Source organism: Cygnus olor, chromosome 5 (genome assembly GCF_009769625.2).
Source record: "Cygnus olor isolate bCygOlo1 chromosome 5, bCygOlo1.pri.v2, whole genome shotgun sequence".
Taxonomy (NCBI): Eukaryota; Metazoa; Chordata; class Aves; order Anseriformes; family Anatidae; genus Cygnus; species Cygnus olor.
This window is the reverse complement of record NC_049173.1, coordinates 24,577,166-24,685,344: the sequence shown is the minus strand read 5'-3', so window position 1 is coordinate 24,685,344 and position 108,179 is coordinate 24,577,166. Positions and strand designations below refer to the sequence as shown.

Here is a 108,179-nt window from a genome sequence, read left to right as displayed (position 1 = left end):
CCTGTCCTGAACTCTTACTGAATCGTGTTCAACCTAGGGCTAGGAGGACGGAGCAGCATGGAGAGAAATCAGCTGTGGGAAAAGTGCAAAAAGGGATTGTTAAAGATGAGGTTGTGTAAAAGTGGGAGCATTCAAGGTGTTCCGAATCCCCCATAGCTCTCTTTAACCACGCAGCAATTCCAGTAAGGAAGAGAAGGGGGGCATCAGCATTTTTTCCTGCAGGAGGAGCCTGGATGGTTCTTCACATTCCAAAAAGATAAAAATAAATCATTTGGAATGTGTGCTTGGGATTGTTTCCCAAAAGCAGTCTTTGGGGATAATTGCCCTTCCCTCTTTAGACAATTCTCCCAGTTGCCTTTCAGTTCCTCAGACTTCAGAAAAGTGATATACTCCAAACAAGGGTCTGTCTTTGACATTTCCCTTACAATTTTGTCCCTTTCTCCATGCCATATTTTGTCAAGTTTTAAAAGTACAAGGGGTCTATGATTTTTTTTCTTGGGTTATTTGCCCCTGATGGTGAAACCATTCCAGTGAGGTTAGCTGTGTCTTTTCAAGGCTCCAGCAACAGTATGCTGTCATCTGGGATGAAGCTTGAACTCTGCTGTCTGCTCGTGACTCTTTATTTTTCTGTCTCCAACAGCTGTGATCCCAGCAAGGAGCCTTTTCCTGTGGCAGTGTATACACTGCGTCCTAGCCCTGTAAGCCTGCAGAACTGTAGAGGCCTTTCCCTTTTAAGTGGGGTTCATTTCCTACTGGCTGCTGCGATGTCTTGAATCTTAGGAGTCTTGCCCAGATTGATCTCCAAAGAGGGCTTGAAAAATATCTTCCCTGCAAAGAGGTTTATTCTAGAAGGAGGAGATACATAATCCTCTTACTAAGGCCCAGAGAGGAAAGAGGAAAACCTTTATGGCTCCTGCCTTGCCCCAGCAGCAAGTTTTAATGCTGCCTCACAAATAGAAGTAGGCAGATAAACATTTGAATGTAATTACTTCACCTGATCTTAGGTTCTCCAGTGGATGCTCAGTGAAACCCACATCCCCACTGCCTTCAAGTGTCCCAACAGAACAGATCTAACAGCAGTTTCTGAAGAGGAAAAGCTACTGTTATTTTGAACCATGCAGACGGCCCCCAAGTGCAGCAGATTACTTCCTTCCTTTCCAAATGTTTCCGTCTTGGTCTAAGGAGGAGTCCCACATCAATGGCAGATAACTAAAGACCATCACCATCAGCTTCATTTTTGTGCTCTGGAAGCTCAAGGGTGGAGAGACCTCCCTGAATGAGGGCTGATGGCACTTCCCGTGTCAGGACTCCCTTGAGAGACTGGGCCTCACTGGCAGACATCAGGAGAAAATACTCCAGGAACATGTTGGTTTTCCCACTTTACTTCGGTTTCTTTGCCTGGGAAAGTATGAAGGTCCTTGTTTGTTCCAACGCTATTCTCGTGACCTGTCATGATGCTGTATAAATAATTTCATGCTACATTTCTGACTTCCAAATGCAGATAAGGATCAACTGTGTACAAAAATTGTTGCTTTTGTGTTTTCCCAAGTAAGACATTCTGGTGAAGAGCATCCTTCATGCAGGTAAGAAACACTCAAGAATATTGCGAAGACAGGTGATAAATATGCAGAATGCACATGGAGGAAAATGGTGCAATGGCTTTCTTTGTAAGGTGTAAGTCCTATTTTCCGGATTTTATATCATTCTGCACTTGCTTAGTCCAAATTTTTGCTGACAGACCAGGAAAGGGAAGATGAAACTCTTCTGAAAATGTAATTTTCCTAATTCTGCCATGTTGAAATTCTTGCTCTAGCAAGAATTGCTCTTGCTCTTACTCTTGCTCTGATGATCGGTGGGTCTAATCCTGCCATAACAGAGAACATTATTAAAATGACCAGTCACTGCATCTTTCTTTTCAGCTTCCCAAGGAGCTAAAACTATTTCCTGTAGCACAAGAGATTGCTTCTCTCATTTGCTTCGATAGGTTTGGAAAGGAAAGAACTTTCTACAATAAATATTAACCTGTCTCATTAGTGCAATGCATCTGTTTAAGGTTTCCAAGAGTTTCACTAGCAAGCAAGTATCAAATTATTATTAGAAAGCTATTTTGGAGGGAGAGGACTGTGGAAATTGAGTGATATGGAAGTCTGAATAGAAGAGACAGGAAGGGGAGAAGAAGAAAAAGACAGGATGTAAAAACAAGGGAGAGGAGACCAAGAGTGCTAAGAAAGCACAGTCTGGAAGATAGCAAGGCATGGGTGGGCATTGGGGAGAATTTAAAAGAGTGAAGAAGGCATACTGTTAGAAATGTAGTTTCACAAGAAAAAATGTGAAAAATGAGCAAAAAGAGGGGGAACAAATAGGAATAGATACCAGTTTTCAGCAAAACTGAGGTAATAAAAGAGCAGAAGTTTCATAATCATTGGAACCAGCCAGTGAAGTGTGGCTTTGCTTATGGATGTTTCTCTCAAGAGTATGTCATGCGTGGATTCTCTGATGTCTAACAGGATGAGCTCACAATTTGGCAAGGGCAGCCATTAGGTTTCTTTCCTTTGTCAGCTGCTTAACATGACAAAATTTACACAAGTATATTATCTACCCTCCACAAAATTGTCTACAATTGGCTGGCAAGATCCAAAGTTATTTGAAAATCCACACATCAGTGGGTGGTAAGATAAAATGGTGAAGAGCTGAAATTGCAAATGGATTGAGTGAGAGATAGGGAAGGCTAAAGAATTAGGAAAATGGGGATTTATGTCTGTTATTAATGCATTTAATTTATTTTAAGACTTTTTTCTTTCCTAGTTCTACATTAAAAAAAAAAAAGAAGAATTAGCTAAGTTCCATTGAAAGCCCTCCTCCCAAACCAGGCTAACTTCACTGTGAGTGTCTGCATCAGTCATTTCTACAAAGAAAATCTTTTACTGCAGTTTTATGTCTCCAGTGTGCGAACAGGTGCTCTCCTACCAGCTACTTGAGCTCTGCTGGAGTAATTCAGCAAGTCAGTAAATTGAAAACCTGGTGTCTTTTCCCTAGAGCCTGCATTGTTTCTACCATCACTGGAGTGGAATACCACCAACACCTGCCTGGGACCTCACTGACCACATCTGTGGGACACAGATACTGCAAAGACGTTGTGGTCTGCTGGATAGGGATGAATTGCAGTTCTATTACTCAGACAAACAGACTATTTTTCTGCTGTCCTTCACTGCAAATGCCCATCTTGCTAGCTTCTGCTGGGGTGTTTCTCATCTGGTGTTTTCTAGGGACCTCCCCACAACTGGATACTGTGGTTTGGATAATACTTGAACTTTTACAGAAATCTCATTTTATTTTCTGCTGGTCTATCTCATGTCTCTCCACATTTCATTCTCTTAACAAAATTTCCTTATTTCCAGGCAGGTGTCAAGAGGTGTTAAATAGGACAGAACTGAACGCTAATCTGTCACTGTTAAGACCTCTCCCTCCAACACAATACCTTTTTATGCATCATTATCCTTTATTTGTGGATCTCCAGCCAATTTTTCATTCCATGTGGTGGTGTAGCCAAGCCAATTTGAATTAATTTTGAGTAGGATTTATGTATCAAATCTTTACTAAAATCCAAACATATCAAATCCATCGTGTTCCCTTCATCCACTAATTTTATAATTCTATTAAAAAAAAAGCAATCAGGTTTCTCCAGCACAATTTGTTCTTTATAAATCCCTGTTGCTAATAATAGTTTTCTTATCCTTAGGTGGCTACTGATTTTTTTTTCTCCACTTTTTACTCTATTATTTTACTGGCAATAGATATTCCTGACAACTCTAAATTTGCCTTTTTCCTTCTTTAATGAACAAGGCCACAATTCCTCTTCTCTAATCTCCAGACAGCTTCCCAGTTTTTTTAACTTATCGAAATTATCATTCATGGTAAAAAAGTATGTTTGTCCTTTTCCTTATAGGGAGTAAACAGACATCTCTTCATCAGAAATCCCAATTCTGAACACTTGACTGCATAGGCAAGGTGCTATATATTTGATGAGCCAAGAGTGCTGTCAGTGAAACAAATGTGTGGAAATCATTAACTTCTTAAGTGAATCCAGTCAGGCTTTTTGCCTGCTAATATCCATTCTGGACAATTGTTTTTGCCTACTGAAGAAGTATCAGAAGGGTATTTTTACATGATTTTCATTATAATGTTCATAAAAGTCTTTAAAATTCAATAAAAGTATCATTCAAATAAGCTACATACATATATATATGTAAGCTAGACGTATTATCAAGGGAAGCTAACAAAAAGAATGCTATCTTATCAGGTCAGTAAATGTATTTAGTCTCAGTATTGGATAGGAGATCAGTCTTCAAATTAATGCCAAAATAAACAACGCCTATAAATTCAAAGACCTAAATTGGTTAAAATCCCAACTTGGAGTTTTACCGAGGTAAACAGAATCTGTACTTTGAAGGAGTGAGTATCTGATGTCTATTAATGTCTAATACATACTAACTTCAAAATGCCTTTATGTGGGAGAAGGTGTGGTTAGATACTGTGAATCAGCTGTCCCCTTGCTCCTTCCTCAGGCTCACTTCTCCAGAGTTGCAGGAGGTACGGTCACTGCATTGGTCAAGAGTCCATGCAGAGGTGAGCCTATTACTGCTTGCACCTGACTTCTGTTGGATAGGAGATCATTTGGCATCCGAATGCCAGTCCCACGTTTACCAAAAAGCCCCCTTTGTTCTGGACTTGTGGTTTTTGCTTGGATGCACAGAGAGGTGGATCCTTGAGAGGAGAAACTTGCTTGGTGACTTACTCTTTCCAAGGTAATCAGCCACTTTTGAGGACTCCAGGAGACTAGTACTCTCTGTTGCATTCTGATCTAGAAATAAAGGTTTCTTTGTCTTTGATCCTTGTGTTTCATACTTACTGTCCTGCTGCACCTTGAAACAAATCAGATATGAGATCCCCCTTAGAACTCCTCAGTTTAATTCAAACAAGTTTGCAACAAGTCAGTACCACCACACATGGACTTAAACAGTCTTGTGTAAGCTAAGTGTTCAAATGTTCCTTATTTTCTACAGCATCAAAGCTGATAGCTTTTTGTTCTCCTCTCACAATATTAAAATGCAAATCACATATCACTGGTTTGTTCTTATTTGGGTCAAATGTTGTGAAACATTCCAGCGTTTTATGGAAAAAATCATATAAAATCCTTATAGAAGTAATGGGAAAAATACTAGCACAAAGGCTGGTCATTCAACATTTATTCATCAGCAAAATAAATAAAAAAAATGAGGTAATGATAAATTTCACAATTGCTATTTCTCCTGCTAACCTAAAATGAGATAAATGTTCTTATTTTTCTTGCAAACAAGATAATTACAGTAACCCTCTTACTCCCGAGCAAGGCAATCGATCAGGCAGCTTCTCTTCTGAAACCCAGATATTGATAGAGAATAGTTACTTAAAAGCTCTTCAAGATGAAATATGTTTGGAATTCTATAAAAAGTCTGTGCACCTGTGTACACTCTCCTGCTAACTAGCAGGCTTCTCAGGCACATTAAGTGAAGCACATGTATCAGTAATTTGTGCATCACGTACTGTGTTTGGGTTGGAAGTGTAAAAATTTGATCCCAATGTCTCATTTAAGCTTAAAATAAGGGCTGGTTTGCTGGTGACCGGGAGGTATGCCACATAGGCATGTCACATATGGAAGTAGCATTTGAAAAATACCTTTCCTTGGACTTCAGAACTGGGAAGTTGACCTGACTGGTGAAACTTAATGGGCTAAGGATATTTGTGGCAGTTTTTGAGGAGTCTTTTGTTTATGAGAGTCTTGACCTAAAATTCAGGAGTGCCAATAGCAGAATTCTCATTGATCTAGGAGAGCTGTCATTCTAGCCGCTGCATAGTATACAAGAATATACGCATGTACAAATATGGCACATATATAAATACGCAGTAGTTACAACATTGATTTTAAAGCAAAAGTACATAAAGCTACATTTGTTGGCATCACAACCTTGTGTTAATTCAGCTAGAACCAGTGGTGGCTGCTCTTCCCATACGTTACAGAAGAAATTATCCTAGGTGAGAAAAAGAGCTGGAAGCATTTCAGGAAAATCAGACCTAAGAAACTCTCCCTCTGGACATTCATACTATTCATACTCCTCAAGCTCAGAGGAGTCCTCCTGGCTTGTTGTACTATCTCAAGTTACAGAGCTACCCAAATTATATGAAGATATTGGAAAATCAGAAGTATGCTTTTTAAAATGCCACTTCTTACAGATAATGTTGTGTATATGTTCAGACAGTTTCAGCTACAATTGCAGTTATGAGGTTAGCATCTGTGGATGTACATATGCTTCAGAGATGTTTGAACTCAACAGCAGCTCAGATCTACTAAATCAGAGAAGAGCAAATGACTTTTTCAAGTTTTTCTTCTACAGCATCACAGACTTACTACAGAAAGGAGACAGCTTGAATGCAGTGAAATTCTAGATGTCCAAGTGACCTGTATTCAAATACCAATAATTTGTCATGAACATATGCCAATAACTAATCTCCTCAGAAGAGGTGACATCAGCTGAAGTCAAAATGTACTGCAACAATGTGGATTACTTTGAAGAATAACCTATACCAATCTGTAGATTGGTATGACAATCCTATCAGGGCTACTTAACCATTCTTCCAGAGATCATATGTGTTGCTACACATCCACATCCGCATACCAAGGAAGTTGTCCCAAAGCTTAGTTCTTGGAAGAGTTGTGGTTCCCACAATACATTCCTTCTTCAGAAAGGCACTCAGCATTACAGGGTGGTGCTTGGTGGATCAGACTTAGAAAGAGAGAGGTCTAAAGGTTCAGTGAGTTAAAACTTGGAGCATGTGCATTTCCTGTCTGGTTCTACCTTAAGCATCCCATTGAATGTGGGTAACCACTTAATCTACCCAGATCTTAGTGCTCCATCTGTAAATTGTTGATAACATTAAGTGATCTCATAGACAATGCATGTGATTAAATGTATCACTGTTTATGAGACTTTGATGTGCTATTGATGGAATCTGTGTCAATACAGAAAAGAGGAAGAAATTCACTACCTAATGCCTAACAGTGTTGCACCCACACACAGTCTATGTATTTACACTGGAAGGCAACAGCCTTGTAATAGTCAAGATGAGAAATGGCCAAGCTTTAGCCAATTTCAACAATGGATCTAGAGAGAAAAGGAGGCAACTACCTGTCTGGGCTACTCCACATAACTCCTCTCCCAGGTTCTATGTGATAAATGCCATAATAAAAGTTGTTGGGGTGTTCTCCTCTCAAATACAACTTAAATTATGTACACCTTCCCCTGAAAGAGATGACACAGGAGAGGTTCTGAGCAGGTGAGCAAAATTTATTCATCACGTAGGGCCATTTGGCCTTTGTGCCATGAATCATCTCTGAGTCTGTGTGTATATAGGGTAGAAAGAAGCAGCAACAAATAAGAGGAGGGTATTAAATAATGATTGCCACAGAGACCAGTCAGGTTTACCCATCTCCATGAAATTTAAACAAGAGAGCTTAGAAAATTAAAACCCAGCACATTTCAAAGAGGTAAAGGGAAGTATGTGTTAGGTGTAAATGGAATAGCGGGCTATTGAAGCAAGTTGTTTAGTCAGGTCTCTCAAATCCACTCTCAGCGATATGCAAAAAAGACACCTCTAACAATTTTTCATCCCTTCAGACCACACCAATAATGTGAGGATGGCACAGCACATTCATAGGAGACATACACAGCTGTAGAGCCAAGGTAAGGCAGAAGGGTGCTGCCAGTGAGCAAAGGGAAGTGTCTGAGAGGGCTGCAGTTGTGATGCGGCTTCCTTTGGACAAAGAGCCCCAGCAGGTCAGGTCAGACTGTATTCGAAAGTGATTTTTTTGAATTTTTCACCAGACTTCCTTATGGGCACCCACAAAGAGCTGCCTGAAATTTCACCAAGAGTGAAAGTGCATCCCATTCTTCCCACTTCAGTCATCTATGCCTTCAACATCTGTCTGCTAGCCAGTTAGCAGTGCAAAGTACCTTGGTATGAAGCCTGTGGCTGCCAGGACAGTCCAGCTGCCATGGTGTGCTGTGGTCACTCTGCTCACTGGCATGGCTTACTATTACTATTACTAGTTCAGCCTTTCTGCCACTTTCTCTACTGGCTTACAACTGAATCCTGAACCAAGCTTAATGATCAGTTGTTATATCTGGATGTTCCATGTTTGGAGCAAGACTTCCAAAAGATGAGATAGCGTTTAAGGGTGGTGAGCACCCCCACAGTAACGCGAAGCCATTACGAACCTTGGCCACCATCTCTTTGTGATCTTTCAAGTATGTTTCCTTGGCTACATCCTGCCCAACATAAATACACAGCAGTCAGGTATATAGTTTAAGAAATCCTCCTCCGCTCTTCTCCTCAGCACTGCCAGAACATCCCAGGCCTGTCAGCACTCCACTGCAGCTGCCTGGCCCCCAGGAGAAGTGTGACCATAAGACGAGACCAGGGGTGGGTGTCAGTCATGATCCTGAACACCCTTCGAAGGCAAAGAGGCCTCTGCCAGCAAGTGCCGTGTACGAAACCATGCAGAAAAGCAGAAATTGCTATTTGTCCCTTCAGAGTTTTTGTCTTTCACCATGATTTCATATCTTGTTACAACCACCAAGTAATTAAGTCTAATGAATGCCACAGTCTTTGAGTGGTTACCTGCTTGTGCTTGAGGAATACGGTGAAGCTAATTTTCTGGTCAGGACCCTAGTTTTTGGGCTAGAAAAGCTGGATTCAGTTCTTAGGTTTTTGATGTGACCTTGGTTATGTCATTGAACCTTTCTACTCCAGTATCCCAGCCTGCTCTGGGTGAGCCTGGGTGAGGTAAGGACAGATTTGTAAATTCAAAGGACATGCCTGAATTCTCCACTGAGGCAGAGCACATAGGATGCTAGGTGAACAGCCCTCTCGTGCTGTCTTTTACATGCAGTAAGGAGCGACTGAGAAGTCTTAATGAAAAAAAACACCTATTTTCTGTTAGTAGATGTATTCTCCAGTACAAAAATGAAACAACCCTGCCTGGGAGTGGGCCCTGCTGTAGAGTGAGCACGTGCTTCCAGCTCTGAGCTCCTGGGGGGGTGAGGACTGGTGGCACCCCCTCTGCTGGCACTGCTCACCGACCTTGCCCCACAGGGACTCCATGTCCCCTCCAGCTCCTACCAGCCTCTCTGGCCTTCTTCTCCACTCCCTCACCACCCCATTACTGATCTCCAACCCCCCTGTCCACCTGGAGCCTGTTTTATTTTCATGGGGATCCTCCTGTCTCTTCCATGGGCGTTTGTCCTCCATGGGTGTTTGTCCTTTGTGGGTGTTTGTCTTCTGTGGGTGCCCACACTTGTGCCCTGCCCTGGACTCAGCCGGGGCTGCCAGGTGAGTGCATGGCCCCAGCCCACGTGGCGTGGGGGCGAGCAGAGCCCTGGGGGGGGCTGCACATCACCTGACCCCCTCCAGCCAATTCACGGAGACAGGACGTCAAGTTAATGAGCCCTCAGGCCTGTAATTAGCTGTCAATTACCTCAAATTAATCAACTCCTCGCCTAATTAAGCATAATCGGCAGGTGGGCAGAAAACGGGCCATTGTGCGGGAGCCATGAGAAAAGCATGGCTGGCAAACTTGGTTAGCATCAGCGGTGCATCCCCGGACGCCGCGCCACCGACACCCGGGCGCCCCGGCCCCTGCGTGCCCGTGCGGGGCTCCGAGGATGGAGGGGGGCCCGTGGGGGCGGCGGCAGAAGGTGTTCGTCTGCACCCAGCAGCACGGGGTGCTGCCTGCAACGAGCCGTGGTGCAGTTTTGTTTTATTTGTCTTGTGTTTTTCTTTTCTCGCTTAACATTTGTGTCCTTAATGCTTGTGGACAGCATGGAGGAACCACGGATGGTTAGAGACTGGTAAAGGGCTGGACAGAAGAGAAACCCCCAAGAGGTACACGGAAAGGATCAAGACACAAGAGGGAGGAGGAAAAGCAAATAAGTGCAGTTACAGAAGAAACCGCTGCAGCAGGACCACACTGCAGACCTGTCGGTGTGTGTTCGTGGGCAGGAGGAAGGGTTGAAGCAAGCAATGCAAAAGGCCTTGTGTTTAGTTTTTCATTGGGACAGGAAATGCTCATGGGGAAGCAGGGGCAGCCCAAATCATCTCACCCTCCCCATTTTCTCTCTGTAGTTGCTGCTCTGTTTGCTTTCTACGCTCCTGTTTTTCATTTCTCTCTGAGAATGGGGAATAAAATGTTAATTGAGCCAGGCCTACCTTGTTTCTGAGCACATCTACTTATGGTGTGGAGATAAATGTAGATGGAAAATGGTGTTTCAATGGGTATTAATTGCTACCAATAAAAATGAGTCATATTACATTAATTTTCATGTGGAATTAATACAAAAAAATCCACCAGAGCTCTGTTTGGCGGAAAGAAGTTCCCTGCCGGGGCTGGGGAGGGAGCAGGTCTCCTGCCAACTTTCAGATGTTACCAGAATGCAAGACGCAAACTGTTCTCTGCTGTGCCGGGCAGGATCCTGCACCCTGCCTGCTAAATCCGGGCATTTACACACCCAACACCAGCTTTATTTAACTGCAAGCAGTCCACAGGGTCTTTCTGAGCCACAGACAAGAAGGGCTGAGGGAAACGCAATTTCACAGTAAAAGTATTGTGTGTGATATTAAAGTGAAAGGTTTTGATTATGCCTAGAAAGTCCTTTTTTTTTTTTATGTAGCCAGATTATCACCCAACGTGCTGGATTTACACTGCATTAGTGATCGTCAAGATTAGAGCAGAATCCCCAGATAACAAACAGGAACACAAAATGTCAATTTATGACATAATAGCAATAGTAATACAGCAACAATCATATTCAGCAGAAGAAGGCTGTGGTGGAGAGTGAGTCAGATCTCTTGTCTCTGAAGACAGGAGCTGCCTGCTTTCAGTGCCTATGATTAAAAATCGCTCTCTTGTGTCCAGAAAGATGATTTTATGCTTTATTCCTGACAGAAAGGAAAAGCAACAGCTTGGCACATGTCTAGAAAAGTGGGTGCAAGTAGCAACCAGTGAGTAGAGGGTCAAGTTAGGAGATGCAAGCTGCCCCTTTGGCTCCACTAGGTGTCTGTGCAGGTCCCCAAAGCGCCTTGGACCTCTAAAGAGAAGGTGCACGTTGAATTTGGAATTTTTGTGCCTACAGCTCTTTGCAGCACAAGCCCTGAGAAGAGGGGCTGTGGGAACCCCCACCCTGCCAAGGGTGGCACTGTGTGACGAGGGGATGGGGCGAGGAAGGAGCTGAGTCCTGGCACCTGGCCCAGCCCTGGGGGATTAGAGATGCCCCCACCTTCCCGGCTCACGCGGTGGCACAAGCTAACCCAGGCCCATGAGGCCCCTCTATTATTTTTATTTTTCTATTTTTTTCTGCCTGTCCTGTTCTCAGTTGAGTGCTAATTACCACAGCAGGAGGTTTGGGCAGGGACACCCTCTACGCACGCAATGCTGCAGCCCAGGAGATGCTTGGGGACTCAGCATCCCTCCTGTGCCATAGGCATAGGCACTGCTTTCTAGAGCTTCTCCTGCACCTGCCACCTCAGGACGGATCTCTCTACCACCCTTCTGGTGGGACAGCTCTTTTTCAAGGAGTCACGAACCACCACAGTACTCTCACTTCCCTCAGTTTATGAGTGTTTTTCTTATAGATCCCCCCCCTCCGTATTCTCCAAGGAAGACTAGTGTCTTCCTTTGCCTGAATCACTGGTTCTGCTCTTTGGGGTCCATCAGTATGTTTCTGGGAGAGGTCCGCTGTGTGCTTGCATCTTGGATGGTGACATGAACTGCAGTGAGCAGTGCTCTCCTACAGCTCTGTGTTTATTTACAGGCATGCTGCAGACACGCATCGATTTCAGTGGCTCATTCACATTTAGAGCTGGAGCACTCAAGTGACTTACATCAAGGTTGACTAAGCATTTCTATTATCAGCTCCCTTCTTAATCACTCATAAGTCTTTCAGTCTGGAAGTGTGAAGTTCTCCAGATCTGATCTTCATCCAAGGAAACAGTGGCTGCTTTGATTTTGCTGTGTTTGGTGAAAAAAATGGCTCAGATGTTTATGAGGATAAGTGCCCTAGCAACAGATCTCTTATCCCATTATAAACCCAAACTCTATCTTTCTAGAAATAAAACAAACAAACAAACAAAAATAGAGAAGCAGGCAGTAGAAGTGTGTTAGGTCTAGACTGATGGAGGAGCTTTCAATGATCCACTGAAAATCAATTGTGACAGGGCTGAGTTGTTATGGGTGGAAAAATTGTGCTTTGAGAGGCAGCTTTATTGCTGGTGGTCCGCTGCTGCTGTCTTGAGACCTCACTGAGGATGGTAGTCCAGGGCAGGCGAGCGTGCAAGGAACCTTCCTTGCTCAGGAAGCCAAGGACCTGGCTGGGGCTGCACGTAGCCACCTCCTTGGGGAGCACACCTAGAGCTCAGCAGCTGGCTGGGAGTGCCACTGGAGAGGAGCAGGAAGGATTGCACTGGAGAAGATCAGAGGAATCCAGTGGCTGTTCTGCTACCGGACAGAAAAAAGAAAAGATATTTCTGTCATAACCCAGACACTGAAATGCACTGCCCAGTCTGGCTGTATCAGACCCTGCTGTCCTGCAGGTAGTGCCCCATCTGGGAAAATGCTCTCCCCCTTGGCACTCTCCAAACTAACACGAAGGAAGCTGGGTGATCAACAAGGCCATTCCTTTTTCTTAGTTTCAAAGTAAAATTGTAACTATTTCATTAACTGTTTTGACCAGTGAGTTAGGAACAGCAGTAGGGAATTCCCAACAAGTCATTCTGACTGCACGAAATACTGGGTGTTTGTAAGAATTGCAACCCACACCATGTTTACTTTACAGCCCCACAGAAGCCTTGGCTCGCTCTGCACCACACTAATATTGAGGCTGGCAGCATTTTCTTTTGGGCATTTCTTGCTGCTCTGCCCTGACTTGTAGCAGAAATAATTTTAATGGAAGGCACTGCTGCACTAAATGGTCAGTCCTAGGGAAGTCATGGGCTTCTCTGGCCTCGACAGTTAATTGGAGCAATGTGGAGTGTGAGCTTTTCCTGACTAATTGTGCGGCTCTACCCCAAGATTATAAAAATAAAGCACTTGGGCTGAAAAGCATTTTTAATGCGCATCTTGATTCTCTTATGCCTATTCATTACAATGCAATTTGCAATCGTGTATCTGCAGTGCTGCAGTCTCTCCTCGTTCATGCGTGAAAATAACTTCAGTGATAACTGAGTAACCTCACTGGAAATGGCAGCCAGCCCCCCTGTCAGGGACATCAGGCCTGCGTGCTAGCCTAGAGTGAGCTGACTGTCCCCAGCTCCTCTTGGCCCTGGGCACCATGAAAGGTGTGCAGTAACTTGTCAATGTCAGGCCCTTAAAAAAACAGTCAACAGGCGATGAAAGAGGGTCACAAATCTCACAGCCGTTCAGTGTCACGTGGCTGCACCTGATGAGCAGCCCCCTCATGGAGGAGGACCAAGACCTGGAGCTGGTGGGGAGATGCTCCAGCACAGCTCCATGCTGCAGCTGGCAGGGCAGGCAGAGCAAACCCACATCTGTCCGCGCTTGTCTGTGTAGATGTGCACTTAATAACCATTACTGCTTCCCAGAGCAAGTTTCTAGGCTTCATTACATTTTTACTTGTCTTGCAGAAGATACAGCAGGCATTCTGATAAATGAAGAGAAAGGGCTGCTTGATTTTCGGGGGATTTATGTGGCAGTCTCTCAGACCAGGATGCCTTTTGTGCTGTTCTTCATGGTTAGTATCCCTGGCTGGCTGCAGATACAGTGCGCTGGACTCAGATGGTGGGCAGCATGGAAGTGCCACCACTGCTTTCCCTGCAAAGGAAAGCCACCTTCAAACAGGCTCCAGCTGGAACCTGGCAGCCAAAACCCCAAACTGAAAGGGTCAGAGCAGCCCAGGTTGGTGCTGCACCGCCTCAAAGGTGCTGAGGACACCAGCACCAGATTTGGGCCGGATCTACCCAGCTGAGTTTGTGTGCCTTGAAAGACAGATGCCATGCCAGTTTGTTCCCAGTCGCTCCAGTGCCTCCTGGGAGGCTCCTGGGGAGGAGGCACCTCACCAGCCATGCCCATGAGCACAGCCATTGCATGGTCCCTGCCTGTTTGAGTCCCTCACCCACCGCAGAGACTGGCGGGGGGGGGGGGGGGGGAGGCGGGGGGGGGGGTGGCACGATGCTGGATGGGGACACAGCCACTAACAGAGCAGAAGATGTGGAGGCCTCAGGCCGGGGTCCATGCATGTGCAGGTGATAGTCCATGTGGGGTGGGAACACAGGAGCTCCTTCCACCCACGGTCCGGGAGATGGGCCCAGCGGCCTGAGACCATTGTGAGAAGCGAGCAGGGGCCATATGGAAGGTGCTGCAGAACAAGGCCATTGAAGCAAGTGCTGCAAGTGAGTTTAGCAGACAGCCAGACATTTTGAGGAGGGGCGAAGCGGAGGGGGGAGCAGAGGAGAGCAGGAGAAAGAGAGAACCTGGTGCCGTGGCTGAGAGGGACGTGCACAGGCCTGGTGGGCAGTGCTCCCTTTGCTGTCACTCTGTGTGTCTTCTCCTGGTGCCCTAACTTTAAGACCCCTCAAAGGGAAGAGGGAACCAAGGTGTCGTGCCCCCTTCTTTGTTTTTAATTACTTCCCATTTTAATCTTGATTTGCACGTCGATCTCTCAGAACTGGGCCAGGGACTCTACAAAGCCCTCGTCAGCAACTCCCCCAGTAATAAACAGGAAAAGGCTTAAGGGGCAAATCACTTGCATGTTAATGAGACTGTTTGCTGGAGTCAAGAGAGAAAACAGCAAACAAACAAATGGACTGAATTCCAGCGGCAGCTGTTTGCTCCTTAATCTCGGCTCGTCAGAGCTGCCCTTTGATGGGACACAATCTACACAAACGATTGTGCTAAATCTTCTAATCTACGTCCTCATTATTACATCCCTTCTTACGCATGTAAATCAGGGACAAACTCATTTTAATATGTAGATAGATTATGGAAGGGAAGGGGAGGGGTTTGGAGGGGAAAGGAGCTGCTGGTGGTGTCTGTGCCTGTCTGTTTGGAGGGGTGTTAATGAGAAGCACGGGGAGGGGAGCTGTCTGCATAGGCCCCCATGATGCAAGGAGGGGGAGGACCTGTTGTCAGGACAAAAGGTGGGCTATAAAGGGGCAAGGGGAGCAGGCCTGGGATGCTGGCGAAGGCACAGGCACAGGGCAGCTTTGGGGACAGCCCTCTGCCTGCGTGCTCAGCCCTCAGCTCTGTTGAGGTTGGGTGCAGGAGGAGCAGGCGGACAGGAGGGTTTGGTGGTGGCATAGCAAGAGATGACAGGGCCCCAGCGATGTCCCTGGGTGCCTTGCAGAGCAGGGACTGCTTGCAGCACAGAATCACAGTCTCGTATCCCTCACACTGCCCTGGCACTGTTAGTTGGTGGACTGAGGGAGGTTCAGACCAACCAGCTTCACCCAGGCTGGAGTAACAGGGTAACATCTCAGGCTGCCGAAAGTAAGGATCCAGTCTACACTGCCTTCACATAAATGTCATTGAAGTTACAGTCATGATCTTTAATAGCATTCTAAATAGTTGCTTAGATAACCAACACAACTGTGGAAAAAACAGCTCTGCTGCATTTCCATACCTCTGTCGTCTCCTCATCCAAATGCCAACCTGCAACCTGCTTGTTAACCTTCTTCATTCACTGGAACAATGTAGGAGTACAACAAAGTCATGCAGAACCAGCCTTATTTATCTGAGCCACCTCATCCTCCTCTGCTCCACAGGAGGATGTCTCCTGGTAAAATGGGAAAAAATAATTTAAAAGAGCCTGGTTAAGTCATGATTTCCCCGTGACATCACACCAGTGAAGGAAGAATGCAGAAGATAAGTAGGTTAGAGCAAAAATGATGAGTATAAAAGAACACCAGGAGCGTGCAGGAACGTAATCTAAAAGGCCAAGCATAAAAATAAGTTTGCAAGCAGCAGGATCATCAAAAGGAACAAGAAATCATTCTGTAAATTCATTAGTAGCAAGAAGAAGACTAAGCAAAATATTGGATCACTGCTCAACAGGGAGTGAAAATTATTGACAGAGGATAATATTAGTGAAACTAATAACAGTGATAAGGAGGTAAGATCTTGGCTTAGAATAAGGGAAGAATATGGTAGAGGTCATACTGTTGAGTTAGATGCATTCAGATTTATTGGGTGTAATGAGCTTCATTGTAGGTACTTAGAGGTTTGTCTACAGTAGCCTCAGAATCACTAGTGGCTGTCTTCCAGAACCTGTAAAGATATGGTTGTACAGGAAAACTGCAAAAGGACAAAACAGGCATTACTCTTTAAAAATCAAAGAGAAAGGTGCTGGATAATTTTGGACCGATCAGCTTAATTAGCATTCCCATGAAAAATTCTGAAATAAATGTCCAAATTATTTTTAAAGTTATTTCAAAGAAAAAGTTGGACAGTCAATTACATTCAGTGTGGAGTTGTCAAGGATCAGTCCCTTCCAGTTAGTTACTCTCATTTTCTGCTGTGGAAAGGCAACAGGTCTTGTAGATAAAGATGGAACACAAGATGTTGTGTATCTTGACTTCAGTAAGCTGTTTAGTCTCCTTTAAAAAAAATCTTTATAAGTAAGCTAGGGGAATATAAATTACCAGAAACTAGTTAGATAGTTACAAAATTAGTTGGAAAACTATGCTTAGCAAATAGTCCTCAGTGTTATACTATTAAAATAAAGGATGTATGGAGAAGAGCTCCACAAAGATCTATTCTGGGTCTGGTTCCGTAGTGATTTAATTAACAACATGGACGACAGAAGAGAGTGGGCACATCAGGAAGACACAGACCTGGAAGGTGCTTTAAGCACACTGGAGGACAGGCTTAGCATTCAAAATTATCTTGGCAAATGGGGAAAGTGATTGAAAAAAAACAGATGAAAGTCACTAAGAAACCATGCAAAGAATATCATTGATGAAAAAAAAATAAAAAATGTATAAACAGGAGTTGGGAAAAAACTTGTTAGGCTGCAGTTCTTCCAAAAAAAGGTTCAAAAATATTATGCTGATGCAAAAAGCACACCTCATACTGTGAGGAATAAACAAGGGTACAGCTGTCGACCTCTGAAAATTGTCTTTCATTCTAATCAGCATTGGTGGGACTCAAATTGGTGTTCTGAGCACGGTTTTGGCATTGCGTGGTTTGATAACCACATCACTGCTCTCCTCACTAACACACCAATGTATATTTACTAACTAGGAAGGATAACAGGATGGAGACCTGAGACACAACTGAACCCTTAAGATGAACAAAGTGATGGCCCCTACCACCATACTCTGGGATGTCACTAAAAGAAAAGGGCGGGGGCATGCCACCCAGATCACTGCCACATTGGTGGCTATTTGGTGCTAGAGTTAAAACAGTGGTGTGATTATCTGCCTCCCTATCACTACCAGATATCTGGATTTGAATGCTTGTACTGCTCCTCCCTGCTGGGAAGTCTAAATCAAGCAATGGCTTGAAGACTTACTATAAGTTCTCTAGATACCTTAGTGGAGGTACCTACTTCTGCAACTTTTCCGTGGGGAAATCTTGGGAGGGTAGAAATCTATCTTGCCGGAATGAGTATCCACCTCAAGCAATGGATTTTCAAGTAAAAGTTGGAGATTTCCTTGCTCACTTCCCTTTGTTTCTGTATTCTTTCAATCTGTATGTTTATCCTCTGTCACCTTCCTTCCTTGGCCCTATGCATTTCTGCTCCATACACCCTTGCCTGTCTGAGGAGCCTTTTGTGCTTTCTTTTGGGATGAGTGATGTACCATGAGAAGGATCAAGAAGAGGCCAGACAGGTGTTGGAACTTAATTTGGACACATTTCCACCTTAATCTGAACAGAAAGGTGGACACATTCCCAGGCTCCATCTTTTTTCAGACCACTGTGAGCAGCTCACCATTTTGTTCCAGCATCAGTGATGAGTCTCGCATTGCTTTGCCTGCCAAGCCAGGATATTAGCTCTGGTCTTCAAAGCTCTCTCAGAGTCAATTATGTCTGAGTCCGCATTTTCATCACAGCCCACCTGCTCCTGTGGGAAAATGCAGTTGACTAAGTCCATGATGAAGTGAGTGAAACTGGAGATGAAATGGAGATAAATGTCAAGAAGGTTTGGCTACTGAATAAGTTTGCAGAGGAAATGCACTACTCCAAATTGGATACACTTAGGAAGCACAGCAAGGCTTCCTTTCTTAAGAAGCTTTTCCACTACAGCAGAAAAGAGGGATGAATATTTTAAAATACAGTTAAAAACAAACAAACAAAAATGTGGTAGTCCTTTCCTAACAGACTACAGGGAACTTGGAATTAGCAGCAGCCAAAATGGCTTGATGGTCACAAGGAGAAATGTTCTGAGGCCCCACAACATTCAGCACCCCCAAGTATGCTTAAGGAAGAGCAGTATCAGGAACGACACAGAAGATTGCAGGAAAATGTCAAAGAGGTTGGCAAGCAGGTGAGGAGGTTGGCAACGGGACATGGTATGTGGTATGAGAGTTGCCACAGTGCAGATGCCTTCTCCAGGATCCATCAGAGCCAAGCACGTGGGACACAAGAGGTCATCAGCACTGCACAGCTCCCCTGTCTGGCACTGGTGGCCACTGCTGGTAAAAAGGCAAGCCTGCGAGAGTGAAAACATCTAATCTCCTATTAGATGACTCCCATGACAGGGTTCCCACAGGCATATCAGTTCCTCTGGGGAAATGTCAACAGTCTAATTTTGTCTCCTCTCAATGCTCACCTTCATCCCATGCGTTGGTGATGTGCATTTCACTTAGTGACTACCTCTTCTGCTCTTGGTGCTAGCCCAGATACTTAGTCTTCCTCTTCAGATTTTGTACCTTTCTGGTAGCTGAGGGATTACTACTCCCCTCCCCTTAGTTACCACTTAGGGAAGTCAGGCACATCTGTGCTTGCAGACCAAAACCACAAATTCCCATTCATTTTCTTGCCTCTTCTCTAGACTCTGTGCAGTTTGTCAGTACTTCCTTAAAAAAACAAGTGTGTAAATCTGCACAGAAAATTTGACTCTTATCCTTACAGCAATATAGCATTAATGGGCTGCTCCACAGTGTCATGTTTCTGAACACAGATGTCTCGATCTTATTTAGAGCTTTGTCATGTTGCAAATGTACATTGGTATCACACCAAACTCTTTATTTTTTTCAGCCTTTCTCCCTGTCCAGTCATCTGTCTCTCAGAAATATTTTTGGATCTGGAATTTTTCCCCTATGACAGTTTGCTGAGCCATCTATGTCATGTCATCTGTGTTCTCTTTGCCACAGCATTCTGGTTCTGTTCCCCGATGACACAAATTTTTCCAACTCTGTACTATCTGCAAATGGCATTAATATGCAGCTTGGGTTGCTTTCTTGATCATTTATTAAGTCCTTAAGAAGGGCAGACTCAAATTCCTCTAGCTGGAGAGCTTCTGTCCCTGCCTGGCAGTTATGCTCAAAGCATATTATTTACAGTCATCTGGCTGCATTCTCATTCTCATTGATAACTTCTATCTGAAAATTCACAATAATTTTCCCAGGGGCAATTTCATGTTTTGCTAATTAGAAGTTCAAGAACAGACCTGAAAAGTGAATTTACTAAAGATAGTAAAAGAACCAACAACAGTAAAAGAACAAAATGAACCACAGAGCTGAACAAAGCCCAGTGTATTTCAGACACTGGGCAAGAAGGTCACTTGAACCAGTTCAATTTCATTTGGATTGTGTCCTTGGCAATTCAACCTGAATTTATTTTGTCAAACAAATCTTGTGAGTAGTTTTCCCACAAGTTGAATGCGTCTGTGGTGCTCCCTAACAGTTCCATAATGCTAAGACAATTTGGTATGCACAGCAAAATTCCTCCTGTTGTGATAGAGTGATGGAAATTAGATTTTTGCCATAGCAATTGAGTCCAGCATTCTTTCCCCCCCTTTGGAAGATAAATTTATCTATCATGCTTTTTTCTTCAGCACCTAGCTCTGTGGTATGCAAAGATAGCAGAAAAATAATACAACTGCAGCCCCAAACAAGAACTTGTTTTTAATCTTCACCATCATTCTGAAACACAGGAATATGCATTTGTGCTGTTCTGTTATTACAAAAGCAGAATAATACCTCATCTCCTTTAGGGTGGGATCCATCTCACGTAACTTTGGATGCCTACACCAGAGCTAGTCATGGATTACCTTCGTAGTCAATAATAATCTCATGGACTACCTTTATGGTCAATACCAATCTTGTCAATAAAGGCGATGGAGATGTAATTTCTCTAATTCAGCATGGGCAGTTATTTCCAGGCAAGATGAGTTTTGTCCTAGGCTCATTGAGCCTGCTGACCAGATCCCCTCTGACGAGAATGGGAAATTGCTCAATGTGGGCTCCCCGCACCGCAGAGGTTCCTGCTGGGGCTGATGAATGCCATTGCCACGTTATTGTCTCTCAGGAGATTTGGCTCCAGATCCGCTCATTCTTATAGTTCCCATATAGATGACAATAAGCAGAAGTTTGGGGGATATTTTTTCCTACTGCTGCTGACACAGTGTTTTAGTCCAGATCCTCTGTGGTGCTCAACTATTACCTTTGGTCGTGATGGCTCCCTTTGAAGGCCACATAACAAGTTTTTCCCGTGTGACATGAATTCAGGTTTTGGGACACGCAATGAAGGATTTGACCATGCCTGTCAAAGAGCACAGAGGCTATCTGGGGAGTAAGAAATAGTCTCCAGGGTTAGGATGAGGTCTGCATGATGTTCTAGATTTGGAAGCTGGCTGGTGTCCATCTGCCACCAGTACTGATGGTTGAGGGATTTTTCATTTTGCAAAATAGCAGCCCCTGGACACTGGGGATGACACTTGGTCACTCACAAAGCCTGGCATGCCCAGGACTGAGCCGAGCCTGCTGTGTCCCTTGGCCCTGGCTGAGGACACCTGGCTCCCTGGGGCACACTGAGCTGGGTGCCCAGTCCTGGAACAGGCCCTGGGTGATCACCCAGGGCCCTTCCCTGGGCTGCTGCCATGGGGTGGCCTCCTAGCTCCATGTGGGATGACTCAGATGGGGCAATGCATGCTGGCAGACCCTGAGCAGAGAAGAAAGCAGTCACCCCATAACCCGGTGCGGTGAGAGCCCAGGGGCCTGCCTGGGCTGCAGGGACCATCCAGCTCCAGCAGCTCCATCCCGCTCCTGTGCTGCTGCTGCCCCAGCCCCACTGCTGGGTCACAGAGCGTGAGGCATTGCACTGTGAATCGGGGTGGTGAGATGATCCGGGTTAGAAATAACCTCTTCTGGGAGGCCAGGGGCAGCTTCATTTGCTGATTTGGCCAATGTCTTGACCCGAGGGAGAAGCGATGTTTGATACAGGTTGGTCCCTTGGGTCGAGTGAGAGGATTCAGGCACGATGCCCTCTTGTACATGTGTTAATATTCAGCATACAATATCCAAATATCCACAGCATCTCCCCCTGCACCTGAGTCCTCCCAGGGAGCGGGGACAGCTCTTGGAGGCTCCTCATTAGGTCGCCGGCCTCAGGAGCCCAAATATCCCCTCCCCCACCTCTGTACACAACTGTTCCTCATTTACATAAATTATCTCTATTCAATTATCTGTCCAGATGTCCGAATTGTGCCACCAATGATCTGTGAATGAATTAAAAATGGAATATAATTTAATAATAACTGATTAGAAGGAGATTAGTTGTTATATAAAAAGGAAAAACCAAGAGACAGCTAGTTGCCCTTAATCCGAGCCAATCCACAGTAATTATAGAAATAGTCTCGCTTGCTCTCCTTCCCCATTTCTCTTCTCCCCCCCTCAATTTTCTCTCTTTCTCCTTTTCCCTTTTCTCTCTGTCCTTTCTTTCCTCTTTCTCCTCTTTATTCTTTCTTCTTCTTGTTCTTGCCTCCATTCCTCCCATGCCTTCTCTCCACTTTCTCTTCCCGATTATACGAGTCTACATCAACTGAGTTAAAGCCCCCCTGGCCGCTGATACACCCGCCTAGCTGGGGATGTTCTGGCAGGGGCCGACCAACAAGAGCTTTCATCTGCATTAAGGTCCTGTCTTTCAAGCCATGTTAATGATGTGCCTTTATACTCTCACTTTTCTCTTAAATAATTTTGGAACCTCTGCCTTTTTCTCGTGGTTCCAAATCCAGACTCTTTTTGGGTTTCTCTCCCTATGTCTTCTGGTGTTGTGCAGAGTGATTTCTACATTGTGCTGGATTTAATAGAACCATAAGGGGCACACAGCCTCCGTCTCCTCCTTTTGCACCAGGAAGAACCAGCAGCAAGCCCCTGAGCCCCCACGGTGTCAGCACAGCAGCCCTGGAGAAGCATGCCCAGTCTTCCAGGAAACCTTCAGGAAACCTTTATTTTTCAGTGATATTCTTCCTCTCAAAAAATACAAAATACAGAAAATACAATACCCTGATATGCAAATGCTTTGTGAGTCTCTTCCTCTGTCCCCTGCCATGTCTACCAGAGCTCCCTCCCAGCTGTGACCCACCTACATCATCTGGGGTTCCCAGCATGAGCCTCCATCACTTGCTGTTGACTTGCAATGGCATAAAGATGAATAACACAAAACTCCTCCTGTAAACTAGAACAAGGAAAAAAATGTCATTTGCTGATGTCCATCACTAAGCTGGAACAGACTGTTTATTTCAAGTAATTTCATAATATGATTTTGAAATTATCAGTTAACAGCTTAAGTCAAATTACCACCTAGTTCAGCACAGACATTGGTGTATGTGGGCAATGATAATTACAGATATGGCTTTGAGAAGCATTCTTTTACAAGGCAAAAGAAGCTGAAAAGCCAAACATACTCACTATCATGGACTCATCTACCCATTCTGAGGTACTAGACATTTAATCCTTCAGTCTTGGCTCACTGTGTGGATGCATGCTCTCTTCCCTGCTGCCCTGTTTCTGAGTTAAAAGCTCTGCTACCCCTTCAAACATTGCCCGTAAGAGCACTGCTTACACCTGTAGGTCCACCTTTCCCTCTTCTCATCACTAGGCCATCTGCAGTAAGTACTTCTTCCTGCAAAAGCAGCCCGCAAATGGGTCCCTTCTCAGGGACTGCTGCAGTGTTTGGAGAGTCACCTGAGCCAGCTCCTGTGCTCCTCCACCATCAATTTACACCCACACTCCCAAGCTGTGCCCATACTATCATCTGGCCAGAATCATAGAAATTGGTGCGATCAGGAGCAGGCTCAGCAGCACTTGCACACGAGTTGGAGGCTGAGACCTTGGCTGTGCTGCGGAGAGGTGTGAGCTAACAGGGAAGGAAGAAGGAACAAGAATAGAAGAGACTCAAAAATTTTCAGATGGATCGGTGTTGTGCATGGAATTGTTTGCACATAGTTATGCTGTGTTCATTACCATGGCATCTGAGCATCCCATGAATGTAATTCAGTACAAATCATTTGATATAAATAACACTTTGTGTGCTGGTGTTTTTTTACCTTCTACACCACATAGTCAAAGAAAACTTTAAGAAGGTGTTTCTTTTAGTGTTATGCTGATCCATCCTCCATCTTTTTAATCATTACAGACTTCCTTAGCTTAGGTAAAGACTGTGCTGCCAGTGTTACATGAGCTGCTGAATTTGCAGGTACCTGTTGTGGCCTTGTGCAGCTGGGGAGAGTAACCCCAGCTGCCCCTACTGAGGAGGAGCAGAGGCTGGAGAGACAAAAGGTCCAAAACCTGAACAGAAAACGACTTACAATTTAATGGGCTGCAGACCATTTTGCTGAGGTCTCTCTCTAGCACTGTAGTGGCTGTTGGAGGTTGTTTTGCCCTTTAAGGCATATTTTATTTCTTTAACAGAGGAATACATTTCTAGACAGAAAGGACTTTGATGTTAGAACTTAGTTACAGCTGCAGCTGCACCAACAGCCAGCAAACATTTCAAAAAATATAAATGAGGAGTGTTAACATCAAAAACAAAAACAGAAAACAGCCATTTAAAAAGCAACAGAAACAATTTTCTATAAAATGTGTACAGTTTATATTGCCCTGCCATTTATATCCATTCATTAGCACAAACGTAAAGGTGAAGATTTACTTTGTTGTTCCAGTAACATGCAGTCTGGCTCAATTACCTTCTTTTTTTTCCTTTGCAAAATCTATGCTGACCCTCAAACATTTTTGCAAATAGGGTGAGCTAGGCTGTGTGAGTGCTGGAATTACAGGGCCCATATTTGTTTAGTCCAGGGTGGATTGCCAGCTCCAAAGGAAGTTGATCATGGTCTTGTTAAGGTAAAGTATCTCTTTTACAGGTCGCTGCAAGCAAAATAATTATTTAATTACAATTTCTATATGGTTGCCAAGCTATACAATGTTGTCTTGAATCTCACTGTATTTGTGGTTTTTCACGATGAGCCAGCTCTCTGAATTAAAGGATTACAAGAGAATTTCAGCTTTTAATAGAAAGTGTTTCTACCACCAGTGCTGCAGAAGAGGGTTTGACAACACAAACTGGAGCCATTCTAATGCTCAGAAAAGAAGCTTAATACATTATTTAAAGCCCTCCATAATTTTCAACCTAATATATTTATTTTTTATGGACTTAATTCAAAAACTTTAGACTCTTGGGGTTTTGCAGTGAGCATTTTTTTATTTTGATAATTAAAACGTTAGCGCTCTGTAGCTAGGAGATGTGCTCAGTAGGCTTTGAAGGATATTATTTACATATGATTTGGCTTTGATAGTCTTACTTTTTGAGTAATATTTTACTCACAAGTAGTTCCGTTGGCTTCAATGAGTATTATTCTATATGATAATACGAGGAGAGGTAGCAAATCTGCCCCTCAGGTTAATGCAAGACAAGCCATAGTTAGTGAAGGTATATTAATGCTTTATATTTTGAAAAAGTGTTTTGTTATGTTTTATAACTCCAACTCTGAAGCCCACATGAAAGTGCTATGCACCTTGGTATTTCTGTTGCAGAGATTCAAAGTTAAAGAGATTACTGAAATATTTCTCTAATGTTAATTTTCCCAGGTTTAGATTTATGTTAGTCAATGTGTGAACTGGAAGCAAAATCAGCCCCTTAACACACTGTACCTGTTTTTTTCCCCTTTTTTTTCACTGTTTCCATCAGGGTTCTGGTATGTGTTTTTCTAATGGTTATTAACCTCTGGAGGAACTTTACTTTGAAGCTGTTTGTGTTGATGGTTGTTAAAGAGGTTTTCAGGGAAAGGATGTTCATTTACAACAAATCTAAGAGTGTATTGTAATGCCCTGAGTGATGTTCAGCTTTATTTTTCCATGTAGGTTTTGCTGGGAGTCTGAAGACCAAGGGGAGTGCCATAGCACAAGGAGAGTACTTCATACTTTGGTGTTTCTTCAACCCATCCTCATCTAACAACCATGCCAATGTCCTGGCTCATTCCCTCAGCTCCAACTCTGCCTGGCAGACCAAAAGCCATTTTTCAGCTGGGTCATTTGGACATTACCAGCTTTGTGGGGAGCTCCCTCCCACCGTTCAGGAGATGTGGATGGTGCAGATACTCAGTGCAGAGCTGTACCTGTTCCTGTGGTGTCTGAGCACCTTCCCTTGGTGGCTTTGGAGAAGCAGCCAGCACAGTCATGTGTGCCATCCTATTCCTTTTTCCTCAAGACACAGTATATGATGATTATTTAATGATGATGTGCTATGTGCTTTCAGCAGAGAAAGGGACCAGGAGAAGAAGCACACCATGCATTTGGAATGGAGTGAGGAAACTCAGAGCATGAGGAAGGGAGAGAGGCCTGTGGCAGCTGCCCATGAGACAGCTTTGCTCATGCTCCACCAAACCAGAGCAGTAGCACTGAGAGGCTTGCCCCCTCCCAGACTGTCAAAATGCTCTGTTAAGTCTTCCAGTTTGGGTCTTAAAGAGCCTGGAGAGTGAGATTATGACGTTTTCAGAAATCCGTGCTGACCAGAAGGTGGGCTTTCATGGTATCACCTGTTTACACCGTCCTGGAGTTGCCTGGATGAGGGATCTTTTGTCTTTGTCCCTGCACTCCGAATTCCCATGAGTGCACTCTCTGTTGGTTTGGTGGCTTCACTACAGCATTTTGTGGCTCTGCCTGCTCCACAGGTTATTAATTCATTAGGGGAGGCTAGGAAGCATTGAAAGCAGCCCTAGCTATACCAGCCCTAGCACAGTGAAAGAAGAGGAGATCTGAAACAGTTGGTTTTGAACACCCGCATCCCACGGTAGGTATCTGTAGTGATTTCTTTGGATTAGCTCGTCTGGCCCATGGACTTAACACCCATTAGCAACTGTAGTGTGCTGGGGAGGGCTCCATCACCTTCCCATCCAGCTTCATCCAAAAGGACACCCATGTCCATCTCCTGAGACCCTTGCCCAACGCAAAGCACAGCAATGCAGACCACTGGCATCCTTTCATCTGGAGTGCACTCTAGATCAAAAAGTAATGTTGAATCTAGACGGACTCATCAACTGCCCAGTCCAGCCTGTGCCAAACCGGTAAATTTTGTCCATGCTGGAGCACGTATCTTAGAAAGTTTAAAGCAGAAAGAACATTGCTTAGGTAAAGAGTTTCAGTGCTTGAATACTAGAGGCAGTTGTAAATCAGATTTCCTGATACTGTGGGAAATTTTAACATTTTAAGATATTTTCACTCCATCAGGAATTAACTTTGTAATTTTAAAGTGCTGTCTTATAACTTTGTGTCATATTTTGTACTGGCCTTGCACTTTGTGCTGACAGGTCAGCAGACGAGAGGCACTGCCCGCGGTACACACACACCTATTGCTGGCAGCAAACCACGATGGACAACTGAAATAGTTGACTCCTAGTTTATATTTTAAAATCATTAAAGTCATCAGAAACTTCATTCCCTATCAAATAATTCACAATTTTGGCAGCACAAAGATCCTCCGCTCTGTTATAATGATGGAATTTTACATCAATTTGGTATTCACTCAGTACTATGTAGCGAACGTGCTTAGCGGTTTGAAAATTAAAATGAAAATAGATTTCAACGTTTTGTCATGATACAGTGTGATAATAGTACAATGATATAAAATGAAAATGCATAAATTAACATGAGAAAATACATTTCAGAACAATTTTCTAAAACAAACTGTTTCAAAATATATTGCTGTAGGAATTTCTATAAAAAACTATCTATTTTTCTGTCAAACCCCCAAACATTTCCATCAGCTTTTTCCAATAAGAAGCTCTTTAAAAACTGTCTGGCCTACTCTATTAATTATCTTCACTGTTAAAAAATCCAGGCCTTATATTAATTCATATATTTAATTAAATTAATTAATTTAATTATGAATTAGTTAGCTTGACCTTCCAGTGCTGAATCCTGTTACGCCTTTGTCTAGTAAATTAAAGAACCTTCCACCCTCAGAAAGCGTCTCTCCTAATGACTTACAGAGGGTGACCAAGCCACCTCCTAATTTTCTCCCTAGCATGCTGAATAGATTGAGCTTCTTCATTCTCACTGTACAGTTGGTTTCCCAGCTCGTAGATTGTTCCTGAAGCTCCTGTCTGAATAGTTTCCAGTTCTTCTGTGTTATTTTTGGAAGTCCAGACACTAGGAATGGACACTATTAATTTGCTATGGCCTTGGGAGGCCAATACTATCTCCATCCTGGTATTTAATACATTTTTTTTGCTTATACATCCAGAAAGTGCATAGTTATGATACAGCAGATTACACCAAAAATCCATGTTTAGTTTTTATTATCTGTCACATCTCCTACATCCTCCTCCTGGCTACTGCTTCCCATGACAGCATCCCCATCCTGTGACCTTCATTTTCTGTTCGGAGATATATGATCTCGCATTTGGCTATATTAAAATCACATATTGTTCAAATGAGCAAAGCCTGCCAAGTGATCCAGATTGCTTGGTATAACTGACCTGCTCCCATCATTATTTATCACACGACCAATTTTTATGTCAAGTAGGAATCGTTACCAGCATTGATTTCATATTTTCTTCCAAGTTGCTACAAAGACGTCACGCAGCAGTATGGACCGAATAATGATCTCTAGGCAACCCGTCTCCAAAGCTTCTCCACTGGTGGGTGATTCCCCATTTAATTTCTCAGAACCACTAATTAGTCAGTTTGTAATTCATTTAATGGGTGTAATTCCGATTTTACATCAAGCTAATTTCATTGTTTAAAACAAGAAGGTCACATGCTGCCAAGGGACATGCTAAAATGACAGTGAAGCGTGTAGTGATGACCAAAGCCACCTCCACCCACCGGCTTTGTCATCTTGTTGGAAATAACATGGCGACTGTGTGGCAAGAGATGTTTTCTTTGAACCTGGCCTGACGGCCAGACCCTGCCCTCTCCCTGCAGCTGACCCCTGTGCCTGGCACCGCCACATGGTCCCATGTGTGGTGAGGAAATCCTTCACGCCTTTCTATCTTCCTGTCATCATTATTCGTCAGGGACCACCTTGCTTAACATGTGCCATCATGGTTAGGGCTTCCCTTAGTCCCCCCTCTTCTTCTTTAGAGCTGCGGATTTCCACGACTGGTGGCCAAGGGCCTGGGTGAAGCTGCTGGTGTCCACCTCCATGAGGGACCCGCTGGTTGGAGCAGGCCCCGGGGCAAGCGGGGGTCCCTGCACAAGGGTTCCCTCCTCAGTCGACGCCGGAGCTGCCGCCAGTAATTAGCGGCATTAGCGGAAGGAAAGTTGCCTGCTCTGATCTCCTGTCCCGAGGCCACAAGGTCCCCGGGTGCGCTCCTTCCCTTTCCTCACTGCTCCATTGCACGCCGAGCGGCCCCCTCCCTCCTGCCAGCCGCAGCCGCAGGAGGCTCCTGCTTGTATTTACCAGCAAATGATTAATTGCGGCTCTGCACCCGCCGCTAATGCTGCTAATCCGGGCGGCTGCGTGTTCGGCCGCTCGCCCGGTGCCAGGCCCCACGGGCCGAGGGGCGCAGCGGCGGCTGGGGGGCCGCGCTGGGCTGTAATTACTCCCCAGACAAATCTCCGCCGACGGAGGAGCGGGGAAATCTCTGCCCATATTGCAGGGGCTGCAGCCCCCACCCGCGGGATAATTTGAGACTCAAATCCCAGCAAAGACCTGCTACAAATTGCTGCAAATTAAGCTGATTTTGCCCCGAATGAGGGATTTTCTGCTGCAGATCAGCCCTTCCCGGAGCTGATGAGGTGGGGATTAGAGAGGGGACTGAAATCAAAGGGACAGGATGGCACAGGAGGGGGGAGCGAGAGAGGGGAGCCTAGCAGTGAAAGTCCTGGAGCATTAACACTTATTGATTTCTACTTTGCTGACATTTTATTCTATTACCAAGTTTCCGATTAGCCTTACACTGGGATCCATGACAGCCAAAGCAGGGTGCAGGGGCCGGGGGGCAAGGGGAGCCCACTCTTTGAGCTGGCACCCGCCCAGTCCTGCAGGCATCAGCTCTGAGCAAATGCCTCCTTCTGGGGACTGCCAGTGCTGGGAGGGCTGGAGGCGAGCTGGGCTTGTGGCCCTGCAAGGGCAGCGAGCTCCTTTTGCTCACCAGAGATGCTGGTGATTTCTGTCAGAGGAAAGGAGCTCCTTCCAAATTCCAACACTTTATAACCCACCAAATCTTCCACATAACAAGCGATGGGAGGAGCCAACTTACCCCTTTTTAAACATCCGTCTGTCTGTCCATCTCTCCATCCCTTCCTCTCCTTCCTCCCCCCTGTCTCGGGATCCTCATTTCCATCTGCTTAAACAGCAATAGCAATGTATGTTGCAGGTATTTCAAATTGCACCATTAAAGATTTTATGTAGTGGATGTTAAAATTAAAAAGATATATGTGCAAATAGTCACTACGAATTTAATCAACTTGATTTAATACTAATAGGAAACAGCAAATGGAATTTATGACTCAAAAAGAAGTGAATTTTTTTTTTAAATAAATACAAGTACTTTGTGCAAAACAGAAAAAAAATCCCAATCTGAAGAGTTTATTAGAGTCTAATCCCCCAACAACAACCGAAACCGGGGCTGCCCACCCAATAATCCTGGCTGCCATTAAAATATTAAAGATAAATCTAATCGTCTCTTTATCCAAAATAAGCGACTTTTATGTGGAGAGAAAATGTCTAACCCTTTGGGAAGAGAATTACTCCTAATGCATCAAATGGAATTCAGTCAGGATGACAAAACTAGGTTTAAAAGCAAATGAGATGGTAATAGAGATAAAGGCCAGTATAACAAATTAAAAACACTCATTTACACGAATTAAAATCCCTCCTGAAGGGGTTCCAAGTAAGGAGGCCACTGGACGGTCTTGGTCCTTCTTGGAGCACAGGGGCTGAGGCGGGCTCTCCGGTTGCAGGGGAAAGCAGGATATGGTGCTGAGCAGCTGCAGGGAAGAAGTTTTTCTCCTGACCCCACATCCCACAGGCAGTTTTTAGCCCCATCCTACCATGGCCGTGTGCTGCAGCTCCAGACCCACACATCTGAGGTGATACCAGCTCACATCTTCCCAATGGCTGCCTCTGCCCCCAGCACCTCCACCCCAGCAGGTGCCGTCTGGCCGGGATGTCTCTTTCCACCTGTGCTTGTAACATGGGGTGGCAGCCCCTGGTGTCACCCCGAGCTCACGCTGATAATTTTGAGAGTGTTTGTGTGCCACGACTTCGAAATCCCAACCTCTTTGTGGGTGCAACGGAGGGAAAATCCCACCAGGAGTACTTCTGTAAGTTAAACCCAGCCCACGGCACACTCACAGAACAGGTGCTGTTTGTGATGGGTTGCAGCCAAGCACATTTGCCAAAGCTCGGAAGACACTGAGTTCTCTCACAACAAGCTTCTTCTAGCTAATGCTAAATCCATAAGACCAGACCTTTACCTGCATAGATTTCTCCTTCCAGTATGAAACACAAACTTGTTTCTGCGGTGAGAAAGTGAACGGCAGAGAAATTTGACCTGTCACCATTATCAACATAGGACATGAACAAGAGCAGATCTCCATAGAGCTGGAGCTTCAGGATGCTTAGATTTCCCAACATCATTTTATGTTCGCTTTATAACTTTAAGATTATTGATGAAATTTTATAGGCAAGATAATTTTTCTGTAGTTAATGCTTAGGGTCTGGAAAACAAGGATGCTTCCTTTGGGAAAAACAAAATGAAACACTTGTCTTTCCAGGTTTGATCTTTAGATTTCACCCATAGTAGAAGGCTTTTGTCCTCTGAATGTCTTCCTATACTAACACCTATTCCATGAGATAGGCATCCTGTCCTAACACTATCCTAACACTCTCTCATTGTTAGAGAGTTCCTCCTACTGTCTTGCTACAGACTAAGCCATTTCACCCTACCCTCAATAAATAAAATGAACAATTTTGGCAGCTCATCACTGCTGCATTTTTAAAATGTATTTGAAGACTTAATGGTATCTCACCTCAGTCATCTCTCCAGAACAAAGAAATCCAGGCTTTCTAGACATCTCATTATTTTTCTCTGGTTCCTCATCAATTAGCTCAGATCAATCTTGAAGCTTGGAACCAAGGATAGATACAGTAAGATGCAACCCAAGCCAGCGACTGGCTAGAAAGTTGTTTTAGATAATTCCCTTTTTATTGTATACTGTCCCCAGTATGGACATTCACTTATGGGCAGAAGCTGGGTCTGATAATATTTTCCTGTATATTTATTTTCCTGAAAGGCTCCATGCCCTGGAACTAAACTGGATCTCCCTGGATTTCCTCCACAAACCCACACTCATGCTTTCCCCTAAACAAGGCAAACTATTTCGTTATGTGGCAGTGGAAAGGACATTAAATGGATTCCCAAATTTCCTCTTCCTCACAAACTAAGAAAGGGGAGCACTTAATGCAGTTAAAGGACAATGCATCAGAGAAAATACTTAGCACATGTCCTGTGGTATTTATATGCCAGAACATTATTTAGAACTGAGCAGCACATCCTTGTGCAAAAAATTAGTACTAGAATAAACAGGCTACTGAGGTGGCCAACAAGCAAAATGGATCAAGCAAGACTTTATGAAGACTCATGGAAACTTGGTTTAGGTTGTCCAGGTCAAGTCCCATTACTTCCCTTTGCTACGTTTTAGTTGGCTTTAATCTAATCTCTGCTGAACGGATTTTAGTAAACTTTTTTGTATCCTGGGGTAGTTTGTGTCTGGTCACTTTTTTTTTTTTTTTCCCGAATCAATCAATAGAAGCAACTGAAACTGGTTGCTCCAGAACAGTTAAGAGCACACCTACACTCTTAATAAGCTTGTCTGAAAAATGGATGGAAACATTTCTCTGTTTCATATTATTCTCTTTTGTTTTAGGGGATGGGAAAGAGTGACAAGAAACTTCTGGTGTTGCCTAATTGCCCATCTAGCACTGCCCACTATCAGCAAGGGGACGTGGGATCAGACGTGATGGGGCTGCTGTCTAACCCCTTGTCCTGAGCAGGGCAGAGTTGCCCCACGTCTCCAGCTGAAAGATGCCGGGGGATATGTGCCACGAGGAGCTCTGTCCTTGCAACAGAAAAACTGCAGGGCAGGGGAATGGCTTCTGGCACGGTGTGGTGAGGTCCTAGCAGCTGGATGCTCCACACAGCATGAATGGAGGGGCTCAGCCACAGAGACAAACGGTGGGGGAAATATGGATGTCTGTCCAGAGAGATGATGAGGTGCAATGAAAAAAGCAAAATGTCACAAGAAGTGTTGTGCAACGCGAAATCCTGGCTCTACTCAGTGCCGGTGATCAAAGTCCCGCTGACTTTAGTGGGGTGAGGATTTTACCCAGGGGTTAAGAGGTGCAGCTCGAAACTACTGGGATAATTCAGGGCAGACAGAAATGGAGCGTCCTGCTCAGGTCTGCAGTAACTCAGCCAGCAGCTTCCAGCTGAGAGCATTTACTGATGGCCATGACAGGTGCCATAATCTCCTTGTCATCTTGTACTTTGTAGCTCCAGTGATTATTTAGAAATCAATATACTGGCATGTAAAGAAAAAATATGCTTAACAGGACACTGGAATAGACATCAGAAGCTTCCTATGTGTGAAGATTGTGTTCTGTTTGTTTGTTTGAAAAAAGGAGCATATCCAACTGACAACATGAGCTCCATGGAGTCAAAGATTTTAAGGCCTGAAGGGAGCATCACCACCTTCTAGCCTGAACTTCAACATAAAAAAAGGCTACAAAACTTCACCAGATAATTTCTGCATCAAGCCAATAGCTTCTGGATGAGTTATAGATCATCTCTTGAAAAGACTTTCAGCCTTGATTTGAAGACTTTATGCGACAGAGAGAATCTACAACATCTGTGGGTAGGTAGCTCTAGTCACTCCTTGTGCCTCAGCAGTTTTTATTAATACAGCAAGTTTTCTTGTCATATTAGCATTATCATGTCCTATATCCATCTACAGTGCAACATATGGCAGAAGGATAATGAAAATGCCCAGTGTCTATGACTCCGGTAGATCACAAGTGCTTCCTAAAGTTAAAGAACAGCTAAAATAAAAATGTGCTGGGAGACACTTTTATACCAAGCGTTTTTCCCCGCAGGGGATTTGAAAAGAGAGAGGCAGGAGCTGCGTGGCCACTTCCACTGGGAGGATGCAAAGAGGAGACCAGGATAGGTGAGGCTACACTGGTAGGACAGAAAAGTCATTGTGAAGGAATGGAAAGCACAGGTGTGACCTGATCAGCGTGAATGCACCAAAGTCTGTCTAGACAAAGGGCAAGGTGGCTTTGAACCAGGTGCTGGGTGAAATGATGCACAACATGTGACAGAAATGGAGGGGAAGTGACATCTCTCTGCAGGCTGAGGGGGCGGTGATAACACTTTCTGCTGGGATTCAGGCTGTCCATGGACACAGAAAAAGGCTGGCAGAAAGTAATGACTGGGTGAAGAACCAAGGCAGCCCAACGTGCATGCTCAGGATGATGGATGTTTGCAAACAGGTGGGAAGAGGAAAAGTTCAGCATTAAGGGTAATGCAGCAGAATGATGGACGAAGGCAAGGGATGAGTTGGACTGGGAAAATGTGAGAAGGATCTGAAGCCACCGAGGTCCCTCCCCCAGGAGAACATCTAAGTCATTTGGGCGATGAGAGCTCACATAAAGCCAATATTTACTCTGGCCATGACAGGCTGAAAAAGGTTGCCAGAGATTAATCACAGGGGTATTGAAATATAAGTGTCCAGTGACTTAAGTCCACTGGACTTACTGAAATATAATTTCTGTTTCAAAGCTCTGGTAACTTGCGGAGTGGCAAAGAGTGAGAGAAGGCATATCAAAAAGCAGACAGCCAAGCACAGAGTTTTGTAGCTCATTGACCAAAGTTGTGAGGACTTGGCAGAGCTGTCCTCATAAAACACCCTAGCGGGCAGGTGATGAAGTGTTTGGAGCAAAGCAAGGAAAACACCAAGAAACTCCAATCCATACAAGCATACTCATATAACCCACAGCCCTGTACCTGTCCTTGGGCAGGGATGCAAAGCTACGTCTGAAAGAAGCAAGGGAAGGAGGGTGGTGGACAGAGAGTGATGAGAACACGGCCTCAAGCTGAGACGCAACCTCTGTGCACCAACCAGGCCCTGCAGATCCTCCTCCAGAGACCAGGAGAGCCCCCATTCCGCAGGAAGGCAAGAGCCTTCGGGCCTGACCTTGGAGGCCTACAAGGCTGAGGAGGGGAAGGACGGGGAGCTGCTTCCCCTCTGCTCTGGGCTTTTTGCGCTGATCTGGGGCTGCAGTCCCAGCCTTGGGTTGGCGTCCCACTGGTGAATTAGCCCCATGAGTGGACCTGGGAGCCATGCTGCGGTCTGTTTGTCCTTGTCAAGGTATGTGCTGTGGAGGAGCTGCTGCCCCAGCTTTGTGAGACAGGTGCCTTAGGCTCTCTCTTAGTTTAACGTCTTTGGTTGAGGTAGGGCAGGCAGGGATGAGGTGTGCGGTTTCTTGCCCATGAGCGGTGAGAGGTGCTCTAGCTACCAAGGAACCGGGCAGAGGTATGGGTCCGAGCAGCCGTTTCAGCACCTCCGATGCCATAACCAGGCGTTTCGATGCCATAACCAGGTGTTTCTCCAACATGCAACACTCCTGGCCCTACCCTGCTTCAAGGACGCAGCTCAGCGCCAACCCCGAGCCCCCTCCATGCACCCCTATTTCCCCCGGACCACGCATTTCCCTCGGAGCCCGGTCGGAGCAGGGAAGCCGGGGAAGCCGTTGTTCTCCCTCACGGCCCTGCTGCGCACCTCTCCCCCGGGGGCCGGGGCCGGAGCCGCGCTCCCGTGCCCGCGCCCCCCGAGCCCACCTCCCCGCGGCCTCCCGGGGGCCAAGCGGGGCCCGGGCCTTGCCCCACCGGGCAGCGGCCCCTCCGCCGCCGGTGCCGGCTTTTTGGCATCCCTAATCGCGGCTGGCCCCTGTGATTGGCTGCGCCGCTCTGACCCCGCTCGGGCTCCCGGCTGGGCGGATAAAAGGGGCCTGAGCCGGGGGCTCCCAGGCATTCCCGGAGCGGGCACCAGGGACCGACGGCCGCAGCATGACGGGCAAAGCGGGCGCGGCGCTGGCCCCCAGCCTGCCCGGCAAGCCCAAGCCCGACGGCGCGGCCGCCGCCGCCCCGCCGCCACCGCCTCCGCCGCCCCCCGCGGCGGGGGCCAAGCCCAGCTCCGGGCCCACCCCTCCCCGCTGCACCGGTTTCGGCATCCAGGAGATCCTGGGCTTGAACAAGGAGCCGCCGTCGCACCCGCGGGCCGCCCTGGACTCGCTGCCCGCCGGGCACCTGCTGGCGGCCCGCTCCGTCCTCAGCCCCGCCGGGGTGGGCGGCGTGGGCATGGGGCTGCTGGGGGCCGGCGGCATCCCCGGCTTCTACACGCAGCCCACCTTCCTGGAGGTGCTCTCCGACCCCCAGAGCGTCCACCTGCAGCCGCTGGCCCGGGCCCCCGGGCAGCTGGACAGCAGCCAGACGGCCAGCTCAGGTAGGCACGGCCCCGGCCCCCGGGGACTCCCCCCCCCCCCCCCCCGGGCCGCGGGCCGCCGATTTCGTTTCGGCCCCGAGGAGGAGGAGGAAGAGAACGGGGGAGGTGGGCACCGCACCCACCCCCGGCCGGGGCCGCGGCCGCGCTGCGATGGAGGGGCCGGGGGCGCCGAGCCCTGGCTGAGCGGCCCCCACCGCGGTCCCGGCGGCCCCATTTCGTTGTCGGGGAATTAGGGGCCGCCCGGCAGCCCCTTCCTAGACGGCGGCAGCCTCCCGCAGCCCTGCCCGCTGGCCCTACTGCTCCCAGGCCGCCTCGGGTCCCCCCGGAGCGCCAGGCGGCGGTGCCCGGCCCCGACCCCATCCCCGGGGGGCCCGGCAAGCGGGGCGCCGCTCCTCGCATCGAAACGGGGGGCCCGGTTCCGACCCCCGGCTGCTCCTTCGGGGCCTTGCCGGCGCCGCCTTGCCCGCAGCACCCCCCGGCCTGGGCACCCCTAGGGACGCGGGGCGGCGGCGGCCGGCTGCCGGCTCTGCCCGGGGTTATTTTTATTATTTTTTCCCGGTACCTGCCTCAACCCTTCTCTTTTCTCCCCTCCCCGGTGTTTCTGCGGGCTCCCCGCAGCGGGGCGGGGGGCAGCGGGTGCCCCGGGGCGGGGAGGGGGCCGCGGCTCCTTCTTTTTCCTACGGTTTTGTTAAGACCGCGGGGGCTTCGCCTTCGAGCCTCACGGCAGCGGCAGCCCCGGCAAACGACTCTGGGGCAGAGAAGGGACAGCGAGAGCCCGGTCCCGGCCAGGAGCCGTCCCCCGGCAGGGTACGAGCTCCCGGAGCCCCCGGCTCGGGACCAGCGGCGGGGCCGGGCTGGAGGCAGCGCCCGGCTGCGGGGCCCCGTCCGCGGCTCGATCGCAACGAAATCCTCGGCCGGAGCCGCAGGAACGAGCGGAGCCGCAGGGCCCGGGCCGGCCGGCGGGGGCCCGGCGGGGAGGGAGCCTCAGCCCACGGCCGCTGCCCTTCTCTCCGCAGATTCCGAAGATGTCTCCTCCAGCGACCGAAAAACGTCCAAATCCTCCCTCAGCCAGAGCAAGAAACGAAAGAAGAGGCGGCACAGGTAAGCGAGGGGCCGCCGGCACCGGCAGCACCGGGCACCGCCGCGGGATGCTGCAGCCGGGCGAAGCTGCCCGGCCCCGGCAGCCCAGGGCTCCCCCCCGGGTCTCCTTTCTTTTTCTTCCTTCTCCGCGATAAATCGGACCCGGGACGTGGCCGTAAGGAGCAGGGAACCGGCCGCAGGTGCCGTTTGATTTCGTTTCCCTGGCTGCAGTTAAATAGCCCAAACTGGCCCCTGCTCCGCCTCTAGCGACCTTACCGTGGGCTGTCAATTTCGATCAAGATTTAAGCATTTTATTACTTATAAATAAATGTTTTGCCAATAGATTAAATGGTCGGGAAGCAGGGTGTCTGCTTCCCGAAGCTGAAGAAGGCTGCTGAATTGTTTAAGGAAACGAAAATCCACTCTGGGAGGTAGTTAGGGGATTTGCTTTCCCCTCCGGAGCGGTCTGGGTAACGCACTTTGCCTGACTTCTCCCACAGTTAAAATGGGATTGAATTACCTATGCTTCACAAATGGAAACGAAAAATCCCGTGCTGGGTCCTGGCATTGCCATGGCCGGAGAGTCAGGACAAAGGAAGGCCAGGCACCATCACCGTGGGCGATTTAGGAATAATTAAATCAATCCCACCACGATGCAGGAAGGGTGGATTAAAAGATGCCCCAGTGAAAGCTTAGCGGGATGCGGGGTGGAAGGAGGCTGGCTGTCCCAGGAGGGTCCTGCTTTTCGTGCAACAGGAGGCTTGGTCTGGAGGGCACATCCCAAATCAGGGGTTCCTCCTGAGGAAATGTCGCAAGTTTGTGTGCTCCGGTATCAATCCGGATTCGTTTCCTTACCGGGCTGGGGGACAGCACAGCAGGAACGGGTATACAGGTCATGGTTGGGATGGATGAGAGGAAATGGAATTCAGTTTGGTTTAATTTTCATTTCTAGACAGCACCAAACCCGTAATATTTATCTGTAGTTGTGTATTCTGTAATAATTAAGAGCTCTAGTTGTACCATGCACAGAGGCAGCTGACAGGCCGATAGTCCGCAAATAGCTGCAGGATGTAAACAGCAAGAGGCAGCACGCGTTGTGCATTGCAACGGGGACAGGGGCTGAGAAGGGGGAACTTAGGCTGGATGTCAGGCAAAACCCTCCTGCTGGTGCGCCTCGCTGGGCTTCGGTGCCCTTCTCGCAGGAGGGTGCAAGGCAAATCTAACCTGGATCAAAATTGGAATCGCCTTTCCTCTGGTCCCAGGGAGAGAAAATGCAGGAGCTGGTGTGCCTTTGCTGTCCCGAGAGCTCACAGATTTGTCGGAGCTGAAGGAAAACTGTTTGAAAAGAGAACGGATTTAGGAGTGAATTTAAACAAGGATCTGATTGCAGGCAGGTCCCTCGCATTTGCATGCTGCTTTTGTTAGTAATGTTATTGATCTGACAGAATCATTTCGATTCTGAATAGCAGAGAATATTGCTGAGGCTTTCTGTTTATGCTCTGTTATGCTCTCTAGAATTGTATGGCTTTTCTGAAATTCTTATTTTTAAAAATGACTTTTTTCCTCCCTCTTGCCTTCACCCTTCTGGGACTTACATGTTTCTTAGTTTGGTAATATATTTAGGCATTTACTTTGAACAAAGGCTGCAGGGCTTTGTTGTTGTTGATTTCTTTTTTTTTTTGGTGGTGGTGATGGTTGGCTATGTTTTGTTATTTTTTTGCCATTGGATTGTTGATAGTTTTTATTGAAAATTGCATTTTGCATACAGTAGGGTTGGAGGGTGGGAATTTTAACAATTTTAACCCTCGGGGGAGTGGAAACGGTGTGAGATCTCTCATCCGTCCCCCAGAGAAGGGCTTTCATCCGTCTCGGCTTTCCAGCTTCTGATTTTTCAATCTGGCTGTCCTGAGATGAGAACTGGCTGTGCCGAGGCGGGCTGGGCTGCTGCCCGCCCAGGGCGGTCCAGGAGGATTTCCAGAGGATAATGGGGTAATGCAAACTGGCAGAGAGCAGCTAATGGGATATCGGTTTGGGTGCAACCCGTGTAAAGGCAGAGGAAGGGAGTTTGCACTGCTCCTGGAGGGGCACCGTCTCAGGGAAGGGCTGGATTAAAGCAGGAGGGAGCAGAGTGGAGGACAAAAAGCTTTGGAGGATTCAGGCGAGGACCAGGCTCCGGGGAAGGATGGCTTTGGCTAAGGAAGAGGCTAAGGGAAGCAACTGGGAAAGGACTCAGAGACACCCTCTGAGACAGGGTGCAGAGCGGACACTGATTTATCTCAGCACAACCAAAGGGTTAAGTTAAGAAGCCTCTGGATGCAGGAGGAGGGGGCGGCTCTTGGCCAGGGCTGGTTGTGGTCCTGGTGTCGGGGGCGAGGGATGGGGACACCCCCAGGGTCTCAAAGGTGGAAGTAGGGCTGGGGTGGGAGGGCAGCTGCCATCGTGGGTGCTCGCTGCTGGGGGGTGATGCTTCCAGCAGGAGGTCCCCGAAGGGGAAGGTGATTTGTAACTGCCCAGAGAGCTGTCTTCTGGCATTTTCTGGTTCTCCTTTCACCCTGGCACCTGACCTTTTGTGCTTAGAAACACAGGAGGTGGTGGGGGGAAAGGCTATGCATTATCAGGTTGCTCAGGTTTCTGCAGCGTCTGTGTCCATTTCTCTGACTCTTCATCTCCTTTGCTTCTTATGTTTTTTGATCAAAGAGTTTTACTCCCTTCAGGACAATCTTCACATCCTACCAACTGGAGGAGCTGGAAAAGGCCTTCAATGAGGCCCACTACCCTGACGTGTATGCTAGAGAGATGTTGGCCATGAAAACAGAGTTGCCAGAAGACAGGATACAGGTAACCATACCTCTCGCCCCTCCTTGTCCTGCCCCTCCTGGCCACATTCACTCTTCCCTGAAGAAAAGGCAGTGCCTGGGATGGATCACATTTATCTGAATAAATCTCCATGGGCTGTCCCCTCCCTGCTTTAAATGTGCGGGCAGCCAGACCAGCTGTTCTTTGCTGCTTTGTGTTTGGTGTTTGTCTGCCAACATGTGTTACATGTGGCGTGTTGTAATGGTGATTCGGGGTGTGTGCAGCAGAGGGAATCCTAAATCACTGAAGGGGAACTGGTGTGCGAGGAAAGACTGCAGAGTTTTGAGGTATTAGTGGTGAAGGCAACAAGAGCCTCCTGGAGACCAGGGCTGGATGGACAGCATGGGTGAGAAAGGGCTCGTCTGTGCCTCCTTGGGCACAGGAGGGTGCACAGGGACATGGCAGGCAGCTGGCACCATTGGGGGTGGCACTGCAGTGGGGTGAGTCCCAGGCAGGCGTTTGCACCATCTTGTCCACTGCATTTGCCTCTTCAAAGCTTCACTGAAGGTTTCTGGGGATCTTTCATTTTAATTATTTTTAATGTTTGGGCATTAATCATGTGCCTGTCCTGTTGTGCCACTGAGGAGGCAGAACAAGGCTGTGTGGAGTATTGCCACTGCATGGCAAATCCTCTAGTGGCAAGGAGCAACCCGAGCAGCGAGGCTGTGCCAGCACCAGCCTTCGGCATGTGGCAGCCTGTGTGCAAGCAGTCAGGACAGCCCAAAGAGCTGGAGGAGATTTGCACTGGCTGTGTAGTGTGGGAAGCAGTATGCGCTTTGACAGGTCCAACGTGAAGCTCACAAGGGTGGACCCCAGCAGCTTCTGCTGCCTCCCCATGTCCTGCTCCCACTAGGCTGATGCAAAAGGCACAGGAATGTAATGGCTAATTTAACAAAAGCAAGTTATGCTTCTTATCCTGTTGTGCTAGCAGCACTGCTGCTCACCTAGCCACTTGTAGATACCCTGTGTGCTGAGAGGACTTCCACCAGAGTTCAGAAACAATGGCCGTTCACCCAAAATCCTAGCTGATACATTAGGATTTTGCTCTGAGCAACAGGCCCCATGGTTTGCCTCTAGAGGGAGTGGGCTGGATGGAGGTTCACTTCTCCACTAGTGACCCCTGATGAGTAGAGAGGGAAGAGACCTGTTAGAAGTTGAGTGTTGCCTGCATCCACCGTCTGATGCTGGGCTGGGAAGAAGATCCTTTGGTTTCCTGTAAAGGGTCTTTTCAAGGAAGAGCTTCAGCTGGCTCTCACTGCAGTAAGGCTGAGGGAGATGTTACGGCAGACAGGGCAGAGCTGCACGCTGCAGGTACTGCATCAGTATCTGGGGCATCCTAGTGCAGAGAGCCAGTATCTTATCTGACTTAGGAGGGAAGTAGTGGCTAAGTCATTTCAGCTCTCTCTGACGTGCTGCCTGTCATTTTGCTGATGAGCAAATGCAACTCTTCCTCTACTGTAGAGTTTTTAAACCTAGGATTGCTATTTAGTGTGACAGCCCCAGAGATCAGGTCAGACTTGGACAGCAGAAGCCCCCTGTGATATGGCTGTCCTGAACATCAGGTGCTGCTAATGGCACAAGTATCACAGGAGAAAGCATTCCTGAGTGACACTTTCCCTCATTATGAAAGGGGAAATCAAGAGAAACAGCAGGATTTCTGTAGCATCTACTGTGTGAGAGCCAGAGCATCATGCCAGGGTGAGTGTCAGGACCATGTAAGAGTCCCAAGCACTACTGATGGGGGAGAAGTGTCGGTTCCCACTGATCTTCCCAGTAGGTCAGCACCAGACTGTCTCTTACCACATACTCTATGAAATCTTCTTGTCCATACCTTTCATTTTGTGTCACAAGCCATGACAAGATGATTCCAAGCTTTGGTCATGTTTCTTGATGTTTCACCTTGTCTTCCTTTTGACTTAGCTCCCTTTATATGAGCTTGTTTTTCCCCTTGTTATAGCACTTGCACTCTTTAAATCTGAACAGTTCACCTGTTTTCTTCTCCTGGCTGTCACTTTTGGCTTTCATCATTGCCTAAGCAAGCTGTGAAGATCTTTTCTTAAACCATTCTTCATAAGTAACACATTCTCTTAAACATGTGGAGGTTCTGGTTTGAAAGCCATCCTGTCTGCCAGTCCTGGTCTTAAGGGACTTGACACTTCAAGCTTTTTTTAGGAAGCTTTTTCTCCTCAGGCTTTTCCCTCCAGTATTCTGGGTTCCAAATGGCATTTTACAAGGATAGTAATGGCCCAGCCAGCTCAGACACTGGTGAGAGGTGGATGTTAGAGAAGAGTATGAGAGCAGGGCTAGTGTCTAGTGATATTTACCAAGTACTTTGACAGTGTCCTGGCATTGCGAACACATGTAAATATTTTAACATCTCATGGCAGGGACTTCCACAGCAGGACTGCAGGAGTGAAGTAAATCGTGCTTTGAATCTATTAACATCATTTAATGTCACATACTTCTCCCCTTGGAAGAGACAGCTGACAATTAATCTTTACTCCCTTCTTCATAATATTTATAATTCCACGTCATCTTGTTCTTGTTTTTTTTTCTTTGCATGTGTTTATAACTGCTCAAGGGAGCTCTGTATTTTTGCATTTTCTTTGTAGCTTGTACTTCCTCCCATCTTTCAGCATTGTTCTCTCCCTCTTTTTGGTCCTTAATGAAAGTGTTTTCTAAGATTGTTGTGAACATCACATCCTGTGGGCTCTCACAGCATTTCATGTGGGTTCCCACAGGATCCACACCAAAGAGTGATATCTCCCCCTTATTTTCATTCATGGGATTATTTCTCAGGAGGTAGTAGTCAAAGAGAAAGTAAATCACCTATGAAATTCAATATGAAAGTGAAATTCAGAGAGTGCAATTGAGAGAATGATATATAGGAACTGCTTGCGTGTAAAACCTTCAGCAGAACACTACAAATAGCCATCAGAGGCCAAGAAAGTTATTGGTTTGAGAGAACATTGAATTCAGGAAAAATATTCAAATCTTCCATTTAAAGAGAAGATGAGCATGTATTTTTTTTTTTTTTTCAAGGCAGCATTCTTTTGCATTGCATGCATCTTCTCCCTGTATTGAGCTGGCTGCACCTAGAAGGAACGTGAGCATCCTCCCACTGGGCAACATGGGAAAAGGATTTAATTTTCCTAGTGAGACACCAGTCAGACCAAATGTCACTGTGGCCATTTTGCAAAGTACTTGAAAAAGACTACATTAATCAATGCATTTAAAAGAATATTCAGAAGAGTTGAAGTGCTGCTATTAAAATAAACCCAGGCCATTCTGTAAAATGCAGGTGGGATAAATAGATTTCTGTGGGGAAGTACGTCCTTAATGGACAACTTGAAGTGTTCAGAATGGCCTCAAGCTGACAAGTATTCTAACACCTGACTTAAATCAGTGTCTTTCTCAAAACAGATACTCTTAAATGTAATGTGGATTTTTAGATAAGTTATCCCTATTGAATTTATTAATATGTGACATTTCCAAATTTTAAATGCCACTGTATAAAATATTAGAGGTCGGTAACAGTTTGATTTGGGATTATTGAAATAACTGTGTATGTTTGTCACTGCAGTATGTCTCTTACTGATCAAATGCATCAATTAATCAGATCAGGATTTGCAAAGCATAAAATCTTGACTGCCATCATGGGGACACTACATTCACTTTTGAAGTAAAATAATAATTAAAAAAATAGAATGAAAATAGCGAAAAAGGGCATTTTTTTAATTGATAAATGAATATATGGTGCTTATGTGGATGAAGTGTTTTCGGACAATTAAAATTTCTCAAGCAAGCAAAAGGAAAAGCCATGGAGGTGTTTGTGCCATGTTTGGGGAGTGGGGATTATCTGTGTATCCAGCAAGAGGTCACTCAGCTAAGGAGTCAATTTTGGCTAAAAACAAAAGAGAACCAACTAAAGCTGTAATTGGAAATGTATTGTTTTGGTTGCTATCAGATTAACACGTTTCAGTATCACTCTGTAGCCTGTTAGAAGCAGAATGGGAATGGAAGAGCCAGGAGGGTCAGTTATTTGGAGGGAAACATTCACACCAAGAGTATTTTTCCAGGAAAAGAGGCTTAGCTTGCTTCAGTTGTGCAGATATGTTCAGTATTTAGGGATGAATGTAATTTGGAAAGACGTGAAGAACCTGTATTGCACTGAGCAGGAGTCCGGTAGTGAACCCATGGTGTCCCATCAAGAAACACGATACAAAGTGAGAAGGAAGAACTGGCTCTGTGCAGCTTCAGCAGCCCTGGCTTCTCGCTTTCCCAGCTTGCTGAAGAGCATTGCTGCAGGTGCTGTTGGAGCACTGGGATCTGGTCACTTCATCCTGCCCTGCTGCCCATGCCTGCTGTGGGCTGTTCCTGCTCCCATCTGTTTCCAGCTTTCTGTGGGTACAGGAACCCTCCTGAGACGCCCCAGCATCTCCTTTGCCCAGTTGTAGTATTTAAAACACAGCTCCTGGATGCATGACACTGATAAAGAGGATCCTGGCTGCCAGGGCTTGCAGTACAATCAGAAAAGTATTATTTTTGCAAAGGAATGAATTTTAGTCCTAATCCCGCAGCATAAGTGTGGAATGGGGATGATCGTTCCATGCGGTCACTGACCTTTCCTGAGTCTCTGCCTGGAATGGCTGCCAAGGCATTTCTTAGTGCTGCACAAAGTGCTGTTTCTGTTGATTTTCCTAAGGTTTTGAGGTTCCAGTCTATCACAGTTACTCTCAATAGGTGAGGACTGGTGAGGCTATTCTTGCTAAAACTTTGGTTTATTCTCACACTTGTGCCAGAATGAGGCACAGGGCCAATGGGTTCCCACCCATTTCTCTACAAAGCAGATTCATGGCAGTCATGTAACTGGAGATAAATTACCAGGGTGAGTAGGATGGTTGGAGGTAGATTACCAAGGTGATGGAGAAGCTGAAAGAATTGCTCCTGTGTGAGAGACAACCATTTCAATACCTTTATTCTTATTTTATTTTTTTAAGAGCCATGCAAGAAGTTAATCATGCGATAGAGCTGAGGAGCCAGTGCTGGCTACCTTTCTCAATAATTCCTGAGCACTGGGGCAAGCCACGGCAGTGCGATACCAGAGAAATGTCATTAACTTCCCCTATGCTTTTAGAGATGTAGGAAGTGTACAAGTGAGAGCAATAAAACTAATCAAACTTACTGGCTTGGTGAGAATATGATTATGAATGTTTCTCATGGCGTATGGTGCATCTCTGCCTCCATGTCTTAATTGGTATGTGAGGAGTTCATCTACTTTGCTGCCTCTTCAATATCATGCTCGTGTAGTTGATCTAAATTCATATTAATTTCCATTTTTCAATTAAGAGTTGTTTAATTTGGCCCTTTCTGTAATGGAGTGTTTTCATTACCCTTTAACTGTGGCCCATTTTCAGCCCATGCGCTAGAACTTCGTTTATGAGTTAATTACCAGAGCCGTAAACAGAGGGGCTGGGAGGTATGCAAGTGCAGCACTCTGTGCAAGCCTTCCCAGAGGGATTACCAGCTGAAAAGTTTTACACTGCTTGAATTTGTGCAGAGAGAGGGAAATATGAGACGGGAAAGAAAATGGAAGGCCTGAGACATCTCCTCAGCTTACGGTGAAATGGGGACTTTCCTGCCTGTCGCTAGACCATGCAGGTACCTGCCCAGCTTGTGGGATTTTCCCTGGTAGAACGGGAGCTGTGGATGCAATTTAAAAGACCTTTTTTTTTGTGCAGAGTTGCAGGCATGGAGGTATGTACACTTGGTAAACCCAGGTACCGCTTTTTCCCTCCGTGTCCAGTCCCTGAGTTCCATCAGCTACAGACCAAATTTCCAAATGGGACAGAAAATCAAACTAAAACAACCTTACGTGTCCTAGTCCGCTACCTTCTACTGTGTTCCTTGCAAGACGATTATGGCTATCACAACATAAAAACCACTGAGAGGAAAGACAGGCACCCAACAAAATATACCATAGCCCACTGCTGTGAAGTGCCTCTGTAAGGACTTTCTCCATCACGGGTGGGAGAACGAGGAATGGCTCTGCAGGGTTAATGCCAGGCTGTGACTACTCAGGCTCTCTTCCCCACGTTTATCCCACTGTTTTCTTAAGAGCAGTAACAGTTCTCTGAGTTAGATTAGGCACTGTGGTACCTTGGTCACTTAAGCTCTTCTGGAAACTCTACCCTCAATCTCTTTGCTAGGAATACTTGCATTCACTCCTCCTTTAAATGATGAACTTTCTTTTCTCTCCTCCGACACCTCTGCAATTTTTCACAACTTATTTAAAAAAAAAAAAAATTGGGCAGCCCAGCAAGTTCAATAGTTAATTCCCCTCCAGCCTTTGGATGCCTGGCAGAGGGACCAACTGATGGCTGTGTGTTCAGGTTTTCCTTTAATGACCCTTTATTATAAAGTTTTCCTCCTTTCCTGACTTTGAATACAGATTTTTTTAACAGTTCAATAACAGAGGCACTTTAGAGACACAGTTAATTTACTCTTCCCTTTATTTCTTAATGGATCTATTTTTCTGTATAGTGTTTATCGTTTACCCTGATAGATCTCAACAAGTTCTTCTGATTCTTCTGGCAGCACAACCCCCTCTGCCTTTTTCACTGTTGTTCTTTGTGGGTGTTCTGTGAGCCTGAATTTGCATGGGCCTGTGAACAAACGTCAAATATACTCCTGTCTTCCTCATGCACCAAGCAGCTCAGAAGTCTTGTCCTCGATAGACATGCAGATGACCTTTATCTGTGCATGCGTGGAGATGGCAGGTCCTTCTGAGGAGGAGAAAAGAGGACCTGAGATGGAGAACAAGCTTGATACAATATCCTACAGCAAGGCAGCTTCCAGAGGGCACCTCCATCAGAGGCTGTGGGAAAGCATGCGGTGCTCCTCTGCCTGCTGGGGGTGGCATTACCCCAGGAGCTGCAAGAGGTGTTCATCTCAGGGTCTGCCCAGTGTGAGAGCAGTTTGCTCCCCACTTTCTCTTTCTCTGGGTTTCTGTTAGGCTCCCAGCTGTCTGAGCAAAGGCCGAGCTGTGAGTAAATACGTGTGCAGTGTTGCTGGTGGAGAAACAACCCCGTGACTGAGAGCAAGGCTTCAGCGGCTAAGTGTGCAACAGGGGGAGGGTGCCTGCCTCGGAGACCTTACCCTGGGTGGTCTAAGCGTGGGGCACGCCTGGGAATGCCCTGCTGAGCTCGGATGTGCTGCCCTGCTGGGAGCAGCATCCACAAGCAGCTTGTGTTTTGCCAGCCCTGTGGGTTGCACCATTCGTTGTGCTGTGCACTAGCCCAAGGTGACAAGGTCAGCTACAGGCTTCAGTGACACAGCTGCAGTGAGTGCCCAGAGCATGAGCCTTCTGGAGCCGTGAGGTGTCATGTAAAAAATTCTGGTGTCCAAGGAAGGCTGATGTCCCAGGCTCTGATTTTAGTGCCCTTTGAGAGGCCTAAGGAAGGGGTATGTGCCATTTCTCCTTTTAATACCTTGACTCACCTAGCTCCAAGCTGGAGGTGACAACATGATGTGTCTCCGCATGTTCACAGAGAGCATTGCTTATGGATGTTTATGAAGACCCACAGTAAGGTTTCCTCTATGCCAGAGGAGGTGCAGAGCAGCTTTAGCTTGGGAAAATGAGGCAAAATCGGGTTACCAGCTTGGTTAATGGAGGTCAAGCTTACCGTCAGCATTGTGAGCACCTGTAGGAAGATGTTCTGTGCAGCATCACCCCTTGTGCCAATGGCAAATGTCTCCCTGGGTTGGTGTGGACTGGGATGACGGGTGCACCCTTGCCAGCTTTTCCGTGTCTATTTTGCATCCACACCCCTGATGTTTTTCCTTTCCTTTCCAACAAGTGTGAGAAAACATGCTACTGCATGAACTGGAAGGCCAGGTGAAAACCTCAGGTTTGCCAGGGGGACACAATTAAGACATGTTCCCTGGTCACGAGGGATTTTTGCCTCCTTACACCCCCTTATTTGTCTTTGGATTTTTATCTTTGACTCTGTGCAAGGGATGGGAGGATTAGGGTCACAGCAGTTGGAGAATGCACTGAGGCCTGTAGTGAGGTGAGATACTTACAGCTCTAGCTGCATTACTCAGAGTGCAACAAATAGCTATATCAGGCCCACTTTGTGCTGTTCAAAGTGGGATTCAGAGGCAAGCATGGCTTGCAAGAGCTGCAGCACGGTGTTGCCAGACACACTGTTGATGGTTGTCATACTGAGCCTGTGTTCAGAGTGCCTTGTGCTAGCCTAGCTTAGAGGATACCCAGGCTTGGACGAACCACTGCCTCTTTGCTCAAGAGGGGTGAGTCCTGTCTCACAGCTCATCTCAGCCTGTCTGGCTGGATCTGTTGGCCAAGTGGGTCAGACACGACTCCAGCTATCACCAGGAAGGGCTCTTGCCATGACGTGTGTGGGAACTGCTCTTTCTAACGTGAGCTCAGAAAGTTCTTTCCTAGTGTCAGTAAGTGGAGGGATGATGAGCCCGTGATCAGCCATTCAGGCCATGTGCAACCTTTACTACTCTCATTTAACTTCATATCCGTTTTACACCAGCCATAGAAAGTGATGTCACCATAAACAGTGCCAATAATTTTGACATTACTTTTGAAAAGACATCAATAAACTGTTGCCAGGTGTACACGAGTGGTGCAGTCTCCACCAGCAGCCTGGGGACAGGAAGCTTTCCTGGGACAGTCGCTGCAGAGCAGGGAATCAGGAAATCCCGGGACCCTGTCAGGCCTTACACTGTCATGACAATTCATTGTAAAGCCCCAGAACATGTAAGTGTGGATGGGGAGATGCCCAGGGGGAGATATAAGGTTATTTCTTGCATTCCCACATCCTCAAATTGGACCCTGGCCATGTCTGGTACAAGGGTGAGGACATCACTGTTTTTTTCAGTGGAGGTTTTTATTATTTTATTTCAGTGGAGGTTTTCACTTTATCTACTCTCAGTTTAGAGGCTTGGATTGGAAAGGGAGAAAGCAACCCTCGACCTGGCAAAGGAACGTGCTGGTGTGTCCATGTGTCCGTGTCTGTGCGTCTGTGCATTTGCTTGTGGCCATCTAGTGGACGTTCCTTCCAGCATGCACTGCCTTGGTCTGGGACCATCTCGTGCTCAATCCGTCAGGCTCGTTAATTGAAAGAGCCCTGCTGGAATACTACGTCAAAGGTAGCACGTGAGATTTGGTGAAGCAAAAAATCACCATTATGTAGCCTGGTGTTTTCCTTTAAAGGATGAAGAATGAAGGAATGTTAACTTATTTGTCATTGTTGATAGAAAGACAAAACACAGCCATAGCCAGTACCAGCTCCCCTGGCTGTGTTCCCCAGCTTGGAAAGCAGAAGCCGAGAAAATGAGTGTAACCAATAAAAAATTTAGGTTGTGCTTGGGCACAGAAGCAGTACAGAGTCACACTCTAGATACCTTAAAATATCCCTTTGCTGATTGAGATTCCTGGTCCATGGGTAGCCTCAGGCAGATTTCATTCTTTAGTAGACAATGTTTCAGGAGCTGATTAGGTAAACAAACTAACTAATATGATGAATGCGGATAACAAGGACACACTGAGTCTTATGTCCCTTTGCAAAATGAGAGATTCCTCCTACCACAATTTGCTCTTCTGCACCATCAATAATACGAAGGAGTATCAGTCATCATTTGGGATTCAGAGGAGGAGCCTGGCAAGAATAACCTTCCTAGTCTTTACTCCAAGGTGCTGTAACCCTGCGGTGTGGTGCATAGTGCCTAAGAATTGACTGCCTTGGGCAGTGGACACTGGGGATGACAATTAGATGAGGATTAGGATTGGAAACATTCCCATTTGTAAGGCTTTCCAGTACTGCTGGTTTTGGTAAGGGGTCGGAGAAGGACATGCATGTGGAACAAGCATCCAGGAGATGATGCTGAAGGTGCTGGCATTTGCTACAACAAGTGTGCCCACATGGGCCAAACCCCGATGCTAGTGTGTCCTGTGGCGAAGAAAATGCCTCCTTTGGGATGGTGTCACAGTACGGGAACAGCTGTACTGCTGGTAGCGATCGGCAGAGATAAAAGTTTCACGAGCACTGAACATTGAAAATACCGTTCCTACATCAGTGAATTACACCCCTTTCCTGCCTAATGAAGGACAGGCAGGAAGCAGGGCCAGGTCTTTTTCTAAAGAGAACAGGAAAGACAAGAGATGAGACAGAGAAATTAAACTGACTGCAAACGGAGCGAAGAAGGAGGAGTCTTGCAATCTTCAGTACTGACCAGCTACACATGGCTGGATGTCTGGACCAGGAGAGAATGTGAGTGCTGAGCCTGAGGGTTATGGGGGCACTCCAATTTTGGAACCTACGACAGCACAGCTCAAGCAGCAGTGGGCACAGAGGGCTTCACCTGGGGCGAGGAAGCTCCTCTGAGCACTCTGTGTGTAGGTAGAGAGGGTCTAAAAGGAAGCACTGATCAGTTTACCCTCCTGCTCAAGATACTCCATTAGCCTCCTCTGGAGCCTGGCCAGCTTCTCTTCCCTTCCATGCCTTGCTCATCTCCACCCATTGCTATCTCTGCCCCTTCGCTCCCTCTAGCGTTCATCCTTACCGTACAATATCCTGCAGTGCCTTTTCTTTGCACATCCTTCTGTAATTCAAATGCTTTTTATACTTCTTCTTTACATCACAGAAATGCTTCTTCTTCTCATTCAGCTCCATGTTGAAAACTGACGTATTTAAAGGGGCTGGTTCTTGGGTTTTCTGGTCATTGCCTTGCAACACCAAAGAATAGCAGGACAGACCTGCCCCCTTTACTGTTCTGTTTCTGAGGACAGGGATTCTGAAACAAGCTTCCCATCTTTCACAGAGGTGCTTTTGTGGTAATAAAAAGATGTAAATCACCTTAAGCTGTTGACTTTTGGTCCAAAAGACACCTTTGCTCATCAAACTGTGATAGCTTTGCAAAAACATCAGATGTGCTTCAGTAAAGGCAGTCTGAAACTAGCAATAGGTTTCAGCTACTGCTCATGAAGCGTGGAAGTGTAAACTCAGTCCTTTCACCATACCCTGTGATGTACCATGGAGAACCAGAGGAAAGCAAGTGAGAAGAAAGCTGTGTGGTAAATAAGGTGTTTCACAAAGCTGAGCTGACCCATATGGGGGGAAGGAACAAGTCCAAACATGGACAAACCTAAACATCCCTTGAGGCAGACCAAATTTTACATTGTGAAGTTGTAGAACAAATATTTGAAAACAAAGACAACTGCAGCCAAAGAAGACACAATCCCAAAACTGCAAGTAAATGAAAGTGAAACAATCTCCAATCAAGGAAGGAAATGTGAGATGCCAATAATCAATAACTGCATTTTCAGAAGTTGTTACTGATGCACCAACACTGCTGAAAATACCCCAGAACTACTAACACTGTTTAATTCTTCTCAGACTCAAGGCACAGGAAAATTTTGGTAACATGTTAAGAAATCCAAAGAAAAAGTAAGATTTTCCAGAAGGACATGCCACTGATGGAACCATTTTAACGAGGGCAAAATCCCAAGAACAGGCCGCAGAGAATAATATTGCCCATCCATAATAGTGTGGGGGCTGCAGGTACTTGGGATGGGGTGGTGGTAGAGATGCTGGTTTGGGTCCTGACCCCAGGAATATTCGATATTGAGCACCACAAGTTTCACACGAGTTCATGCCTGAGGTTGAGATATGGGCACTGGCATCAAAACAAGTTGGGTAGCCCTCCTCATTCCTGTTATGCTAGAAATTCTGCTATTTCAAAGTTTCCTTATTTTTTTTTTTTTTCTCTCCAGTCAAAACCATGAGGAAATTCCCCTCAAATCTCAAAACTCGATTTGGGAAATCTCAGAATGATCTTCCAGAGGTGTTGATGTCATTTTATTTACTCATTTTTACATGTTACGTGGATGAGATTTAAATACAACATTGAGAAGAAAGCTATAGATAATTCTGATTGCGCTTCCTCTGGCCGGACTCAGCTTTTCCATGTGATTGTATCAGCATTTTTTGACAGACTTTTTTTTCCCCACAAATTCCAGTCAAAATTGGGCTGCTGGCTGCATTTGTTTGTCCATGCTGTTGGAAAAGGGATGCTCTGGGATAGCAGGTTTAGAGGCAGTAGTGGGAGAAGCTACTGCTGTGACATGGCTGAAACCCATCTGGGGACGACAGAGGAATGGGACATCGGGGAAGATGTTTTGGGTTTCAAGACAGGAGGAAGAGAGAAGGGAGAGGTGATAAAAATATCAGTGAGGAGGCACCTGGGTAAAATGACTGAAGTTTGTTTTAAAAGTGGCCCAGTTGGTAACTGATGGAAAAAGCTTTGCCTGGCTGAAAATCCAGGTGTGGTAAGTGGTGACAAGAGGACACACGGATGGAGAGGGAGTGACCCAGTCCCCTGTGGCTCTGCCAGCCTGGCACTGAGACCGAGATCAGGAGGAGCGCACAGCCTGGAGCGAGAGACCCTGCCACTAACCCATGCATTGTGCAGGCACCCCGCACTGGGTCTGGCCACAGAAATGGTCGGAGAGGGGACGCTGAGCCCACCTGAGGGTCCTTGCTCTGGTCTGGCTGGATTTACAGCCACCAGAGGTCCAGGGGATTGCCTATCGACAGAAGGATGGTGTAAGTCAGTTTGCTTTTCATACAGAGGAGGTGCTGACATGTCATGTTTCAGGAAGCAACCTGGCTGTAACATCCCCTCTGCTGTGCACAGCTTGTCTTCTGCCAGGAGAGGTAGGATCACAGCCTCAGAAACCACGTCCCCACTCCCCGGGGAGACAGATTGTCCCTGTCACACCAGTGCTGGGGCGGCAGGCAGAAGAGGCGAGTTTGCTCTACACCAAAGGGACCTTGTTCTGCGGCGAGGTTGCAGCGAGGCATTGATTTTGTGGTCCCCATGGCGGAGCTGGGGGTCCCAGGCCCTGCCGAAGCCCCCTAGTGTTCCCCCCTGCAGCTGGTGCTCCCCCACAGCTGTAGGCGGCGGAGGCAAGAGAGGGTTAAGCTGTCAGCTCTGTAATGTTAAACAGGTGTCAAAGGCACCTCCATATATCTGCAGATTGAAATCAAATTCTTTGCAGTATAAAAAGATAAATTACCCAGGCGATTCCCGCCTCATCCCACTCATCAGGCCAGCGCCAGACGGCAAGCAATTTTTTTTTTTAATGTGCTAACGACCTAATCAAGCAATCAAGTCGGAGAAGATTGCGGAGTGACCCCGAGCATCCATCTGCCAGCGAGACCCCACCATTCATTTCCATTCTGCCGTGTACTTTCCAGGAAAGGGAGGGAAAAAATAGGAGAAAAAAAAAATCCTAAACAAATTAACACCCAATTTTCTGTGAGTCTAATTAGTTAAATGAGGAGGTGTTTGGGGTGTCCGCGGGGAGGGAGGGGCTGCCTCTCAGAGAGGGGACTGGTAACTCCATGGCATTAATTAGCGCAGGTCAATGGCGTGGTTCCCCAGGGACCAGCTGCTTTAATTTCCCGTGATATTTCAGTGCCTGAGGCCCATCGATTCAAACTGAAATTAACTTATTTTTCAATCAGGCCTGGGCTGCCCCTGGGGCTGACTCTTCCTTTGCCTCCTTCTGAATAGACCTCGAGCAATTTTTCATCTAAAGCTGATGCCTCTGCTCTGCAGGAAGGGAGGGGATGCGGGGAGGGAGGAGGGCAGGCAAGACAAGAGGGATGGAAATCGGAGAGCGAGCACTAATAGATTTCTGCGAGCACCCCCCCACTGCTGCCTGCACCTCCGCTCGCTGCCCCCCAGGTCACAGCTCGGAGATTATTCTGCCAATTTTCTGAGAAGATGAGGGGCTTTTCAAACTGGGAATTCAGGGCGAGCTTTGCGGTCAGCCCCCCCTTCTCTCCCCTCCCCAGAGCATGCCCCCCGGCCCAGCCCTCCCCGCAGGCACCGTGGTGCACAGCTCCTCGCTGCGGCTCAGGCGCTCGGTAAATAATGAAAGAAAATCCCAGGCACGAGAGCCAAAAGCCATTGGAAAAAGACACCGCAATGGCAAATTAATTACATCCTGCAGGGAGGGGTGGGACCTGCTCTCAGGCTTGGCCCTTGTCGCTTCTGCAAGGGAGGGTGTGGAGAGAAATACCCGGCAGCTGCTGCATAGGGGAAAAGCCTCCGTGCTCTCAGGGGGGGTGTACGTGCACCCTTCTTCACCCCCATGCACAGGCACGTGTGTGTGTGCAGGAACGGGACCGTCCCACCTCCTGCTCCCATCACCCACATCCCTGCATGTCGCCCACCCCAGGTTTGGTTCCAGAACCGCCGGGCTAAGTGGAGGAAGCGGGAGAAGTGCTGGGGCCGGAGCAGCGTGATGGCCGAGTACGGGCTCTACGGCGCCATGGTGCGTCACTCCATCCCGCTGCCCGAGTCCATCCTCAAGTCGGCCAAGGATGGCATCATGGAGTCCTGCGCACCCTGGCTCCTGGGTAAGAGAGCCGCTGCCCTCACGGGTGGGTGGTGAGGGGGTCAAGGTGAAGGGGGGCCATGAGGAGGAAACCTGATGCGGAGAGCATCAAACATGGGGGGGACTCGCCCTGTGACACCACTCATCAACTAGCCCCAAATGCCTGCTGGTGCTTGGACCCTGACCTGCAGGGAGAGGGTGAGCTCCTGGGACAAGCAAGGGGATGAATGCCCTGCCTTGCCTGGGGTCCCTGTGAGGCTGTGTGGGGTGCCGGGAGCCCCCTGTCCTCACCATTGCCCCCCTCCCCTTCCCCAGGGGGCCCCCGTGGTCCGTCCTCATGCTCTCAGCACTCAGGAGAGTTGCACCACTGCCTGCTTTTGCTTTGTTTCCTGTGGAGAAGGGGTGGTGGATGTAGTGGGGCTGCCCTGCCATGCTCTTGCTCTTTGCTTCCCGCTTTCTGACCTTTCAGGCTGATTCTGCCCCAAAACTGGTTTCTCGTGTCCTAACGATGGGCTGTCCTATCCTCCTGTCTGTGTGAAGCTGGGGGAGGCAGGAGGTGGGTTGTGGGAGGAACAAACTGATAGGGAAAGGCAACAGGAGACCTTCCCTGGTCCCAGTGAGCAAATGGCCCCAGGGGTGCAGGCACCCGCTGTGTCTGAGACCCTTGTCCCCACAGAGCCGGGGCTGCCCTTGCACGGGGCCAGAGCACCCGGCTCACCATGACTGCTGTTTGTAGCAAGGGTTTCTGCTTTTCCTTAATTCTGGCCTCTCTTTATCTTTGCTGTTTTCAGTTCAAGATGGCTTTCCCATGCCCAGGCGCTTTTCTAAACCCGAATACCAACAATTCTTTTTAGGGATGCACAAAAAGTCTCTGGAAGCAGCGGCTGAGGCGGGGAGGAAGACGGAGGTGGAGCGCCAGGCCCTGCCCAAACTTGACAAGGGTGACAAGGAAGAGAGGGGCCCAGATCCCAAAACCGCCATTTCCCAGGAGGAACTGAGAGAAAACAGCATTGCCGCCCTCAGGGCTAAAGCTCAGGAGCACAGCACCAAAGTCCTGGGGACCATCGCTGGGGACACCCCCAGGAAGCCAGAGAAAGGGGAGGAGGCGGCGGAGGACGAGAGGCAGATGGAGAAGTCCAGCGTGTCGCAGAAAGAGGAGCAGCTGATCTAGGGGGTGCAGAGGCAGCAGGAGACAGCCCCGACAGACACTGTGTCCTCCAGGGGCTGAAGCTGGCCAGGTGGCCCCTGCAGCCCCCTCCTGGGGCATGGGGCTCGGCCTCTGTGCATGGGGCAGCCCCAAGGGTCACTCCCCTGGAGCGCAGCCCTGCCCCTCGCTCCTCTGCCCACAGGGCCTCCCTCACCCCTGCCCCTTCCTCATCTCCATCGCCACCCCAGGGGGGACCGTGGCTCCGGCCCCAGGCCCCATCCAGCCCCCTCCAGGCTGGCTCAGCCTGGCTCACCTCCTCCTCCTGCCCTGTGTTGCTGCTGTGCCCCATGCCCCAGCCATCACCCGCTGCCCCAGCCCTGCCTTCGGCAGGACGAGCCTGCGGCCCTGTTGGCATGAAATGGCGAGCCTCCACCGCACGTCTCTCCTGACCCAGCACTGCGGGCTGTGAGTTTGGTGTGGTTCATTTTTGCCTCCTTTATGAGGGGAGACACAGGCTTTGCCCACAGACGTGATGCCACGTTCCCACCTCGCGCCTCCAGGTCACCCCGGCCCACGCCGCCATCTCCTCCACACATGCTCAGGGGCTGAAGCCATCATGGTGGTGGGCGCTAGAGGCCGGTGCCACACTATTTAGCTCAGCATCCCTCGGGCTGCAGGGCCAGGCACCATCTCTGCAGCTTCTACCTCTCTGCACAGCAAGGCCTGCAGCCCTGGCTGTAAAACACGCTTGGGGCAGGCTGCTCCCGCAAGGCTGGCAGAGACGGCTAGGTGTGTCTGTATCCCAAAGGCCAGAGCCTCCATTGCAGAGAGGTTGAATGCCGGGGAAAACATTTACCACTTAAATTATTCTAGGAGATAGAACCTAATTTGCCAAACTTATTTATGGAATTGAATTTGCCCCGCTTGCCCTCTGAGTGCTAAAGGGAACGACAGCCATGCAGATATGCCCCTGACACATGCTGTAATGTGTACATACGTCTCCTCGCTGACCCCACACGTGCACACACACAGACCCACACAGCCAAACCCGCTGTTTTTTGCAGTGCCCCATGTTAACATCGCCCTTCCATCCTGGTCAGGCTGTGCTCCCCAAGGACGATGTAGGACGGTCACTTCCACGCAGCCCTCTCTGTCCCGCTTTCAGCTGCCAGCACCCTCTCCCCAGAGCTGCTGTTTTTATTCTGTCAAAATTGACCCCCTTCATACAGCCCCATCTGTCTTTGTCCCCAGTTTGTTCAAAGTTCAACGTGTTAGATTATAGCCCGCGGTGTGTAAATAATGTATATACAGTGAGAAAAGAATTCAGTATTGAGGTGTTTGAGATATGGAGCTGTAACAACTTCTAGTCATTCAGAACCTGTGATTTATGTGCCATTTTCTGTAAAGATATGAACAAGAATAAAACTAAACTGGAATATTGTGTATGAGTCTGGTCACTTCTTCAAGGCAGATGAATTCAGCCAAAGTGGAGTTGGGTGTCAGGCCTTAGACAGAAAGCATTTCAGCGAGCTCCAAAGCAGCATGCAGAGAGACTGACATCTTCCTGCCCACCCAGATTTGGAGAAGATGGGCTCTCCCTTCTCAGTGAAAGACAAAGCTGGGGAGGGGGCACTCATCCCGGGGACAGAACCTATGAATTTTTTATTCATCAGTTAGAGAGAAGGGCATAAATGGGGAATTCCAGCCGGGGAGCTCTGGCTGGAGAGCAGTGGGAACCCACACTGAATTGTGAGAGGACCTGAGGTATGTATGCTCTGCTAAGGGTGTCTGGGGATGCGCTCATGGAAAACACTGATGTCTTACAGGGAAAAAAGGCTGAGGTGGAGCAGGTGTGCATAGGAAATAAGAGACTGTGCTTATGCAGTGATGAGGATGCGTGGGCTTGGCTTTGTGGAGGTGCTGTAACCTACAAGGCTGCATTTCTCCAAGAGACAGTGCCTTCATAGGTCCGCATCTAGCTCTGAGGGCAGCTTTGATACAAATTCAGGTATGTTTGGGATGGAAGGACCTGTTGTCAAATAATGACTGTGTACCATGTTGGTGTCCAGCTTATTCACCAGATGTATCGGACCTGCAGACCACGAGGGATATCGCCACAAAGAGCAAAGAGAACATGAGACCTCACTTAGTGCTGTTGGTCCATCCTGCAACTACAGGCTGGTCCAAATTATTTGGAAGAAGGACGAGAGTCCAGCCCAGCTTGCTGGAGCAAAGGTGTGCCCCCTTTGGCAAAGTTCCCTGTGCTGACTAAGGGTGTCTTGCCTTGGACATGGTCATGGAGCAGGGATCAGCACCCCATGTAACAGCATGGGCTCACTAAATGTCTTTTGGCCCATGGGAAGGGCTGGTTCTGTTCAGGCTGTGAAGCCGTGTCCAGGAATGAAATGTGTCCCGGTGTCTATGCGGACTGACAGCCAGGTTCCTGTGACAGCCCTGGAGGTGAGGGGCAGCCTGAAGCTACTGCCACTTCCCTGGGTAATGCACAGGCTCTGGGAGCAGACGCAGGATGGGGAGAGCAGGTCCTGATGCTCCTGCTGGCCTCGAAGCAACGAGGGGACGTTGTCCTGCAGCAGCAGTGGCTGGAGCTGCACACAGACCCAGGGTCAGTAACTGGTGGCTCCGCCTGCAGCACCCGTAGTGTCAGGCAGGCAGTGCACAGCCTTTGCTCATCAGATCTGAAAGCAATTCATGCTTGGAAGGCTTCCTGGAAGGCTCCTGTGCTGGTCAGAAAAGTGGCTGTGTAAAAATAGCCACCTCTTACTCAGTGGGCCTGCTCTGATGGAGGAGAGCGTTTGCCAGCTCAGCAAGGTGAGGGAGTTGAGACTCAGGAGCAAGGGGAGAGGAGGTGCAGAGGCAGGGGAAGAAGGAGGATGTGTGCTGCGAGCCTGCCGCCATGCACAGTGAAGAGATGTTGTCCCTTCTCTACATGGCAAGCTGAAGGGTCAGTCAAAAAAAACAGTCCCCAGGCTGGTTACCTGCTGCTTGCTGTTCTCACACACAAGGTAATGAGTCCCTGACACACGGCTCTCATGAGCTAGCTGTCTGTAGGCAGTGCAGGGGGGTAGATGTGCTGCCTTGTTGCAGCATGAGCTCATCGTTATCCAGAGCAAAGGCTCTGGGAGCTGCTGAAGGGCATCACCCCAGCAGAGTGTGTCTGCATGCAGCCTGGCCAACCGCTTTCCCTCGGCCATCAGCTCTGCTCCTCCCCGTCCCAAATCACACATTAGGGAAGATTATGTGTTGGGTGCTGAGGAAGACTGTTGAGGACAAAGCCCGTGAGCTTGGGGACCTGGTCACCCTAGGTGACCATGAAGCTGTGCAGCAGATCACAGAGGGACACGAGCACCTTGGTGGGGGGGCGAAAGAGCTGCTGCCATGGCCCTCCCAGCAGCCACCTCCTTTGCTACAGAACTGGGGCCAGGGCCAGAAACATCACTGAGCAACTTACTGTGCCCAGTAAGTGCTCAGACCATACCTCCAGGGTAGTCTGAGGGAACTCAGAGACCCTCAAAAGCTCTGCCTCTGCACACAGGTAGGAGGCAAGGGAGAGAACAGGATGCATCACAGACAGAACAGTAAGGAGGAGCTCTATTTTCTCCCTTGAAAGCAGAAGGCCAAAAGCTATCCTTGGGGTTCCTTGTGCCTTGCAGTAGCTGTGGAGAAAGGAGAAAGGAACTGACCAGCCAGGATAGGTGTATTACCCCTACCCCTGCTCTGCTCTTCACCACTAGTCTGGTCCAGGAGCACTGCCAATACACAGTCATCCCTTCCAAAGCAGAAATAAAAAAGCAGAAGAGGCAGAAGCCTGGATAACACAAACTGATTCTTCTCCAGGAATATCCCTGGATAACAGGCCCCAGATTTTAATACAAAACACGTTTATTTGAACCTTAACCCTGTGTCTTAAGGAGAGGAGAGCCATGTCCTTTTCTGTGCCAGCCTCCTCCTCCCATTACAATGCATCCCTTAACTGCTTGGGGAGCCAGCAGCTCAGAAGCCCGTTGTGTAGAACCAGAGCCCATTCTGCAGGGCTGTACATCAGAGGCAGAGGTCCCAGCGAAGCACAGACAGCACAGTATCAGGTTGCAGCCCATCCTTGCACTGCTGCATCCTGGATGGGTGGAGGTTCCTCTGCCCATGGCTTCTACGAACCCCATGAGGTAATGTTGTCTTTTTCAGCAGCCCAGCAGCTCAGCCCCTTCCCCCGTGAGTGGTAGGGAGGACAAAGAGTGGGACTGAGAGGGATAGGGGAGACATGTCCGGTCCTGGCATAAGTTCAGACTTGGCCCTGCATCCATCGGCAAAATCTGTAACTGGTTTTGCACCAAGTGAATCCCTTGCTGACAGCTGCCGGCTCTGCACTCCCAGTCTGCTCTTCAGAGCTCTCCCAGGGATACGCAGGTTGTGCAGCTGTGCGGACTCGGGCATGTTTATCAGCATCCTTCCTCAGACGGGAGCCGCTTCATCCTCTCACATCGCATGAGTTCCCATCTTCCCTCTCCATGAAGCTTCAAAATCCAGCTGTGGAACTGCAATTCAATGACACAACAACTGAGGGATGTCTCTGTTGAGGGCGTGTTCTCCCACAGCGGGGCTCTCCAGCCTCAGCCATTCCCCTCCGCTCACCAGGGACCCTCTCTGCCTCCCATCTTGCCACCAGCAGAGAGGCGTGTAATGCCACCTCCCCTTCTCACCTTCTCCAGGCTGGGCCTGTGTCCCACGCTGACCAGCGTCATGCCCAGCTGAAGGCACACACGGTACAGCTCATGCTCCACCTCTTCCGTCAGGGCGCTGGTGGCTTCATCTAGCACTGAGACAAGCCGTAAGCCCCACACACCCCCCCTCTCCCTACTTGTCCTCTCCCCCTGGGCAAAAGAGCAGTGACTGCTGAGGACATTTCACAAGTTAAGTGGAGCTCACCAAGAGCAAGTGAGGAGAAGCCTAAGGACTTTGACTTTTCTCTGGCACAGCTGCTGTCAGCCAAGTGGGAAGGCTGCCCTTCCCCACAAGCCCTCAAATCCACCCAAACGGCCCCGTTCACCTCGTCCATTTCCCTCAAAAGCTGCCAGCCATTGCCCTGTTCTCACCACTGTGAAATCTAAGACATGACCTTCCCAAGACAGGCTGCGTGCCAGAGCGCCTGGCTGAACAGCAGCCTCGTCACCTCTCTGGCCAAGAGCCCACGTGCAGCAGCCAGGATGGCCTGGTGTGGCTTCCTGTCAGTTAAAAATAAATGCTACTGGCCTGGAGCAAATGAATGCAATTAGTTTTACATCATCTCTACAGCTTAGATGACAGTCCACAAGTTCCTTCTGGCCAGATAGCACATGGCAGCGCTTCAGGAGATGAGAGGTACTTAAAAGTGGCTCCTTGCTACTGACACTGGCTCTGTGCACACACATCTACCCTGCCCCCCCTGACAACTCCTCCAATGTCCCCCCAGCCATCCAAACGTGGAAAGGAATTAGACCAAACTGCAAATGTGAGCTGCCTCTGTGATCTCTCCGCAATGCTTCTTCCACCACTCCTTGTCCTCTTTTGCTGTGTTATAGCTAAGTTTCCAAGGGCACATCATTTCCACAGCCCCACGGAGGCTGATGAGCCGCACACACGGTAGCTGACACTGTGTTTGTGCTCACTAGCACACCTGCTTCTTTACACGGCAGCTGGTGAGCATGCTGAGAGGGTGCTCTCCCAGGTGTAACACCTGGACCAAGAACACTAATTAATAGTTCCCTAAGAACATGAGGTTTTACACAAAACCTCTTCATTTACCCCCTGCCACAAAGATAGTGAAATATTTTCACCTCTGAATCCTGTGTGTGCTGAGCTGTCTAAAATCATCGCTAAGACTGAGCAGGTTCCTGAGCTGCCTCTGTACCAGCTTCTGTTTAATCCGAAGGCACTGCCTTTCTTCTTCTTCTGCAGTTGCTCACTCACCTGCGTATCTTGGCTGGAGGTAGAAGAGACGTGCAAATGAGAGCCTCTGCATCTCCCCTGGGGACAGGATGTCATACCTGCAGCAGGGTTGAGATTCAAAAATCTCCCTTAACAAAGAGAGCTTGTTTGCTAAAGAGCTTGTGGTTGCTGATACCGGAGACCCCAGCAAACAACTGTCCCTGTGTGCACCCGGTGCTCCCCCTCCACTGTGCACAGTGAGTTTCCTGCAGAGCAGCACGGCTGCTGATGTTGGTATTGATGCAGGACAGGGCAGGAATCTTTTATTGGGCAGGAACCTTTCAGCCCTGCATACAGCCCACCTCCCACAAGACACAGGTGGACACAGATGCTCCCAAGTCCAGCAGCAATGTGCAACTGCTTAGAAGTGTTCCCCAACCAGAGGGATCATCCAAATTCCCACAGACAGTGCGCTGCCTTACCAGTTCCAGTCCACCTGCTCGTCCAGTCCTCCAGCCCTTGCCAGCAAATCAGTCTGCAGAGAGCACAGCAGGCTTGTGAACGCAGCCCCAGCCCTGTCAGCCCCCAGGGGACACAGCCCTGAGTACAACCATCCCCTTCCTGCTACCCTCTCTTCTCCTGCTTGGTCCAAAGTTGCTCCATATCCCTCCTCCTCTGCCTGTTCCCATGGACAGTCCCGTCCCAGCTACGGACCATTCCCCTGCCTGTGTCCAGCACGTGGTCATCCCGTGCTGCCACAACACCTCATCCCTTCGTCCCTCTCCGGCAGCAGCAGGCAGGACGGCAGCAGCGCCACCAGGGACTCACCAGCCCGGCCAGCTCCAGGAATCGCACGATTCTCTCATCATCTGCAGGCCCTGGGGGAGAAAGTGGGTACGTACAGGACACGTCTGCTGAGACCACAGCTGCAAGGGGGAGTCAGTGGGGCAGGAGGGAAGGTTTGGAGAAGCTCCCGAGGTCCACTGTAGCTGACTCAACCACTTCTCTATACTGGGTCCTGAGCTTTGGCACACAGAGAGCTCCCGAAGAGCCTTCCTTAAGCCATGTCTGTGAGCAGCGTACCAGGAGATGGCCGGGCTCCACAGATACACCTGAGGCTTGGTCCACGGTCACAGATGGACACAGCCAGAACACAAGGATCCAGGCTTCACTCAGAGAGAAACTTAAACTTGGACATCTGCAAGACGCAGCAGCTTATACTCAGATGTGTGCTCTGGCTTGTGAGGAGGGCAGGCGAGAGCAAGAATACACATTGACCTCGACAGCATGCAAGGACCCAGGACATCGTTTGAAAAAGAGGGACAGTGAAAGATGGAGGTACATGGAAACTGAGATAAAGGCAAACACGGCTTCCCATACACAGGTTGTACCAGATGGATCAGATGAATCCCGACAGCAAGTTCAGAAAGCAGCAGGGTGTCTCAGCACGTACCATATATCACGGTACAACATGCAGAGCACAGCCAGCCCGTCCTCACTGTATCTAGAGAAAGCATTCTTCTTGAAAGCGAGGGAATGCTGAGCTGATCCGAAGCTACAGAAAGGCAAACCTTCCAGGGAAAAGCAGAGTGCAACAGAAGTGTAACAGAGCATTCCTCATGGGGCATGGGAGAGGAGAAGCTGCACTGGGTACAGAACAGAGAGCTGAAACCACAGGGCTGGCTAATTGCTGTGATGAATTTCCACATACCTGAAACTGGATAGATCTCCTTCAGGGGATAGATCACCTGTTGAACAGACCAACAGAAGTCATGTCAGAGGGAGCTGGACACGGCCCAACCGAAACACAGTGGTGGTGGCACAAAGTCAGGCAAAAGGGAAGGAGCAGCCGCACGCATCCTCCCTCTTGCAGGCCTTCCTGCTGCACGCAGGTTTGCAGAGGCATGGTAAGAGCTGGCCCAGGGCTCACCTGCTCGCGCAGGCTGCCATCAGTGAAGAACGGCCGCTGCGGCAGGAACAGCACTCCATGGGGGCCAAAGCAGGTCAGCATCTGGATACTCCCTGCACGGAGACAAACGCATGCTAAGCCCGCAGCACCTGCTAGCAACACCTCGCCACCCCCACGGATTAGCCTTCAGATCCCAGAAAAGGCAGGCTGGCAACACAGAGTAAAGCAATGAGAGCCACAGAGAAGTTTGTGATCCAGAGAAGGGACAGTTCAAATGGTGACGTGTTTAGCATCACAAGTGGCACTCGTCTTGCAAATTCCTGCGGCCACCTTCTAAACTCAGCTAGGACAGCCCTCCCTGAAGAAGAGAAGGATATGGAGACCTGCAGCCCTTACCCCGTGTGCTTTCCCAGAGTCCCCCGAGGACCCTCAGGAGAGATGTTTTCCCTGTGCCGGTGTTCCCCACGATCATCACGCTGTCTCCTTCTGAGATCCTGAGGCTCAGGTCTTTAATGAGCAGCTTGCCAGAGGATGGCACTGAGAGCGTCACTCGCTCCAGAAGGAAAGCCGTGTCCTTCGGCACTGCGTCCTGCCCAGCATAGCTGCTGGGCCACCACCGAGACAAAGGAGAAGAGATTTGGGGTAAGTGCTGATGCTGAGGCTGGTAAACACCAGGCACCTCCCCTTGCACCTTGGACCGCCTGTGCTTCCGTGACATGAGTCTTGCCCCACACACCCCAGGTTACAGCGAGCACTGCATTGCTTGGTCCAACCAACTGCATGCAGCAGGCTGTGACACCGAGGGCCACCTCCACCCAGTGACAGCCCCACACACTGGCAGGTAAGCTGCAAGCCAACGTGCTGCTGAGCGGAGACTCACCTGTCCAGGTCCCAGCTGGCTTTGGCTTCTGAGTAGTTTTCATTTTTTCTTCTGCCAAGACTCAGCAAGGTTTCCTGCAGTTCACCAATCCTGGGCAAAAAAAAAAAAGGGTGCATGAATGCCAGGGGCAGCTCCTCACTTCTAACGTTGTCCATACTCACTCACAGACAACTGTTTGTTATGTATTTAGCACAGACTTGGGTAGAGCCATGTCCCATTACCTCTCCTGCAGAGATCTGCCCACACAGAAGCTCACCTGTGTGTGTAGCCAGCTACATCGGTCACGGTGCTGGAGAGATCTATGAGCTGGCTGAAGCAGCTGATGAGGTAGATGGAAACGAAGGCATTCTGGGGAGAAATCACATGCCAAAGCAAAGGTCAGCGCTGACCTGGGGAGACTGCCCCACCCCCATGGCTGCGAGGAGATAGCCAAGGTGTCCAGACATCTGGCTGGGTCAGCAGGCCCAGCAGGATGAAGGAGGGGTGGAGAAATCACCCAGGGCAGCGGAAAAGAAGGAGAAAACGGCCGCATTCGGATGAAGCAGGGCTTCCCTGCTCAGCACAGCAGTTCTGGCCGGGGGGACACATCTCCTGCCACCCAGGGGTGGTGCCTGCAGAGTGCCTGCAAGCTCGCCCTGTCTGTGTCACGCAGATCCACGCCGCCAGCCCTGCCCTAGCACCGCACATGGCTCAGTGCAGGGCGTCTCAGCCTGCAGCGCCTACTTTGCTATTTTTACTTCTGCATTCTCCACCACAAGCCGGCTTTGAGCACCTCGAAACAACTCGGGCTGGGAAGGCTCCTCTCCAGCAGCCTGGTGGCAACCACAAGCGAGCACAGCCTCACAACTGGCCATGGGCAGCAGCCGCGGGCAGAGCCCACACCCACAGCACTGCGTGGGCCCGGCAGTGAAAGCCAGGGCTTTCTGACCTCCCAGTTTTTACAGACAGGGGTCCGAGCTGGGAGACACTTAGGCAGTTGTGTCCTCGGCAGCTTTCACCCCCACGTTAATCTTACACCAGGCTGGCTCAAAGCTCCCATTTCCATGCCACCACGGGTCAGTCTATCCTGAAGGTCTCTCACTGCGGGTTATTCAGCCCCCTGGCCACCAGCCCAAAGCCCCAACCTCCGCCCTCAGTGCCCACTCACCCTCCACAACAGGGCCCAGCCACATGAATTTACAGACTTAAGTCTTAGGGCTGGCTCATACAGTTAATACAAACTCACAGAGCACACACTTTGCCCCCAGCCCGGTGTGGGACGCAACCCTTAGCTCACCTTGCTGACCAGGGCGCTGAGCTCTGTTGGACTCAGGTCACCGTAGACGCCAGAAAAGATAGGAATGGCAATGACCACGTAGCTCAGGATGCTGCCCAGGTAGTCAAAGGTGTTGATCCCAACTGGGCAGAAGCACATGGGGACAAGACAGTAAGTTGGGGTGGGAACCTCTCTCCCAGCCAGGACCAAGTGCAACCCACTCAAAAGGAAGACCCAGATCCTGTCCCAGCCTCTCATGATGCACTCGAGCAGAAAACCCTATCTCACAGGACAGCAGAAGCGCTGGGGTGAAAACCCATTTGCCAAGCAAAAAGCTCCTTGGAACAGGCCCCAGAGCAGAGAAACATCGCCCAGACAGAGCCTGGGAACCACCATGAAGCAAAAGCCACTTTGCCCGCTTGTTTCTACTCTTCAGGGGCCCAGCTGGCTCCTTCCAGCTGGAAAAAGGGAGTTCTGGGGTGAGATGCTTGGCCATGAAGTCTGCTTTGGAGCACAGGATAGGCAGAAAGACTTAAGCCCCCAAACTGTCACAGAGACACCTGTGTTCAGGACTCTCTGGTGCTCAGAAGCTCACAACACTGGTGAGGTGAGGAGGAGCTGTCTTGGCACTACTTAGCCCCCAAACCTGGACCCAGTGACAATGGGAGAAGGGAGTTTTTCAGGGGGCAACTATTCTTAAGGGACAGGCTTTATAGGAAAGCAATCTCTGCAGCTCCCAACCACATACATGGAGTCTTCTCCTTCCCTAGAGCCCAAGCCCTTACCCCTCTTCACAGCCATTGAAAGCCTGCGCCATAAAGAGTGCAGATTCTTGCAGAGACTTCTTTTCAGGCTTGTGCTCTATGACTTAGCTGTGTTGTCCACAACTTTGCTCTCTGCCAGGCTTTTTCACAACAGGATTCCCACTTAAGAGTGCAGGAGGCACCCTTCTTTCAGCCTCAGGGTTTTCATGCACCAGAAAGAGGCAGGAGAAGAAAAAACAGCACTGCTGCTCTAGCAGTCAGGCTTCCAAGCCCGTGGGCCACTACAACAGAACTACTACATGCCTTTGCTCACCCCCCAAAGCTCCCCACTCACTGTAGAGCCACAGCTCCTTGCCAATCAGCTCCCTCTGGGTCTGCAGCAAACTCTGCAGCCTGCGGTTCGTGCGCATGTGCTCCACTCGCCCGGCCCTGTAAAATATGATAGCAACATGACTCCTAGACTTCCTGGGAGCACACAATGGGGTAAAAGCGTGGGCTTTAGGACTGAGACCTAGAGAGGGCCTCTTACTTCAGCCTCCAAGCTCTTTGTTGAGCTGGAACTGAACACCCATGAGATCCTTCCTGAAACACTAAGAAACTTTGGCTGAAAGGAACAGCCCTGCAAGTTTCAGTGCACATGGGTGTTTCTGTCCCACACAGGAGGTGAGAAGGGGCCACACACTATCAGCGAGGCCCAGGCCTTGAGCAAAACACACCCAAGATTACAACACACACTTTCTGAACAAAGCCTTTTTTGGAAGAGAGAGACAGTGCTGCCACACAGCTGGAGCCAGAAAGGAGAGGACAGAGGCAAAGGAGGTGACAGCAAGCAAACGGGCCAGGTGACCCCAGCCCCAAAGCCTTCCCTTTCCCGGACCTTCCCAAAAGGATCAGTGTGTCCCCCACCACCTGAGCTAGCAGCAATGCTCCCAGGGCTGTGCTGTCTGCACTGCCAGCTGCTCTCTGAGCAGGCAGCAAGGAGGCACGTCCCGGCTCCAAATCACCACCTCGGCAGTGTGGCAGCTCCTTCTGCTCGTTCACAAGGGCTGGGCTGCCCTCAGGTGGCAAAATGCAGGCAGAGCTCCATGGTTTGCTCCAGACAATGAATTCCCGTGGCAGCTGAACTTATTAAGCAAGGACACAGGGAGACAAAGGCCAGGCATCAGGGACCAGAAGTTCTGGCTGAAGTGCACAGTGTCGGTAGCTACTATTACTTTGCAGATGTGGAGAGGTTGTCGGATTGGTTTCAGCTTTTCCTCCCATTCACTTTCAAAGCGAGTTTGCCAAAGGTTAAGAAAACAAATAAATAAAATGCTGACAACGCCGGTTTTGTTTTTCCTTTATCAAAACAATCAATGGTTAAGCAAGTACAAGAGGACAAGATTTAACAGCTTCTACAAGCTAGGGAAGTCTGGCAATCGAAACGGGCCACTCACCGCACACTCTTCCTTTTGCAGGATTCTAGGAATGTAACTCTTAAAAATTGCCTTTGTTTTTAGTTAAGACTCATACCACAAAAAATGCCAGTTTTAGCGCAATCCAATTCCATTCTAGTTTCCCACCAGATGAACTTTTTCTGCCTATGAACTGTACTGGAATAAGACACTCCATTTTCCAGTTTGATAATTCATTTATTTTTAGTAATAGAATAAAAAAAAACCTTCAAAACTGCAACTTAACTAAGGGGCTGTAATTAAAGTATCTTCTCGATTAAGAAAAATTAGCATAAACCAATAAGAATCAACCAGTCCACAAAGAAATAATTTAGCCTTGCCAATGCAAAACAAGATTGATTTCAATTACTTATACCAAGGTTTCATGCCTGCCAATATTAATCTTTACCAAACTGGCAATTTTGAATCCGGCCACCTTGGGGATAGCACTGCAGCACTCGAAATGCTCAGTCACTACAGTGAGAATGGGTAAATAAAGATCACAGTCAGGGAAGTCCAGAGAGAGTGCAGCCCCTGCTTTCTTAAATTCCTGGAAGAAGCGTGATTGCACAACACACAGAGCAAAGGCAGACACATGACAAGAGTTGAGCAATGACCTTCTTCCACTGACCAGGCACCCCAGTAAAACTGTGGGCCTTTTGCTGGGCTCTAGCCATTTCCGTGGAACACCTTGAAGGCTCTAAGCAGCAACTCAACAGACTTCAGGGCATCACTAAGCGTGAAGGTGCTGCTGGGCTCCCAGCTTTACGCTCAGCTCCGGGAGCCTTAGTAATAGCCAGACAGAAGTGGCATCAAGCAAATCCAGAGAACAGCAGGGCAGCGCTAGGAGGGTCACGGCACAGGCTGACCCAGAAGAGCAAGCAGAGATAACGAAGCAAGGCAAAAGACACACAGATTAGCAGCAGCAGGATGGGGCCAGAAGCAACCTGCAAAAAGTGCCCCAAGGGAACATCCTGACAAGGTGCAATGAGGCCTTGAGCAATCTTCCAGGTAAGGACCATGGCAAAACATCAGGAAGGGTCTCTAAGCCAGCACCAAATCTGTATCACGCCTCTGGGCATGTTAGAAGGGAGGCAGAGAGCAACTAGTTGTCTCCAGCTGCTGTGAAGCATTTCTGCAGACAGTGCATGGAACGCAAACACCGTGTCAGGGAGCAGGCACTCTGTGATGCTGCACCCGCAGCAGGGTGGAGGGGGCAGAAAGCTCAGGCTGCAGCAACAGCACTTGGACTCCTCTGGGATACAGGAATACACGGAGGATGCCCCAAGCTGGCATTATCCCTTTTCTACCTACCTGTAGAAAGCAGCTGGTTCTGCATTGACCCGAATCTGCATGTGCTTGAACCTGAGCAACCCAAAAAACATCATCAGGATCATGTATAAATGCCTAGTGAATTATACAACCAGCACCCTTGCTAGAGGTAACTCATTTTGCATCTGTCAGAGCAGTGATCTGAGGCATCTCTTGACAGAAACATTCAACGGGCTCAAAAAGGCACTGAAACCCAAACCTTAGCACAAGGTGACATAATTCTGGGACAGCTCAGTGGTGCATTTGTTTGGTATCTTGCTCACTGTGAGTCTTAGCCCTGGGGTATCTCTTCCCCTTGGGCATTTACTACCCCAGCATCTCCACCATACAGAATCATCACAGCCCATGTCTGGGCTCCCTGTGACACACCAGCTTCTGCTGCTGTCCTTGGGTGCCCCGAGGCACAGGGAAAACCGCAAAGCTTCCCTGAACTGAACCAATGGCACTACCTGACATGATGCGGGGCACGAAAAGGAGCGCTCGGGGCTCAGCAGACTGAGTTTGGGGCAGCAGTGAGCAGGTGGGTCTCTCTGAGCTGGGAAGCAGCTGACTGCATGTCATGGACAAGAGAAGTAGCTGCAAACATAGCACTGAACAGGGACTAAAGCGCAGCTCTTGCAGGAGCTGCCAAAATAGGCAGCGAAAATGCTGCTCCACCGTGACTCACCTGAAATCCCCCTCCAGCTTTTCCTGCTGCACAAGTTTAGACACAATCGGGCTCATCAATACCTTGTTAACGATTGTCCCGATGACGAAATACCCAAAGATGCTCACAGGGCCTAGCCAGCCTGTGCTGCAGAGGAGAAAGAGAGGTCGGCTAAGAAGCCAGACAAAAGGACACTCCAGCACCCCTGGGCTCGAGCAGTCAGAGCCCTCAACTGTCACCTCTCTTCGCCTTCACAGGACTTTGGGGGCCAGCACTGCACAAGGCAGAAGTCCCCTTGGAGTGCAGAGCCCCCTCACCCACACGTACGATGCCCCTGCAGTTACAGCAGCAGTTGTAACGTGGGTGCCAGGCTCCAAAACAGAGCAGAGGAAAGAGGTGTGCTCAGGGGTCAGGATGGGCCCTTACCTGTGGAAGCACTGGTACGTGTAGTAGGCCAGCGTGAAGGGAGAGATGACGAGCTTGCTGGCCATGGAGCTGAGCTGCTTGCAAAACCTCTCCACATCCTGGCTGATGCGCTGGTCCCTGCTCAACGCAAAGAGGCATCGACGCTGTTAAAGCCCAGGAGTGAGAACCAGTTGGTGCAGGGCGCAGTAACTCCCTAACAGGGCACAAGCCGGGCTGTTTCACTGCCTGAACTTAGGATAGGGGGAATGCGAACAACTCTGTATGGGAGGGACCTGCAGCCTGACTCCTACTGCCCCACTAGGAGACATTTTCCATGGCTCAGCACGGCCCAAGGGCTTTCCTGGCACCCAGGAAGGGCAGCTCCTGTTGTGACCGTCACCCCATTCCTTGCGCTAACCCCTTGTTCCCTCTTCTGCGATGCTGTCTGTTCTGTGCTGAAGGTCTCTGCATCCTTCTTCGTTATTCCCTGGTCCTTCCCCCACACTAACATAAACCCTGGCTTTCCCCAAAACCTTTAGTACTGTTGCTGCAGCCCCAGGCACCAGAGATACCGGGGCTGGTTAGAGCACAGGGCAAGCCCTAACCAGCTGTAAGGTATTAGGTAAGTCCTTCAGCAAAGTCACCCTTCCAGTCAGAAGCAGGTCCCTTTGCTGCAAGGAAGAGAGTGTGCTCACCCTCCCCCAACCCACAAGAGCAGGCAGCATCGCACCAAGCCTCCCTGCCGCAGCAGCAGCAGGCACATGGGTTGCAGACCCCCAGGTCCCATGTGCCCCACTGCTGAGCAGAAGATGAGCTTGGGGTAACTTGAAAGGACTTTAGCCTGTATAATCCCTCAGTGCCTGATCTGTCCAGAGCACACGGGTAAGGGTTTCAGCCTCTGATGCTCTGAGCTCAGGCGGAAAGGTAATGACTGTGGATGCAACAAAGAGCAAGGCTGGAGTCCTGCTTAGCCATTAATGCAGATATGACCACAAGGACATTTGTCTCTCAGCTCTTTTGCAGTCCCGGAGCAGCAATGGATTCAATCTGGGGGCAGCTCCCACCCTGACTGACATTACAGTCATTATTTTTCCTTTTCTTAGGCTGTAATTGTTCCCCGTGATGTTATCATTTAACTCATGCTGTAAACTCATGGCAGGATATTGCTTTTTATGAGCTATTAAGCAACATGTACTGATAACGCATAGACATCAACTCAAATGCCCTGCTAGGAGCCACGGGGTTTGTATGACACTCTAAGCCCGCTCTTCATTCCCTCTAGAAGGGAAAGAAGGATGACACAGTGCATCTAACACTTAGCTTGGTTTGCACTGCATAACAGTAAGCTATTTCACTGCTCTAGTTCATTCTCTAAATATTTACTACACGGAAAAAAATTCTCATCAGAACTGCAAGATAAAGTGAATTCTTGTAGTGGCATCAAAAAGACACTGAACAATAAGATTGGATGTTTGAGCAGAAGCAAGGGGGTGATGAAAAATACTCAGCAGCAAGCCCACACTTTCGGTGTGCTAAGGTCAGGAGAGCTGGCTCTATCACTGTGGAGCAGATAGACCCAGTTATCTCATGCATTTCACTGCACAATGTGAATACATTCCCTGGTTAAAAATAAACCTTAAGGACAGTCATGTGGTATGGGGCCTCTGTCCTCCCCTTCCCCCAGCCAAAGGGAAAGATGGGTGAGTAGGACCTTCCAGCCATGGCCAATGTGCTACAGTGCATGGGAGGCACCGCAAGTCTTAACCTGTCCTTGCAACTCCATACCCTACAAAGTATTAGCACACATGAAAATTTCAATGAAGCTGGAAGTAATTTCAGCAGCTGCTGGAAAGCACATCATGAAGCTGTAATTTCTTGTTTGGCAATAGGTTTGCTTGACCGTAAGCTAGGCCCTCTCCTTGTTTTCTGCTCCTCCCAAGCACACCTTTTTGTTCTTACCCATGCTCTCACCCAGCACTGAGCTAGCAGAAGCAGACAAGGTGCAGGTCTGGCTGAAAAATGATACAGAAAAAGGAAAAAGTATGACATATCCTGCACCATTTCACTGTGCAGCCACAGAGACCATCATGCTGGGCAATGAAAGAGTAAGGACAGGCCACCAGGAGCACTGGGGAGCAGAAGCACAGAGGCTGCTTCAGTCCCTTGAAGTCACCACTGTTAGCAACAGCTGGGAGTCTCTGCAAGACAGCCATTTCTCACAAGGACCCCAGGCTTGGTCACCTCTGGTGCCATCATTGTGATAGATAGCACCAGAGCAGTGAAAGGGACTAGACCACAGGTGCCCCCTTCAGGGGAAGAGAGATTGTGGTCTTGACACAACTGTATAAAGCAACACAGTTTGGAAAAAGTTTTCTCCATGTTCCTAGTTTTTCAGCAACTGTTTAATAACAAGTTCTTTAAATTCCAGAGGGGGAAAAAAAAATCTCTCCTCTGAAGTGATGCCTAATGTAGCATCTTTAACTCTTCAAACTGCATAACTATGTCAGCAGTGTCCTGTGTGCAGAGACAGGCTGAAAGGCTGGGGTCAACATGACACTGCGAGGAAGGAAGCTGTTTGACCTTCTCTGCTGAGAAAAGCAGTTCTGCAGTAACCAGGACAGCACAAGAAGAACTTCTCCCTCTCTGCAGCTGTGTCAAAGGCTGCTGCAGAGGGACTAGAAGAGGATCTGAGTGTCGGCTGGGATACCAGGAGGGACTGAATGCTCCTCCTTCTCTCAAATTTCAAGACACCCCTGACATTTCCTTCCTAGGAACAGGGAAAAGGAAATGCAGCCCTAAGAGAGCAAAACAAAGCCTTTCCTGAATGCGGCTTCCACGGGCTATCAAAACCACTAAAAACCCTACTAAGCAAAACTGTGTTCAGCTGGAAACTGGTGGTTGAAGTTCAAACTGAATGACAGAGACTGTCCTGAGTGCACTGGCTGCGTGAAAACAGGGAGAGGCAGTGCTCTCTGCCTCCAGCCAGGCCCTCTGCAACATCACACTAAGTGCCAAGTGATTGCAGACTGAGATTGCAGACTGCATGGTTTATAGCAGCGCTAGATCCCTGTTCTGATGGCTCTCCATTTTCCTTGCAACAGAAACATCCTGCCTACAAAACCTTCAAGACCAGTGGTCACAGGAGTCCCCATCACCAGGTACCACCTCCCACCCAGGGCAGACGGGTGTATCTGTATCTTGATAGAAAAAACTCCTATGGCTTAAACCCCTACCCAGAAATACAGAGAGGTCAGGAAAAGGTGAGGAGCAGCTTGGGAGAAGCCAAGCAAGAGGATGAAAGAAGCCGCAGGCAGCCTACGGGTTATCGATGTCCTCGTGCAGAACATGCAGGCTGTAGTAAACCTGGCCCTGGAAGTAGCAGCGGTGGAGGTATTCGGTGAGGGATTTCCTCCAGCTCACGTACATCAGGTTGCAGATAAACTGGTCGAAACTTTTTAGCTGGAATGGAGGCAAGAAGACAGATGAGAAGGGATAAGCCAGCAGAACATGCATTTCCCAAAATGAAATAAAAATTAGCAGTTTGCACCAGCGATCACATAGCTACCCAACGGGGCTAAGGCAGACCTAGATCCTTCAACAGGATTATGCCAAGAGCCACGGGCAGTTTTCCCCTCCCTTCCCAAGACGAGGGAGCCTCTGGCCTGTCTTACCGTGGAGTTCACCACGATCAGGGTCAGGGCAATGGCAGTCAGCGCTTTGAATCCGGAGAAGTCCTTGTTCCCCAGGACCTCGTAGTACTGGCTGGGGATCACGCCGACCTGATAAATAACTAGCTGCTCTGGAGGAAAGAGGGAAGCACGGAAAGGGAAGGAAGGACGGTGGTGTGGCAAAAAAAGGGGTATGGGGGGACTGAGGAGCGCTCAGTCCAACCTCCCCTGCTCTCCGGCTTACCCAGCAAGGCGACACAGAGCAGCGTCAGGAACATCAGCGCGTTCCGGGAGGGCCACTGGGGAAACAAGACAGCCTGGATCCTCAGGAAGCGCCGCAGGAACACCCCATCGAGCTGGGGCCGGGGCCTGGCGAGAGGAAGAGCCGCACCAGGGGTGGACGCGAGCTCTGCGAGCCCGGCGGCACCCCAAAAACACCCCGACCCCCTCAGCCTCACCGGCCGCCGGCCCCGGCGCCCCGACCGCCGGCGCTGCCTCCCGCCATGATGGCGCGGCCCGCCCCCGGGGTGTCACGTCGTGAATATTCATAAAGCTCGCGAATAAGCTCACGGATATTCAGGAGCTCTCCTCGCTGTGCAGGAGTTCGCTATCGAGAGGCTCCGGCCTCCATGGCGGCCGGGAGCGCCACCTTGCGAGGCGGGGGGGACAGCCCTGAAGGGAAGGGCGGGCAGCAGCCATTCGGCCGCTGCCCGCCCTTCACTTCAGGGCTGTCACCCGGTCACTTCACCCTCTCGCCCCCACTGGCTTCCACCCCTCAGCCCCATCTCCCCTGTCCCTGCTCCAAGTGCCTCCAAACACAACGAAGCCGGAGCCCTAGCAAGCAGCGCTGTCCCTAAGCAGCGTCCCTCCCTCCCGTCCTCGCCTTCTCTCACTGCTGCAGCTCGCAGTGCTATCAGCCCTGCTGATCTCCCTGGTGACTCAGTTTTGTGCTCAAAGGGACACTTTTCTCCCAGGTGTTGCGCCAGGCCTGGGTGATGGTTGCTCACAGCAGCCATATCCTGTCGCGGTGCGATATGGTGGCTATGGACACTGTGTGTGTCACCAGGACAGATATTACTGGGACAATGACTCCCGTGCTTTGCCTCATGGCAGGGGGCATTGCTCCCCTTCCTCCCCTGCCCACAAAATGGTTTCCCAGCACCAAGGCATCCAGGGGATCCAACACAGAGATGTGATGGCCAGGGTGTTCTGTCCCAAACTCTACCTCCTCCTCCTCCTCCCTGCCCTTTGCCCATCCCTGTCAACTCTGGGACCCTCTCTGAGGCAGCCATGATTGAGCACAAAGGAGCGGTGCCTCCCCACACCTCTCCACCCCCTTGCTCGGAGCAGCACCCAGGCATTTACATCTTTTACAGCACTCCCCTCTGCCTCCCATCTTTCTCCTCAAAAAAGTGTGGCCTTCTCAGTGCCTGCCCTCCCTGTGTTGCTGGCTCTCCGTATCTTCCCGTGGCCCTGGGGTCTCCTGTGCTCTGAAACAAGCAGGAGCTGCCATGACCATCAAAACAGACACAGAACAGCAGTCTTGACTCGCCAGCTTGCATCCCCTCAGTTTTCCCATCCCAAGTCTTTCCTCACACTGCTGGTTTTGCGCAATGGTTCGTAATGAGGCACTGCCAGAAGAATGTCATCTTCCTGGTTTTTCCAAAATTCAATCCACTGTTTCCTGCTCATTTCCAGTCTCCAGCTTCTTTGTACATGTCTATACGAGCTTGCTGCTTCTTCAGTTTACTATCACCTGCGGTGTTTAGTCCTGTCTCTAATCATTAGTAAGTAAAGGGCATTTGGCCAGGTATAATGCAGACTCCCATTCTGAGCTTCATCTCTTTCTGTATCAGTGCATGAACTAAAACAACTGTTTTTCAGAAGGACCAGCCACCTGAACTGACCAGCAGTCGCCCACACTCCCGTGCCACTGCAAAACAGAGGGTGGGAATGGAGCACCGACGGCACCAGGCTCAGCCTGGCTGAAGCCACCCTGGAGCCGCACCATCGGCTCCTGCTGTGCTATCTTAATGATCCTGTCTTTTCCCCCTCCATGCTCTGTGCCTTAATTAGCCTTTCCCCCTCCTGTGGGCCCAACTGCTCTGCTTTCTTTTAAATCCTTCTTCCCGGTGCTTCGCCTCTAACAGCATCTTTCTACTGTACACTTCAAAGGCTTTGCTCACCGCATCTGTCCTGGCTGGCATTGGCCGGCAACGCCCCAGCAAAGGCCAGGTCTGCCATGAAATCGCAGTCATTGAAAAGACTTCAGGCCCTCTGGGAGAGGAGCAGGAATGGGGGAGGAGGGGTGGAAGGATTTTCACCATTTCACCTCTGGGAAGAGCTATTAGTAACACAGGAAAAGCAAGGGGGAAGCCAGCCCCCTCCTCCCACCACCCTCCCGCCTAGGGAGCCTGCTGAGGGCAGAGTGCTTTTATGTGCAAGTGGGAGGGAAGGAGAGTGTTAGGGCTTCAGAGGGAAACGCTTTGATCTTGACTTTGAATCCTCAGCAGTTCCCAGCTCTCCCCCACCCCTCCCAGGGACCCCAGGATACGGCCACAGCTCGTGCTCCTCGCTGGTGCTGAGGTGCAGCGCTCACTGTTTCACAGGGACTTCCCTCCTGCCCAAGCGGGAGCACGATGCCTCGGGTGGCAAGGGCATGGCACCAACACCAAGTTCAAACTTTCCCTCTTGGAAGGAAGAGGGAACCCAGCTGGAAAAGGGAGAAGAGCCCCGAGAGAAGCAGAGGATAATTAGAGATGGGAACTACTTTCAAAGCTACCCCTGGGCATTGGACTGGTACATCCTGAACATCACCCAGAAGGTGAAAGGGGAGGCAGCCACACTAACAGGGTGCTCTGTGTCCCTCTCAGGGAACAGCACTGAGGTCCCACAGGAGAATGAAGGGGGAATCTTAAGGTAGAGATGGGAAAAGAGCATTGGGGACCCAGGCATTTTGCATGCGATGGGAAAGAAGTGGCACTGAGGCACATGTGAGTGATGGGGAATGACACTGAGCTCTGAGTCATTGCAGAGGCAGTGGGCAGCAGGATGCGAAGGAGCCTTAGGGGCCTCCAGTCTCTTGTTCGAGATGGGATCTAATGCCCAGGCCAACTCCCTGCTGCCCTCAGGGAGATGAAACTCCTGGCTGGGCCTTGCCACCAATCTGTCCTAATGTTCAGGCCAAGTTCTATCCTCCATGCCATTCCTCTGTCCTCAGTCACACAGCTGAGGTCATCCCCATTAATTCCTCTCACCCTCTGTGATTTACACACTGGGCTGTCCCTGCCCACCAGTTCTCACTTCAGCACCACTAAACAGATCTTGCTCCTCACATCGTCTCCTATAATTCAATCACAGTGGCTCTCTTGCTCCTGTCTGTAAACTCCCTGTAATTTGCAGCTCTCCCTCTCTGTGCAGTGTTAGCAGAACTGAACACAACTGTCTTTCTGCTGGCACCGGCATCGCCTGGAGGCAGGCACAGAAATGAAAGAGCCTCACAGGTCTTCTCCACAGGGCCCACCAGTCTGTCTACCTGAGCTTCTCGTTATGAGCTCCAGCAGAAGTGTGAGGCAGTGTGCTCATAGTTGGTCTCAGGGCTGGGAATGAGATGTACCTGACAACATGAGCACAAAACCCGGACTTCTGCCATTCAGTTTGAACAAGTTACTCCAAAGACTGGGGCAGAATCCATGCTTTCCAGGTCCCCTGGGCATAGTCACATCAGGACCACAGAGAAGTATTTCATGCAACTTGACGTTCCTTCCACCTAAGATCGGTGAGCAGACTGCAGCTGCAGTGACCCTACTTCTGTTGCCATCTCAGTCTGCAAGCTCTGCTCATTGGAATTTCTTCATGGAGCAATGCTAGGGGAGAAACCCAGCCAAGACAGCAGACGCTTGGGATCCTCCTGGAAGCCCTTCATGCTTTCAGTTCTGCCAGCCCCTCAGCAGTTCCAGCTTCCCCGACTTCCCAGAGGGATGACAGCACTCAGATTCTGACTCTGCGGTGCTCTGGAGGGAAAAAGATGGGAAAAACAGAAGCCAGGGCAGCAGCAATGGTTTTGAAGGGATGGACATGTCAATTTAGTCTGTTTAGGTCAACCTGTTCCAGTTCCAGAGCTGGTTTTGGCAATGAGTCCACAGTCTGACCTGCTCCAAATGGCATTATTTCAGACATTTCCCATCCTATCTGGATGGTCTCCTCTGGTCCAGCCATGGACAGTGGATAGGAAGCTCTGACTCCCTCCACTCCCGGATGTCCTCTGGGTGGGAGTGGAGGTGGGTTTGGGGAGCTTTCCTGCTGGGAGGATAACTGAGTGTTTGAATATCGTCCCCACGTGTGGCACCACTGCACAGGAACCCAGCACCATGTCCTTGGGACACCCTCCTCATCAGGTTCAAACCAATGAGAATTGTACCTACTGAACAGGGAGGTTGCTCTTGGCCTGGGAGAAGACTGTGCCCAAACTTGGAGCAGCAAAACCTGCCTTCCAGTGCTGCTGGACATCTGTGCCCCCCAGCACCACGGCCCACATGTGGCTGGATATCTGTGCACCTTTGCTCTGAAAGGATGGACTGCAGCAAGCAGGTTAAAGCACAACAGGCAGAGAAGCTTCTGGCAAGCCAAGCTTAACTGCAAAGGTCTCCACAACCCGCTGCCGTGCTGAAGCATCCAGCACCAAAGCAGGAAGCGGGCTGGTCCCCCACTGAACTCCTCCAAGGAACAGAAAAATGCTAACTACTTGTTTATATGCTGGAAGCCCGTGTGTGCAGTGATCTGCATAACAGAACTGCCCAGGCTGTCTCTTTGTGTGTTTTCCAGCTCCTATGTTAATCACTGACCCTGCTGACTCTGGCATTTACCAGTGTCTCACTGCCCTGTGAGCACTGCTTTGCATTTGCAACCAAAGAAGTTAAAAGGATGAAGGATGAGAAGGGGAGGCAGCAGCTGTGGCTGCGAACGCCAGCCGCCCAGGGAGCACGTCCAGGGCTGGCCAGGTTGATAGCGAGAGTGGAACTGGCGGGGGAGATACAAAGATTGCCTGAGTGGGGGAAAAAGCTCGCCAGGGAATGGTTTAGGTCTCTCTTCCTTGCAGTGCGACTTGTCTGTGTGTGTGTAGTACAAGAGATCTCAGGGAGCAATGGGGCCCAGGTTTCGGTCAGCTTGGGTGATGGCTCTTAGCTGGGGCAGGGAAGACTTGCAAGGGGTGAGAGTGGGGCCAGTCCACAGCTTCCAGGGAGCTCGCTCCTCCTGTCAAACTGTGTTCCTGGGAGGTGAGAGAAGCAGTGCTAAGGCTGGATAGGTGGTGAAACTTAAAGCCAACGGCCAACCCACCCAGCTGGGACTGGAACCCCCCGGTGGCTACAGCCAGGGGCTGAGTCTTTGTGAGGATCATTCCCCACTGGCCAGCCCCAGGGCGGTGGCCAGGAGAAGCCACGCAGGAGAGCCAGAGGTGCAGGAGTGTGGGGTTCAGTGGGTGGCAGGAGGCCCTGGGGCTCAGCAGGGGCTTTGGGACAGGGACGGGGTTAGGTGGGGAGAGCTTGGCAAGAGGAAAGGCCCGGAGGAAGCTCTGGGCTTGTGCGGAGGACGTAGGGTGGAGCTGGTTTTGGTGGCTTAGCGATGGCGAAGCGACGTGCCCGGCGCGCGTGCTGTTTGCACAGCCTCACGTGACGCCCCGATGAACCCATTGTGTGTGCGGGAGTTAAGGAGGGGGACGCGGGGCCGGAGATCAGGCAGCGGGGCAGAGATAGCGGGCAGGAAGGCTGCTCCGGGGGGCCGGAGAGGGGCTGCGGGGGCACGGGCCTGCGGGTGGCACGAGCGTGGCTGGGAGGCGAGGGCAGGGAGAAGACAGCCGTTGTTTGCGCCCATATGAGAAGGTCTGGGAGCCTTCGCCATCCCGCTGGGCCCAGCAGCCGGGTCAGACACACACACTGCGGCTGTGCCAGCCCCACCACCATAGCGCTGCCCGCTCCGGACCCGGCACCCACACAGCAGCGCGGGGCCACCTCCGTCCCGCGGCGGGCGAAGGGCCGGGCTGACACCCCGCTCCCCGAGGCCGCCCTGCCGCGGGGTGGCGGGGGAGCTGCGGCCCTGCGGGGGCCCTGGGGCCGTGGGGCCGGGCGCCGCGGGCCCTTTAAGCGCGCTGGCGGCGGGACAATGGCCATTATCACTTTAGCTTTGGAAGTGACCCCCGGCCCGCTCCGCTTTCATCTGGGCCGGGGCGGCGGGGATGGCCCGCTTCCTGCCGGGGGGGGGGGAGGGGGAGCGAGGGGAGGGGCGGCCCGGCTCGGCTCGGCCCGGCTCGGTCCGGCCCCGCGCTGCTCCCGAGGGTCCCCGCGGGGCTGCCACCGGGGCCGCGGCGGCGGCGGCTCCGCGCCGCTTCCTGCCGCCGCCCTTAAAGGTGCGCAGCGACGGGCGGGGCGCGACCCGGCCCGGCCCGGCCCGACCCGCGGGGCCAGGTGAGTGCGGCCGGGGCCGCCCCGACGGCTGCTGCTGCTTCCCGTCCTTCCTCCGTCCCCTCCTTCCCCAGCGGCTGCCCGGGCACCGGCGTCCTCCCCGTGCCCCGGGGCTGCGCGTCCCTTTGTCCCCCGGGCGACAGCGCGGTCCCCGTGGGCGCGGGGCTCTCCTCCTCCTCCTCATCTTCCTCCTCCGCTCGGGGAGCCCCGGGCGGCCACGGAGGTGCCCGTGGGTCCGCTCGGGGAGCGGGGCCGTTGTCAGGTGCCGCTTGGGCTCCGGAGGTAAGTTCCCCATCCCCGGGGAGCCGCAGCCAGGTGTCGCTGGGATGCGTTGGCCTGGGTTAGTGCACGTCGGAGATTTATTTATTTTCCTTTCTAAAGCAAAGTCGGGTAGAAGTGGGGGTGATGGCTGGTGGGAGCGGGCTTCTCTTGACTGCAGGAGCCCCAGGGGATGATATTTCTCACCTAGCCAGCCCCTTGTGGTTTTTGTGCTTCTCTTGTGCCGCTGCGGTGGTTCAGCCGAAAAGCCCCTCAGGTGAAAGCCCTTGCTGCCCGCAGCTGGGCTCAGGAGCGAGCTGAGCTGTCCCACCCAGCTGGGGGTCCCAGCAGACCTGCGAGGTGCTGGTGCTCAGCAGCAGGGGCTGAGGGCTCCCAGATTGCCGCTGGTGGGAGCGTTTTCAGGGCTGGCTCGGGGAACTTGCACCACTGGATGCCACCAGCCCATCAGTTTAGGTGAGAGAACGTGATCTGCAAGTACTCGCTTATCTGTTACAATGCAAAAGCGGCCGGGTTAGGTAAAACCTCCTTTATCAGCGCCGAAAAGCTCACTCGGTTGCTTCTCGGGGCTGTGGCGGGTTGGGGAACATTTGTCCGTCACGTTCAGCTGGCTGTGCTGGGGGAGCAGGGGGAAAAAACCCTCACTCTGCAGCAGCTCCTCTGTGTCAGGAGCTGCTGGGCTCGCTCTGCCGATGAGCCCGAGCCCAAGCCCGCAGCTCAGCAGTGGCTGATGTCCTTTGCTTCTGGCTTGCCCGGCCCCCCTCCATGCAATCTCCCGGGAGTTTATCTGCAATGCTGGAGCCGTGGCTTTTGCCTTAGGCTTGCCTGCAAGGTTCTGTTGCTCCAGCTCTGGGCGGCAGGAGCTGGCAGTGACATTGAGGCTGTGGGTTATTCCTTAAGAAAAGGATTAAAGTCTGTGCCTCCAGCTCCTTCTGTTCACCCCTCCAAGCCGTAAGGGGGTGGGAAATGCCCACCAGGCCATAAAGACCAGGCGTGTTCCTGGTGCTCCCTAGCTTGTCCCGGCTCCTCGCCCCCTCCAGGGGAAAAGCTTTTCGCCTCTTCCTCTCCCTGCTGTCCCGGTGGCTGCAGGGGATGTGGCCATGGAGAATGAGGGCTTGGGCTGTGCTGGGGCTCTCCCTGCCTGGCTGTGTGGAGGGGCAGCTCTGCTTCAGCTCCTCGCCATGCACTGTTCACTGCTGGCTTAGTGAAAATGCTGCTCTGCAGAATAAACTTCCGTGAGCCTCCAGGGCAGCAAAAGTACAGACCTGACCCAAAGTGACAATCTGTTGTGGGTTAACCCTGGTAGGGGAGGGGTAAAAGTGAGGAAACTTGTGGTTTGAGATAAAAATCACTTAGTGAGCAAAGGAGAGATGGAAGAAGGAAGAACAAAAGTAACTGATGCGAAGCAATCACTCACCACCTCCCATGGGTATGTTGATACCCAGACAGTTCTCAAGCAGAAGATGGCTAAAGGTCTCCCTAAACCCCCTCCTCAACCTGTCTATTGCTTATATGGCATGGAATAGCTCTGGTTAATTTGATCATCTGCCTGGTTGTGCCCCCTCCCAGCCTCTTGTGCATCCCAAGTTTATTCACTGGGGGGGGGGGGGCAGGCAGAGTGAGAAACAGAAGGTCTGGATGCTGTGCAAATGCTCTTTAGCAATAGGTGAAACATCAGTGTGTTATCAGCATTGTTTTGGTCACAAATGTAAAATGCAGCCCTGCAGGGGCTGCTGTGAACAAAATTAACTCTATCCCAGCCAGACCCAGCACACAACCCTGCGCTTGCTTGGTTGAAGGGTCTGAGGACAAATCTATCCCTTTCCTTTGCAGCTGTGTGCCTTCTCCTGTGTTGTCTCTGATAGCTGATGCCCTGCAGCTGTAAGTGAAGGCCCTGGCCTTCAACATGTAGGGGGCGATGGAGGGGCTCAGCTCAGGCAGGGGACCTGATCAGGCGACCTGATTAAAGGCAAGGGGCAGTGGCAGCAGCGCAGGGCTCCCCGTGGTGAAGCAGCCTGGATGCAGCGGTGTGATATGTGGCACCTTGTCCCGTTTGCTGTTTGGTCACGGCCAGGGGGTTGTAGGTACTGCAGCAGTGGTAACGTTATCTGCAGCAGGGCACAGGATGGAGAATCAGGAAGGGTCAGGCAGGACGTCTGCTTTGCTTCAGGACTGCTGCCTCTCTCCGTGGCATCTCCCTGCAGAGCTGTGAGTGCGTAATGATACCTCCGAAGTGTTTGTGAGAAGGTGGGTCTCCAGCTGGGATAGGAATGAAGGAGATGACAAAGTGATGCCCAGTATGCAGGGGGTGGCACAGAATGAACAGGGCTCTGCGTGAGGAGAAAACCGACCAGATTGGGCTGCTCTGAGTGAAATGCTGTGCTCTGTGTGCAAACTGATTTGAGAGGGAAGGACGGGGCTGCTGGGGTGAGGGATCTGAGCTGGCTGCTGATGAAACAGTGCTGAAGGGGGATGTGGTGGTGGAGCTGGATCACGGGGGTGCTCCTGGAGTGGTTGGGGCAGAGCCATGCGGGTGTCAGGACCAACGCTGACAAAGGAGGGGATGCGGGTTTGGACCCTTGGATCCTCTGAGTGGTGGGAGCTGGCACACAGAGGACTGGGATGGGTTGAGGTGGAGAAGAAGGGCTCCATGCAGCCCCTGAGCTACCCACCCAGTTCTCTCTCCATCTGCGCTTTGGGGTTGCCTCCTGCCTAGCAGGGCTTCTGGGGGCCGCACTCTTCGCCCCTTCTCCCCGGCTGGCAGGGCTTCTCTGCTGAGCAGCAAGTGACACCTAGTGTCAGCTCAGGCACCAGTAACTGTGGCTTGGCTCGGCTCCGGCCGTTCCTCCTGTCTCAGGTTTTGTGGTGACTGCAGCAGCAGGGAGGGAGCAGCTCCTTGTCCCTTCTGTCGGCCTGAGTGCCTTTCAGGCTGGTCCCCCCGTGCTCCTGCACGGTGTTGCCGTGTCACCTGTGTGTTCCTGCTGAGATGACGAACATTTCACCCCTGAGGCTCTTTATATGTGCTGGCAGTGGGGAGGTAAAATGCACTGTGGGGCAGCAACCTGGGGGGGAGCTGGAGGTAGGGGTGAGGCTGGGCACAAAGGTAGGTGTGCAGGGGCTGACGGTGGCCTCGTCTCCCACCCGGATGCATGTGGTTGCTCCTTAGTTTGACCCAGACATCTCCGGAGGCTCTGTGCCACGCGTGCTGCCCACAGGAGGTCACTGCAGAGCAAGCTGAGCCCATGTCCCTGTCCCAGGTCTGCCTGTGGGGACCCAGGCTTCCTCCTTTGTCCTTGGGAGTGTGTTTGTGTGTGTGTGGGGGGAGAGCAGTGGCCTTTCCTCCACCCTCTTCCCCCTTCCTAACCTTTGGGAAAGAGCTGGAGGTAACAGCTCCCTATCAGCCGGGAGCATGCACTGTCTTGATCTCATGCAACTCCTTTCTTTTTGCTGCCCTTCAGGATGATCCAGCGGCACCAGCTGGTGCAGTCTGTGCTGCAGGAGCTCCAGGAGGCCACCGAATGCTTTGGTCTGGAGGGTCTCACCAGCGCCGCGCTGGAGGCAGAGAGGACCCTGTCATCCTTCTCCCTGCCCGGCTATTGCGGGAGGCAATTTCAAGAGGAGCTGGAAGTTGACCGAGTAGCCAGGAGCCTCTATCCCGAGGATGCCCCAAGTAACATGCTGCCCCTGGTTTGCAAAGGGGAGGGGAACCGCCTCTTCGAGGCAGCCAGCGTGCTGCTCTGGGGCAACCCCAGCCTCAGCCTGGAGCTGCAGGTGCGTACGGTGGTGGAGATGCTGCTGCACAAGCAGTACTACTTGAACGGCATGATTGACTCCAAGGTGATGCTGCAGGCTGCCCGCTACTCCCTCTGCACCGAGGAGACCCCGGAGATGACCAGCCTCCCCATGGCTATCCTGGAGGCTATCTTTGATGCCGATATCAAAGCTACCTGTTTCCCTGGCACCTTTGCCAACATGTGGCATGTCTACGCTCTTGCCTCAGTGCTGCAGTGTAACATCTACTCCATCTACCCCATGAGCAACTTGAAGATCCGGCCATATTTCAACCGCCTCATCCGGCCCAGGAAGTGCGGCCCGCGGACCTCCACGCTCCACATCATGTGGTCGGGGCAGCAGCTTTCCAGGCAGGTCTTCAAAGCGCAGTACTTCGTGGCCGTGGTCGGTCTGGAGGAGCTGGAACCCACGATGCCCTCGCCAGAGCCTCCCGTCCAGCCCATGAAGACCCTCGAGCTGCTGAACAGCGACCCCCAGCTGACGTACTCCAACCTCCGTGACAGGTACAGCATCACCAAGAGCACCTTCTACCGCTGGAAGCGCCAGTCTCGCGAGCACCGGCAGAAAGCAGCTGCCAGGTTTGCAGCCAAACACTTCCTTCAGTCCTGCTTCCAAGAGGGCAATGTAGTCCCCCTCCAGCACTTCCGACAGATGTTTCCGGAAATCTCCCGGTCCACGTACTATGCCTGGAAGCACGAGATGCAGAGTGTGGTCAACGGAGATGCCTCTGCTCTGGCTGAGGCCCATGGGTTGCAGGAGCTTCACAGGGATGTCCCAAAAAAGGCTGTGGATGAGCCGGCAAATTCAGAGGCAAGCTTAAGGCCCCCGAGTCCTTCCCTAGACCCAGTCCAAGCAGGGATCTTCATGCGAGGAGCCAAATCCTACCTGGAGAAATGCATCTCCATGAACACTCTGGTGCCTTACAGGTGCTTCAAGCGCAGCTTCCCCGGCATCTCCAGGTCCACTTACTACAACTGGCGAAGAAAAGCAATCAAGGAGAACCCCAACTTCAAGCCCCCTCAGTCTCCCTTGGATAACCCCAAACCTCTAGCCATAGGAAAACCACTCCTCCAGCTGAAGCCAAGCAGCTTGCCTGTTAGGAAGAGGCTGAACGGAGACCGGCCAGCGCCCAGGAGTCTCCTGCAGCTCAAGCCCTCTCTCTGCTGGAGGAAGCAGCTGCGAGACGTGGCCCGGAGGCAGGTCCAGCAGTGGCAGCTGCCATTCAGCAAGTTTCGTCTGCGCTACCCAGCGCTCTCCTCCACAACCTACTGGTTTTGGAAGGGCAGCGGCCGGGCGCTCCGGCGGCAGCGCCTGCCCTGGGCCAGCTCCAGGCGGCTGTTGAAGCGGGTTGCTGCCCTGGGGCCGCAGAGGGCCGAGCTGAGTGTCAAGCCCCAGTTCCCCGTGGAGGTAGCGAGCAAGCAGCTAGAGAAGCCAGCGCCGGCCACCCCGTACAACGCCACCATTTCGGGCTACGCCGTGTCGGAGCGAGCCAACAGCCGGATGTTTGTGATGGATGTGATCGCCACCGCCCAGTTCAAGGCGCAAGCCAAGCTGTTCCTGCAGCAGCGCTTCGAGTCGAAGACCTTCCCCACCTACAAGGAGTTCAGTGCCCGCTTCCCCCTCACGGCCCGCTCCACCTACTACATGTGGAAGCGTGCCCTGCACGACGGGCTGACCCTTGTGGATGCCTGAGGGCTGCTTCGCCACAGCTGCTCTGTGCCCTGCGGCTCTCCGGTGGGGCGTCCAGGCCAGGGCCCAGGCCTAACTTTTTGTTCCGGTTTTGTTTTGTTCCTAGTCTCTGATTTTTCTTTTCTGGGGGGTTGAATCAGGTATGGGAGTGCCTGCACGGTGCCCACTCCTGGAGATGGGAGGAGTGGGAGGCAGGCTCTGGCTGCCCCGGAGGAGAGGGGCAGAGGGGTTTCGTCCTCAGTTGTGCTCAGGGGATGGGCAGGGGTCACAGGGCATGTCAGGCCTCCAGCGTATGCTGAGGGTGGAGGACTTGAAGGGCTGTCTGCCCTGGGCACGTGTGAAGGAGTGATGGGGGTGTGCGGAACTGAGCATGGAGGCGCCCGGCATCCCCTCAGTGAGCCCCAGCCGTGGGTGAGGGCGGCTTGGGGAGTGCTCAGTGTTTTTTTGGGGGGATATGTGTACATCTCTGATCTGTGCTCCTCCCAGTTAAGGAGGATGAAGGCTTAATCTCAGGTCAGCACTGATGCCACTTTAGCTTTCGAGCTTTTAGTAGCTGTCCCTAGCTGCCCTGATCTTCCCTGGAGGAACCAGAGGCTGGTAGAGGATGGATTTGGTTTGTGTCCCCATTGTAGCCTGTGCTGGGAACGCATTAGGTTCCCTTGCCAAACCAGGAGCTGCTGTCCTTTTTTGTTGTGGTGTTTTTTTTTTTTTTTTTTACGGCTCTGGAGAAGCCGTCCCTGACCTTCCTGGTCTTGTAGCAATAGCCTCTTTCACACAGTCCTTCACTCGGAGCTGGCAGCTGCCTTCTCTGTGTCTCTTCCCTGGTGCCTGCAGGAAGGTGTCCGCCTGCGGTGGGGCAGGGACCAAACCCTGTGGGCCCAAAGTCTCTCCCTGAGCCACTCAAGGCAGTGTGGCTGTCTCTTCGCAGCAGACATGGCTGCGTACGCCTGACTTGTAACAATTGAAAGCAATAAAGACTTCTGCTCCCAGTCCTGTGTGGTTCCTCGCTCCTATGTGAGGGATTTCTGGGCAAGGCTTTTCCCTCTCCATTTGCTTTTCGGAACTGGGTGGTGACCCCTTAGCTAGTGGTGCTAGCGGGACCTTGTCACTATTGATCCACCCCTAGAAAATGCTCTGTGGGGTGAGTGGGTGCCAGGTTGCTGTGTGTGGTCCTAGGGGAGGGGATCTGGGGCAGGGGGTGCCCTGGGGAGGGGACATGGGGCCTGCAGTGGGAGCTGGGAGGTGCTGAGTGGTGCTGGGTGCTGCTGCAGGGAGTGCTGAGAGCCTGGGCTCTGTGTGTCAGGAAGTAATTGGAGTAATTAGCTGCCAGAGACTTCTCACCAGTGAACTCCTCCAAGGGACCAAGCTGGTAATTACTGCAGAGTGATTATCTGTGTCTCCAAACTGCCCGAGGCTGGAGATAGCCACTTTCCACGGCGGCAGCAGCTGTGAAGGCAGGCATGAGATCTCTGGGCTGGGGCTGGGCCCTCCCTCTGCTGAGCTGTGGCAGCAGCAGCTGTGGGTTGTCTGACTGCTGGTGCTAGCCCAGGTCCTCCCAGGGGACCCTGAGCCTGGGGCAGGCTGGGGACAGGGGCAGGGTGCCCATCAGACACGGTGTGGGACTGCTGATGTGATGGGTGGTGAGTGCTCGCTATTTACAGGGGCAGTTTGAGGCTGAGCAGTGTCTGTTTGGGGGGAACCCCCAGTGCTCGATTCACACCCGCTGTGCTGTGCTTGTATGGCAGGAGATGAATTCGAAGCAGTCCCAGCAGCTCTGCCCTGTGCTGCCGATAAATCTCTCCCTTTGCAGGCACGGAGCGAGATTTAGTTCAGGTGTCACTGGGATCCCTAGCAGGCAGGTGCTCAAAAGCACTGACCCCAAGCCGAGATGGAAATGAAAACAGTAAAAGGAGATTAAAACGCGGAGGCTGGGGGCTGTAAAGCCTGTGCGGAGCAGCTCCCCACCCGCCTGTGATTTAGGGCTCTGCTCATCTGCTAACACACCTAATTCACATCCATCCAGGTCCATCACGCTGTGCCGGCCGGGTCGGGGTGATGGGGCTCATCCCTGGTGGCAGCCATGCACCAGGGCAGGACATGAACGTGGCAGGGGTGCTCTGGGGACAGGGACCGTGGTGCCACCCTGCTATGTCCCTCCTGTCCTCAGGTGGGGTGAGAGCAGTGTCCCACCCGGCAGCAGCACGGAGCGAAGGCAGATGCCTGCCGGTGGAGGCAGAATGTCATCCCTGCAATAAAACCAGGTGGTTACGTGGGGGACCGCTCGTTCCTCGGCTGGGCTGGGCTGGGCGCTGCTCCTCGGTGCGGTGCAGGAGCTCTGCTGCACCTATGGCGGGCAGCGGTCTCTGTCCAGAGGCTGTCCTTCCCACGGGACCAACAGTCTGCAGTCTTGCAACTCAGCATGCGGTTGGCATCTGGGCCATTCGAACAAGAAGTTTGCCGGATACGGTCGTTGTGATGGAAGTGATGTCTTGACAAAAGGACCTGGGAGCCCTGGTGGTCCCTGTTACCTTCCTGTAGCAGAGATGATTTAGGGGCCCACAGTTCACGGGGCACGAGCAGCTCTGAGCCGTGCGAGGACCACCAGGGTGGAGATACATCCACAGCAGGCGGACAGAAAAGCCAGTGTCACCATTCAAACGTGATCAGCAAACACAAATGCAATTAATCATCAAGAATATCTATGCGGGGAAGGGAGGAAAGAAGATGAGGGAAAAAAGGGACCACCTGGATCAGTCCCCTGGGGAAGCCCCTCCGTACATTTCCCACTGCCCGATCCCATCCCAGCGGCACTGCTCTGGTCGTCAGAGTTGCCCAGTTTCTTTATTCGTACTTGGTATTTCCAAATCCTCCTGATTTTGTCTCATTAGCAAATGTCACCAATGCACTCTTCCTTCCTCTGCTGACTTGCTAATGAGAATACGGGAAAAGATCAATCCTCATCCTGATCTTCAAGGATTTTATCCTCCAGCCCAACAGAACTTCTTCTAAAATATTAATAACCCATTTACACCCATCTTAGCTGGCCTGGACCAGCCCTGCCTGACAGCTGTCCACACGGTGCCATACCAGCTGCTTGGCTGACTTCCAGATGCTGCCCTTTTCTAGAAAACAAGTGAGCTGATGTGCCCGGTTGGTTTAGCGTAATCAACATCTGGAAAACACACGAGCTTTGGAGAAAACACTCAAATATAAACACATTTTCAGAAGGAAAAAAAATCCATCTTTCTTGTCCAATGCTGTCAAGAGTTCCCTGTCTGCGCCCAGACTTTGATTTATGACTTCGGGGATGGCATTTTGGCAGAGATTACATTTCTTTGCATGTCAGTTCTCCTTCCCTGCCTTCCTCCACACCCTTGTCCCCAGCCTTCCTCCACTGGGGGACCCTGGGGACCAGGGGACCTGGCTCAGGAGACGCAGTGATGTGCTGATGGTGCTGGGGAGAGGGGAGGGGATGATGCCCGGTGCTGAAGCTTGCAGGTGTTTGTTTGCTGACAGGAGGAGGTGGAAAAATCCCGGTGCTTTGGGGTGCTGCAGGATGGTCCCCAACCATTCCCAAGCATCCCCATGCCTTGGGATCAGGGGGACACAGAGGAGGGAGGCGTGCAGGGTGAGACAGCTCATCCCCACGGTGCCCTCCTGCACGTGAGGCTGCCTGAGATGGCGGAGGGAGAGGAGAGGTAATGAGCACTCAGTTTTCCTGCCCGATGCTGCAGCGATGGCCCTTACTTGGCTTCTCTCCCAAAAATCCTTCCCTCAGCCCCCGGAGGGGTGGCACGGCCACCGGCTGTACCTCCCCGCACACCCTGCTGCAGGCTGTTTGTGGGGAGCAGAGGGGAGGGGAGGCTGCCCAAGGGACGCACTGATACATGCTCTGGCTTGCCTTTTTTTGTTTTTTTTTTTTTTTCTTTTTACGGGAATAGACAATGTGCCCTGTCTCGGATAATTAGCTATTTCCTCACCAGATTGTTGTGAAGGGAAAACACTGGTGAGGAGCATTAAACATTAAGCGAGGAGGACGGACCCTGCTCGTTGTTCCCTGTAGCTCTTTTCTTGCCAGCCCCAGAGGGGTCTTGGTGGGGCAGTGGAGGTGGTTTTGCCCTGACAGCGCTGGCTCAGGGAGCAGGTGTCTGTGTACATCCTTGTAGGGCATCACTATTTAACCAAGCCCCCATCCCCAGCTCAGGGAACCCCAAATCCTCTCTTGCCAGCCCCCAGGAAATCCGGGGGACCCATCACCACCCATCACTGCCCTGGGGTGGGCACCTCTGGTTGCCCAGCCCAGTCTTCTATTTTCTGGGTTAGAAATGTTGCCAGGCCACAATTTGTCCTCCTTTGCCCGAAATTTCTGAGATCCCACTGTGGGGCCAGGACACCTATGGAGCTCTGCCGTGGGGCTGCAGGTCCCAGAGGAGGGGGTCCCTTCCACCTGGGAGAATGGGAGGGAGGGGTTGAGGAGTCACATCTCCACAGTCCGGCTGGGTTTCTTTTTTTTCTTTTTTTTTTTCTTTTTTTTTTTTTTTTAATTTTCTTAGCTCAGTCACATTTCTGGAGCTTGCATCTCCCCCGACTGCCGTGGCTCCCAGGCTTTTTGCTTCCTTCCCTTCTGCTCCGGCGGCTGCAGCAGACGCTGTGAGTCTGCGATAAGTTATTCAGCAGCATTCTCCATGCTGGTCCTTGGATTTCAATTTCCACATGTTTCCCTTCAGGCTGTTTCCAACTAATTTCTCCATTTGCATAATGCCCCCCTTAGGGATGCGCTTGCTCAGTCCCTTCCCTCCCCCCTTTTACAAGATCATCAGAGATTCAGGCTATTAGCGGAAAACTCTCTAATTCTGCTGGTCCTTCGGAATTAGCCGAGTCCTGCCCCGTGTGCCTCCAATTAAAGGAGACAAAGGGGCGTGCAGGGATGAGCAGCTTTTAGGGACGAGACCTGGCAAGGTTTGGGGACGCTGCCATGGGGATGAGAAGTGGGACCGTGGGGGTAGGGAGAGGCTGGTCCCCGTGCCCATCGCATGCATCCAGCTCCTCGGGTGGGGATGTCCCTCACCTCTCCCAGGCACCCCATCACTTCTTTCCACCATCAGAAGCACGACCTGGCTAGTCACTCCTAATGTTCACATTTTCCTCCCTCTCTTTGAGCTCATTTTTTTCCCAGCTTTTCCTCTAGGCAGCCTGAACAGAAACCCTCCATCCTCTACCTAATTCTCCTCCGTCCCCACATGGCTAAAAGCCCCCAATACCACCCTGCTCCCCGCGAGGGCTGCCGGCTGTGATCTACGTTGCAGTACGTCTCCCCCCGAGCTGCCCAGACACCAGCTGGATGATAACCTCCGTAGGGAGCTGCAGAAACACCTCCAGCTCCCAGCCATCGCAGCACTCCCGCGGCAGCCTGCAGAGCTCACCTCTTCCCGCTCCAGCGCCGCGTTATTACAAACAGCATCCTTTTTGCCTGCTCCTTTATTAGCTCTTCCACATTATAAAAGATAATGGGAACTTTCAGAACTGCTTCTGAACAGGTCTCTGATGTGCTTCTCTCCTTTATGGCTCGAGTACAACAGAAATCGCAGACATTAACATGCTTCTTTAGGGTGAAATGTACAATTGAATGACACGCAGCCGGAGGGGCACACTGCGCCTCTTGTAGAGCCATCGGCAGAGAGGGGCAAGGAGGATACTGGGGAGGGGGAGCCCTTTGGGGCAGAGTCATTGCTTTCATATCCACCCCGAAGCACTTGGTGTGCCGCTGACAACACACGAATTGGCACAAGTAAGTTGTAGACGTGGATGGCAGCTTTTCCTTGCCTTTGGATGACGGAGATGCCCCCATCTCTTGTGCTGCCTCCAAGACTTCCCCCCCTCAGGACCCTGTGCCCTCATTCCCAGCACCCCACGCCGGGCTCTGCACACTGTGCTGGCCTTTCCTCGCCGTCCCCTTGGTGCTCAAGCCCCCGACCTAGTGCCGAGAGCTGAGATCTTTTCCCCCGGTTCCTCCCCCCCGTCACTTCTTGGGCAGAAATTCCCACTGCAAGTCTCCCCAGGGCCAAGCACCGCGGGATGCCAGCCTTCCTGGGGCTCCGACTTGCAATTATCGTGACAGTCGTTATAAATGCTGGAAAGCCTTGCTAGCTCTGCCAGACACCTTTGATGATCAGTGTCTGCAGCTTGCATTTCTCCTTGTTTTTTTGTCTGGGATGGGCTGGTGACCATGGATCCGTCCCGAGGGGGATGCGGAAAGCACCTCAGGACCTTTTGGTTGTGTCCATGCTGTGTCCTCCTCCTTCACTGCAGCTGAAGGGTCAGGTGCCACCCATGGCACCAAAATGAGAGCGTTGTCCCCATCATGGGAGTCCTGACACCACATCTGGGCCCCGGATGCCCAGAAGAAAGAGCGGTCATTGCCCGGTGGATGCAGGGATGCCATGGCCCTGCAGCAGGGATGGTGGCACCAGGCTGGCAGCAGCACGTGGCATCGCTCTTGCACGTCTTCCACCGTGCTCCTCCTGGTCCCAGCAGGCAGCCCGCTGCTCAGTTCCCTGCTGTTGGATGGTGTCACCCCACAGCACCGGGCAGAATGGGTGTCACAGACTCACAGGATGGCTGAGGCTGGCTGGGACCTCGCGAGGCCATCTGGTCCAACCCCCTGCCCAACCAGTGCCACCTAGAGCAGGTTGCCCAGGACCATATCCAGGTGGCTTTTGAATATCTCCAAGGATCTGCTGTTAGTCTGAAAAGGGAAAGAGCCTGCACAGGGCATCCAAGCCTGGGTCCTGCCGTGTGAGTAGCCCTTGCAAGCACTGGCACCCTGTGCTCCGCAGGAAAGCTTGATCCCAGGAGGGCTGGCGGCTGGGGACGGCGCTGGTGTGCAGGCGGCAGCTACACGTGGCCCCCTTTGGAGAGGTAAGCGATGAGTGCCACCACCACCCCGACGTACACGCCTGTGCCGATGGTTATGGAGAGCGCCGCGAGGAAGAGAGCTCGGCGGGAAGCTGAGCTGGCCAGGTGGAAATCTCCTTTGGAGACAGCCTTGCTGGTCTGGAAGAAGAAGCACACACAGCTGTACCTTCTCATCTCCCTGCGATACGGGTTCATGCAGCGTGCACAGGGGGATGGATGTGCACAGGGACGAGCTGGAAGGTGCCCCATTCAACTGTGGCAGCTACGTGTGGGGTGTACAGGCATCCAAATGGCCTCTCTCACCTAAAACACGGGCAAACCCAGAGGGCTAGATCTCCTATCCAAAGCGAGGAGTCTCAGGTAAGTGGCCTGATGTCCCCTCTGCAGGTGTCCTCTCTGTATGGACCTGAGAGGGGCCCCAGGCTAAGCCCTGCATTTTTTGATACCTAAATTTATCATGGAAGTGGATCCTTATGTGGTTACATCGCCGCACTTTGCAAACAGATTTTGGTGCTTTGAGTGGGCTAAGCGGGAAGTCTGCCGATGCTCTGCATTTTTTGCTGATCAGTCTGTGTTTAAAAAGATCTCAGGAAGAATATTGTGACTATCCTGGAGCTGTGGCTTCTGTGCTTGTTCAGTGCACAGATGAATCAGCTGCCCAGCCCCAGCCACTCTATCCTAGGAAGGCTGGGAGAGCACCAAAATGAAGGAACAGGAAGCCATTTAATGATATTTAATGGATTTTGTCAGTTTTGAGTCTTCAGTTGAAACCTATTGACACAGAAGGGCCGATGGAGTCAGTGACGGAGGCAAACGTGGGTGTTAGCTCTCAGGGCTGGAGACTTCCAGCTTCCCTGAGTGCACGGGGTGCATCCAGAGCTACTCTTAGCATCGCTTGCTACTGGGGCTCAAGCTGCCCTGCGGAGATCAGGGCACCCGCTGCACACAGACACAGCCTGAGGAGATGCTCCTTGCCACCAGAGTGAACCTAAGTGGTAATTATAGCAAAGGGAGCTAAGTGTGAATTGCACAAAGCACATCATCACATGGCAAATGCACTGTGCTACCCTGCACCACATGCAAAAATGTGAAATCAGCCACTTCTCAGGTCCCAGTCAGTTGGAGCTTCCCCTTGTCTCTCACCGGCTCTGTGCCAGGTGCTCCTGTTATATACTTTTCCATTTCTGTTTCTATCTTCTTGATTTAACTTCTTAACACCTGTCCCCCTTCTATTCTCGGTACGACAGCATCCGTGCAAACACGGAGTGAATCTCCTGGCTCGACACGAATTATTCTGGGCTGACAGTAACGTGACTGTGAGCAGGCTCTGGGCAAAGCCCTGCAGAAAGCAGCAGCTCCTCCACACTGCTGCAGCCCAAGGGTCACCATGCTCTCCAGGTTCTGCTGCTTTCCCAAAGGTGCCCTCGGCAGCATTACTCCCCAGGGAAGGCAATGAGGATTGGACACCCTGTGTAGACCCTGAACCCAGGATCTTCTGGGAATCCTGGAGGAGTTTTAATTGGATGAGATCCTGCTTTCCAGCTGCACACAGTCTGGTGTTGGCTCACAGGGTTCAAAAAACAAGGAACAGAGAGAAGGGCATGGTGGAGCTGCAGGGGGATGGGGAGACCAGAGTCCCCATTGTGCCTGGTCTCCAGGTCATGGGCTACCTCAGTGCAGATGAAATTGTGGTGCAGGACCTCACACTACTAGAGAATGGGAGGGTAGATGGAAAATGCTGTTATCTTCACTTTTCTGGCGGGTGAGAACCTGAGCAAGAAACCAACAGGAGCCCTCGTTCCCTAAACAGCACCTGAAGGCCCAAATGAAAACCCTGCCCCCAGTACCCCACACAGGAGCCGGAGGGCTTGCAGCCCCACAGCAGTTGTGGAGCCATCCAGGAGCAGGAGATCCCTCCGTCCCAGCCCTCGGGAGCCTGGGCACAACACAGAGATGAGCAGAAAGGTGCCCAGAGCCCTGCAGGACCCTGGCTCCAGGGCTGAGCACATGCAGGAAAGCAGAGGGGGCCGGGGCATCTCTTACCCCTTGGGAGAAGTAGAAGGCAGCAATCCCCAGGGGCCAGAAGCAGCACAGCATGGAGAACAGGGCCAAGCCCAGGTGGTCCCGTGGAGGAAGCATTAGGAAATGGTCCTCGCTTTCGCTGTCACTGGAGGAGTCGCTCTGCAAAAAGGGATGAAGTCAGGGCTGGTAGCAAGGTTGGTAGGAAGCTCCACCAGCCCGTCCATGAGCTGCCCCATGGCCAAGCCGGCCCCGCCATCCACTCCTAACGACCCTGCGTGAATCAGAGCCCTGCCAGTGCAGCATGCAGGGATGGAGGAAGTGTCTGACAGCACCCCAAGCCCCCCAGCAGTTCGCTCCGCGATCTGGCAGGGCAATGGAGCAGGGACCACATGCGCCCATCTCCTCGTGCCACCAGGCTCCTCGCCACGCTGCCGCCCCGAGGCTACCTCTCAGCCCTTTCCCCCACCTCCTGCTCCATCCTGATCCCACCACGTATTCTCACATGTTTCCTACCTGCAGGTTCAAGGGGTGAGTTTCAGAAATATCTCAGCGTCTCAGCCTGGTTTGATGAGAAAACCCGTAGCTCAGCACATCAGGAGCGGAGCCGCTGCTCGGCTCCCTGCCAGAGCAAACGCTGAGCTTGCTTGCTGGGGGTCTGGGATTTCCCTGGGAGATATTCTTACACTGAAGTATCTTGAGCTCTGGTGGAACTGGCTGTTTGTCAGCTTAAACAAACTTAAACAAAGTGCCTTATCCCCATTAGGGACCGGTAGATCAATATCCCGCTAAACTAATTTAGAAATTGAGGGAAAGCGGCTGAAGCGGAGCGGCGATGTGTCCTGTCCTCTTAGCAATCCCATTTCTCAGATCGGCTGCCATGAGCCTGCCTGCATTCGGCCACAGCTTTCCCAGCAGCCTGTCCTCCGAGCGACACACGTCTGCGGGAGAGGCACGGAGCTGTGGCAGAGCCGTGCTAAGGGCTGGGCAGGCCACACCGCCGGCATCGGCCCCTCAGGCACCCGCTCCACTAGGCCTCAGGGACATGCTGCCGCCCTTCCAGGTCCTGGGCACTATGCAGGACAGGGCTGCTTTGCCAGCTCCTATTTTTTCAATGCAGGGTTCATCCTGCCTCGATACATTAAGCTTTCTTGTGCTGGCATCAGGCATGTGAGTTTTGCTGTTGTGCAACATGACTGCTAGTTCCTATTAACTCCAGCACCACAGCAGCCACAGTTTTGCCCCTTCGACACCACCCCTTGTTGAAGGGTCCCTGTCATCCTAAGGGTGCTGCAGAGACAGCCCCACCTCCCCTCGGTGGCCTCCTCCTGAGGTCTGCTGTGAGGAAAAGGGAGTGGAAATTATAAGGAGAAGGAAGAAATCCTGGGTGCACAGAGAGTGAGGGGTGAGATAGGAGATTGTGGGGTCAGGGAGCGAAGCTAAAGGGAAAGAAGAGGAAATGTATGACCAAGAAGGTGGCCCAGAGTTACCAGAGGAGGTGTTTGGTGCCGTCCCACCGCGTAAAGCTCACCTCGTACTCCTGCAGCTCCTCCTCCTCCACCTCGTAGGACACCGTTTGGATGCGGATGTCGCTTTCTACCAGGCGTGACCCTTGCGCGTCGTGCCCGTCAGGACCTTCAGACGGAGCCTCTTTGCTTTCCGTGAAAGTGGTCTCACAGCTTTCCCCCTTGCTGTCCTTGGCCTTGAGAGCGGTCTCATCCTTCACGAGGATGAAGTTGGGGCCGTACAAGGCTTCGACAGCCAGCTGCAGGGAACTGGCGTCCAGCAGCTGGTGAGTCCTGGCACCGCCCGTGTTCTGGAAGATGTAGGAGTACAGTTTCCCTTGGCAGCGGTGGCTGGGGTAGTCCTGGCTGTGATGCTGGTGGTAGGAGTAGGTGCCACGGAGGTGCCCGTGGGCCTTGGCCAGGAGCGGGTCCTGGAGCTCACGCACGCTCTCCATGCTGCCGGCGGAGGGGGAGAGCGATCCTGCGGGAGCAGAGAGAGTGGGAGGGAAGAACTGGTACTTCAGCGAGGCACGGCAGCCGAAACGCCTGTCGCCCATGTGGAGCCGATGTCACGGCGAGGCTAGCGGGAACAGAAAGATTTGGCAATGCTAGGGAAAACAAGAGCCCTCCCCCCCTTTTCCCCAGCTTGAATGCTATCTCGGCAAACTGAGCATCTCCTCGTCCCTCCCCAGCACGATAAGGATGCAGCCGTGTGACAAGAAGCTCTGATTCAGGCTGGATTAAGATGAGGATTTGCTGTATCTATAATGCATCTTGAGATGGCCACGCGCAGCCTGACAGGAAAGGACCTTCTGCATCTTTTGTGCTGGTTCCTAATTTGTGCTGCTGCGAAGCGTAACAGCACAGAAGTAGCTAAGAGGCTGACATCCACATGAGGGGCCCTCCTGAATTCCCAAAGTGGAGGCTGGCATGGGGAATTACAGCCCTGTGGGCATTACGTGCTCAGCTAACGGCTTTCATGGACACGGGCTGATTTCTAGGGCTGTATCACAGCTGTGCTAGGGCTGGAGCATGAGGAGGCAGCAGTCAAGGAAAGCCAGGATCCCTCAGCTACAGATGTCAACACCAATTTCTGCCTCAGGAAAATTCCTCTCCCTGTTCCATTCCTCCATTTCAGAGTGCTGAAACACCGTGCTGCTTTCTTTTTTTTTTTTCTTTTTGGCATGAAAATTTCTGAGATGAAATGTTTCAACCCAGTTTCTTCTGAGGAGCGTTTGCTATTTTGGCTCTCCAACCCACCTTGGCACAAAGAAAATGCGTAGTGAGATATCCGAATCCCCCAGGAGAGAGAAACAATCGCTCTGTGCTCCTCGGTACCCAAGCGCTGTGTTTTACAGCCGCTCTCCAGCACGTTCCCAGCTCCCGGAGCGTGCCACCCTCTTGCCTCGTAACCCCAAAGGTTGCTTCTCCTCTCCTGAGACCTCTGCAGCTGCTTCCTCTGCAGGATGCTGCGTGGCAGAGGCATGCTGCCACCTGCTACAGGGCTCCCAGTGGTGCACCAGCCTTTCTGACGGGAGGTGCATCACCTTGGCTTCAGACCAACCCTCGGGAAGAAAATAGAAATGAAGGAGTTGGAGTCGAACGCTCCAGGGAGTGAAAAGCCCAATTGCCGCCCAAGTGGTCCTGTTCCTTTTGGCCAAATTCTGCCATAGTGCACAGGTTTTAGTGCTGTAGCCTGTTGTAAATGTCCTCGTTGATGGGTTTTGTTTTGGCAGCGGTTGTCACATTTTGGAAAGCTGTTCAGGAAAATGAAGCCATTCAAAAGCACTCCTGCATCGCTAAAGCACTGCGCATTTTGGCGAGTGCCCTCCACACCTCCCTCCCCCAAATCATTGTCTGCTTTCTTCACCCTCCCACCTTACTAATAAAGCACTCAGTGGCTCCTGTGGCAGATGGCTGCGAAGTATTTTCACAATGTTTAAAGGCAATGCCTATTGGTACCACAGATCATTTCATTTCCTGCACAGAGCCAAAGAAGCATGCTCGGAGCACAATGCCTCCTCCCTGCTTCCAGGTGAGGAAAGCACGAACATCTTCTTTGCTTACCTCAACATGCAGATTAGATTTCCAATAAAATACATTTCTTTTTTAATGAAACGATAAGGGCGGACCAGACCCTGAGCATCACTTCAATGTAGCAGCCCAACCCAGAGCGGGACACCATGAAGCAGGACACCAAGGTCCAGCAAGAGAAAGCTGACGGTTGTGGTGAGGCATCAACACCCCGTCTCCAGAAGTGTTTCTGGCACTGAACCACGGTGGGGAGGGATGGGAACCTGCTGGGATCTGAGCCCAAATGTGCTGGGAAGCAGCCGCAGCCGGGCTGTGGGCAGGCTGCCGGCAAGAGGATGCTGCAGGCGTGGAGGCTGCTGCTTGTCATGCACCAGGTCGTTGGCACCGATTTCGATGAGGGAGAGAGGTGTGTAGCAAAGCTGCTGCCTGGGAAGCACTCAGAACATGGGCTGAGGAAAGAAGGGAAAGGGGCCGTGAGGCATTAGGAACCCAAAAAGTGGTGTGGGAGAAGGCAGGGAGTGCTCAGGGTGCGTGCTCTGAAGCACAGGTGTAGATGGGGGTGGTGAAAGGGGCACAGCAGAGCCACCAGCAGCAAATCTCAGGGAAAAAAAAGCCATGAAAAATCATAGACCAGGGTGGGAAGAGCCCACTACACAGCTGGGCTACTGCTGGAGGTGACTGCTCACACGGGGCATCCTGAAGGATGCTGAAGGGGCCAGCTGATGGGAGATGGGCTGACTGACTCAGGTCACATCTAGGAGTCCGTGGTTCATGTACCCTCTGGGGTTAGAAAAGATTGACCTGCACTAAACTCTCTTTTCCTTGTTGCCTTCCTGTCTGGGAGTTTGGGGTGCTGCTGTGAAGAGGAGGCAAGAGGCTGTTGAGAGGTTTTGGGGAAGACAAGTGCACGACCTGGATGAGGTGGGGCTGCCACCTCCAGCAGGGGGCTGCAGAAGGGGTCCTTGTGGCCACATGGGGAGCCGTGGCCAGCAGCTCCTCTCCCTGGGGGAAGCATGGGGCGATAACGGGGCTGCCGGGACCCGGAGGAAATGAAGAATGAAGATCTCACTGCCATTCTCATACAGATGCAATGAGACCACAGAGTGCAGCTGTAGCACCCAGTCCTGGCATTGGGCTGACCGCAACAGCACGCGTCTGCAGGGCAGGACTGTGCTGTGCACTGGGCCATAAAAACATCAGAGTTAATACTTGGGGGGAATAGCAGGGAGAGTGAAGAACAGCCCTGCCTGCGCACGTGCAGGGATGGAAAGAACCAATGCAGCCCTGCGGTCCTCCCCAAACCCCATTCGTTTTATCTGGATCCCACAGAGAATTCAGCCACACTGGGACTGAATAAAGTAAGCCTGGTAATAACCAGGCTTGGGGGAAGAGGAACGGAGCAGGCAGATGAAAGCAAGGAAGCTGTAAAAGCCCAGAGTGGTGAGGAGCAGACGTTCTCCAGCCTCATGACAAGCGTGACAGGACAGCACGCACAGCCATTCGCCCCACGGTACTGGCAGCAGGCAGCAGCAGCGAGATACCTTTGGGGCAGGGGAAGATGCCCAAACACAAGCGTGCACACACCTCCTGGGCCGTGGGGACACCCCTGGGGGGCAGAGCCCCCGTGCCTCAGCCGACTGACTGTCACTGGGGGCAGGCTGAGCCCTGCAGAGGACAGGAGCAAATGCTGGCTCCCTGCAAACTGCTTTGTCCCCCTGGGCTCCCCCAGGCTCCCCTGGGCAGCTGCAGCATTCTCCAGCCCAGTGCTGGATGCAGAGAGCCAAAATAAGGGCTGACAATAACAAGGTACCAAATCCAGCTCTGCACGTCGTGCAGCCCGGCTCCGCTCCCCGGCCCCATGGCTGGCACAGCCCTGGGACCCTCAGCACAGATGCTGGCCGCGATAAGCCCAGTTAATGACGAATTAAGTAGCTGTTCCAGGAGTCAATCATCGTCTAATTGCCCTGTCAAGCAAACACTCTGCCTGGCTTTTCGGGCTCATTAGAAGGTTGTGATTTCTTTGCACGTCCCCAGGCTCCCGAGCGAGAAGGTCAGCCCTGCCTGGCCAGAGGCTTTCCCTTGGGACCAGCACCCCGCAGGCTGGTGTGCTCAGGGAGTGATGCCCGCTGTGCTGCCGTGTCCCTGATGGGTCTGAGGGCAGGGGACAGCGCGAACTGCTGGGAAGCAGCATCACGGACAGGTGCAGCTGCCATAGCCCCAGGACAGCAGTGGACCCACTCCTGATGGAGCAGGATCTTGGAGGAGATGCGGCCAGCACCCTTCCCATCACAGCTGTGAGCCCGCAGGGTCAGGTGCGGCTCGAGGTGGGAAGAAAACCCTTTTATCAGGCCAGCAGGCATCACTGCAGAAAGCAGCCGTGCTCCGGCTGGCGGAGGAGGAATGAGGAATGAGGACGCGTGGTGGCAGCTGTGGCACCCAGAGGAGCAAAGGGGCACGGTGGGGGCAGCGGTGGGGGAGAAGCGACACGGAGCCAACAGGCACGGGTTAGAGGGAGGACAGCTGAGCGTGTTCGTGATGGGAAGCAGCAGATTCACAACTTCAACGCAGCCGGTTTGATGGAGCTGGAAAGGGGTGAGCACAACAGCACTCATCTGATCTCCTAACGGGTACAGAGCCAGGGCCTCGGCAGCGGGCTCCCGGCTCCAGCAGAGACTAAATTGCTCCGAGAATTGGGACGCGGTGGGCTGCTTCTCAAGGTTCGCGAGTCAAATTGGGCAATTTCCAGGTGGAAACCGAGCCTTTACTCTCCCTGGGTAAAACGTTTCTCTGCAGCGGCGTTTCCACCCAGCTGCGCTCAGAGCTCCTGCGCTGCTCCTACCGGGGAGCAACAGCACATCCAGCCCCCGGGGCGCTTCGGGAGCAGCGACCCCAGCCCCTAAACCACTGGAAATTAACTCTGGCCGTGAGCTCCGAGCGAGGGCAGGGGGGCTGCCCCCCGCCCCGGCTGTCCTGCCCCCCGGGGGGCCACTGTCACCGCGTCCCCTCGGGCCCGGCGTTGGGAGAGGTGGCCGCTAGATGTCCCAGGTGCTCCACGCAGCGCGGGGGCCGTGGGAAGGCACGGGGTGGAAAGGCACGGGGGGGGGGGGGGCCGCAAGTGCGTGCCCCGGCTGCGAGGAGGGGGCTCACCGAGCTGGGAGGGATGGAGGAGGGCTGGAGGAGAGGGATGGTGGTGAGACACACGGCTGTGGGGGCGGCTAGGTGTAAAATTAGCACGTCCGGACTCTCTCCGTGTCCTTTCTTTTTTTTTCAGCTGGAGAGACACCAAGTAAACAAAGCTGCTGGCAGGAGTTCCCGCAGCCTGGCTCGGGGTGCGGGATGCGGGAGCGGAGGGGGCGATGCAGGGGCTGCCCTGGTGCCGCAGGCTGTGGGGCGGCCCTGCGACAGCTGCCCAAGGGGTGACCTGGTCGGCAGCACTGGGCCGGGGACGTGGCCAGGACAGGACCGGGGCTGGGTGAGCCCTGGAGGTGCCGACAGCCGCGCTGGGACCATCAGCTCAGCCCTGGGGACTTGTGCACTTGCGCCCACCCAACCTCTGGCCCCGCAGAGCGCTCAGCAGCCAGCCCTGGTGAGCAGCGGGAGCTCTCGGTGCCAGTCAAAACCGATTGATAGCTCCCACCGGAGGCCTTTGTGCGTTGCCAAATGTTGGTTTGATGACCAGGAGGGATTGCTGGGGGGAAGCGCGGGTCAGCGCGATGACTCCAGCGCGGGGAGGCTGCTGGGGCTGTCGCTCAGCATCGCCAGCCCTTGGAGGCACCAGCCCGCCAGGAGAGCTCGGCCACAGAATTCCAGCCCAGGGGCAAGGGAAAGCAAATTCCCATGCTGCTGCAGCACCCAAATCACCAGCCGGGAGGAACATCAGCTCAGGCTGGCGGCAGGCTTCAAGCTCCCCTTGCCCAGCTCAGGACCGCCCTCAGGAAATACCGTGGCTGCTGCACCTGAAGCCATATGGAGAGACAGGTACTGGCACCCGACCCTCACCGCTACAGCCTGCTTGGAAACACCCGTGCGTGTAGGGCTACTGGGAACCGAAATTACTGGGCCTTGTCTCTGGCAAAAGCTCGCAGCCCGGAGGCAGACCCGTCCCTTGCCCAGACCAGGCTCCCTGCGTGGGGTGCCCACATGGACACCAAGCCCGCGCTGCCAGGAGCAGCTCACGGAGTTCCCTGAAGGCTCGCTTATTGCCAGGGTGTTCTTGCTGCTGCTGGAAGGCACAGAGAAGCTCGTGCCTGCAGACTGTAATTTTACTCATGGCTGGTTTTCCTACGCTAGTGGTTACAGTCTTCGGTTTCCCATCACATTTTCCCCATCACTATTTATACCTAGCATTGAACTGAACATGGTGGGTATCCCAGATGGCTCCAAGCTCCTCTCCCGACTTCCTCCATGTCACCCTTTGCTCCAGTCCCACCGTCTCCGCTTCAAGGCTCTTTTCCTTCGTGTGAGGTCCCCCAGGCCATGGCACAGAGGTGCTCCCCTGGCCACAGCCTGTCACCCAGCGCGGGAGTGACCTGGCAAACGGCACCCTGCTTTCCTCCAGGAGAGAGACCTGAACCAGCTGAGACCTGGGCCAGTGCAAGATGGGGACGGGGACGGGGACACAGCTGGCAGTGGGCACCAGGGTGTGGGGACAGTGAAATGCCCACCTTGCAGCTCAGCTTGCTGATAGCCCAGCACAGCACGCAGCTTCATCCCGGATCTCCCTCCGAGTCCCCCCTCTGTCAGCCGAGGCTGGCAATGTAAAGCAGTTGTTAGGGACTGCTCATTTGTCTCTGTTTAAAACATATATGTACAAAAGATTCATAACCACCCTGAAGGCTGGCGCATGCCATCACCTTCTTTCCCCGCTGTCCTGTTTATTTTATCTGCCTTCATTCTGCTCAGGGCTATTTCCACCGTGCTTACTGTGGCCCCGTTCTCCTGGGGCATCCCTGTGCCCCTGCACACTTCAGATGTTTAATTCATTTGCCAGTAATCTGCTCTCCCTTTAAAAATGAACTTACACTCCGGGCATGGCACTTCTCTAGCTTATTTTTCCAAGCCCTAAGTTTCCAAACATGGCCTGTGCTTATCGTGGGTGCAGCCAGCTGGTCTCCAGCGGAGGAAGAGATCCCTCCATTCCTGCTCCAAACAAAGCTCAAAGGTTAGGCTGTCACCCAGGTGCAGCTCTTTCTGGCAGCTCTTGCTGGCCCTGCGGCCCTCTGGGGCAGCCAGGAGCATCTGCAAGGGCAAAGACACGCTGGGCTTGACTGCTAGGTTATCTGCCATAGGGCTGGAAAGAGATGATGAAAACCGATGTCACATACTCTTTTTAATGTCTCTGTCAAGTCCTGACCACGGCTTGCTGAGTGCCCCCCTGAGCTTGCCTTCACCTTTGCTGCATCCGTGCTTTCCCTCTCTTTCTGGCTCATTGCTCTTCCCCGGGCTGGATTTAGACCAGCCCTTCCTGGCACTGCGCTCAGGCTGCACCCCTAAAACCCCCAGCTGCCATCAGCATGCTCCCAGCACATCCCTGCTGCACGGGGACCAGCCGCAGCCCCGGCCATCTCACCCTGCCCAGCACTTTGGGGTCTGTGGGGTCCGGGGGGTGTTCGGGGAGAGCCCAGCCCCAGAGCTCCACCGTGGCTGGGGAGGCTCGACCTGGCCCCACGGGGCTGGGTGGAAATTGTCACGCGACCAGTTGGTTCTCCAGAAACAGAGCCTGGGGACAATCCCTGCGCCTGCCTTTGTTTTTCAAGAGAGAGATGAAACGTTTCGCTCCAAAAGGAAGCTGTTGGAAGCGAGGAACCTGAAAAACACTGGAGATGAGCGGAGCTTTCCCCTCCAGGCTGACCAAGGCATTTGGACTGCTTTGCTGCCTTTTTCGCTTCACTAAGAAGCAGCAGCAGTAAGACTATTTGGAGGAAATCTATAATGGACCTTTTTATTTTTTTTTCCCTGTCTCAATGCTGTGGTTTGGCTCTTCAGCTGGAAGAGTCAATCATTTGCCCATCACTAATTCTACAGATAGAGAAAAGCTGGCTCAAGGTCCGGCCTAAAACAACCCCCTCGGACTTGTACCATGAGCAGTGCCTGCCAGTCTCGGGCCCAGCTTTAGAAAATAGGCAGAAAAGAGCAAAAGATCTGCCGGATTCAGAGAAAATGCTTGCAAGAGAGCTAGAAAACAACTCCGGGCATGGCTGTTAAACGGGAGGGAGGGCAGTGGTCAAGAAGAGGTGAGAGACCTGGGGAAGGGGCACGGTGCTTCACTGTCTGGAGGGTCTGATGCCAACGGGGTTGGGGGCAGGGTGGGCAGAGCTGTGGGCTTCACCTCTTCCTCCTCCACCTCAGAGGGCAAGGAGGAGTTTGGTACCAGGCAAAAGCCGGGATTTGCTGTACAAATTCACCGTGCCGGAGCTGCAGCAAATTACTCATTCTTTAATAATCGTGTTTATTACCTGCCTCTGATGGTGGTTCAGGGAGTTGAAGTGAAGCCGATTCAGCTCCCCGAAGCTTTCGATCTGCCAGCCATTTTCATGACACGAGAAACTTTTGCCGGAGAAATGCAGCCACTACATTTTTGATTGGGTAATTCCTTCTCCTGACAGCCTACAAAGTAACCAGCTATTATCCCCAGGGGACCGGGGCTTTTTTTGCCGTGTGTTGTTGCAGGCAGCCTCAGACCCCGCTCCTCTGGTTAGCCCTGTTATTTACGTAGTGCTACCTTCCACTCGGTGTCCTCCTGGGGAAAAAAGGTTTCTACCGGTGACAGACCCTGAGCTGATGGAAAGGCCATTTGCTTTTCAGAGGCAAAGCAAGCAACCCGGCAAAGTGGCTTGGTGGCGAAGAGCCTGGGTTTCGCGAAACCCGCAGCAGCTTTGGAGAAGGAATTATAAACAGGCACGGGTCAGACACTGAAAGCCCTTCCCTTCCCAACTCCTGGGCTTTCGGCTCTTCCCCCGGGCACAGGCAGGCACAGGGACACCGGGAGGAGGTGCAGCTCCGGCGGGGCACGGTGCGGGCACGGCCCCCCGCTGCCCATGGCTGCGGGAGCGAGCCCCGTCCCTTCCCCTGCCGCTGCCCGGGGGGAGCCGGGGGGGGGGCTCGGGGGGCTCCAGCGGCCGGGCAGGAGGGCAGGCAGCCCCCAGCTTCGGCGGGCGGCCGAGTTGCCTGGCCGGGAGACCCGCAGGCTGCCTCCCGTTCACGCAGCAGCGCGAGGTGCCATTGCAGCTCCCGTGCCGTAGCTGGCCTGCAAAACTTTTCCCGAAATCCTTCCGTTTCGCCCCCCGACCCGCCCCCCGGCCCCGTTAGCAGCTGCTCCCTCCCCGGCTGCCCGCTACCCGCTTTCTCCATCTCGCAGCCCCCCGGCTCGGCCCGACAGCCCCCACCACGTTTCCTGTTTATTCCCTCCGGGACCCCCGTCCCCCCTCCATCCCCATCCCTCCCCCCCCGCCAAGGAGCGGCAGCTCCCCCTGCTCGGAGCTCGGTCCCTTACCTGCGGGGCTCAGCCGCGAAGTTGGAGCGGCGGCGGCGGCGGGGCGGCGGCGGGCATGGCCGCGGCGGGGGGGCCGCGCTGCGGCGGGGCGAGGGCTGCGGGGAGCGGCGCGGGGGGGCCCCGGGCAGGGCCGGCGGGCACGGCCGGGGGGCGCCGAGGCGGGCACGGAGCCGGCCCGGGAGGCGGCGGAGCCCTCCGGTGGCGGCGGCGGCACCGCGCCCCGGTGCGCCCGGCGGCGGAGCACGGCCGGTTCGCCGGTTCCCGGTTCCCTTTTCCAGGAGCCTCCTCCCGGCGCGGCTCCGTCCCCCGCCGCCCGTTCAGACGGCGAGGCTGGAAGCGGCTCCGCTGCCTCCTGCTCCCTGCCTTCGCCAGGGCGCAGCGCTCGCCGCTCCCGCCGCCCCCCCCCCCCCCCCCCCCAGCAAGGCGGAGAGCCGCGGCGGGCAGGTAGAGCTCCAAGGGGGTCTCTGCTGCTGCGGCTCAGCCCGGGGTTTTCCTGCCCTGCTCCGCGGGGTCGCCGGGCGGCACCAGGAGCTGCCGCACGCACGCCCGGGTGTCGCCCCGCTTGGCGGAGTTAATCCGGATTCGCATCAGCACAGCGCGAGTCGGCACCCGGGCCCTGGCAGCCCGTCCTTCCCGCAGCCCCCCTCCATCCCCGCGGTGCCCCGGGAGCTCGGCTGCTCCCTGCCGCTCCGGCAGCTCCCCGAGCCCCCCGCTGTCTCCCCACTTGCTCCCAAACTCCCCAGATCCCGGCTCCTCCCCGGCTCAGGGGCACCCAGCAGCGTGACGGCTGCCAGCAGAAGTGTGTGAGGCTGAAGGGTGGCCCAGCTGGGGCAGGGTGGGGAGTTGGCACCCCGGAGGGGTGCACATCTGTCCAGGAGCTGCAGTGAGAGCCTTTTCCAAAACCAAAGGGACTGGCTGGATGGTGCAGGCTAAGCTCAGGACCTGGGCTTCGTGTCCTCGCAGAGAGAACCGGCAACGAGTGTCACAGCCCTGTGCCAGGCAGCTTTCAGCTCCCTGGGGGCAAACCAAGTCCCACCGTCTGCACCCCCAAGCAGCTCCGGGAAGGATGGGAGCCCAGAACGCCAGCCACAGGCTAGTGGCCGCAGCCAGGGGACTGTCTTCCAGGATGACAGCTGGAGCACAGAGTTGCTACTATTAATACAGCGATCCCCAGGGAAAAGTGCTCCTGTTGGCCAGACCCAGCTGGCATAGCTTCAGGGGGGTCTCCTGCACAGCCTGCAAACCCCAAGAAGGAAATAGTCCGTCCTGATGTCCCTAGGGAGTGGGACAAACGGGAAAGGGCTCAGGATGCCACAAGGAGGTTGGGGTGGGCTGCTGAAAAGCAGCCCTACGGCATCTCTGCCATCAGAGGTCTGCCACTCCCAGTTAGACAGCGGGACTTGCTGTTTGCTGGGACGGTTTGGTGGCAGCGACCTTCCCAGGGTGACAGCCCCAGCCAGGGTCTCCCTCGTGCCTCCAGGAGCTGCTGGTACCAGTGGGCATGTGCTCCGCTGGAGCCCAGCCTGCCGCAGGCAGCCCTGCAGTGTGCCTTGGTTATTGGCCCCCACGCAGCCACGGTCAGCCAGCACCTGCTAATTAAAGGCTGACAAAGCAGGCCAGGAAGGAAAAGCCTCATCACACATGGACAGCCCTTCAGCGAGGCCTGAGGGGCTCAGGGGGTGGTGGGAACCGAGTCGTGAGCTCAAAACCCAGTCTCTCCATGCTGCGGGGGAACCTGAGAGAAGAACTCGGTAGCTGGATGAAGCATCTTGATGCACGGCTTGCCAAGGCCCTGGGAGCTGCCGTGGCTCCACGCGATGCCGAGGTGCTGAGATGCCCATCAGGAGGATGAGCAGGAGAGCGGGGAGGATGGCTGATGGGTGGCAGCGCTGTCACCGCCGCCGTGCAGGCAGCTCTGCCCCCGCAAGCAGCTTTCGGCAGCTCCTTCCTTCACACGGGCCGCGCACAATCGCTGGATTAAAATGCAGGCACGGTGATTAGCCGGCTGGGCGGGGGATTAGCCCTCTCCAACTTTACAGGCAGCACTTAGCGGCGGAGCTGCAGCTCTGCTTCTGCTGCTTTAATGACGATAAGGTGACATTAGCATCCCCAATCAAAGCCTCGCCGACCTCAGGCGGCTCCGGGAGAAATGCATGCATGCGCTTGTATCAGAGTACATGCTTGTGCTTAGGAAGGTATGGTGAAAAA

The 108,179-nt window shown here is 51.6% G+C and overlaps 4 protein-coding genes across 20 annotated transcripts; 2 read left to right on the top strand and 2 right to left on the bottom strand.

The window, feature by feature from the left end:
• The first annotated feature begins 35,621 nt into the window (after positions 1-35,621).
• Positions 35,622-56,770, top strand: VSX2 (visual system homeobox 2). The gene is made up of 5 exons (XM_040559604.1): positions 35,622-36,057; positions 37,074-37,158; positions 39,852-39,975; positions 54,275-54,455; positions 55,288-56,770. Exons 1-5 carry the CDS (start codon positions 35,622-35,624, stop codon positions 55,602-55,604), a joined length of 1,143 nt encoding a protein of 380 aa, XP_040415538.1. The 3' UTR covers positions 55,605-56,770.
• Positions 56,771-59,462: 2,692 nt separating this feature from the next.
• ABCD4 (ATP binding cassette subfamily D member 4) lies at positions 59,463-74,384 on the bottom strand. 11 transcript variants are annotated; one of them, XM_040558953.1, is made up of 19 exons: positions 74,250-74,384; positions 74,036-74,160; positions 73,795-73,922; positions 73,443-73,582; positions 70,145-70,261; positions 69,740-69,865; positions 69,055-69,105; positions 66,642-66,736; positions 65,565-65,686; positions 64,545-64,636; positions 64,289-64,378; positions 63,805-64,013; positions 63,430-63,521; positions 63,211-63,247; positions 62,328-62,377; positions 61,982-62,034; positions 61,542-61,618; positions 60,296-60,411; positions 59,463-60,130 (listed from the first exon to the last, which is right to left on the bottom strand). In XM_040558953.1, the coding sequence occupies exons 1-19, from the start codon at positions 74,294-74,296 to the stop codon at positions 60,035-60,037; spliced, it is 1,863 nt and encodes a 620-aa protein (XP_040414887.1). In that variant the 5' UTR covers positions 74,297-74,384; the 3' UTR covers positions 59,463-60,034. The 11 variants fall into 11 exon arrangements, with proteins under 11 accessions (XP_040414887.1, XP_040414888.1, XP_040414892.1 ...); XM_040558954.1 differs by having other exon boundaries at positions 63,805-64,010; XM_040558958.1 differs by having other exon boundaries at positions 63,805-64,010; positions 73,795-73,885; positions 74,250-74,282.
• A 5,714-nt stretch (positions 74,385-80,098) lies between these two features.
• VRTN (vertebrae development associated) lies at positions 80,099-86,995 on the top strand. Of its 3 annotated transcripts, none has more exons than XM_040559481.1 (2): positions 80,099-80,252; positions 83,984-86,995. In XM_040559481.1, exon 2 carries the CDS (start codon positions 83,985-83,987, stop codon positions 86,007-86,009), a length of 2,025 nt encoding a protein of 674 aa, XP_040415415.1. In that variant the 5' UTR covers positions 80,099-80,252; position 83,984; the 3' UTR covers positions 86,010-86,995. The 3 variants fall into 3 exon arrangements, with proteins under 3 accessions (XP_040415415.1, XP_040415416.1, XP_040415413.1); XM_040559482.1 differs by lacking the exon at positions 80,099-80,252 and adding an exon at positions 80,284-80,531; XM_040559479.1 differs by lacking the exon at positions 80,099-80,252 and adding an exon at positions 80,673-80,981.
• Positions 86,996-91,469: 4,474 nt separating this feature from the next.
• SYNDIG1L (synapse differentiation inducing 1 like) lies at positions 91,470-106,064 on the bottom strand. 5 transcript variants are annotated; one of them, XM_040559510.1, is made up of 4 exons: positions 105,972-106,064; positions 96,472-96,926; positions 94,965-95,102; positions 91,470-93,059 (listed from the first exon to the last, which is right to left on the bottom strand). In XM_040559510.1, exons 2-4 carry the CDS (start codon positions 96,898-96,900, stop codon positions 92,901-92,903), a joined length of 726 nt encoding a protein of 241 aa, XP_040415444.1. In that variant the 5' UTR covers positions 96,901-96,926; positions 105,972-106,064; the 3' UTR covers positions 91,470-92,900. The 5 variants fall into 5 exon arrangements, with proteins under 5 accessions (XP_040415444.1, XP_040415441.1, XP_040415442.1 ...); XM_040559507.1 differs by having other exon boundaries at positions 96,472-97,025; positions 105,972-106,041; XM_040559508.1 differs by lacking the exon at positions 105,972-106,064 and adding an exon at positions 104,935-105,347 and having other exon boundaries at positions 96,472-97,025.
• Between the last annotated feature and the right edge of the window lie 2,115 nt (positions 106,065-108,179).

Excerpts from the sequence above, each read along its gene's own strand:
- VSX2 (XM_040559604.1), top strand. The coding sequence starts at position 35,622 with ATGACGGGCAAAGCGGGCGCGGCGCTGGCCCCCAGCCTGCCCGGCAAG. Across the intron at positions 37,159-39,851 it reads CGAAAGAAGAGGCGGCACAG|GACAATCTTCACATCCTACC; the intron begins GTAAGCGAGGGG and ends TACTCCCTTCAG. Across the intron at positions 54,456-55,287 it reads CTGCGCACCCTGGCTCCTGG|GGATGCACAAAAAGTCTCTG; the intron begins GTAAGAGAGCCG and ends AATTCTTTTTAG.
- ABCD4 (XM_040558953.1), bottom strand. The coding sequence starts at position 74,296 with ATGGCGGGAGGCAGCGCCGGCGGTCGGGGCGCCGGGGCCGGCGGCCG. Across the intron at positions 73,923-74,035 it reads GCTCTGTGTCGCCTTGCTGG|AGCAGCTAGTTATTTATCAG; the intron begins GTAAGCCGGAGA and ends TCTTTCCTCCAG. Across the intron at positions 64,379-64,544 it reads GTAGCTGGCTACACACACAG|GATTGGTGAACTGCAGGAAA; the intron begins GTGAGCTTCTGT and ends TTTTTTGCCCAG.
- VRTN (XM_040559479.1), top strand. The coding sequence starts at position 80,959 with ATGCCACCAGCCCATCAGTTTAG. Across the intron at positions 80,982-83,983 it reads CCACCAGCCCATCAGTTTAG|GATGATCCAGCGGCACCAGC; the intron begins GTGAGAGAACGT and ends GCTGCCCTTCAG.
- SYNDIG1L (XM_040559507.1), bottom strand. The coding sequence starts at position 97,002 with ATGGGCGACAGGCGTTTCGGCTGCCGTGCCTCGCTGAAGTACCAGTTC. Across the intron at positions 95,103-96,471 it reads AGGAGCTGCAGGAGTACGAG|AGCGACTCCTCCAGTGACAG; the intron begins GTGAGCTTTACG and ends CCCTTTTTGCAG. Across the intron at positions 93,060-94,964 it reads CCTTCTACTTCTCCCAAGGG|ACCAGCAAGGCTGTCTCCAA; the intron begins GTAAGAGATGCC and ends TTCTTCTTCCAG.